Source organism: Chelonia mydas, chromosome 7, assembly GCF_015237465.2.
Source record: "Chelonia mydas isolate rCheMyd1 chromosome 7, rCheMyd1.pri.v2, whole genome shotgun sequence".
NCBI classification, from domain to species: Eukaryota; Metazoa; Chordata; order Testudines; family Cheloniidae; genus Chelonia; species Chelonia mydas.
The window spans coordinates 76,086,599-76,209,152 of record NC_057853.1 but is presented as its reverse complement, the minus strand read 5'-3'; the positions used below and the strand labels follow the sequence as shown (position 1 = coordinate 76,209,152).

The following is a 122,554-nucleotide window of genomic DNA, read 5'->3' as shown; positions in this document are numbered from 1 at the left end:
TGAGAAACCTTCTGCTCTTCTAGCTCTAGAAAATGCAGTCCACAGGAATACATTTTTCAAATAATTGACTAAGAACAATCAATTTAGTTGTCTACCATCTTAAATCAGCTTTTTTTAAATTGCTGATTAACAATTTTGATTGGATGCTAAATCAGGAGGTCAGATTCAGCTATTTCTGGTACCTTGGCACAGTCCATTCTTAAAGGGACATTTTCAGGTGCTTTCTTTAGACTCTAAATTGCGTCAGGGTAACTACACCAATTTGCTACATCAGTGCAAATATCTCTAATACAGATAAGTCCTAAGACAGTTATATTCACTAATGCATCTAAAAGAAGGTTTTGTGAGGCAGACCTATGACAACAAAGAATATAGGTATAACCAGGATGATATTTACTAGCAGAAGAATCACCGTGGGGGAAATTTGGCCTCAAATGTTTGCTAATTGTCTTTTATTTTGGGGGCAAGATTTTAACCGTCTCCTTGGTCCTACATAGTATCTTTCTTTACTGAACATGGTGTTTCTTTACTGAACATTTTAGATGTAACATCTCAAAACATAAACTAAGGATCTTGCTACCTGTAAAACTGGGACTCCTGAGTCTAGTTTGTATTTCACCTACGCTGCCAAATTGTGCACAGCCTGGGGGGGAGCCCTCCTAGCTCTAGCTGAAGTGTTTTAACCCTGCCACACCAATACCAACCCCCAGCCCCATTCCCTTTCCTGCTTCCTCCGCCATATGCTGAGGGCAGGGAAGTTTCCTGATGATGGCTGGCATTCCTTCCATTAGAAATACCTCCCAGAACACACCATAGTGTCAAAACTGCAGCTCAAGAGAAATAGGGGTGATTATCTAGGATATTCCTTTGGATTAGGCTATGTCCATCCCCTGATACAGTATTCCTAGTGTTTCCTCCATTTTAGAAAAAACAAGGCAAAACATTTAGCAGCTTAGAATTGAGGTTTCCCCATTAACCCCCTAGCACCAGACTGACAGACGGGTGCCTCAGGGAAAGGAACTCTGTTTTATTTTACACCAGTCCCATTGATTCAGTGACGTTTCCTTTAATTAAATATTAGCAATTTTCACTGTCATTAATGGCATTGAATGAGATCTCTAATTGTGGTAAGGTGCTTGCCTGGCTTTTTTGTACTGCTTCTTCTAAAAGCAGTAACTGTAATCCTTCCCCCCAAATGAAATATGCAACTGCATGCTGGGGGGATGCTGAAGCAGGAAAAAAACAGAGCTACAGGCAGGGCGGTCTGTTCAGCAGGAGGGCATCTTTACAAATACAACCCACAACAAGGTAGCATCAGCAGGAGAAGCATTACTGCATTCTGGGGATCATCCCACGGTTGAGCAGGGAGCCACTGTCCCCAAACACTCCTCTTATATCCCTTGCCCTGAATGCCTCCCTGTAAAGGGGTAGGGGCTTGTTCATGTCCAGCTTTCTCGGAAACATTGTCCCTTCCTCATGGATGAGGACCTGGTCACAGTGAGCCATGCCTTTATCAGCTCCAGGCCGGTGGAATAAGGCCCAGAGGGTCGTGGTGCAAGAATAGGTTCCCAATTCCGAAATCAGAAATGTTGCTTGCCCTCAACATCCCTCGTTCACCCTCTACCCTTCTTCCCCCCCTCCCAAAACACTCCCCACTCACCCATAGCCCACCTGCAGCTTGCCCCGCAGCTCCTGGCCCATTGGCCCCAGGACCTTCCTGGCCACTCATTGGCACCTTCACCCCTTGGCTCAGTGCTCCACTCCTGTCCTGGGTTATGGTGGCTCCTTCCAATCCTAGTTGCCTAGTGGCTCTTCTTGGTCCCATCATGCCATACACTCAAGTGGAATGGGCCAAATTTGAATGGTGAGTAGAGTTGTGACCTGGTGCATGGAGTCACAGTGCCACTTGGCTTTGGCCTGCCCAGCCACCCTCCTTCATAATGGAGGGGTGATGGGGCCCCTAGTGGCACTGTGACCGCATGCACCAAGTTGCAATGTCACTCACTCAGATTTGGCCTGGCCACCCCCCAGTCATGATGAAAGGGTGGCAGGGCCAAATTTGAGTGAGTAGCATAGCAAGCCCATGCACCAGGTGAAGTGCCAGAGTACCACTCTGTTTGGTTGGACCCCAATAACTTTATGGGCCCTGGCATGACTTCAGTGCTTGGACCATGGTAGCTTGTCACTGCTCCAGGCTGGGTAACTTATTGTATCTGAAGCTGAGTGTGAAAATGATGCACGGGCTCCAGCATTACAGAATACACCTGCCTCCCTTCTCCATGGCTTAGGCGGCCATGAACACAGGAAGCCCATGCTAAAGTCCCATCACTGATTACCAAGGCCCGTGTAAGGCCTTGATCATATTTCTCAAATCAATTAATGGATCACACCCCAGCTACATCAAAGACTGAATTATGATCTATGAACCACCAGGACAGCTGTGCGTCTCAGGGACAATGCGCATCACTAAGCCCAGGACAAAGCATGTAACAGAGAACTCTTTGTCCCCAGCTATCAAGTAACTATGGAACAATCTTCCAGAAGAGAGCAGGCAAATCCTGAATCTGGCCCTCATTAGGAAACTATGCCAAAACTTCTTCTTTGAGAAAGACTTTCCACCATCAGTGATGCTCACAATAAGACCATCCCTTCTATTCCCAACCCCCTCACTCCCCAAAAATGGCCCTCCACCCCAAGCAGAGTTTTCACCCCACACAGGGAGAAGGGTCAGAGACTTCAGGAAGTCCACTCGGGACTTCGCTTTTGCTGCTGATTTTATGTGGCAGATGCTAAGTCATTATTGTGATGCGTGATCCTATAAAACCCCAAGATAGGCATACACACAGACACTGAACAGTTGCATAGGGCCAAATTTTCAACTCATTCCTAACCAGGCCCCTATTTTTGTGGTGCAAAGAAATGCAAATGTGATTTTTTTTTAAATTGATAATCATTTGTGCCCTCAGAATAGGTCACTGGGTTACTCAACTCAGGAACTTTGCTTTCTAACTGACTTAAATTGCATGCAGAATTGCAGGTGCAAAATTAGACCCAGTCATCCAAAACTTGTTTGATGATGATCAATGTATATTTTTATTGACACATAACGTTCCTTTGTTGACTGTATGCTGTGTTTTGTGGAGAAATTAAAGAGAACAGTAGCAAATCCACACACAAGGTTTTTATTCAGTTTGTATATCCAGGAATTTCTAATGCACCATCACCAAAGACTCTAAGAGCCAAACACATCATTTTAAAAGCTCAGGTTGTCTCTGAAAGGTTCTCACTTTTGACTCCTCCTTTACTACACTGCTTAAAGAGAATTGTTCTCGATCATTTATCTCTGGAAGGAATGTCAAGTTTAACCTTAATTTATGGCCTTATTGAAAGATAGCAGTAATAATGAATGAGCAATAAATGACGCAGTTGTATCTTTCCGGATACAGATCTAAGTGAGATCTTCAGATAGCGCAAAATCGCTCTAGCGTCATTAACTTATTCATATAAAAAAAAGTCTTGTTATTGTGCCTGACTTTACAACAACACACAGTAAGGTACAGTATCCAAATAAGTGGGTGGAGATTTTCACACTGACCAGATGGTATGTGCACAGTTTACTAAGTTGGGGATGGAGGTGTAGGCAGAGAAAACTCAGTCACAGAGAGGCTGCTTGTAGTTAGGTATAATGCAAAATACTTGCAAGGACCTGGCACAAAATCTGTGCACTAACTGAAGCTTTCTGAAGCATTTGCAAGATGTGAAAGTTTGTCCAAAGGTGAACAGGCAGTGCCAATGACACATCAGATGCATATGTTTCTGAGAATGCCAACTGTCAACCTGGCATCCGGTTTAGGGTTGGAAGTTGTACTGAGCACACACATACAAAAGACAGCCCTCAGAGTTTTGTTGTTTCAGCATCTGTTGCTAATTTTATTAATTGCTATATATAGAGTTTAGTTCTGTTTCAGGTTTTTAATTAAATAGTGGTATGCTTTTGCAGAATCAACCTTTGGAACTCTGGGAAAAGGTTGAAACACAGCGAGGGACAATCCCCCGGCTAACAGTGGCTGCTACAACCTTATGGGGTCACCATGGCAGATTTTCTCCAGATTTAGAGGTGTGTCTCATTAAGATGGGGTAGCTAGTAGTTGTGTTGAAACAAAGAACTAAGTACTCTCTAGATAAGGGAATTATCTAGCTAATAAAATCACAGTGTGAATTGTGTAAAAACTTTTGTTTTCATTTATGTCACAGAGGCGTGAATGTTCTTCTCGGCTTGGCTGCAGGACTCCATGGCTATAGGACCAATGGAATTTCTTGAGAATTAACTTCTACTAGTAGGCTAGACATTGATTGAAGGTTCAGGCGATTAAAATCCAAAAGATCAAAATACATTTAGCTGATCAGAAGAAAACAACTGTTGATGTTGCTATGTTTATTATCATTTTGAATGATAATAAACATCAAGTAATACATTTGATAACTCTCTCCCTAGTATGTAGTATTCCAGCAAGCCTGAAATTCTTATACAGAAAGACTATCTGTTCAGAGCACTGAATTCTTTCTTTCAAATATCTGTAGCTCTTTAAATGCTTCATGCTATAATGGGCTCAGTCTCTCTGACTTCGTAAAGAAGGTTACCACCTGGCAAAATCTTAATAGTCTATGCATTCCAGAATCATGCAGTGGACTTGTGAAAACCTCATAATTAGAATAAAATATTTAAGGTGGGAAGAGTGGGTGAATATTATCAGGAAAAAATAGAATAGCAATGTGTGTGGGTGAGGCAGGGTAGACAGAAAGACTGGCAGGGTGGGGGTACGGAAGGAGAATCTGTTCCTTCTCAGGAGGCTTCCAATATCTAAGCAACATGTTTACACCAACAGTAAATCTTCCCTGCAGAAGAATTCCAAGCTGCCATGCCCAATAGCAGCAATGAGACATAATGATGGCCTTCACAGCACAGTGTTGGCCAAAGCAAGCTCAGTATGGAGGGAGAAGGGCTAAAGGGCTGATCACACTCTAGTGGTGGCACTTGAGGACTTCTGTGCTGTTGATTCATCATTGGAATCACTGTGCCTGCCCAGATATTGAGGTTAGTCTATCCCTCTTCAGCTAAACATGCAGCAGCAGTCAAAAAAGCTAACAACATTAGGAAAGGGATAGAAAATAAGACAGAAAAATATCCTAATGTCACTATATAAATCCATGGTGCACCCCACCTTGAATATTGTGTCCAGTTCTGGTCACCCCATCTCAAAAAGGATATAGTGGAACTGGAAAAGGTTCACAGCAGGGCAACAAAGATGAGCAAGGGTATGAAATAGCTTCCATAGGAGGACAGATGGAAGATTAGGGCTGCTTAGAAAAGAGAGAAATAAGAGGGGATAGGACAGAGGTCTATAAATCATGAACAGTGTGGAAAAAGTGCATCGAGAAGTGTTATTTACCCTTCTCCATGACACAAAAACCAAGGGTCACCCTCTGTTTAATACAAAGAAGTACTTTTTCACACAGTGCACAATTAACATGTGGAACTCATTGCCAGGGGATGTTGCGAAGGCCAAAACTATAATTGAGTTGAAAAAGAACAAGATCAGTTCATGGAGGGTAGGTCCATCAATGGCTATTAGCAAAGATGAGCAAGGATGCAACCCCATATTCAGGGTGACCCTTCTGACTCCCAGAAGCCAGGAGAGGAAGATGGGATGGATCACTCCACTTGCCCTTCTTTGTACACTCCGCTGAAGCTCTGGTCCTGTCCACTGTCTCAAACAGGATACTGGGCAAGATGGACCATTAGTCTGACCCAGAATGGCAGTTCTTATGTTCACTCTCAGAGCTACCTTAAAACTGGGATTTTTATCTATGGACCTGGATGACCCCTTCTACTCCTGCTGTTGTGTTCTTCCATGAGCTTGGCTCCAGCTGTTATGAAGCAAGCCTTTGTTCAGTACAAATGACTACCTTATGATGACATCATCCAACTGTGTGGAAAAAATGCAAAGCTACGAGTAGTCAGGCATGTGACAAAGTATAAATAGGAAGGACAGAACAATATTATAAACTGTATTGGTACAGCAGAGCTAAAAATAGCACATTGCTGATTCATCTGTGATAGGTGCTGTTGAGATGGTATTAAAATACTGCTATTTTAGCAATTAACCTTTGAAACTAAAAGTTCATTACTTTTCTCCATGAATCTGTTTCAATGTCTCGTGCTTTTCAGATGTCACTTGCCCTTCAAATACTTGTTCTTTATGCTTCAGTCATCTATCATTGAACACAATATATAGGGCCTGGGTCACCTTTTGTGTGCACTACTCTGAACTATAACTCCATTGAAATCAGTGGATTGGCTCAGTATGACAGAAAGCAGAGAAGAGGCTCCAATGGGACGTTCCAACCCTCCACTGGGCCTGTAGGGGTTAGTGAGGGCCTGTATGTTCAATTGGCCCTCACCTCAATCCTGGAGAGAGGAGATCAAAGATGAGAAGCTCAGCTCAGTGGGGTCTGACTGAGAGAGGGAGTAAACCTGTCGAGCTAGCCCTATGAAGGAAGGCCTGCCTTGAAGCAGCCTGGAATAAAGGATCAGCTGTGATCCTTTAGAGCCTAACTAGGGACTCTTAAGAGTCAGAGCCTCCTTGAGGCAAGTAGACCTGGTGCAGAACCTTTTTAGTTCCTCAACTAGTTTGGATCCCCTTTGTTTTGGGTCCTGCAGAAGAGTCAGACTAGGAAGAGACTGTGAGAAAAGCCTAGCTGCAGGCCACCGTAGGAAGCAGCCCATGGATACAGCAGAGGTTCTGAACAAACAGATCTCATCTGCTTCATACAAGGTCCCTGAGCTGGAACCCAAAGTAGGGCACAGGCCTGGGTTTCTCTGTCTGCCCCCCAGAGCCAAAGGCTAGTAGACCCAAAAGCCTGATATTGAGCTGAACCTCCAGTGTGATGCTGCCAGACCGGTAGCGTATTGACCTTGGGTTTCCCCACAAGAGGCAGGATTAAAAGTGACTTGTCTGGAGGGCTGAGTTGCAAGGTGAGAGGTTTTTCGCAAGAGTGGGTAGGTGAGATTCTGTGGCCTGCGTTTGCAGGAGGTCGGACTAGATGATCATAATGGTCCCTTCTGACCGTATAATCTATGAATCTATAAGAAGGCTGGACTGGCTGTCAGCAGGGGATGCTAAAGGAGGAGAGGCCTCTGCACCATGCCCTGCAGCCAGAGGATCACAGGTCCTGAAAGTTTTGGTAAACCCAAACCCTTCTGAAATGCAGAGTTATTTTCTACCAAGTTATTTCTCTGTTGGGTCTACTTTTATAAATCCTTTTAAAATAAGCGACTGATCATTACTTCAATAATACAGAGAAAGTGGAGCAATACCCTTAAAATATATGAATCAATATGATCTCTACCTCATTTTATAGTCTATAGCTAGACACAGTCGCAATAAAGAAATGTATGTGCCCTTGTACATTACAAAGGGACATTTTTAAGCCTTTGAATGGATGAAGTGCAGATCCGTCATCTCCACCAAGCCTAGAAATATATTTTAAAAAGTGAAGCAGAAATGAAAAGAGAACAAAAGGAAAAGATAAATAGAGTGACACAGCAGAAACAATGGTCTGAATTTCCAAAGTGTCACAGATAATCCAGAATTCACTCTGTTTGTTTGTTTGTTTTGTTTTTTTTAAGGTTTAAGGATCATAAGATCAGTCCTTTTGGTAACATGCTTTCCCCGCAAAGAATGATTCACAGGGAAAGCGAAGTGTGAACAGCAAGGAGTTGGTGTGAGAGATACAAGCTTAGAGGCAGTTAGCTGGGGGAACAAAAACCCTGTTTACTTTCAGAGTACATAGTACAGTAAAACTCCATTCTACATAGACAGATCACCATGCTGTACAGTGTTTATTAGCCATACCCCCCAAATAAATGTGCAGCTTCAAGAATTCCCCTCCTGGGGTGGGTTTTCATACTTTGACAACACTCAGGGAATTATCCCCCACCAAGGGCAACATTTTTAGACATGTTTTAAAGAAGGGATCTTAAATGTTTACAGCTTCAATGTACTGTCTTTTTAACACCACGTTCTTGTGACAAAAAACACCATTCAAAATAAATACAAATTTGTGAATAGGAAAAATCTCAAATGGAAGACTCTTCTGTGTGCTGGGGTTCATAAACTCCAAGGGTACTCAAACACCTTGGCTTGGGACTACTGAACTGAACCTGAAAATTCCAGTGACCAGTTTGCTTCAGCTCCTGAAAGGGCTGTGGACTTCTCAATGCCTACTATCATCTGCAATGTGACTTCACAACCATTGCCAAAGGATGCAGAAACTATCTGATTTTAAATAAATAATCCATAGCTTTTAAAATATTTTCCTGGCAGACCCCCATAAATGGTGGGGAAGGGGGGACCCTCTTTTAATTTCTTTGGTTTTACATTTCTCCAGAACTCCAGCCTACCATGTTAGTTATCTATTGCTTAAGACCCTCCTGAGTATTATAGGACCAAGAAGAGATTCTGTTCTCCAAGAACATTATCTTCCATAGCAAGTCCTTTGTCCTGAAACACACTCAACTGAGGAACTACTTTATTGAAACAAATGCATTGGAACCCATAGAGCTACGCCAGTTTACATCAGTTGAGGATCTGATCTGATCTGTGAAAATTAACTAGAGTTGTGGAATTTTCCTATGTAATTTTTAAAAAACATGGTCCATGTAACAATCTGAATGTTTATGGTTGCAATTTCTTACATACAAGTCAGTACACATGTAATGATATCCTGAAAAAAAGAAAAGAAAAGTGACAGACCTGGTGTAAAGACAACGTTAAGAGTAAGGCGGTGCAAAAAGATAACAAACAACAACAAAAGATCTTCAAGGAATTATGTGTATCTGGTTTTTAGTCCCCCCCCCCACCCAATATTCTTAAAAGAGAACCAGTCAATGGTTTAGTGAACACAAAATCAATCACATTTGAAAAAACAACAACAACATTATTTGATGTCTTATTTGATCTTGATTTATTTTAATAGCTTTCCTCCTATTTCTTTCCTTGCCCATTGTAGATCTTGGCTGAGAGCCATCTCACAGGGCCCAGCACTGACAACTACTCCTTGTAGTTTCCATTTGCGTCAACATTCTTCTCTCGGCCTAGTTTGTCTTTGAGGAATGTCCTTCTGGATGTCATTGTGTTTTTGCTGAGCCTCTCAACAAATGTGACTTTATGGGTATGGCTACACAGCAGCTGGAAGCGTGCTTCCCTGCAGGACTAGACAGACACATGCTAGTTCTGCTTGAACTAGTGCACTAGAAATAGCAGGGTGGCTGCAGTGGAGGCTTGGGCTTGCTGCCCAAGTACATACCCAGGGGGTTGGCCAGGATTGTACTCAGGCAACTCACCCATGTCATGGCAGCCACACTACTATTCTTAGCATGCTAGCTCAAGCTGAGCTAGCACGTGTCTGTCTCCCCATGCTGAGAAGCACCTCCCAACGTAGACATACCCTATATGGAGTAAGGGTGTAAATTTGACGCTGTAGTGGAAATATAGAGTAAGGTCAGCAGTCAATGGATGGATTCTGGAATAGTGATGAATTGGGAGCATCTATTCGTCTAAATCTACTCTGAATGTCCAATAATTACTTACTCATTTGTATTTTTATTACATTACACTTTTTCCATGTTTCACAAAAAACATGCACCCACCTTACATCTCCTTTCAAAAGGAGTCATTCTTCCAAATTGGTTAACATAAAAATAACTCTACTCTGTAAGTCATTTGCACGCCAATGTTTCATATTTTATAATAAACATCTCCCACATGTAATGAAGCTGAAAATACTGCAAGTTTTACTAGTTCCTCTTGAGTCATATCAATATTTACCTTGGACACAGTTTTGTATCCTTTTGTTTGTAATACCAAAATTCTCCAAGACAAGCTTATCGTTCCTGGCTTGGCTTCTCTCTGTCACAGTTTAACACTTTCATTAACATATTACAGATAGCAAGGCAAATAATTTGGTGAGTTTGTCTCTGCGGTTGGATAATCCTAATCCAAATGACTAACACCATCACACCTACGTCAGGAGAAAAATCTGCTCTCTGTACACTGATGTAAATTAGTCAATTTAATTGGGCTCACTGCAGTTACTCTGGATTTGGGCAGGTGACCAAAGCCCACAGGTAAGTCAAGAACATGGAGACCTGGGAGAAAGTTTGGAATTTGGGGGGAGCATGGGCTGTTATATCAGGGATAAAGGAGACACAAGACGGAACTGGGGCAGGGGCGGGGGGGGGAATCAAATCAGTATCTTAGATGTCTGTATATAATGCAAGTAGTATGGGGAATAAGCAGGAAGAACTCAAAATGCTAGTAAATAAACACAACTATGACATAGTTGGCATCACAGAAACGTGGTAATACACATGACTGGAATATAGGTATAGAAGAGTACAGCTTGCTCAAGAAGGATCGGCAGAGAAAAAAGGGATGACGTGTTGCCTTATACATTAAAAAGGTATACACTTGGACTGAGATGGAAATAGGAGACAGACTTGTTGAAAGTCTCTGGGTAAAGATAAAAGGGTAAAAAACAAGGGTGATGTCATGGTAGGGGGTCTACTACAGAGCACCTAACCAGGAAGAAGAAGTGGATGAGGCTTTTTTTAAACAGCTAACAAAATCATCCAAAGCACAGGACTTGGTGGTGATGGGGGACTTCAACTACCCAGACATCTGTTGGGAAAATAACACAGCAGGGCATAGGTTACCCAATAAGTTCCTGGAATGTATTGGAGACAATTTTTTATTTCAGAAGGTGCAGACAGCTACCAGGGAAGAGGCTGTTCTAGATTTGATTTTGACAAATAGGGAGGAACTGGTTGAGAATTTGAAAGTGGAAGGCAGCTTGCGTGAAAGATCATAAAATGATAGAGTTCATGATTCTAAGTAATGGTAGGTAACAGCAAAATAAAGACAATGGATTTCAAGAAGGCAGACTTAGCAAACTCAGGGAGTTGGTAGGTAAGATCCCATGGGAATCAAGTCTAAGGGGAAAAACAATAGAAGACAGTTGGCACTTTTTCAAAGAGACATTATTCAGGGCACAAGAGGAAACTATCCTACTGCGTAGGAAAGATAGGAAGTATGGCAAGAGACCATCCCGGCTTAACCAGGAGATCTTCAATGATCTAAAAATAAAAAAAGAGTCCGACAAAAAGTGGAAACTAGGTCCAATTACAAAGGATGAATATAAACACACAACACAAGCATGTAGGGACAAAATTAGAAAGGCCAAGGCACAAAATTAGATCAAACTAGATAGAGACATAAAGGGTAACAAGAAAACATTCTACAAATACATTAGAAGCAAGAGGAAGACCAAGGAAAGGATAGGCCCATCACTCAATGAGGGGGGAAAAATAGTAACAGAAAATGTGGAAATGGCAGAGGTGCTTAATGACTTCTTTGTTTCGGTTTTCACCAAGAAGGTTGGTGGTGATTGGACGTCTAACGTAGTGAATGTCAGTGAAAATGGGGTAGGATCAGAAGAGGCTAAAATAGGAAAAGAACAAGTTAAAAATTACTTGGAGAAATTAGATGTCTTCAAGTCACCAGGGCCTGATGAAGTGCATCCTAGAATACTCACGGAGCTGACTCAGGAGATATCTGAGTCATTAGTGATTATCTTTGAGAAGCCATGGAAGACGGGAGAGATGCTAGAAGACTGGAAAAGGGCAAATATAGTGCCAATCTATAAAAAGGGAAATAAGGACAACCCAGGGAATTACAGACCAGTCAACTTAACTTCTGTACCTGGAAAAATAATGGAGCAAATAATTAAGCAATCAATTTGAAAACATCAAGAAAATAATAAGGTGATAAGTAACAGCCAGCATGGATTTGTCAAAAACAAATCATGTCAAACCAACCTAATAGCTTTCTTTGACAGGATAACAAGGCTTGTGGATAGGGGGCAAGCAGTAGACGTGGTATATCTTGATTTTAGTATAAAACTTTTGATACTGTCCTGCATGACCTTCTCAGAAATAAACTAGGGAAATGCAACCGAGATGGAGCTACTATAAGGTTGGTGGAAAACTGTTCCCAGAAAGTAATCAGTGGTTCAGAGTAATGCTGGAAGTGTATAATGAGTGGGGTCCCGCAGGAATCAGTTCTGGGTCCAGTTCTGTTGAATATCTCCATCAATGATTTAGATAATGGCACACAGAGTATAATTACAAAGTTTGAGGACGATACCAAGCTGGGAGGGGTTGCAACTGCTTTGGAGGATAGGATTAAAATTCAAAATGATCTGGACAAACTGGAGAAATGGTCTGAAGTAAATAGGATGAAATTCAATAAGGACAAATGCAAAGTACTCCATTTAGGAAGGAACAATCCGCTGCACTCATAAAAAATGGGAAATGACTGCTTAGGAAGGAGTACTGCGGAAAGGGATCTGGGGGTCAGAGTGCACCACAAGCTAAATATGAGTCAACAGTGTAACGGTGTTGCAAAAAAAGTGAACATCATTCTGGGATGTATTAGCAGGAGTGTTGTAAGCAAGATATGAGAAGTAATTCTTCCACTTTACTCCGCCCTGATTAGGCCTCAACTGGAGTATTGTCCCCAGTTCTGGGCGCAACATTTCAGGAAGGATGTGGGCAAATTGGAGAGAGTCCAGAGAAGAACAAAAAAAAATGATTAAAGATCTAGAAAACATGACCTATGAGGGAAGATTGGAAAAGGGTTAGTTTAGACTGGAAAAGAGAAGACTCAGAGGGTAAATGATAACAGTTTTCAAGTATATAAAAGGCTGTTACAAGGAGGAGGAAGAAAAATGTTTTTCATAACCTCTGAGGATAGGACAAGAAGCAATGGGCTTAAATTGCAGCAAGGGAGGTTTAGGGTGAGCATTAGGAAAACCTTCCTAACTGTCAGGGTAGTTAAGCACTGGAATAAATTGCCTAGGGAGGTTGTGGAATCTCCATCATTGGAGATTTTTAAGAGCAGGTTAGACAAACACTTGTCAGGTATGGTCTAGATAATTAGTCCTGCCACGAGTGCAGGGGACTGGACTAGATGACTTCTTGAGGTCCCTTCCAGTTCTATGAGTCTATAATTTACTAAAGGCAGAATCTGTCCTTTCATTTTTGGTACCGTTAAAACATCAGTGGTAGCCTTTTCCATTTATCTTCTTAACTTCTGAGAGTGATGATCCGGAATCAGGAGGCTTTGCCATTTCCTGTTTCCCTTATCTTGTCTTTGACATTTTCTCTTTTGTCCACCTGCTATGTTGCATCATGAAAAGCCTCAAACCTTTCCTGGGGAAGCTTACTGCATTTCTATACTCCATCACCCCCTTTCATACCCTTCCTGGAATCTCTGCTTTTTCATTCTTGCTGCAAGCTGATCCTGAGCCTGCATCTCTGATGTAGCAAGTATGCAATCAAATCTCTGAAGGTTTTCAAGCCGGTAATCCTTGGTTCAAATGCAAGTAAGGAGAGAATACAATACAGCATCTTGCAAAATGGTACCCCGCACCTGATTGGGACCTCTGGACACTACTGCAGTATATATGTTATAACAACTACAGGAAGCTTATGGGGACTAACAGTGTGCTGTGCAGGGACTCAGAAAATGCTTTCATGATGAATGCTGGAGTGTGATTAAGGGTCTCTAATGCCCTACTAGACTTTTTCAGTGAAGCATGGTGACATCTACAAATGGATAGACAAACTGACATGTTATTTATCGCACTTCATGCTGGGGGACGAGGCTCCTTGCTTTTCTCTTTGAGGTTTGCACAGACCCTGGAAAAATAGAGTAGGCATTGCCTGCCCTGCCTGCTCTGGATCAGCTGCCTCTGGACTCACTGAAGACTTGTTATTACAGGACTTAGACAATCCACTTGCATTTCAATAACACAAAGGTACTATGATTTATTAAAAGCTACCTGAGTTGTTTCACAGCGAGTGGTGTTCTCCTGGAATCTCTGAGACTTTTCAGAGTAAAAAGACAAATTTAAATGGCATCAAAACCACAGCAGAGATATTCTTTTTGGGAGCTGGCTTCATTTACAGAATAAGTCTCTGATCATGCAGTTCAGTGCATTCAGGCAGACACCTGCACAGTGCCATCCCCAACGAGTTGCAGGGATCGACACCTAAGATGTAAGGTCTATCAATGCAAAGAAAAGATGCAGATAGACCTATAATGTAAAGATTAAATCCTAGAGCAACCTGTCTGGAATGGGGACAGAAGGGCCCAGGTTGCAGGAGGCACCAGGAAGCCAGTCTGTGCACAGCTGGCTGCAATGCTAGCTGCAGTTGCAAAGAGACAGTTTAATTTTAGAAACAGGGAGACTTTCATGTTATTTGCACCCAGCAAACAGTATTTGAAACAGATCCTGCTATGTGCTAAGCATCTCATGCAAGGTGCCCTGAGCATCTGTAACTCCAGCTGTAGTCAGTGGGAACTGAGAGTACTCAGCACTTCCCAGGATCAGGCCCTTTATTTATAAATCCTAGTGCAGTAGGGATAAGTGTTGTAAATCCATTTGAGAAAAGGATATTCTAAATAAAGATGAGAAAACAGAGTTAAAAGTTTGGAAAAAAGGGATGTAATTTTCTAGACACTTGTGACTTGTTCAGTTCATGTTCTTGCTCGAAGTGTTAGCACTAAAATATAGCGCCAGGTTTGATATACATGTATTTGTACTGAAATAAAACATTCTGAAATTTATATTGGGTTATGAAAGAATCAAGCTGGCAAAGTGCTCCAAAAATAAAAACAAAGGACTTTCATCTGGGTTTGTTTGAGGTCATTTTATCTGTTGCTCCTGACAGTTTTTAAACTACTTTTAGATTGACAGAAAAGGCATACATCACTCACTGAGACCTGCAATGCATAGGGGCATGCCGCTGGGCACAAACCACATGGAGACATCTGGGGAAAGAAACTCACAACTTTTTGAGCTCTTAAGAGCCATCATGGATGCCCTCCCCACTCAGCCACATCTTCTAGGAGGTGACAGAATGACCTTTGGATAGTCTCCATCATCAGCCAACTTGTTTCTAGCTGGTTGAGAATGCTATTTTGTGCAAACTCCCCTTTATGAAGTGATTTTAGTAATAGGTCAAGGAGACCATATTTAGAGCTGGATCCAGATGTGAATAGGTTTAGGACTAAAGTTCACTGTTTGTCTGAGGCTGAATCGGGGCTTGCATTTGAGTGGCAGATAGACTGTGCTTAAATCTTGTAAGATGTTCTCATGTGATTTGGCCAAAATGGCTGTAATCCTCCCCTAAGAATAGCCATTTTTGCAAGATATTAGCCACATCCAGGTCAGAATGAGGCATCTTCCCATTTTGACCGAATCCAGAATCAAGAAAAGAGATGGGTTTGAATCTGGAGATTTAAACTCAAACCCTTTGAGATGCCCCGCACCAATAAAGCCAGGGGTTTGGATCTAAGGTTACAGTTCTGGACCATCTCTCATTGATGGTCATAGCTGTAAAACATTCCCCAGCACAGAAAAAGGGAGGGGATACGACACATGCACACACAGAGAAGATAAAAGGGAAGAGTTTAATAATAACGAGTTTGATGTAAATTTTCAATTACAGAGACCTAATAAATGATACTTTTTTCAGAGTAACAGCCGTGTTAGTCTGTATTCGCAAAAAGAAAAGGAGTACTTGTGGCACCTTAAATGATACTGTGCAATATACTGTCAGGTTTTTTTCACTATCACTTTTGTTTTGCATTTGTCCATAGAAAATTTTCCTCCATAGAGGATAATGTTCAAGTTTTAACATGTCAGTAACTCCCTGTGAAGCAACTGTTATATGGAGTGGCTCTCTCTTTTGTTTTAACGTGTTAGCTTATTATAATGGAATATAAAGGTGCTTTCATTTTGCAGCATTGCATACAACAGGGGTGCATGTGCAGGCACTGAAAAAACCAGGATGAATAAATCACAGAAATCATAGTGGGAAGCAATATTTTCTAAACAGAAGAGGTTTTAAAAATGTACGAAGTGCCTAAATTACCAATACTTCAACCCAGGGGGAAGATCCTCAGCTCATATGAATGGTCATAGACTCTGTTGGGCAGGCCTTTCACCCCCTTGTGGCCTGATGCAGTCCTGCAGGAGCACCCCACCTTAGTCTCCCCTGATTGGCAGCAACAGATTCACTTTAACAGCTCAGTCCAAGAAGCTGCCAATGTACATTAAAAAAACAGCACTTTAAAAAAAAAGAAAAAAGTAAGGCTTCCAGACAGAAGCAGTTACAAGAAATAGTTCATAAGGTCTGTCACAGTTTCACAGGTGGACACTCCCTGGCATGGGTCATCACTGAAGGCACCACTTAAGGTTTTAGGGTTCCCAGCCACCACCTCTCTTGGACCAGAGACCTACGTCTCTCTCCCTACAGACCAGGGGGCTTAGCCTTGCAGTCCTCCTGTATCTCACTGCAACTTCCCAGCTCATCTGACCAGGGTCCAGCACCTGTAGTTAACTCCTTCTCCAGAGGCTAGAACAGCGTACAGCAGTTATCAACCAACTTTCATAAGCAAACTGCTTTTGATCTTAGGGCAAAAGCATGACAAAGATAGATAAACGTATAAAAACCAATAAGAGTTCACCTACATTTGCTAAAAGCTTACCAGAAGGCACCCCTCAGTTTTATGGGGCTCTACGATGAAAAGTCTTTCCAACCCTTCTGCAAGTGTGCCCGCCCCCCGGCCACTCCCTTGGACAGAGGGAGTCCCCATTTGCTGGACTAGCAGGAAGTCCATTAAAACAAAGCCTTTTTACACCAAAAGCCCCATGTCTCTTGGTCTGTGGAAAACCCAGTTTGAACCAGTATGTGTTAGCTTCCCCACCGGGGCAGTACTTCTCTGGAGGGGTTTTCCACCTGGGCAGTTGACCTTAATGATCCCCTTCTCCCCATTTTTAGTTCTGGGGAGAGCTGGGGCAACTCTCCCCACCTACAGTTGCATACAATTCCTTGCCTACAGTGATCCATAAACCATTCATAAACTTAATACAACATGGTTCCCAGAGATATTGCAATATCTGTCACACAAGATCCTCACCTCAGGAGCATGGTGCAGAGCTCCCGTACCTGACAGCTAAAACACCAACTTTCTGAGTCTGATGAGGCTAGTCTCCTGGAACCTGAGAGGAAAATCACCACCTGCTACAGCCTGAATAATTTCTACTCCCCCTCTTCCTTGCTCAGTTTCCCCGCTTTCCTCTTCCTTTATATAGCCCAGCCCTAGAACTGGGTAGGGCCACCTTGGCTGCACTCCAGGCTGTCCCTTAAAGAGGCAGTACACTCCTTCACAGATTCATTTACTGCTATGGAGCTAGGACAATTTACACAGCTAAGGATCTGCCCACAGGTTACTGATAGGTCTCTCTCTCAGGTATAGTTTACTGGCCACATTCCCATATGAATTTTCACACCTGATCTAGGGATGAAAGTTGCTATAAGTGCTAAGTAATGTTATTACCCGTATTATGCTTCACTGAATCCAGCTATCATTCCAATGGAGATCAAAGGCTTTATAGTTACACTTAGTATTTCTTTATATTCCATCTTGTTCACTCTCTGCTGATAGTCTGTTGTCGTCCTCCCCACTCCCAACACTTGTACAGGTTAACTTTAGTAATAGAAAATTTACTAGCAATAAATCTTTAGACACAGTTTGTGTATTTAATGTAAAAATGAGCACCAGTGCCCGATTCAACCACTGGGGAGAAGTTATAAAGGAAAAAAACAACAACTGAAAAGAGACTGAAAATATGAGAAAGTAGCAAACAATATGGCAGGCAGCAAATCACATCACAGAAGCCCTATTCAAATTAAAATTCTAAATGAATGACTCTGGTGAAAAGGACAATATCCATCTGACAAGAAAACATAACGTATTATTTTTACTATTGCTATCATTCCCTTTTCTAATTTGTTCCAGCTGCGACCTTGATGAAGCTAGGAACATAGAGATGTTTGATATGGGAGGATATTTTAGTATGTTTCTTTTCACAGAAGACCTCAAGAGCACAGATAAGGGAATGCAACATTGCACCCACCGCGCCTACACACCCTGTCCTTTCAACGCTTTACACGTAGTTTGTTGTGACTGCATGCAGTTTAAACTTAATTGCTTGAAACACAGATTGGAATTATGTGGTGTTAAATTACCAAACTAAAGGCCATACATACACTGCCTTTACAACCTTTCTTATGGTCAGATTCTGATATCCTTATGCATGTTAGGTTGCACCTTAATCCTGAAGTACTCCCATGAAACTATGTATGGGGTAAGGTGCCACCCACCATGAGTGAGTGTACCAGAATTTGGCCTTAATGAGGAAACATTCACTTCCTGGATTAACTGGAGGCAGGATAGTGTCGCTTTGCCTTTAATGCTCTAAATGCGGCCTGCATGGTGCATAGGCCCTCGTGTGAGCCCAATGCACTGGGGTAAATCCTATGCTCCAGAAATACCCACCAGGCCTTCTCTGTCCTCCCAAACACTGGGAAAGAAAAAGGGCCACTGACCTTGGGTATGGAGAAGGAGGGGAGGAATTAAGCAGAAGAAAGAGGATGGAGAAAAAGGAGGAACAAGAGATAGAGGGGAAAGATGACATTGAGGGGATGGAGTCTGAAAAACCCTAATGGAATGCTAACTGTTATAAATGCTTGAGAAGCTTTTCTCATCTTTTATTGAAACAAATGTAGATGATAATACAACCCCCCACCCACGAAGGGGCTAGCCTCATCTCAGAGCCCAAAGGAGTTACATATGGAATAGTCTCTCCTGGGTACCCCATGAGTTAAGCTGAGGAGCTAAAAGTACCAAAAGAGAGCTTAAACTAGTAACGGAAATCTGGAAAGTGCTAAGTGATTCCTTTGCTATGGGCACTTCAGGGATGAAGAGAAACTAAAACTGGGGCTTTTCTGTTGGGAGGACAGAGAAGGCCTGGTGCATATTTCCAGAGCGTGAAATTTACCCCAGTGCATTGGGCACACATAAATGCCTATATGCACCATGTGAGCTCTCCAGGACAGGGACTGTGGCTTCATGTGTGTAAACTTAGCACAGGGGTGGGCAACGTGCAGCACGCATGCCAAAGGTGGCACGTGAGCAGATTTTTACTGGCACGCTGCTGCCAGCCGAGCTCCCGGCTGCCGGCCCCACTCAGCCCACTGCCTGCCTGGGTGAACGGAACCCCTGGCCGGCAGTGGGCTGAGCGGGGCCGGCGGCAGGGACCCCAGCTGGCAGGAGCCGGCAAACAGAACCCCAGACCAGAGGCGTGCTGAGCTCACTTCTCAAAGGTTGCCGACCCCTGACTTAGCATATTGTTGGTGTTGCTCGATCATAGTAATACCTTGTATAACACAAGAGCTTAAAGTCAGGGTCTCTTTCACCTTATCTGCTAAGATGATTTCTAGGCTCTCAGGATATTAAGGGAGTCCTTTATATCTTCACTCCATCCATATATCCCTGTGAGGCTCCCTGTTGCTCTCTGAGGCCTTGATTCAGCAAAGCACTTAAGCAAAGGCTAACTTGGCTTCTGTGGGACCTAAGCATTTAAGTGCTTAAAGTTAAGCATATGCTTAAGGGCTTTGCTGAATCAGAGCCTGGCCCTCTTATTTTTGACTCTCTCCCTTTTACATTTTATCCTCTTTATTCACTTTATCCCACTTTATCCAAAAGATTTCAAGCTATTGAGAGTTTGTTTTCAGTAGCCAGGTTGCCCTCTTTTCCCTGAGGCGAGCTCAGGTGGTGGGAGCAGCACCTGTAACACCAATGGGCCTGTCTTATGATCTGTCTTCCTTTCTCTATTCTACCTATGCTATAGGCAGAGAGGAGAGCAGAGCGCCAATCACCAAGGGCAGAGCTGACCCGACATTTCAAAGAGAGGCTTCAGCTTCTACTTCACCCTCATCCTTAGCTACTCCTGATTTCTCCCACTCCCAACCCCTCCCCCAGCCTCACTTACCTCAGTGCTAGTCCCAAAAAGTAATGGTCCCCAAGGATATTAGACTATATATCCTCTGCTCCCCACTGCCCATCCTAGGAATAGGTGGGTTTGCAGCAGCAGATCTGCTTCTTCCCCTTCAAAGGCTTGGATGGGGATCGTTTGCTGCATGGGATTGTCCTCTCTGATCAGCATCACCACTGCTCCTCCTGTTGTCAGCTACTCTTCATGCCTCCTTTCTCTGCCTCCCCACTGCATAGTACAGAGGAGGAAACACCTATCAGGGAGACCACAAAGAGTGGAAGATGCGGTGGGGAGAGAGCTGCCACCAACCATAGATGAGAATCAGTCAGAGGGCAAAACAGCAGAGAAACATGCCAGCCCTCCTACTGCTCCCAGTGTTCCAGGGCAGGGTTAGATACCATGGTGACAGAGCAACTAGAGGTCAAGGAGGCCAACAGGAGCTTGTTTCTCTTTTCTTCTCCCCACTTGGGTCGAGTGAGGAGGCCTACCGGAACTCTTTCCTTTTCCCTCTCCCCCTCTCCTTGGGGCATGGAAACTCTGCAGTAGCCCTTGACCCCGCTCCTTTGTGGAGTAGACAGGGGAGCCAAGCAGCAGCTACAGTTTCTCTTTCCTCCCTGCTCTACCCTAAGAGATGGAAAGGCACTGCTTTAGCAGTGCATCACCTTCACTGCCGCCCTCCAGACCTGCCTCTGCAGCCAACGATGAATAAGAACATTCTCAGCAGCAAAAGAGTTAATTTAAGCCCAGATTTTCAGACACGCACTACAGACAGTTGCTACACTTGTAGGCTTGGAAGGATTTGCTTTTTATAGGTAAACGTTGATTCCACTGTACACGCACAAACTAACGAAAAAAATATTTCCATGCACAGTAATCAAAATTTGCAGATAAGCGAAGTAAGAAGAATGCTACTTGAGAACTGGAGTTTGTGTTAAGGATATTAATTTTGTATATTTTGATATGTGATGGTGATGATTTATGTTCTAGTGGTTATAAAGCTTTAACTTTTTGAATCTTGCCATTCACCCCCATTAAATAATTATTTTCTGACAGCCCCCTGAATTTCTGCAATTGTGAAAAGTTAAATTAATAGTTTCAAAATTTTTAAAAATAAATATGGATACTATTCAATACAATTATTCAAAAAACCAAATTCTGCCAAGCCTATCTATCACTGCACTTACATATCAACTGGTCATCTGCATGTGTGCTATCCATGGATGTGAAGGCTGGGATCTGGAAATCAGGTCTTTGAATTTCTCACTGAATAAAGACAGGTTTCAGAGTAGTAGCCATGTTAGTCTGTATTCGCAAAAAGAAAAGGAGTACTTGTGGCACCTTAGAGACTAACCAATTTATTTGAGCATAAGCTTTCGTGAGCTACAGCTCACTTCATCGGATGCATTCCAAGTTCTTCTCCAGCTCTTCTGACCCCACCTCAACTCACCTCTTGATCTCTCCTTTCCTCCCTGCTAACATCCCTTCCTCATCACCTTCAATATTCAGCTCTTCCCTTCCCTGGCCTCCGGTCCTTTATTCTGGAGAAGGGGAAGGGTGGATTGAGTGTATTTGTGGACAGGGATCTGGCTAGATTACCCACATTCAAGAAGAGCATAGAAAAGAACTCTACAAGAGCCAGGAAGCAAAAGACTTCAGTTGTTGAATTATTGATTAAAAACATAACAAAAGCAAAAAAAAAAACAATGGGTTTGATTTTAACATCACTCACTCCAGTGGAAATCCAGAGCAACTCCAATAAAGTCAACAGAGTTACACTGGTCTGAGGTCCCAATTAAGATTGCATGTTTCAAATCCAGATTGTATGTAGCACTGAAAAAAATGATCACATACATCTCATCTCTGGCTTGTGAGTTATGTTGAAGGTTTACACAGCAGCTACTGTATTTGCAAGCATAGCAGAATTTCAGATTATGAACTCTGATTGCTCATGGTTTATTCAGTATCTTTAATAAAGTTTGAAAAGGTTCCATCAAAGAATGTCTCCTTTGATTAATCAATTGAATTTGATATTTTCTCTATGGGGAATGCAAGGCAGTATATCCCTTTGCCAGTTGTTTACAGGCAGCTTCGCAGCACACAATAGAACAATTATTTTCTAAGTCAAAGAGCTGTGATTAGAAATGTTAATAAACCACTTAATAGCGTAGCATCTTTCTATTCCCTTAAAAACACATAATAGGGAAGTATCAAGTCATATTTGAATATAATCTGCATAATTTCAAAACAACATATTCAAGTGAACAGATCCTTTTAAATGCCCCTCTTTGCATTTACATCTGGAACAGCTGCAGTAGCAGGCAGCTCTGCTGGAGTTGACTTTATTCAGTGCTTCAGAATCAACATAAAATCTAGGCTGAAAATTAAGGTGAGTAAATTTACCTCTGACATTCAAAGAAATGGTTTTGGTCCCAGAGCGTATTTCTGACCACGACTCATTTCCAAAAGCAGCATTGAACTTGCTTTGTCATTTGTGCCTGGCCTAGCTCCAATAAATGCTTTTACGATTTGTTAAATTTTCTATAGAACCAGGAGACCATTTATTAGCCCGATGGTTATTGTACTGTGCTTCAGTTATATAATAATAGTCATTATTGTGCTGAATACTGATGCTTTGTAAGAAAGTTAACCTACTAGAAAGAAATTTAGAAGGTTCTCAAATAAATGATTTTGAGGAAGATCAAACTTCCGTTTTCTGCTAGTTGAAAGATGGAAAGGTCCCTTCTTGATATAAATCATGAATAATTTGAATAGCCTTTTTTCCCCTAAAGCAAAACTCCTTTTTCTTTTAAGGGCATTGATAGCTTGGGATTCAAGCAGAAGAGTATGAAAATGAAAGAATAGCTTATTCTAGAAGAGAACCTGACATGAAAACTCTGAGATTAGCAGGATTTTAATTTAATGCTAACTGGGAGAATGTGTGTGTAAATGAAGATGGGGGAGGGAATCTTCCCCATACTCAGTTTTAGGGAGTGTCAAACATAGGAGAGAAGCATTCGTATGGGGGCAGACCCTGAGGTGGTGTAAAAACTGCCATATTCCATTGGTGGAGCTATGATAATTTACAGCAGTTGATGATTTGCACTATATACAGTTTTCAGCTGACTGTCAACAGCCCAATCAGGCAAACTGCTGAGCACCTCATGTAAGATGCTGAGTGATTTCCACTTCTGCTGAGTTATGGTCAAACAGCAACTCACAGGATTAACTCAAATTAACAAGAGCCCCATTTCCTCCTTTCCCCCAGCAATACCTGCCAGAGGTTTCCATGCATCTTTCTCTTCCAGCCTAATTTCATAATTTCTCGTACTCTTTCTTTTTTAAAAGAATATATACATTGAAGTGAAAATTTAGCAGCTCTGAAACTGATTCCAACTAATTCAGTCCCTCAAACTTCACTGTATCTGGTGGGCGCTGCTGTCTTGAGCTCCTCCAGGAAGATTGAAGTGCATGTGAAATTTTCTCTGCACTCGTTCATAGCCATTCGGTACAGTGCCTCTGGCAAACAACATATAGGAGAAAAGTGTATTCAGCTATCTTACTGAGTTCTAGGAGACAAGAATATGGACCATTCTACAAATCACTGAGTCTGAGAGTAACAATACTTGAGTGTTTTCAGCAATAGGCAGGGGAAAGGGGTGGAAAGGAATTGCTTGTCAGGAGTGATAGGGTTCAGAAACACATACTGCAACACTTTCTTACCCTTTAACATGTATGGCCAAATTTACTCACAGATTGGTGTTTCAGTGGAGATTTTATGGATTTAAGCCCATTCAAATGAGAGCAGAATTCAGCCAATAGGCCTTTATTGACTAACATTACACCATTTTATTTAAAAAAAAAAAAAAAAGTCAATTTGTAACACTGATGCCCCATCTACACTACAAAAAGAACCATGTTAAACAAACATGATGTGACCACAACCATGGTATAATGTATTTTTCCCCTGTTAACACAAGCAAAAATAAACTATCATAACATGGGCTGGCCACAACCATGTTATCATTTGGTTATTTTTGTAGTGTCAAGAGGTTCTGATTGGATCAGCTATGCTTACTACGTGGATTTCATTTTTCTATTCCAAACAAATTTCCTATTTTTCACAGCAAGAATTCAGATACAATTTTTAACAATAGAATATGTATTTGAAGTAAAAGTGTTTGCATGTTACACACACAGGATCAAATGAAAAGTGTCAGATGCTGGTGTCTTGTGCCCCTATGTAAATGACGACTGACTACATGAAGGTCAATAGTTACAGCAGATCCACATGATTCAGAATGGAGTTTGACTCACACTTAGAAAGTGTTTCCTTCCCCGATAAAAGTACAACTGTATTGCTTCATGAAAAGTTCTGTGTTGAGTTCTAATAGAGGCTTTCACCATCAATAGTGTTGAGCTCAAGATAATAATAAAACCAAAGGATAAACAAAGTAGATCATCTGTGCTCTAATAATCTACTTATATTTTTGAAAACAGCAATTCTGATATTTAACACTTACTGCCTTCATCTTGCAAACAACCAGCCTTCATCTTGCAAACAAAAGCCCCATTGAAATCAGTGGCAGTTTTGAGTGGGCAGCAATTAAATAATCAGGCCTTTACTTAGCAGTGAAAAAAAAATGGCCAAATTTTCCTGTCATCCGTGTTACTTAAACTCTAAAATGGATTTGAAAAGTAAAGTTAATCTCATCAGCAGAATGGGAAGCAGATTTGTCCTCAGTCTAACATGCAGAGAATACCAATATAATTTTTAATTGATTTTCATACAGGTGTTCCTTTCAATATAAAATTAGCCCCTCTTCCCTCCATGAATGGTCAATGGAGAGCATTAAACTAAGCTATCACTTCTACCAGTAGAAAAATATTTACAGTCAAAAAGCCAGAAATCAAGCTAACATTCCAACCCTGGACACAATCAAATGCTAAATCAAATAAATGCACCTTGCATCATGCTCTGCTACACACAATGCTGAATCTGGAAAAGAGAATGTTCAGCAGAGCTGTAAAATCAGTAGAGATGGGCAAAAAGGGATTTTTTTCAATGGTGTTTGTAATTTAGTCATTTCACAAAGACAGGTTCAGGTGTGCTGCTTTAAAACTGCTTATCTGGTCTGGGCTTGGAGAGACATTTGCTCTCTGTGATCAGCTAAGTATTGAATTTGAAGGGATTTAATAATTCTTTATGAGTTTCTCTCCAACCTTTCCCCTCTTTTCTCTGGAAGCCTGATTAAATGAGTATTATTTCTTCTTAAGTAATTTTACAGGTCATTTATCTTAGATTTACGGGTATCAATCTACGTTAGAAGGTATTAGATAGCTTTAATGTTTAACACATTCTCTAAATCATTTACTGTGCTTTCCATTTGCACTAGACGATCAGTACTCTTTTCAATATTAGATTTTATTGACAATGCACCATACAGAGTTCTAGTTCATTATATTATAATGATGCAAGATAGCTGAAAGATTAGAAATTAATAAATCCAAAGGTTTACTGCTGATTGTTGACACAAAGCACAGGAATAACATAAGTTCTTTCATATCAAAATGTTTATCACGGATACCAAACATGTACATTTCTAATCCTGAGTGTAAACAGAAACTTGGAAATAGTATACTAGAATTTCTGATTTAAGATTGATGGACCAAATCCTGAAGTTCTGTTTTTACTCAGTTAAAACTCATTGAATTCAACCAATCAACCAAAAAAACCCTCTTCAGAATCTGGCCCATTAGTTTAAATTTGTATGACAATCAACAAAAATGTAAATAAAACATGTCTTCATACAACATTATCTGAAGGAGCAGATCCTCAGTTAGGTAAAACAGTGTTATCCATTGACTTCAATGGAAAATCTGTCCCTATATTTATATTATTAATGGAAAACTAGAGTTGATTGGAAGTGTGAAAGTTCACAGGGCCAGGTCCTGTTAATATGTCCATTGAGTTTTGTAGAACTATGACCCTTTATACCAGCTGAAGCATTTGTCCTCACAGGATATATTTTTAGTATTCTTTGCTGTTGTAATGTTTTGCTGCAAATTGAAACAACCTGTTGCCATTATAGCTGCTTGAAATGTTTCAGAATATAGATTTTTGGCAATATATTTTGTTGAAACCTCAACTAAAAAAAATACCCGGGTGAATTTTTGTTTTTTACAGCAAATCAAAAAAATACTGATTAAATGATCTTTGTGTGTGTGTGTGTGAGAAAAAGATTCTTATTTTTCCATCTAGCTGTAGCTCATGTTAGGAATTGGCATACATTTGTGTAACTGCGAGTAGCAACAAAAATCAGAGTGGACTCACCGTTTCTCACGTTGCTAATTCAAAGAATCACTAGTTGTGACAAATGCCATTGACCCTGATTTAGTAGCAGAGGCTCTGGTCTTGCAAGATACCTCGTACTTTCGACTCCCACTGAAATCAATATTGGGCCCCAGGTAAGGTAGTAAAGCAATGCTTCTAGGCTGCATTACTTCAGTAAAACATTGTGCAGACAATTAGCTAACATACAGTGAAATATTACAAACATCCCAAGTCCCATTTTTTTCCAAGTAAATGAACAAAATGCTTCTTTTCATGCAGGACCCAGATTATTTTAGCGCTAAATTGGGAAAATGTAGTAATTCTCTACGGGTCTTCCAATCACAAGTACAAATTCATTAACTACTGGGGGAGGGGTCAAGAAGGCTTGGGAAAATTTGTTAATATGATCCACAATGTGTATCTATCAGAGAAAGGAATTGAGGACATTTCTTTGGAAAGCAATCAAAGGGCAAAGTTCTGTTCTCGGAGCTGCCTGGCGATTCTTGATTTACTGCTGTACTCTGGGGAAGGTTGCAACTCTGAACAGTAGGGAGACCGGAATAGCTGGGCTGAGGTCTGCCTAATGGATCAGATAGTAGAATTTTTTCCCTTTGATAGTAGAAATGTATGATTGTTTATACAGTACCACAGGTATGTATGGCAGTTTAGAGGTGATTACTAAATGACAACTTTTGCCCCAAAGATTATAATTTAAATGATATAGCACAACAAGGAATAATAAAAGATAAGGACAGGGCTAGGGTGTGGTATAATGCTGGTAAAAAACTAGATTCAATTTACCTGAGATGCCTAAGAAAGGATTTGTCTTACCTGCATGTTGATATGTATCTCATGCAGGTCAGTCATCTGTAACTTGAGGGATTTTTTTCCTTTGTCATACTTGAACAGGCATAGAAAATATCATAATGACACTTTATAAACCCATGGTATACCCACACCTTGAACACTGTGTGCAGTTCCGGTGCCCCATCTCAAAAAAAAAAAAAGATATATTAGAACTGGAAAAGGTACAGAGAGGGCAACAAAAATGATTGCGGGAAGGAAGAGCTTCCATATGAGGGGAAATTAAAAAGAAGGGACTGTTCAGCTTGGAAAAGAGAGGGTATGATAGAGGCCTATAAAATCATGAATGGTGTGGAGAAAAAGTGTCATTTACCCCTTCCCATAACACAAGAACCCAGGGTTACCCAATGAAATTAATAGGCAGCAGGTTTTAAACAAACAAAAGGAAGCATTTCTTCACACAATGCACATTCAATCTGTGGAACTCGTTGCCAGGGGATGTTGTGAAGGTCAAAAATATAACTTGGTTCAAAAAAGAATTGATAAGTTCATGGAGGATAGGTCCATCAATGGCAATTAGCCAAGATAGTCAGGGATGCAACCCCATGCTCTGGGGTCTAGTCTACATCACAGACTTAGATGGGCATAACATCATCACTCAGGGGTGTGAAAACTCCAGTCCCCCGAGTGAGTTATACCAACCGAACCCAGGTAGACAACACTATGTCAGCAGCAAAGCTTCTGTCACTGACATAGCTACTGCCTTTCGGGGAGGTGGATTAACTACGCCGATGGGAGAGCTCTCCCATTGGCATAGAGCTGGGGTTCTCAAACTTCATTGCACTCCGACCCCCTTTTGACAACAAAAATTAATACATGACCACAGGAAGGGGGACCAAAGCTCGAGCCCTACCGCCCCCATGTGGAGGCGGCCAAAATTGAAGTCCCAGTGCCTCAGCCCTAGACAGGGGACCTGCAACCTGAACCCCACTGCCCAGGGATGAAGCCCTCAGGCTTTGACTTTGGCCTCAGGCAGTGGGGCTTGGGCTTCGGCCCCAGGTGCTGGGACTCGGGTTTTCGCTTTGGCCCGGGCCACAGCAAGTCTAAGCCAGCAGTGGCGACCCCATTAAAATGGGGTTGTGACCCACTTTGGGTTCCTGACCCACAATTTGAGAACCGCTGGTATACAGTCCTCATTAAGGTGCTACAGTGGTGCAGTTGCATTGGTATAGCTGTGTTGATGTAGCATTTTAAGTGCAGATGTGCCCCGGGTGTCCTAAGCCTTTAACTGCCAGAAACTGGGAGTGGACAACAGCAGACAGCTTAATTTAGGAGAAATTAAGCCTGCCAATGCTTAATTAAAGGTTCCAAAAAGGATGCATGGAAGCACAGAATTCATGGGGTCCACAAGGCAGAGCAGGTTTGGATTGGTGCCCCACAACACTGTAAGTGACCCAAACGAAAGCTCATTGAGTTAAAAGATAAACCTCCTCCACTCAAAGAAGAATTTAAAATGTGTAGGTTCTGTCTTGCTGGGAAAAGAAAAACAGTACTCCTCAAGCCCAGAGGCTCCCGGGACAATGGAACTGGCATGGTTCTGCAGCACAAAGTGTGTGCGCCTTTTGGAATTGGCAGAATTCCAGGAGGCCTTACAGGATAAGGGCATATAAGGAGCCATGTAGCCTGCTACAACCACTGAACTGTAATAACTTTTAAGGAGAAGCTCCATAGCTGCTCTGGGAGTCCTCCTTCCAACTCCTGTTCCTCCAATCTGCCCTTCTACCTGGGCTGAGGATTTGTCCGTACATATATTTTTAAGTCTTCCCTGGACTATACGTTACACAGCAAGAAGTGATTCAAAAGACAATGTTATAGTAACTCTTGCTCTGAAGCCACCTCAGTATGGGTTTTAGATTTGTTCCTGCTTACATTAAATTCCACAATAAACAAGACATTGCCACATTCATGCCAGGATGACATGCACATTCCTTACGTTATATAAATAACTTTCAGGGCGGAAGGACTTTACCTTGTAGTCTCCAACAATCTTACTGTTTACTCTTCAGCACTCCGTTCACTCCACCTTGAAAGGATGTTTGTTACAACTGACATTTTTTTTAAATCGACTGTGTACATATGTAAAACAAATACAACTATCAGCTGTCATAGCCCACAGTGCAGGTGTAAAGCTTTACATCAATACAAAAATATTCTTAATGGAGTTATTATGCAAACTTTCAAACAACAGGCCTCTGCTCTACAGTGTGACAAGCATACTACCCTCAAAGTTGTCTGCCCGCTGGAAATATTTCACATTCTGTTCTTCCTAGTGTGGATATTATGAGTTCAAGTAGGACTATATAAATTTATTGGGACAATTTAATGATTCACTGAGTATAGTTTGATTTTAATTGCCGTATGTGTTGTCTGGTTACCTGCTTCTATAATTTGAAGCTTGCTATATACAATGAACACCTGAAGAGACACCACCAAATAATCAGAAGTTAAATAACTTTCATTTTTGACTTTGCTCATTTACAAACATCAAGTGTTTCATTTGCATGTTTCATGTTCTTTATTAGAGCTCCACTCATTCCTCAAAACCAGGGCAAATTTAGGCATTTAGTCAAAGCAAGGAGTAGGACGGAGCTGCTCTGCCCCAAAGGAAGTTTTAGACAGGGATTTTACCTCAAAGAGAGTCGCTGCCTCAGCTGCCCCACGTACAGGGGGACTGTGCAGGTTGTACTACCCTTTCTGGGACTAATTGTGGACTCCTTGCTGATGTTGATGATCACTTAACTGACATGAGAACCCTTCAGGTAGCTCTAATTTATGTCAGGGGACAGGCTAGGCACATAGCCGAACCAGGAACAGTGCAGTAACAAATGTAATGCAAAGGTGGGCCAAACCCATCTTTGCACCCTCTCTCCTGAGCGGCCCTCTGTGTTTCTGGGCTCCAGCTAAGGATCACAGTCGTAGCGGGTAGAATAACAATAGTGGCATCAGGAGCACTGGGGGTTCAGAAATAGTGCCATCTGCAAATCTCACAGGAACGAAAGAGAGGATCACATAGGCCGCTCCTGGGTGTAATTCCAAGTAACTTTAAAATGGCAAATGGGCAGAAACAGAGACTCGAAGTTCTACATATCCTGCTGATTTTCAGATTGAGAAAGTGTGACTAATAATTTCTGAAAATCACAACACAAATGGCTAATATATTATGGGGTGTTTGTAGGCAATCCCATTACACAATTAGTACAACCTGTGCACAACCTCCCCCCAAGCCCTGTGCAATGAAAATAATATATTACACTTGGGGTAAAAGTCAGCAGTGTGGGGGCATTTGGAAAAACCTGCCATAGCACACACAACTTGGGGCTCAACTTTTGTACAGCTGTGCTTATCTGCATCAACATATGCTGATTTTGTGGGCATAATGGGTGTGTGGATTTTTAGCAGGTACACTGATGTCCATTTGGGGAAATTTTAATTTCACATCTGTGAAAAGTGGCTTATAAGTAACTATTCTGAAAAGGTAGCCAACAATTTTAAAGAGGAAACCTAATTATTTGATGTGTTCCAAATTCAAGTGCAGTCTTGGTGCAGAGGGACAGAAGGATGATTCAATGAGAGAAGCTGATCAAGATATTAATAGATGAAAGAAACCATTCTCTCTTTGTCTCCTTCTCCCGCTCCACCTTTTCTAAGCTCAATCTCCCTCTCCTTCAAATTGCTCCTTGCTTAATCTTCCATGTTTGCTTAACCTTCCATGTCTTCCCACACTAAGGCTATGTCATCACTGCAAAACAGATGTTTTTTTAAACAGCAGGATCACTAATGCATATGAACTATCCTGCTGTAAAATCCTACTGGCAATAAGCACTTGTTTATACCACAAGGTAGCCAGGCAAGGTCAACTCTGCACCTCTACCTGTGGTTGACCTCACCTAGCTACCTTGCAGTAAACCCCAAGTGCCTTCTTGTTGCCAGTAGGATTTTATAGCAGGGTAGCTAAGGCACATAAGTTATCCTGCAGTAAAAACACACCCTTTTTTTTTGGCAGCGTGGACAAAGTCAACCACCTTTTCCTGTCTTTATATTGAGTCTGTCCAACTTCTATCAAAAGCTCTTCAGGGCAAGAACCTGGTTAAACAATTTAAATTATGTTCATGGGAAAGCACTGTGTCCATTATTAGTATAACAAAAGTAATAAATAATAAAGACTAAGTATACTAAAAGTTGAAAACAGTCCCATTTGTTTGCACAAGGAATTACAATGTAAGCTACTTTTAGACCAGGGGCAGGCAAACTTTTTGGCGTGAGGGCCGCATCGGGTTTCTGAAGTTGTATGGAGGGCCTATTAGGGGAGGCTGTGCCTCACCAAACAGCCAGGCATGACTTGGCCCCCGCCCCCTATCTGACCCCCCGCTTCTTGCCCCAACAGCCTCCCCTGGACTCCTGCCCCATCCAACTGCCCCTGTTCCCTGATGGCCCCCTGGGGACCCATCCAACTCCCCTCTCCTTTCTGACTGCCCCCCTGGGACCCCTACCACATCCAACCACCCCTTCTCCCTGTCCCCTGACTGCCCCTGGAAACTCTGCCCCTGATTGCCCCCCGCCGCCCCATCCAACTCCTCCTCTCCTTCCTGACTGACCCCCCCCGGGACTCCTGCCCCCATTCAACCCCCCGTCCCCTATCCACACACCCCCCATCAAACTCCCCTGCCCTCTATCAACCCCCCTGCTCCCTGCTTCCTTACCATGCTGCCTGGAGCACTGGTGGCTGGCGGCATGGCTGCACCAGGACAGGCAGCTGCGCCACGCAGCACAGAGCACCAGGTCAGACTGGGCTTGCAGCCCTGCCGCCCAGAGCATTGCGCCACCGGCAGAGTGAGCTGAGGCTGCGAGGGAGGGGGGAAGAGCAGGGGAGGGGCTGGGGGCTAGCCTCCCGGGCCAGGAGCTCAGGGGCTGGGCAGGATGGTCCCGCGGTCCGCAGTTGACTCACCTCTGTTTTAGACGGACACTTACACAGGAATGCAATATGACAAGGGATCTTAAAAACAGTAAGACTGATTTTTACCAGTAAGAGCCAGGAAACCATAATTCATCATATTGTACCTACATATTGTATTAATATCAGTACATTCACATCCTAAGCATGACCTGTTGCATTTCATGTTAGCATTTTAAAACATAAAATTATTTTCCATTTTAAGATTAGGGCTGTCAAGCGATTAAAAAAAAGTAATCGCGTGATTAATTGCACTGTCAAACAATAATAGAATACCATTTATTTAAATATTTGTGGATGTTTTCTTCATTTTCGCATATATTAATTTCAATTACAACATAGAATACAAAATGTACAGTGCTCACTTTATAGTTATTTTTATTACAAATATGTTCACTGTAAAAAACAAAATAAATTGTATTTTCCAATTCCCCCATTACAGTGCTGTAGTGCAATCTCTTTATCATGAAAGTTGAACTTACAAATGTAGAATTATGTATAAAAATAACTGCATTAAAAAACAAAACAATGTAAAACTGTAGCGCCTACAAGTCCGCTCAGTCCTACTTCTTGTTCAGCCAATCGCTCAGACAAACAAGTGTGTTCACATTTCTGGGAGATAATGCTGCCCGCTTTTTGTTTACAATGTCACCTGAAAGTCTGAACAGGTGTTCACATGGCACTGTTGTAGCCAGAGTCACAAGACATTTACGTGCCAGATGCACTAAAGATTCATATGTTCCTTTATGCTTCAACCATCATTCCAGAGGACATGCGTCCATGCTGACGACGGCTTCTGCTCAATAACAATCCAAAGCAGTACGGACTGACGCATGTTCATTTTCATCATCTGAGTCAGACATCACCAGCAGATCGTTGATTTTCTTTTTTGGTGGCTTGGGTTCTGTAGTTTTTGCATCAGAGTATTGCTCTTTTAAGACTTCTGAAAGCATGCTCCACACCTAATGCCTCTCAGATTTTGGAAGGCACTTCAGATTCTTAAACCTTGGGTCGAGTGCTGTATCTTTAGAAATTTCACTTTGGTAACTTATTTGCATTTTGTTAAATCTGCAGTGAAAGTATTCTTAGAACAACGGGTGCTGGGTCACCATCCGAGACTGCTATAACATGAAATATATGGCAGAATGCTGGTAAAATAGCAGGAGACATACTATTCTCCCCCAAGGAATTCAGTCACAAATTTAATTAACGCATTATTTTTTCAACAAGTGTCATCAGCATTGAAGCATGTCCTCTGCAATGGTGGCCGAAGCATGAAGGAGCATACGAATGTTTAGTATATCTGGCATGTAAATACCTTGCAACACTAGCTACAAAAGTGCCATGTGAATGCCTGTTCTCACTTTCAGGTGACATTGTAATTAAGAAAAGTGGGCAGCATTATCTCCCGTAAATGTAAACAAACTGGTTTGTCTGAGCAAGTGGCTGCACAAGAAGTCAGACTGAATGGACTTGTATGCTCCAAAGTTTTACATTGTTTTGGTTTTAAGTGCAGTTATGTAACAAAAAAAAAAATCTACATTTGTAAGTTGCACTTTCATGATAAAGAGAATGCACTACAGTACTTTTTGAGGTGAACTGAAAAATACTATTTCTTTCATCATTTTTACAGTGCAGGCATTTGTAATAAAAATAATATAAGGTGAGCACTGTACACCTTGTATTCTGTGTTGTAATTAAAATCAATATATTTGAAAATTTGGAAAAACATCCAAAATATTTAATAAATTTCAATTGGTATTCTATCGTTTAACGCTGAGATTAATCGTGATTAATTTTTTTGAGTTAATCACATGAGTTAACTGCGATTAATCGACAGCCCTATTTTAAATCAGTTCTTACATTTTGAGAATCATATGGTATGTCAGATCATTCATCCTGGTGTCTCCTTACAGAACCCACGGGTGAAAACCTGGCCCTACTTAAGTCAATGGGAATTTTGCCATTGGCACTGTTAATTTACTTCAGTTGCACTTTTTGTACAAGTTTGGCCTGTGGGATTTGAACTAAATTTAGGAATTTTAGTAGATTCCTCAGCTGTTCTACATATATACTAAGTCTGCATGTTAAATCAGTGTAACAATACTTTGCACTCATATAGTACTATTATTCATCTACCAAGTGCTTTATAAATCTCCCAGAGCTGGCTACACAGCTATTAAACATTTGTGGCTGTGTCAGATGACTAGAGCTCACGGGGCTAAGGACTGAAGCCCGATCTCAGGGACCCTCCCTCTGCACTGGGTCCCAGAGCTCAGGCTCCAGCCTGAGCCTGAAATCTATGCCACAGTTTTATAGCCCTGCAGCCTGAGTCCTGCGAGACTGAGTCAGCTGACCTGGGCCAGCAGAAGGTATTTTTGGGGGGTAATTTTGGGGGTAACTTTCATACACAACTCCTTGTGATCTATTTGTGTGCTCAAACTAGAAACTGTTGGCTTTTATAGCTGGATGTGAGCCCTCAGGAGTTTGCTGACCAATGCTATATGAACAGAGACCAAAAGTGACAAAATCAGAAACATTAGCATAAATCAACCATTATGAGTTGTCAGAAAGCTAACCTTTTCCGGACTAAAAATATTCTGCCCATGCAAAATTCTAAACAGTTGCTACACAAGGTCATGGTGTCCACATCTGAAATATTGTCTCAAGTACACATTCACAGCCCATTCCCACCCAGATGTGCTACTGGATGTTATTTATTTTTTAAATTACTTTTGATGCATGATGTGCAGCCACTGCCCCCTTCTGGTTTTAGTCTCAGTTCTGTACACACCAAGTATATGCCCATGCAAGTGAAAGAGTGGCAAACAAGACTCTTTAGGTAACTCATTCTCTTTCCTAATCAGGTTTAGACAGGTTTTTCATTAATGTTTATTTTCACCATCATAAAATGTGGATGGAATGGAAATAATTTCTTTAACATGTTATGAGAAACAAATATGTAATTTTACTGCTTAAAATGTTTTCAAATATTCCATTTACTATTTAGCCTAACCTTAGAAGCATGATTCATATTTAACCAAGTGCTTTCAAAGAGTCAGAGCTCTGTAATGTAAAAATGAATGGGTTTCACAGTTCTAGAACATATTACACAGTTAGTCTCTCATTTATTTGTTAGGTTTTATTTTGGGCTAACCAACATTTATACAATATGTGCTAAATATGGAACAATGCTAATGTATATTGAAGTAACAAATACAGTCAGAATAAAGTGTTACGAATTTCCAAACAAAACTCCTATTGAAGTCAGAAGCAGCTATGTCTGAGAAAGAAGTATAGGATCCAGTCCTATGTTTATGTAATTTCAATATAGTGGACAGAAAGTGTTAAATGATACTCGAGTTTTTAACAAGTTCAGCAAAAAATTTAATCTGAATTTAAGAAAATAATTGTAGAACAAAAATATATAATTACATGTTAATGACATTCTCTCCTTAATATAGCTGCAACGTCTTCATATGGTGTTCTCTATTGTAAGCCAACAATATGCATCTCCATCAGTGAAAATTTACGAAAATATTGTAAATAGGGGTGGGGTGGGGGGGTGGAATGCTAGAATCAGATCTAAAAGTACTTTACAATAGGAGGAACACAAAGGAGTGGAATTACTAAGAAGTTTAAAATTTTATCAGAAACTGCTATTTAGAAGTAGACTTCACTTTTATATATTTGAACTACATATCCTTCTAATCCTTTTAGCTTACTAAGTATAGAGTAAATATAAATGATATTAGGAGACAGTAAAGTTGTGAAATTTGGATGAATATTTTCTCAATAAACATTAGCTCAAAAGTTTCCTTTGTAAAAAAATAATTAAATTCATGCCAACTGTGTTCTTTTGTTTTCGTAGATTTCTCTAAAACTCGGCACCACTTCTTGTCTAGCTACTAGGTCTATTTTAATTTGTCTATTCTCACAGAATAAGCCTCTTCCTGCATTTGCAGTTTTTCGTTTATCTCAGTCTGTGAAGACAATCAGAAAAAAAAGTGGTTACGATGGAGCTATTTTGTGCTGCACATTGTCTTTGTGGTTTTGACATATTATAGTGCCTTAAAGACAGACATTATCCTGCACACACCTTCCTGTTTTGCAGACATTATGATGTTCCAGCCTGTACTTATGTGATAACACTTTATCATATTACTGTGTACAATCCCAATGTAGTAGGTCTGCCATGAACAGGAAGTGATATTGGGACAGCCATTTTTCATATTACCTTAAATTAGGAGATAGGCTAATTTGTCTGTATTCTCAGACAGATTTCACCACTAACCACCAAATCAGAAAAATTGCTCTGGGGTTTGGTTACTGCAGTGTTTTCTTTTGCTGCAGATATTAGGTCTCTAGTGTAATACATTTTACTGACCCACTACTGGAACTTAGAAAGCATATTGGAAATGAACAATAAAAAAAACAAGGTTCATGAGATGTTGCTTGTCTGTCTTGATCATATACATAATAATGAATATATATTATACATAGGAACTCCAGAATTCTGAAGCATTTCAGTGCTTAAATGTCAATGTAATATTTGCAATGAAGGTACATAGGATGAGACACATTTTAGCAAATTCTTTGGCAGTGATAATATGAAGCTGTCTGCAATTCTGCTGCCTGTAGAAATCTGGGCACACTGGATCTAATTCCATGAATATCAGAGGCCTTGGAATTTATGTAACCTTTTCAGTATGCATAGATGTATATGTCCATGGAAACAGATGGTGTTTCATAACAAAAATAGATCAGAAATGGAAAGAACACAAGATAAGGTCATTTCAAGTGTTTTAAGTTTTCTATGGAAGTTTGGAGAGGGTAAAAATATACTTCACTGTCTCCACACAAAATGATCATAGATTTAGGGCCAAATTCTCTATTAACTTCATATTCATTTCAATAGAGCTATGTAATTTATACCAGTAGAAAAATTGGTCCTTAAAATCAAGTGCTGAATTCCATCTAAGAAAGTTTGTAGTAGGTTACCTTTTCAGTTAAACTTTAGGCCTTTAGCCTTAAAATCCCTATTATTGCCATACTCCAACATACCAAGCAGTGATGGCCAAATCTCAAAATATTCTGAAATTCTGAAAAGTTTGAATAAAGCACCAAAAAATCTGAATTCTTATTTGAACTTTATCCAGATCTTATTTGAACTTGACTCAGATCTTATCTTATCTACCTTGTTCACTATGTTTGGACCACTGTCAAGTATAAACGAACAAGTCCATATCCCATTGATCCGTGTCTTCTAGGTGCGTACTTAATCACTTTCCTGAGGAGAACTGAATCTCCAAGTTAATTCTCTCACTCACAACCTAGCTGCCCTTCTGTTCCCATTCTTATATCCTTCTCTGATAAATGTCTTTAATGAAAATCAGCTGTCCCTGGGGCAGCTCCTGCTTCAGTCCACTACCATTACCGTCACACCTACTTTGAGCCAGCACTGTGATCCGACACTTAATGGTATTTCCTTGATTCAACCAGCACCAGAGGATGTATTACATCCATTGGAGAAACAATGCAGAGTATAAGATCACAGTTCAATGTCTAAGAATGTAGTGGAAGGATTTTGAACATGGATCAGACAGAATCTAATGATAAGAGCAACTGGGGGAGGGGGGTGTTAAAGAGCTGAGGAATCAGTTGCAGAAGAGTCTGTGGAGGACAGTTACTATAATAAAGAGGATATTATTCTCTGGGTAGGTAACCAGAGCTTGATAGATGGAAAAAAATGCATTTCTCACTTGATCCTGCAGTTCTTTTTCATGCAAAACTCTCAATGACTTCACTGGGAGTTTTGCCAAGGTAAGGTCTGCAAGGTCAAGAGAAAAATGTGTATTTAATTTCTTAGAAAAGATGCACGTTCTATTTGCATGTATAGGAAATTCACAATTCAGGCTCACACTTTTTCACCTATTTCTAATGACAAGTTGAATGGGAATACGGAGTCAAACCTGGAAGGCATTGCACTGGTGTCAATTTTCCAGCTGATATTTCCCATTCATGCATAATCCGTACAACTACAGTTTCTCAATATCAAACAATTTTCAGATAATGTGATATTGTTAGTAATAAACTGTCTCATTCAAATACGTATATCACTGTGAGCAAATGTGCACCATATAAGATTTTAATGGTATGTTCTGTTTATAACAGCTAATACAGAGTGATAGGTGCAATGAAGACAATAATAATGGATATTGAACAAGGTTTTGGCTGTTTCTCTTCAGTATGTTCAGATGCTTGATGGAGCAGGATGCAATATGAGATGGTCAAATAGTCTATTCCATTGGGGCAACTCTTATGTAACTACATACAAAGAAACTAAAGTATAGACTAGGCTTACATATGTTTGTAATACAGAACCTACATAATAATTGAGTGTGTGTATACGTTTCAAAGGCTGCATGTTTCTGAAAATTCATATTGAGCATATTCAATATGGCATGTGTTCTCTCACTGCATCAGATCCTACACTACTGAAAAGGAATTTTTCCATTGATATGAAAGAGAGCAGGATTTAGCCCATACTTTCTAAATAACACAGCAATTGTGAAGATGTGTTTATATGTTACTGAATCTATTTTTGGCTCTTATTACATGTGAGGTGACTAATTTGCAAGTTATGTATACCTGTTAAACCACATTCTTACAGCAGATGAATGTGTTGTTTGTCAGCATAGTGTTGGAACAGTTTACAGTCATTAATTAGTTAATTAACTACAGTTAGAATTAGTGAACATATTTCTAAAATAGTACCTGAAGGCTGCCAATAATTTCATTTGTGATCTGACCCAATACTGACTTAACATCTTCAACAGTGAACCCAGCCATAGGATCTATATCCAAGGATTCTGTTTCTGGTTGGAGCCCTTCGGGATGACATTCTTGATCGATTTCCTAATAAATTAAAAGTAAATGCCACGAGAAATGTTTCAGTTTGAACATGCCACTATTATATACAATATCAAAGTGTTGCCAGCCCAAAGGCACAACAGTAATGTGCTGTGCTGGCATGTGAGAGATTCTAATTTGGGAGAGATCTTCAGAGTTCTTTTCATTGGCCAATACAAAGAAGGCACACTGCTGAGACATTGTGATTGTTTCCTGAGGAATGGTGGGAGAGGCTGACTGAATACATGACATACATGCTCCCTTGCTGACCAATTAATGCAACAACAGCAACTTCATTCAGTCTTAAAACTGAGAGCACATTATACCCTGGTAGCATAAGATGGACAGAGGAATCAAACTGGTGACTTTCACTGTGCTCCTATGGGAAAACGTGTGTGTGTGTGGAGGGGGGTGGCTCATAGTAGAAAAGAAGAAAAAAGAAACCCTTACCTCAGTTTCCACCTCTGATTCTGGGGGTAATGCAATAAATGATGAATACATATCGTAAGATATACCTTCTTCGAGCGGAGCAGGGAAAAGTGTATCCATTGGTTTGACAAGTTCAACCACATTCTGTTTGGATTAAAAAAACCTCATTGTAATATTGGATTTAATTCTTGCTCACAGCTTTGTGAAGACTTTTTGAAAGGAAACAAAATGCTTGTCTCACAACAAACATAGTATGTTTTTGTTACCATCCAAGTGCTTGATATTGGAAAGCCTACTGACAAGTATTACAGGTCACTGTTTACTTTCTGACATGTGCTTCCAGGGGCCCTCATTTAAAACTGAACAATTTACCTGGAAAGAGCTGTTGATTTCCACAGGTTCCATAGCACTGCAGTTCCATACCCACATGGATAATGAAGTTTGGAAACTAAAGTGTTGGACATACCTTAAGGGTTATTATAAAATATAAATTTGTCACTCCTGAATAAGAATGTTTGTTGTATCTTAGAGTCAAAGGTCCCAGTTCATCACTGCATTATTTTAATAATTCTAAAGGACTTATACTAGGGTTACACAGTGCCAAGTCAGGCCCCAAGATTATATGATGTAATAATCTTCAAGTATAATACTATAATTTAATACTGTTCATAAGTGATCATCTAACTATTGCTTCTAAATCAGAGAGTAAAAGAAACCAGTATAAACAATAAAAACGAAATTAGCTTTTTAAAATAAATTCAGATTTAATCATCGAATGTGTTTTTTGAAACATAGATAAGGTTTTTGTTAATTTGTTTATTTGGGGTGTTTTACCTTACAGTTTCCCTTTAAACAGAGTCATAGTTAAAGGCATGGAGGGACCACAAGTTCATGACCTCCTATATATCACAGGCCACCAACACCATCCAACACCTGCCCATTTAAACCCAACAACCAAAATGAGACCAAAGTAAATGAGACTCACAGGAGACTAAATTATTACGTGGTATAGACAAAGAATAAGAGGGACCGAATTGCACCAGTGCTTGAGGCCCCTGCAATGGGAGAGAAATGATTAAGAGAGATATACCCAGATAATCCTGGCAAATGACCTGCAACCACATGCTGCAGATAAAGGTGAACCCCCCCCAAAGGTCACTGCCAGTCTGATCTGGGGGAAAATTTCTTCCTGACCCCAGGGACTCTTCCCTCCTTTTCTGTTCTGAGTCTTATAACACCCTTGAATTGTCAGATTATAACTAAATTACAACACAACTAGTTTCTTTTATAAACCATAACAGTCACAAATTCAAACAAAAGATATTAAAAAGTGCCTGACATGGCAAGGTAGACTATGAAATATCTTGTTTAGTAATAACAGGTTTATGAGCAGTACTATACTTCGAAGCCAAAATGCAGTGAAAGGGCCATTATGAATTGTCCCTTCCTATATGTTGCATTCTTAATAAGTCCAGAGGAAAATTAGAATGAATGAATTGTGGTGAAAGCCCAGAGCCAACGACTGCATTTAAATGAATCCTTCTAATGTAATACTTTCCTTTAAAAACTACAATTAAGTCTTTGTATTTCCTTAGAACAAAGCCTCATGTTTAACACCAGAAATGGTTCTGTAGTAAAATCTATTTAAAAACACAGAAGGAGACAGGGTCAGTATTATACTCCTGCTTATAAACAGTTACAATTTCCCTAAAAGAAACTTATAACTTTCTGAAGTCTGTGAATAGATTTAAGACAAATTACACTGATCTATATTAAAATATTTGTGCTGCTTATTGAAAAATTCTGAAGTTTTTTTTATTTTCAGAGTTATTTACTCATGACAAAATTGTGTTGTTCAAAATATCTTCTTAAATCACTAATTCTTGACCTGTGAGAAACAGTTTGATGGGGGGAAAAGCTGACAAAATATTATGTTAATGGGTTATGCAATCTATTTGTGCTAATACGGTGTTGCACTTGCCAGAGAAATTAGTCAGATCTTCACCGACTGCTATAAGTCCAGTGGTGCAAAGGAATCTTAAACCACTCTTAAAGTGGCTGATGAGGATTCCCCCATATTGGAGGAATTCTGGGCTGGCCCCACCAGTGCAGAGGGTATCTTGATCAGCTGGGGGCAAGGGAAGATGTGATAGAGACAGAGGAAGTGGAACTAAATCACAATATGCTTTGCCAGTCTCCGGGTGGTGCAATGCTCCCTGGGGAACCATGCTAACCATAACAAGTTACAGCTGCCCAGCCGCTGCTCTAACTTGCACTGGAGGTCAGTTTGGTGAAGGTGGTTTAGAGCCAGCTTTGGATCCCCCTTCAGCTGCACCAAGTATGACCTTGGTACAGCTGAGGATTGCACTTACTTGTTTCAATGTTACTCTAAACCTATAACCGTATACAATTACTTTTCATTTAATTCTTTTCTAGTGGAGGTTTGCATAAAAATGGAAAAGCCTTAAAAAGTAGTCATGTTGTTCCCTGTGTATGCCATTTGTATTTTTTGTTGAGAACTAGCAGACTGCCTTTTTAGAAATGTGGGCATAGCACAGATAATAAAATAGTATAAAGAAATATTTCTAAACAGAACAATAGCAGGATTAGTAAGAAATTCTAATAAATGAGTTCTACAGATGTGGTGGTGGTTATAAAATTAACTTTGCATAAGTTATGAATATAGAATTACATTTCCCCCAGATGTTATCTGTTACTTAAATTAATGTTGCTTAAGTTACCATTGTAATACATTTTATCCAACACTGTATTATATTATTTAAGTTTCTATTGCATAAAAACAAGCAATGACATAACTTTTAATAGTGTATTTAAAGAGTTTTTAATATTCTATAAATGACTGTTTGGTATATCTTAATAGTCATAGCACAAATGTCCACTCAAAATATTATGGAGATTAAAACCAGCTATTGATTTATGCAGTAATTCAAGTCATTGGAAAACTCTGCAGTATTTACATATGCAGTATGAAGTGAACCACTCTATTCACGGAATAAATGTTAGAGTTTGAAAATCAGCAAAAGCTAATATTAAGGTCAGTTTGGATTTACTAATATGTTTGCAGAAAATCAGAATCTACATTTGTTGCTTGTTTGTTTCTTCTTGAATGAGAAAATGTAATATTTTGGCCCAAAGCTCTATTTGCTTCAAGCTTTTTGTATCCTAAAGAAACTTTAAACTATTTTTCCCATCCTACAAAACATCTACAGTATTGTACTCTCCTCCACATGATTAAAACTTTATTTCTTTGTAGTAAATCTTAACCAAAAGGAAGAAGTACACGTTATATAAAGGATGAAAAGTATTCCCAAAATTCTGCCTTATGGACCTGATCTAAAACCCAGTGATGTACCGGTGAATCTTTCCACTGATTTCAATACACTTTGAATCAGGCCATATATGAATGATAGCAAAATTAGAAACTATTCCTTGTTTCTTCTGTATAAATCCACACACCATACTTGTGGATTTTTAAATGGTATGCCATAGGGCCACATGATACCTGCAGAGCCACACAGGCTTATCTCTAAAAAGTGACTTAAGTGAGATTTCTCTTGTGACCAAAACACTTAATGCAGGATCTGCAGGATTTTACCAGCTACTCTAAACATGCTTAACTCCAGATCTGCAAATCTTCTGAGCTTCAGACATTGGGATGAAAGTCTGTGGTTTATATGGTAGAATACTTGGAATGAATAAACTAATGACTAGAGCTCTAAACTCACACTTTTGGCCAAACCACCAGTTTAGCCCCATCTTCAAGCACATATGCATACAATTTGCCTACTGTAGCTGCTTAATAGGCATTAAGCGGAACACCAAAATTCTAAAAGAGCACCAATTTTATGGGGAGGCTGCTGCTGCTAGCACCTCAGATACATTGCTTATACTACTTAGCTGCAATGTGGTGTGCACATTTGAGGACATAAGCAAGCCCAAAGAGTGAAGGCTGTTATCGGCCAAACAATCATTCCAAATATAGGACCTATGAAGTCTGAATAGGATGGCAGAACTGAATTCTACACTAACCAGGGGCTAAATTTTTCCTCAACTTTCTTTACTTGCATGGGAGTTGTGTATGCACATTCAAGGGCAGAATTTGGACCACATGAAGACAACTACAATTACATAAAAGAAACAGAATAATAAATCACATTTCTTCTTTATTTTCCTTTTCTTTATCTTAGCATTTATGTTAATCCATTTTAGAAGTGGGTTTCTCAACTATAGGAACTGAGCAATAAGCAAATACTTGAACTGTGAAACTCAACTTCACCAGGAATGAATCTGGCCCAAAATAGCTATTTTAAATAATTTGATGCTATAACTAAATTCACAAAACAGGATATTTCCCCCCACAAAGCCGTAAATCAGTCAGAGACTTCTGGCCTCAAGGACATCAGTGTCATCTGAAATGTGGTAATTTATATTAATGAACATCAATATTAATTTTTAAATAAAAATAATTTGCTGCAGCCATTATGTTTACATATGGGATATTATTTATCGGTTGTGTTCCTCCTTTCCTACATTTTGCCCATAAATTATTGTAAGGAGAAACAGAGTCATAGTTATAAATATTTTCCCCCTGAGTTTAATCTTGTAAATATCCTCTTACTGTTTCAGTGCAAAAGGTACTCCCCTGTTAGCCAACAGTCAGGATTTTCTTGCTACTCCAGCAACTCCTGCCAATTTAAATGCTTGGGCAACTAGAAAAGGGTGGTCCTACAGAAAGCAACCAAACCCTTCCCTTCTAGAGGCCCCTCTGTGGAAAACACCTCTTAATGTCACATTCAGGGGCTGCCACAGTTTCAGGGACCAAAGAAAAGGAATAATGCCTCCACTTTACTGGATTGCAACATGCTTTCTTTGTTTTTAACCAGGCTTTCAATTAATATTGCCAATTCTTAATACATTACAGACATCATGGACGGGACAGTGAAAATATTTCCAGTGTGCTTCCACACGGAAGGCATCAACGCAGTACTGATTCACCTTGGAACAGTAGCTGTAAATTCATATTGTGTTCACAGTAATGCTAACCTTCATGGAAACATGGGATTGCATGATAATTTCAGCTTTCATTTAAAAAAAAAAAAGTTAGTGTCTAGCCCTTGTGGTTGCTGAGAAAAGATTGCAAATATAAATCATTGAGGCTCAAAAACCAGAAGGCAAATAAAAGAAACCCAACATTTATTATTTTTAAGTCAATACCATGACTTCTTGGGGCTTGACTCATGATTTTCAAATGCTTGGAGTTGGCAAAACTGAGGTAATACCTCTTTAAGTCATGTACAGTGTTGTAGGAGTTTGCGTTTTTGTTTTTTGTTTTTGTTTTTTTTTTTAACACCAGAAAGCATGGCTCCTGTGTGTTTGAACCCTGCAAACTACTTACTGCCATCCTCCCCTTCTCTCTCATGGAAGTTCTGCCAGCAAATAAAGCACAGAAGCTGGCTCCAATGTAGGTTGCAGGATTTTGTTAATACAGACGCACTCTCCCTGAAGATGAAGACTCACAGAGCATGTGTGGTTGGCACAACTTTTACAAACCGGCAGGCCAGCCTTGACATTCTTGGTTTGAAATCAGAGTTGTTCATTATATACAGAGATAGAGAGATCTGAAATAAAAATCCAGGGACATTTGGACACCAAATGTCCATCTTAGTCATCCAAACATTTTAAAACTTAGATGTTTTACCAGTCATAGGATACAATTTAGAAGACATTAAATTTGTACATGGCATGTGTAGCTACACCTAGGTGATGGAAAATAACCTTTCAGAAGAACTGTTGCCTATAAAGGTGAGCCGCAAAGCAAGCAGTCAGAAAGGTGACAAAACCAGCCTTAGATGAGTTGTATGAATTGAACAACTGCCCTCAGCTTGCCAAAAAGAAAATATATGCAGTCGCATGGACAAGAAACAAAAGCAAGGAATATGGAAGAAAAACACCATTTGTAAAGATGTGGGGGCAGACTGCTTGTGATGAGAAACACCATATGTAACTATGAGAATACTATGTGAATCTAGTTAATGCAAACTCTTTATATGTTACACTAAACCAGTGCCAATTGATAATTATGGATATTGATGATCTGTCAGAGGCAGTGGTCAAAGACACACTGCTGAAGATGGCACCCGGAAAAGCAGCAGGTCCAGACAAAATCATGGTGGAAATTATCAAAGCCTTGAGAGAGGTTGGTCACACTGCATGTAACTCTTAGAGCTGTGGTTCTCAAACTTTTTTTTTTCCCACGGATCTCTTGAAAATTGCTGAGGGTCTTTCCAAATGTTGTTTGTACAGTTAGCTAAGTATTGTAAAGCGCTTTGGATAAAAGCACTATATAAAAAAAACCCCCTTAATTAACAACATTTTTTGTTCTACAGATAAAAGCACACAACTTATATTCTAATATCAGTAGTACCACCTTTCTAGTGTGATGGATGTGCCCTCTCTCCCCTGCTGTGGCAGCCCCCAAGCTGTGGCTGGGAAGGAGGGCTGTCTCTCCCCAGCAGCCGCAGCCCTGGAGCTGGGGAAAGTCGCCTCTTTCTCTGGCTGCAGCAGCCCTGCATGTCCCAAATTCCCCTCACCCCCTCTTCTCACCTCACTGCCCCCTCCCACATACCTCCTATTCCCCCCAAGGCCACCAACTCACCTTAAGTGTGTCTTCTCAGGGGCCAAGCACCTAATTAGTGGAGCCACGCCTGCATGGCTCCACTAATTAGGTGGGTGACCCTTCATTTGTTTGTGTGCAGCCACCCAGGCCCGCACCTTAGAGGGAACTATCCGTGGACCACCTGAATGGAGCTCGCGGACCACTGGTGGTCTATGGACCACAGCTTGAGAACCTCTTTCTTAGAGGGAATCTCTTAGATGTGACTGTCACATCTGCAGAATAGTGGAGCCCATTTGAAGATAGGAGCAGTTTGGTTGTAGAAAAGGAAAAAGGAAGACAAATGTTATGTTCATTGTTAGACAGCTGGTAGAAAAGAAGCTGGAAAGGAAAAGAGCATGGTTGGGCTTTCCTTGAATTGGAGAAAGCATTCAACAAACTACCAAGTTGACTGCCGGTGCCTTTGATGTGATTCTATGAGGTACTGGAGGATCTTGTCCAGATAATGTTGATGTATGATGGTTCTAAGAGAAAAGTGCAGATGCCCTTGGCCTTTGGTATAGTGGAAGATTTCAAGGTGAAGGCTGGATTCCACCAGGGATCAGCATTTAGTTCATTACTATTCATAACTGATGGATTTCATAATTAAGCAAATTCAAAGAGAAGGTGGGACAAAGTTGATCTATGCAAACAATATTGCATGAATGGCTAATAGTGAGGAAGATTTCATCCAGGTGATTCACACCTGGAACAGGGAACTAACACATTTTGTCTCAAAATGAGTTAAAAAAAAAAAAGCCTGAAGTCCGGTGTGTGACTCACACGGAACCAAGACAGATAAATATCATCAATGAGGGCCTGCTCTGTATCAGGTTTCTGAGTTTATGTACCTTAGGGGATGGGTTAGTAGCAAATGGAGAACACGACAGAGAACTGCAAGCAAGATGCCTGATCGCACGGGAAGTCTGGTGCAAGGTAAGTGCAGGATTTAAGATATATATATTGATTATATCTTACAAGTTAGTCAGTGAGGTAAGAGGAGGGATTTATACCTTTAGTGAAGACTCCCTTCACTTCTATCTGCTTGAAAGGGAAGATGGCAAACAGATTTGCACGCGTACCTGCTGAGTTTAGCTGTACAATGGCCTACCAACGTTTTGAATACTTCGGTGTAAAAAATGTGGTGGCACTACATTTGTCTCCTGTGGGCCCACCACAGTAGCAGATACTAGAACCGTGACAGGAGCTGCAGGTTACTCACTCTCGGTTCACTGGGGCAGTTGCAGCTTCTCAGACTTCATCTGAATATAAGGGAGGTGTTAGTGACCCTCATCCAGAGCTAACATGCTACAAGTGTGAGGGAAGAACCCTGAGAGGCATAGGCTGAAGCTCATGTCGTGTTATTTTGGAATTGGCTTTCTGCTAATAAAAACAAACTGTAGAAGGGGGACTTTTTGATTCTGTGATTAGTGGCTAGCTATTGCCTGAAGCTAGATAGAGATTCCACCAGCTCACCTATTCTGTGAAATGTCAAGGCCTTGCCTGTCATACAAATGTATAGTACATTCTTCTCTTCTTATCTTATGCCTCTGATTAGAGCACTCTCTGCATTCAAGAGTGGTCATACACAACTCCTCCTGCCCCAAAACGAAACAAAACAAAACCACCACCCAAACCAAACAAACTATGCATTGTGTGCAGCCTCCAACTGTCAAATGTCCAGGAAACAAATTGTCTAAATTCCTCTCAGCCCATGGGTGGATCCAGTATCATTACGCTACCCTCCTCAATTAATTCTCAGCCGATATATAAGTAAAATAGTTGTTTAATTTTTAAAAAGTTGGCATTAAAAAAACCCCTAAATATAATATTGATTTTAAGCTAGGGGATGTACAAATTGCTCATGTGATTTAAAGAGTGCAATATGGTGTTTCTTTTTAATATGTTGCACTATAAAAATGTTCTGATATAGGGTGATATAAGGACAGTAATGTTGCATCCTGTGCTATTAGACATAAAATATAAAAAGCATTGGCTTAAGTCTTTGCCTTGGAATGTGTAAGTTTCTGTTAAAACAACAAATTGTCCTGTGGACTATAAATTCAGTTTCTGTTTTTATTGGAATCACATTTTGCTTTGGAAACAAGCATGCAGAAAAACAACCAGTAAATATTTTAAAAACATCTCAAAACAGGCCCGGTTGTGAGATCAGTTGCTATTATTCTTCCTCTGTGAACTGTAATGTGTTTTAAATCCATTTCCATATTTTTAATTAACACCTAGTTCAAACAAAATCTTACCGTAGGTCATTTTAATCACAAATGGAAAAACAAGTTTATTTTATCAGAAAATTGACTAGAGACTGTTTTAGTGACTTATTTTCATGTTTGTATCATTAAAATTAAGTTATTAACATGCATTTCTGGATTCACGGACGTATAGCCTGAAACAGTTTTCCTCTAAAATTTCTAAGTTACAGATTTTAAGTTGCACATCTGCATGTGACACTAATTTGAGGTATTACCAGTTTCCATCTTCAGACTACAATATTTGATCAACAGTCATCAATTTAACAAAATAAAATACATAGCTTAAAAATACGAATCTTAAAATGATTGTTAAGGTATCGGTATTTCATGACAGTTGGGCTGCTGTATAAATTCTAAGTCAAGAACTCCAGCCATATATTTTTTTGATCTGAAAGAGACCATTGCTTCAGTATACCATATAAAAAGTTGACCTACTTTACATCCCACTATAAGCAAGCCAATACTAACTGGCTCTCTCCTTTTACAGTATATGTTCATCAGTTTATTTATGTTGGGTCAGAAAGTAAGTTGAGTATTTGGGGGTTGATTAAACTGTATTGTATGTTCCTGCAATTTATGTTAAATAGAACTGTAGTTATGGACCGGGCTATGTTTTTGTAGTATGACCACTTACCAACATAAAAACTAATTTAAATTTGGGTTAAATCAGCCCTGGTGGATGATTGGAAATAAACTTCCTCTTGGTTAGCTGCCAAAGCTAGCTGCACCTTGGATGCTGTGAGTCTGGTTGGATTGGAGATTGTTATTGAGAGGGTATGAATCTCCTATCAGAAGGTTTTTCTTCCCTCCAACAAGGGTTGGAAAATTTTGGAGAAGACATTTTCCAGTTCTGTTGGGTTGTAATGGTTTCTGATGGAAGAAACCATTTCCAACAGAATAATTTTTCCTTTAACTGAGTTTAAACATAACAGTCACTTAAGTCTGTAACCCCCACCAACTGTAATTTAATCTCCATTCTTAAAAAAAAAAACAGCTGAATTTGTTTGCACAAAATCTTCATAATCATGTAGAATTTTATCTCAACCTGGGATTCATGGCAAAGATTTTGAGCTTTAAAATTATACTAAATTTAATCTTTAGTAGCTGCAGAGAATGTGGCATTTAAAATGGCTGTATTTGTAGATATTTTCTGTTTGTTGGCCTCTTTGGATTTCTAAGTGACTATAAGTGAAAGATTTTGTTATTGACATCCTTGTTGGTAACTGAATGTTCAAATGATTTGATTTATCACTGTACGCCCGTTACATGTAATCTCAAGCATTAACATTTCAGTTTCAGTTCTATGTCAAAAATTATGGAGATTTAAGGTTCAACGAAGCATCACCATAGCACTGAGGCAGAAGCCTTGACTCTTGAGATTAGTGACTGGATAGATAAAGTAAATGTTGTACTCTAAAGGGGAAAAAGCCCTTGATATATACAAATTGTACCTTGTTCTAGATGCATATTTTACAACTCTATGTTTAACACTTTAAAGGGACTTTGTATTTTTTACATTTATAAATTAATATACCCAGTAATCATATAAAGGTGAGAAATATTTTCATAAGATCATGTAAGTGGATAAGGTTACAAGATTAAATCTGAATCTTGATGTTCCCCTCCCACCCCCCACAATCAAATGCATGTCAGTATCCTTGGGGGTAGATGGACTGGCAGAGAAAATGATTATGAGGGGTGTGAAGACAGTTGTGTCTACAATTAGGGCAGTATCTCCATCATGGTCAGTTTTGGAGGAAAAATGTCAGAAGAATTTATTATTTACTCATTCTGAGAGCACCTATAACCATGGCAGCAATGCTCTTCAGTTCCAGATAAATGAAACATAAAACAAACACAGTTAATCCAATGTAAATCAAAAGAAATGTACTTTGCATCATTACCTGAATGATACTAGGCTATGGCTATGAGAAGACAGCCAAGGAGATTGAATGCTAAAGCTCTGCACCCCTGACAAAGCCTAGCACCAGAGCTGTTGGGTTTCAACCTGACCATCAAAACAGGAACCACATCAGGAACACCAGTCATGTCAAGACTGCAGGCCAGAGAAGTTGAGGAGGGAACAGATTTGGAGCTGGAGGCAGGCAAAAGTCGGGGGGGGGGGGAGGGGGAAGAGTGACAGCAAAGGAAAGGTGGGAAAAGCACAATACAAAATCAGCCTTGTGGAGGGGAAAAGGCTTGTGCGGTGGCTCAATGAGATGAATGAGGGAGAAATGGGAAGCAGCTAATGAGAAGAGGTGGGATGGCTACTGGAGTGGCCAGGGGGTGAATGAAAGTGAACATATTCCTCTTTACAGATCCGCCTAAACACCCCTGCTATTGGAATCCTGTATTTGTCTTAAGCATTAACTGCCCAGAGTGCCAATCTGTGTCAGGTGAGTAAGTGTCTTGAAAGAAACCATCAACATTAATTTCAGTTGTGATGCAAGTCAAAATTTAAACTAAATTCTCCAGAGGTAAAACAACAGCCCCTTAACCAATGCCAGTGACTCCATTCAAAAACTTGGTTTGAGAAGCATCATATTCCTCTGGCTTACCCAGCCACCCTTTTACATAATCCTCTATCAACCTGGACAGGCTAGCGTACATTTTATTTATATAAAATTAATAATTTTATGAAGCACTTTGTCAATGCCCCTTTCCCTTATGTGGTTTTCCTGCTCTAGCCCTTTCCCCATCTAACACTGGCAGAGTATGAAATTATTGATATACTTATATTATTCTAGTGCCACAGGATATGTCCGCACTGCAACTAGACACCCACAGTTGCCCCGTGCCTGCTGACTCAGGCTCATGGGGCTTGGGCTAAGGCTTGGTCTACACTACAAACATATGTCAGTATAACTACATCATTCAGGGGTGCGGAAACTCCCGGTGTAGACAGTGCTATGCTGATGGGGGGGCTTCTCCCATCAGCATAGCTTCTGCCTCTCAGAGGTGGTGTACCACATCGATGGGAGAAGCTCTCCAGTTGGCAGAGGTAGCATCTTTAATAAGTGCTACAGCAGCACAGTTGCTGTAAGTGTAGACAAGCCTTAAGGGGCTGGTTAGTTGTGGTGTAGACATTTGGGTTTGGGTTGCAGCCTGAGCTGTGGGACCTTCCCGCCACAGAGGGTTCAAGAGCCCGGGCTCCAGCCTGAGCCTGAACATCTACACCACAATTAAACAGTCTCTTAGTCTGACCTCCATGAACCTAAGTCAGCTGGCACGGGTCAGGTGTGGGTTTTTAATTGCTTTGTGGACATACCCAAAGAGCCCCACCAAGGGTCATCATCCCACTGTGCTAACTCCCATCATTGGCATTGGGCTGGTCTTTTACATCAGCTAGAAATACTCATTCCTGCATCAACAGACATACTCTCTCTCCAACGCACAGAATGGATCCATCCCAGGGTGCACCTATGCAGCTGCTATTTATCATATTAGACTAAGGCATTTTAAAGCTTGACTAAATAACACAAGCTAAGAAACAACTATGCCAAATATAAAGGCCAAATTTTTAGGTCATGGCTTCTAATTTTACACATAGTAACATTTGCAGCATTTACACATGCAAGTATTGCTTCCAGGAGCTCATTATATCATTTATACATGCTAATAAATTATATCTCCTGCAGAACTCCATATGGAAAAACTACAGATTGACAAGAGGCCCCATTTAGGAAATAAGGCTCCAAAACCACAAATAAATTTGTTGATGATGTGAAATATCCTAAGTGCATGTTTTTGTCCATCTACAGCAAATTAGTCTCAAGACTCCACCCTAGTAGAAGCTCTTCCAATGGAAGGAGGTTACATATACCACAATAACATCATATGCAGCTCCTCAGCTCATATTGGAATGAAGTCAGCAGCTGATTTAAAAGTTTTAACAATTTTTTTGGCAACTAAACTTGTTCTTTAAATTATTAAAATTGTTTGTCTTCTTTAAATATATATGTCAATTGGTGATTTACTAGCTCCCACCCCCTTCCCACCCCTCCCCCCCCCATTTTAATTTTCTCATTTGCAGCATCTCCTGGCAGAGCACAGAAGAGAAAGCACAAACCTTTGTCTGGAAAGTAATCAGCAATCTGATTTTTTTTTTTTTTTTTTTTTTATAAATTAGAAGTTGCTGATGGGGAAGCAGACAGAAGCATGCTTTGATCATGATACACATCTTGATCTCTTTTATCATTTTTAAAAAACAATAATATTACAACCAAAAAATCATCATACAAGTTTTTCGATCAAAGTGTGTCACTGTCTGCTTCCCAGTCAACATATTGCCAGAAAGTTGGCAAGCTACCCAGAAAGAGCAGGCAGCAGCTGGTGGATTTGATGATCATCTATGAACTCTCTAATGTACAAGATTAACTGTTATGTCTCCATCTAGCGGTCTAATGCATTTGGCAGGAAATTCGAATTCAAGGAGATTTTTGCCATTGATATCCTGTGAGCAGGATTTGGCACAAGATTTTTACCATTTTGGAAATCTGTAGGTAACAAGAAAGGCAGAGAGACAGATACTTAGGCCCCATGTACCATACATAAGTGTGGTATGTAACCATATTATAGATTATTTAAACAGAGTTCTGGCTAAAATGTTTCTGACGTCTTTTGGCCAGCAGGTGTGTACTGAGCCAGACTTTGCAGAGTTTTATGTTTATTGTCTCAATGATTTTCTGATCAAATTTACTCCATTTCCAAGTAACAAGTTCCCCCCCGACCCCCCAACTGCAAGGTAAGCTTGGGATCTGAAAAGCAACCTATGTTTTTAATGGCTTGCACATCTTCACCAGTTAACACATCTCAGTTGCACCTGGGTAACAGAGGTAGTTAATGAACAATTGTGGTATACACCTCTGCACGCTCTGTGGATGATATACGTGTGTGTGTGTGTGTCGCAGATACAGCAGTTTCCTGCAATATCCTTGAAATTCTTATTGAATTAAGTATCTTCGGTTCCATTCTACTATATGCAAAGTTTATATAATACTGTGGGCCAGAATCGTATGCAACCTCTGTAGGGGGGAGATGTGGTGTAAGGCCTAGATGATCAAAGGACTACACTGAACAACATGCCATACAAGAATGGACTTTTTGGGACAACAACATGTGAAGAGGATTTCCTGGGAAATATCTAGGGGGACAGGAGTGCAAATTCCAAAGCTCTGGTTCTGCAAAACCCCAACCTTTTGAAGCTATGCCCCGAGGAGTGTCTCTTTCTCTGGCTGATCACCTGTTACCTGAGGCCAAGATCAAAGGCCTGAGCTGCATAAGGGGGAAAAAATGAACTATTTATGTTGGTCTGGCTTTGAATCTAAGACAGTTATGAACTTGTAACCCTGAGGAAAACCCATTTGTGTGTTTTGAAGGACTGACATCTACTAGTCCAGACATTTACTGGATTTGGGGTGACCTCTGGGAAGCTTTTTAAGCATATGTATACATTCTCTTATTGTTTTTAAATGTCTACTCTCCAGTGCTTTCACCTTAAGAATAAATGTGCTTGCTCAGAAAGAGTTGTGTGGTAACCTGTAACTGCTGGCACCTACAGTTGTTTATAGCCTCTGAAGAGAAAGCACTGCAGGTCAGTGATGGGGCCAGAACTAGAACCCAGGTCTGGAGTCCTAGATTAATCAGACCACACTGCCTCTCTGGTTTTTAGTCTCCTCTAACAGCAGCACAGTGACCACTAGCACAACATTTGGACATGTGTTCATGATAGCAATTCAGAGGAAAGTAGCACAATGAAAAATCACCAACACCAAAGAAAATTCAGGCTGCTATAGAATCTGGACTTCTCCCATCCAAATACAGATCAGGTCCAAACCTCCTTAACTTGAGAAACCTGTTGAGGTCACAACCCAACAGAGTACAGTTGCACTTAATGTAAGGACTACAGTGGAAACAGGTGATCTTTTATTTTGCTAGGTATTCTTTTTAATAAGATGTGTGCTCCAAGGCCAGTGTTTTGATTTGGCACATATAAAATGTATTAATGTAACTCACGCATACCTTTATGAGATCCATTTTCTATTGTATTCTACAATTTCGTGCACTGAAATTAAGTTTATTACTCTATAAGGAATTAATCTAACGGGACTCCAGTATAATAGCAACTGATATATACGCAATATGACCTAAACCAGCACACTAGCAAATGTCAAATGTAATCAGATATCTTCCATTGTTGTTTGCAATGCTGTTGTAGCTGTATTGGTCCTAGGATATTAGAGAAACAAGGCAGATGAGGTAATCTATCTTTTATTGGACCAACAACTGTTGGTAAAGGAGATAAGCTTACGAGCTCTTCTTCAGCTCTTGAAGGTGCAACAGACTTTTTCTCTTTCACCAACAGAAGTTGGTCCAACAATAGATTTCCCTCATCCACCTTGTCTTTCTAAATTTAATCCAGAAGCAGATCTACCTTATAAAGATCACCTTATCAGAAAAAGTGTTATCTTTCAAGAAACTTAGCTGTGTGAACTAAAATAAATCTGATATCTACCACAACTGTTGTGCTAATTTATTATTGTTTTTATTTGTGCAGGTCAGAGATGAGTTATTTCAACCTAAATTTAATTCTCTCTATTTCAACAAGAAATAGGAACCCAGGATATTCCATAAACTGTTTGTTGTGATAGAGGTTTTATATTTTTATTAGGTAAGCACTCACCATTTTTGATTTCTCAATGTGCAGCATTTGTGAACATAACAAAGACTAAACAAGTATGCTTTAGAATATTAGGAAACAGAAACTGCTGACTGCATGGTGAAGAAATAATGATTTATAATATATGGATAGAGGCAATAACTGGATAGCAAGCTGTACTCAAAAAAGCCTTAACTCACAGATCTGACATCAGAAAGTCATAACCCATCGATCTGAAATCAGAATGATGGATTATGACTAAGAATATGAAGGCATGTCAGTTTCATGAGCATTCCGGGAATTGTAGTTCAAATTGTTTTACTGAGCTCATTTGTACAATTTCAGCCTTTTCCAATATAGCTGATGCACTAATATTTTTAAAAGTAAAAGTTTTGTTGGACCCATATATTATTTTTAAAAACCCAGAAAACACAAATACTATAGGCCACTGTGAGTTGCATTGAATTTTTGTAAATTACAGCTGGCCATCTATTGTTCTCTCCTCATAACAACACTAAAAATCTAGTCAATTTTCAACACATACCTTTTATGTCAACAAGAATTTTTGCATTATTAAATTTTGGAGGTGAAAAATTCATGCTGCAAAGTGAAGGATTAATTGCAGTGATTTGAGCCAGGCATAATGTGGAATGGCACTGTGCAAGCAAGCTATTGCCAATGCATCTTAAGGCTTGTCTCCAAGAAACAGCAATGCACACTACAGGGGTGTTATTTCTAAAGCGCACTAATGTGTTGCACTAACTGGGGCTGTGTAGACCCTGTTAGTAGTATGCACTAAAAGCTCCTTAATGCGTTTTAGTGTATTACTGTTTGAAACCAGTTTTAATGCACACCAGCGCGGTCAAAACAGAGCAATTAATGCACAACACATTAGGGCTCCTCAATCACACCTCTGTAAGTGTGCATTACCCCACCATGTAGACAAGCCCTTAATTTTGATCCCTAGTATTTCCACAGCTTCAGCCCTGGGCACTTCTTAAGCAGAGACTGCTTAGAAATGCAAAGAAAGCATTTGAGCGGTATTGACATATTCACAAAATAGAGCTGGGGTCTAGTATAGACCAAACTCATTTTCTTTTTGTGACAGACAATAGCTAGACCTGGAAGTCTACTCTCAAGTGGTAATAGGTTAATATATTAACCCAATATGCCATCTAGTCCCCTCAAGAGAGGTCTTTTGAACTACACCTTCTTAATGAAAGCAAGCATGAATAGGGCCATTACACCAAAATTCAGAAAGTTCAAAGATGCTTATACTGGGCTTAGTGTACTTAGCTACATATCAGCATTTGACAGCAAGATCTGCTAAAAATTTCCCCATTATAAATCAATGCAATCATCTATAAGTGATCTAATGCTTCAGGGGAATTCAATAGCTCCAGATAGCTATTTGTCACAAAGTTTGTTCTTCCCTCAATAATTACCAAAAGCCAAAGGAAAACCCCTCTTGAAATATAAATATATGGCCAAATATTTTCAGTTTGTGGATACATTAAAATGTAATTATTTATCTTCTAATAAACATTATCTTGCAGAAGAATTTCATCTGGTCACAAAGGCTGTAGTCAGGAGTTACAGGGCCCAGGACATAAAACGAGCCCCCCGTCCCCTATCCATTTCTGTATTTTTGCACAAATTCCCTCCCACCCCCGCATTTTCTCCCCATCCATTTTCTCCTCACCTAACCCCATTTCCTTCAATGTTTTTTAAAAACTTTTAACAGCTCTCTAACCAGTATAATTGTGCTAATTTTCTTCTGCATTCATATTTATCTTACTAAATGTTCCCAAGTGAGGTCACTCAGGAAGGGGCTACACTGCAGTCAGGTAACTGAGCTAGCAGAACTTTATAATGGATCAAATCCTGGTTCTATCAGCGTCAACATGAATTTTACCATTGACATTACTAGGGCCAAGATTTCACCCAAGGAACCCTGGGTCCCATGCTCAACCTAGTTTAAGGACAGTATACAGCCTGTGGGGCAATAGCTATTTTCATTTAAATCATTTAGGGCAAAAACAAGATGTTGTTAATAAATTGTACAGAAACAAATTATTTTGGACAGCTAAATATAAAGTGGCTAATAATAATAACTGACATGTTACATAGTGCCTTTCATCCAGAGATCCCAAATCTTTCACAAGCTTTATGAAAAGAAATCACATCACTGGAATGCAGTCACCTCTTGAAAGGAAGCCTTTAAAAACCAACCACAGTCAGCACTACACAGCAGATTCATATTTATAGATTCTAAGGTGACCATATAGTCTGACCTCCTGTATAACACAGGCCATAGAACTGCCACAAAATAATCCCTAGAGAATATCTTTTTAGAAAAATATTCAATTTTGATTTATAAAAGGTCAGTGATGGAGAATCCACTATGACCTTGGCAATTTGTTCCAATGATTAAATACCCTCACTGTTAAAAAATTATTTGATTTTCAGTCTGAGTTTGTCTAGCTTCAATTTAAGAACATAAGAATGGCCATAGTGTATCAGACCAATGGCCCTTGTAACCCAGTATTGTGTCTCTGACTGTAGCCAGTGCCAGATGTGTCAGAGGGAATGAACAGAACAGGGCAATTTCGAGTGATTCATTCCCTGACATTCAGTCCAGCTTCTGCAAATTGGAGGTTTAGGGAAACCTGGAGCATGGGTTTGTATCTTGGCTAAGTTCCAGCCATACCTCTCTCAGATAGACTGAAGAGCCCACTATCAAATATTTGTTTACCATGCAGGTACTTATAAACTGTAATCAAGTCTTCCCTTAACCTTTTCTTTGTTACGTTAGCTCTTTGAATCTATCGCTGTAAGGCATGCTTTCTAATTCTTTAATCATTCTCACGGCTTTTCTCTGAACCATCTCCAATATATCAACATCCTTCTTGAATCATGGACACCAGAAGTGGACACAGAATTCCAGCAGCAGTCACACCAATGCCAAATATAACAACTTTTCTACTCTGACTTCAAATTCCCATTTATGCATCCAAGGATTGCATTAACTATGTTAGCCACAGCATCACACCAAGAGCTCATGTTCAGCTGATTATCCACCTTATGCTCTAATAAATTTGTTAGTCATTAAGGTGCCACATGTAGTCCTGTTCTTTTTTTGATTATCCACCAGACACCCAAACCTTTTTTCAGAGTCACTGCTTCCCAGGACACACTCCCCAATTCTGTAATTATGGCCTATATTTAAGGATAAGATTTTGTCATGGATATTTTTAGTAAAAGTCACTGATAGGTCATGGGCAATAAAAAAAAAAAAAATCATGGAAACCTGTTACCTTCCCTGACTTTTACTAAAAATATTCCTAACAAAATGGGGAGCCCAGTTGCAGGGTCCCCATACAGCCTGCAGAGGTTGGGCAGCTGTGGGAGCTGCTCTGAGCTCTGGGGGCTCGGAGCTCCAGGGTCCCCTGCCTCGGAACTCCAGGGTGCCCCTGCCACCCACGGCAGCTCGGAATTCTGGCCCTCCCACCACCTGTGGCAGCCAGGAGCTTTGACAGTGCCACCTGTGGCAGCTTGGAGCTGCAGGGAGCCCCTGCTGCCTGAAGCTGCCTGTGGCCAGCCACCCACGGCAGCCAGGAGCTGCGGCAGCTGAGAACTCCGGGGGGCCACCAGTACCAGTAGCCATGGGGAGCTGCAGGGTCCCCCTGGCGGCAGGGTACCCTACAGCTCCCGGCCGACAAGGCTGAATTCACGGAGGTCGCTAGAAGTCACAAATTCCATGACTTCTGTGACCTCCATGAAAAAATCATAACCCTACCTATATTCTTTGTTCCTAGATGTATATATTTACCCATATTAAAATGCATATTTGTTTGCTGTAACCTAGTTTACCAAATGGTCCAAATCACTGTATCAATTACCTGTCCCCTTCATTATTTACCACTCTTCCAAATTTTTGTGCCATCTTCAAACTATCAGTGACGATTTTTTCTTTCTTCATTGGCAAAAATGTGGAAATCGGGTAGGGCCAAGAATCAATCTCTGCAGTACCCCACTAGAAGCACACCTGCTCAGTGAGGATTCCCTGTTTAATTACATTTTGAGACCTATAAGTTAGCCAGTTTTTATCCATTTAATATGAGCCATGTTAATTTTATCAAGAGAGATGAAGAGAGAGTGAATACCTACCTCAACCAGTTGAATTTACAGAGGAATTACTGTAGGAAGGCTGTAATTACTCATTTGGAATATAGCAGGATGACATCGTGGTTAACACTTACTGTTGTGATTTGTGTCCTTGACCTAATGATAAGTGGTCAGGCCATCAGTTTTATATCTTCTCGAACAGATCCTGCCATGCAATGCCTACCACCACCAAATCATGACATTGGTTCACTATTTATTTTGTTACCAATCATTTTCTACAACACCTGAGGGGGGTTTTTTTTGGAATATTTCCAACCAAGTATTGACCCAACTTAATCTTACCTAGCTATGAAATCTGATGAGGCCATATCTAAAAAGAGTATAGCCACTTAGGATTTCAAGGTGAGGGGACAGAGACAAAGATACTAGGCTTCCATCTCTCTGTTCCGCCTCCTTTCTGCTACTAGACTGGTTGTATCTTTTACCCATCTTGACTGACACCACACATTCATTTTGCATAGGTTGCCAAACAGCTTCAGACTTCAATAACTTTCAATCGCTACTCATCTGGGCTTGAACCAGTGACTTGAGGTGAAAGGCTCTAGATCAATATTAATCCCCTGAGTAATCCAGTCCCCTATACTGGTCCAGTTTTATATACATCTCATGTATTATATAAACACTTATGCAAAACTACTGTACTCTATATTTTGTCATGGCAGCACAACTGCAGTGATAACAGCTGAATTATAAAAATTGTGTTAGTGAAATATAAATCAAGCAAATGTTAAACCATTTCATCTATTTCAAAAGTTTTGACATATTAGTACAAAGGATTTAAATTGTACTTCTAGCCCTAAGGCTTGCAATGTGGAAGCCTGCCTGATTAATGTAATTAAAAGGACCACTTAACTCAAAATTCATTAAAAAATTAAATAAATTTGGCCTTATTGTTTGCTTCCAACTGGCAGTGTGGTTTGTAGCTAAAAATGTCCACTGCTTTATACATATCATATTGTTTTAGCACATCCCTTTTCCCTGCTGTGCATATGATTAAAGGAACAGAGGTTAAACAGCCATAAAGAATTTGGTGAATTCTATTTTTGTTAACACTGGCATCCAGCTCCCCTGTCTCAGTTTTACAACAGTCTGGAAATATAGTATCTTCACTATGAAATTAGTTAAAAACTTACTTCTATTGCAAAAGTTATTTAAACATCTCAAAGTTTCCTGCTGTACTAATTTTGCACTGTCCTTGATCCAGTGCACCAACCAGCAGTCCCTCCCAGAATATAAGGAGTGGGGGGAAGGGGGGACGGAGGAAAAGAATGAAAACAAGTTGGCAAATGTACACAGACAAATATTTCATTCTGGCACTGTTCTGTTTTAGAAAATATTGCAATAGCTGTATACGCCTGCTCCCTTGATCATGGATAACTGAAGCCAGTAAAAATAAGGGGGCGGGGAAAGAAAAAATCAGGGCTAAAATATTTTCAAAGGCATGAAAGTCTTTAATTACGGCTCTGTTATTTAAATTTACTTGCCATTACTTGAAATTTACTTTAGTCTATCCAAGAAGAATTTAAATGCTACATATGTATACTAACAAATATAGTTTCTACTATAAATGCTACTGCAACATTCTTTTAATGTTGAAAACTAAATATCACTGTTACCTTAATTTAATGTTGATGTAATGGGGTTACTGTTTACTGAGCACCGCCGCATGGCCAGAGGTCACTCAGCAGCATCCTGCCTCTGTTTCTCCCCACTTCAGGTTTCCTTAAGAACTGCAGAAAGGCTTGTCTCTCGGTTACTACCACACCCGCCAGTGGCTGGCTTAATAACAAAAACAGAACTTAATCTTCAGGGTCCCACAAGAAAATCCATAACCACCAAAAAGTCAATATTTAGTTCTGGTGTCTTCTTCCGTTCCAGTGTGCTCTCACAGCCCATCCTCCCAGCTCTTCCTAGGTGGAGCTCAGCCTTCTGGTACTGGCCTCCTGGCCCAAACCCAGTCAGGTTTCTCACAGCAGCCTTCTGCCCTCTGAGCTCCAGCCCCCAAATCCCCTTGGTTTTCAGGGTTTTCCTGTAGGAGCCTCTCTCATTCCCCACAGTATCCTATGCTTCCCCCTCTCCATGCAGCTTCCTGCTGATATTTATGGGAAAATCGTCTCCTCTCTCCCAGATGTGCCTCCTTAGTAATCAGTGCTCGCTGGCCCTAGGCCTCCAAAACTTAAGGGGCAAGCCACTCTGTCACAGCTGTAAATAAACAATAAAAATTGGTAAAAAATGTCTGGAATATGAGGTCTTCTTCAGGACTGATCTATAAAGATAAACTACACCACTTTCTCCTATCCGGAGCAAAAAGCTGCACTAGCATTTTGAGAGACTATAAACTAGGGATCTTTGCATTCTTGTGAGATCATCCTTGCGTTTAAATTATCTGTAAGGATTCTAAAGTGGGGCCTGATTTTGCTACCTTTACTCACAACGTTAGTACAGTAATTTACTCTGCAAACAGCCACTGACATTGTTGGGACTACTCATGGGGTAAGATACTAGTCAATGGGAACGAGGGGGAATACTCAACAGTTTTCCCAAATAGCTGTAATAGTGGGTGAAATTCATCCCTCCCCATACAAATCCTGTGTAATTTGGGCTTTGTGCAGCATGCTAAACCAGGCAGAGCAAGATAGAATTCACCCAAACCCTGCACAGCCACTCTTCCTTCCGGTCTATGAGGAACAGCATGCAGGGTTTGGGCCCACGGGGTCTCCAGGAGACCCTCCAGAGTCCGGTTCCTCTCTCTCTCTTCCCTCCCCTCCCCCCCCCCCAACTATGCGACCCTTAGTGGAACTGCTACAGAGACACTCTTAACTGATGCCCAGAAGGTGCAGCAGTCCTTTCCCCATCCCCTGCATAGTCTTATGTGGGTCCTGTGCACGTGGGTAAATGTTACACCGTATGAGGTGTTTTGTTAATATTCACACTAACCCTTCTGTGCTCCCACCCACATCATGTGGGAAGAGTACAGAGGGAATTAGGGAAAAAAAATTCACTTGTCCTGTACAGACTGATCTTGGAGGCACCATCATGATCAAGTAATTCCTTGTGTTTCCAAATTTCATTGTTCGTTAGCAAATTGGTCAGAGCAGGATTTTTTTTTTAAATGACGTTTGTTTATTAGAAAGTAGGTAGAAACCAACACATTTCACATAGTCTGCTGAACAATTACTCCATATTCAAAATGGTGACTAAGCAGAGAAAGACCCTATAATCTCATCATTAATTCCCTGAGCAATCCAGTTTCCCCCATTTTATTATATTTGATATGCTAGGTCTTAGGGGCTGTATTTCTTGTACCACCCTTCTGAAATCTTTTCTCCAAATAAGTTACATTATTCCAGACTTTTAAATTTTATTCTAATGTGTATGTTTCATATGTATTAGTTTATTTAGTGTACACTGTACTATGAAGGAGAAAAATAATCTACAAAAAGACGAAGTCTCATTTTCTCTTGCACTAGTCAAACACCAAGACTCTTAATCTGTCAGACTTCTAAGCTTGTCTAATGTCTGTCATCTGTGTTTGAAATTAATAAAGTCTATCCATGGTATATGATTTTTCTGCTGCTCTGATATTCAATATATACAATAATTCGTAATTTAAATTCACAGAAAGATGTGCTAACGTAGCTATGTGTTTTCATTGTCAGTTCTAAAGGCTATGAACTTGATGACTGACACCAAAGCCCTGTTTTGTCCCCCAACCCATTACATAGCTCTAGCAATGCTTCGGCTGACCAGTTACTTCTAGTAATTTGATTGTGTACCCTTTTCCCTTTATTACTTACCATTTAATTTGGGTTTGATCAGAACAAGGAGAGACTATTAAATACTGGACAATACAAATACCATTAATAACAGCAGGAATTTGAGTTACACCAGCAGAAGCTAGGAAATGCAGAGATAAGACTAAGATTCTGTTTTTAACCTCTCTCATTGGGTTTTGCTATTTCAGGGCTCCAATGAAAAGGGGATTATTTTACATTTCAGTAGTAATTCAGATAGTTTTGTTTGTAAGTGCAGCAGAAAAGGACAAAAGGTAAATTCCTTTTGGGAACTATTCTCATGAGTAGTGTGAACAGGATTTGCCTCAGAGCTCCCATTCTCAGAGAGACTGGAATGTAATTTTGTTTTTAGAACTCCCACATGAGGGCACTACAGTGCACCTCTGGTAAGAGATTCCAAAAAAAAAAAAAAAAAAAAAAGAGAGCAACCTCGCCTCCAGCCATCAGTTCCTTTTAACCTGGGCCAGCAGGGACAATAATAATACTAAAAAATAATACATATATATAATCTCCAATAACGAGAATGGGTCAGAGTAGAACTACATTAAATACTTCCTTTGAAGTTACATAATTACAGATAATTTAGCATTTTTCCGAAGGTAAACCTTCAACTAATTCCTAACTCGTGGAGAACACAAAAGCTAGCAAAATGTCTTTGTTAGAACAAAGAAGAATCATTAATGGGCCTGAATGTGTAACAGATAAAGATTAAAATGATAAATGGACATCATGAATACTAAAAGAATTCTATGTGAGAAAAAATGTGAGAGTATTCAGCAGATATTCACCGAACTATAATAAGAATTAAGAAGAAAAGGAGTACTTGTGGCACCCTAGAGATTGTTAGTCTCTAAGGTGCCACAAGTACTCCTTTTCTTTTTGCGGATACAGACTAACACAGCTGCTACTCTGAAAAGAATTAAGAAGTGACCCTTTCACACCAACTCCCCCCTTTTTCTTAAATGAAACAAGAGGCAACACCTAGTTAATATAGAGTCTAAGTACATTTTCAATGGTGCACATGTTAACACCTCCAAACCTGTATGCACAACACATAAAATACATTAAATGACTTAAAGTCTATGAGAGACAGTCATGAATTCCAACTGCCCAGTGTCCAAAACTGCTGGAAGTTTTGCCAATCCAAAACTCAGCGTAGAATACTTTCAAAAGTCTAAAAACACATTTGGATTGTCTTACCTCAGAGGAATTAGAATACTCTGTAATCTATACATCTATCACTTAAGAATTATGCTATTATGCCTTATGCTGTGTAGTTCAAAAAGAAATTCCCATTCTATATTTGCAACCCGCATTCAAATAGACCACTGACCCACTACTATGGTATACAGCAGGCAGTGCTCTTTCAGCAGAATAGAAAGCCAATGAAACTCTTTTGACACCTACAGGATATCTGAAGTGGTGGAAATAGGATACCTGTATAAATAAAGAGTGTAAAAAATGTGGGCCCTAAAAAGTGTGTTGTAAAAGTGTCAACATTATGCCTATGGCATATTTTCTCAATATCATAGGGGGGGTGGGGTTAGTGCAGAATCTGCCACAAAGGTCAGCAGGACCAGCATGCAACACAACACTGAATATTACAGGATGTTACTAGAATTTAAATGGGCACATTCAGGACAGGGTGTAGTCCAATCTTTGGCCAACACCATCTATGGCATGGAGTCTCCAGAAGCTGTGCAGGCTATCTAGGCTCTGCAGTCACAAATAAAGCAGATCTTGAGTGCAAAAGCAGCATCAAGGAGGCCACATAATGCTTACACAGCCACTCGACACCTCCCCATCCCAGGGTCAGAGTAAAAGATTGTACCCATTGCTGCATACAAGGGCATCAAGTACCAGGGAATGGTGTAAGGGGAGACACTGAATGACATTCCAGTGGGTAAGAAGATTCCTCCCTAGTGAGTTATATGTCAGTCGAGGAGAAACTGAATAGGGTTCCTCAGCTGAACAACTGTATATGCCCACAGCACAATGGGAAACTGAAAAAGGGTAAATCAGGAAAATAATCTCCTTGCTACTTTAAGTATATTCTGACAACACTGGAGTTCAAGGATTCAAGAGCTGTCTTCTTTTCAGCCTGCCTTCAAAGACCCGACTCTCATCCTCCTTTTATCTATTACATGCCACTTTCATGAGCGTGGTACCTATGACCACACTAGAAGCTCTGAGATTTTGCAGGCAGTCCTGTAAATGTAAGAGAAATGCCCAAAGCCAGAAATTAGGCATGTTTGCTGACAGTTCTGAAATGGACCTCAACTAAGACCAAGCCAGGGCCAATGGGCTGATAAAACCCAACCTCCATGACAATGGAGGAGAGGTATGGGCCAAGAATAGAGAGTCCAAAAGCCAAAGTTCACTATCACCACCACCCTGAAAAATCAATTTTTTCTCAATAATGAAAGAATATAAGAATATGGACCCAGTCCTTTCCCCTCCAATCAAAAGAGCTACTCTTGGGTTACTACAGCTCTAAGGATACTTCCCATGTTCTTCTTGGCCAATCACTCTGTTTGGGGATGTGCATAGGGCAGAGAGCTCATGCATATGAATTTCCCTCCTTGGGCAGCCTGACAGCTCCCTGTTGTATTAATGGTACAGGTTCCCTCTTCTTTGCACACTGGGTGCACAGTGCATTCAGACTGCCTATCTGGACTTATGTGCCTCGACCTTTTGATACATGGGGCCTGTGACTGAGCACTATTGGTGAAAGTCCCTCTCATACAGACAGTCCATACAAAAATTATGCACTATTTATGTCCCATTTTTAAACCATTTAGTTTAAATGGTTAAGCGAGACTCAAATGGTGTATAAACAACATTGCACAGGTATATTTTGGCAGGTTGACTAATTTAATTAAAAACACAGAAAGTGAAAATATTTGAAGTTCAAAGGTCCAGATAAAGCATTGCTTTCTTTATTTTCCATATACATAATCAGACCTTTAAAAAGTCTGCATATCTGTAAATTGGTAAAAAATGCAATCCAACACGAAAAATTGCCATTTTCAAGCTTAGCTAAAATATCAATTAAGTTCTTATCTCTAAACAAAATTACATGAAATAATTTGAAAAGTTCATAATTAGAATACCATCAAAAATGCCCTCTGAACAAACAGAATACATAAATTATAACAAAGATGGAAAAGTCAGTCCCTATTCAGAGCTCACTGCCCTATCTATAAAATTCATCTCCCCAGTGAGAGAAAGAATAAATGTATCCCTCGAAAGCAAAATTTTAAACAGGGTTAAGTGAAGTGGATTTGAAATTTGTTCAGGATTCTTGCATTGTAAAAAAAAGTTTCCTTTGTCTTTTTATGTTTTGATTAGTGAGTTTAAAGACTTGCCAACAATCTAGATTGTTAACAGACCACAACTATTTAACTTTGAAGGCTCTTATTTTTAAGATAAATGCATAGTTCACATTAATATTCTATATCCTCATTATACTTATTATCTTTTTATTGAAATTTAAAACTATTTTCATTGCTGAGGTTTATGTATAAATACAAGTTACTCAGTGGTGAGCTGGAGCCAGTTTGCACCGGTTCGCTAGAACCGGTTGTTGAATTTAGAAGCTCTTTTAGAACCGGTTGTTCTGCGAGGGACAACAGGTTCTAAAAGGGCTTCTAAATTTAACCGGCCCAAAGTGGCACCTTAGGGGCCAACTCCATGGGTGGTCCAGGGCTGTAGCACCCAAGGGGAAAATTTGGTGGGGGCAGAGCACCCACCGGCAGCTCCCCGCCCTACGCCCAGCCCCAGCTTACCTCTGCTCTGCCTCCTCCCCTGAACGCACCAGCCCGCTCTGCTTCTCCGCCGCCACCCCCACCCCAGCTTCCAGCGAATCAGCTGTTCACGCGGGAAGCCGGGGCGGGCTGAGAAGCAGGTGGCGGCTTCACACACAGGCCCAGGGAGGCGAAAGTGAGCTGGGGCGCGGGGTGTGTGTGTGAGGAGGGCTGCCCGTGCCGCAGCAGGTAACCTGGGAGGGCGCACAGGGGAACCGCTCCCCGCCCCAGCTCACCTCCACCACCCTCGGCCTGAGCAGGAAGCCGCCGCCTGCTTCTCAACCCTCCCAGGCTTCCCACCGAACAGCTGATCCACGGGAAGCCGGGTGGGTGCGTTCAGGGGCGGAGGTGGAGCGGAGGTGAGCTGGGGCCGGGTGCAGGGCGGGGAGCTGCCGGTGGGTGCTCTGCACCCACCAAATTTTCCCTGTGGGTGCTCCAGCCCCGGAGCACACACGGAGTCAGCGCCTAAGGCACCATTTTTTATGTGATCAGTGGGGGGAGTGGGCGCTCCCCCTGCTCCCCCCATAGCTATGCTCCCCCATCCCTAGGAGCCAGAAGGACCTGCCGGATGCTTCCTGGGAGCTGCCCCAGGTAAGCACCGCTGGACTCCCCACCTTGTCCCCTGGCAGGTCCCTCTGGCTTAGGGGTGGGGTGGGCACCCACTACGGTGGCCCACGAGACCCTCCTGCCCGGTTCTGGGGGCAGACAGGGGACAGGGGAGGGGGGTGGATGGGGCAGAGGTCCTGGGGGGGGGGGAAATATAAAGGAATGCGGGGGGTTGGATGGGGCAGGAGTCCCGGAGGGCGGGGGTGGGCAACGACTTCTCGTGGGGTGAAGAGGGAACCAGTTGTTAAGATTTTGGCAGCTCATCACTGAAGTTACTACATATATCAACTGAACATACCATACAAAATTCAAGTATGATAACTATTTAAATAATGTTATGAGTTTTGATTAGTTTACAAACAAGAGATAGGCAATCAAAATAACATCAATTAAATGCTTAAAGATTGTAGATCCAATGTTAGGTACAGATACTCTCCATTGTAACAAATGACCACATATACATATTAAGGTGAAATTTAGAGGACATGCTGAACTTTCTGGAGGATTTTAAGAGGGCAGCAAAAACTATCTTCATTACCGAGATCTTATTAGTACTTTAAATATGAAATTAACTGTTAACTCTTCTTAATAGCTAAGTGGGTAAAGGTTGTCAGAGATGACAATATATCCACAGCTAAAAATCACTTATAGTTAAAAAAACCAATATTGTCTTAGTGAATAAGGTCAAGCTCTCTATTCGCAACTAACTCACAATGAGATTTCAAGATGGCTGTGTAAACATGTCATATGGATATTCACATGTGAAGATGCATTTGCATGAGTAACCACAACACTTTACAGTTCCAGAAACATTTTTGTGAACATAATTTTTGTTGCACAAATTCACACGAAAAGCGAGTAAATGGCAGTCACAAAAGCAGTTACGCAAATTCATGACTTCTGTTACAACAAATGTTCATTAAGCTTTGTGTGCAATAATTGCCTAGGTCTAATTGCCAATTAGCAACAACTGTGGTGGTGATATCTGCAAAGTAAACACTTGGCCTTGCAGATTGGACTGTAACCACCAAATGATATCACACTGGATGCCAAATAGCCAGCAGATGGTATCAACTGTCAATCACTAAACAACTTGGGCAAAATTTGAACTGGTGACCTAAATGTGAAAGACTGTTCAAGAGGATATAATTTGTTCATCCACACTGTCCTTGCCGAGGCATTTTAACTGAATACTGATGTCTTATTCTACATTAAGGACACTGAATTATTCAAATAAGATGTTTCTGGTCTTTTTGACAGATTCCTCACTATCTCCTTTTATTTTTTTATTTATTTTTTTTTTTTTTTTAGAGCTGGTTGGAAAAATGTTGACAAAACATTTTTTGTCAGAATTTGCTGATTCATCCAAAGTGAAATGTTTCACAGGAATGGTTCGATTTTCATGACATTCTGCTAGAAACCAGGAGGGTTTTGAAACCTGTCTGGTTTCCTCATAGCTCATCTGCTTGCCTCTTCAGCAGGCAGGCTAGTGGGGAGCCAATAACCTGGAAGCCTTGTCTCCCACCTCCTCCTGAATGGGTCTGTCAAGGTTCCTTCCCCACTCTGAACTCTAGGGTACAGATGTGGGGATCTGCATGGAAGACCCCCTAAGCTTATTCTTACCAGCTTAGGTTAAACACTGCCACCACCAAAGTGTTACACAAAGAACAGGGGAAGTGCCCACTTGGAAACGTGTCCCCCCCCAAAAATATCCCCCAAGCACTACACCCCCTTTCCTGGGGAAGGCTTGATAAAAATCCTCACCAATTTGCATAGGTGAACACAGATCCAAACCCTTGGATCTTAAGAACAATGAAAAGCAATCAGGTTCTTAAAAGAAGAATTTTAACTGAAGAAAAAGTAAAAGAATCACCTCTGTAAAATCAGGATGGTAAATACCTTACAGGGTAATCAGATTCAAAACATAGAGAATCCCTCTAGGCAAAACCTTAAGTTACAAAGATACAAAAACAGGAATATACATTCCATTCAGCACAACTTATTTTATCAGCCATTTAAACAAAACAGAATCTAACTAGATTGCTTACTGACTTTTTACAGGAGTTCTGACCTGCATTCCTGCTCTGGTCCCGGCAAAAGCATCACACAGACAGAGCAAACCCTTTGTTTATCCCCGCCTCCAGCTTTGAAAGTATCTTGTCTCCTCATTGGTCATTTTGGTCAGGTGCCAGCGAGGTTATCTTAGCTTCTTAACCCTTTACAGGTGAAAGGGTTTTTCCTCTGACCAGGAGGGATTTAAAGGTGTTTACCCTTCCCTTTACATTTATGACAGGGTCACTCTGTATTTTTTAGGAGTTTTTGTTGTTTTACTTGACTAGTATATGAAAAATAATTAGCAGTGGGTGGAGCACCTCCTCAAAAGGTAATTACAGTCCCCTGCGCAGCTCTATTTAATTACAGAACTAGTCAAGAAAGCCATTAAGAATGCCCAAAGGATACAGACAAAGTAACCTATTCAGAAACACTAGAGAAGCAAACAAAATTCATACCCAATCACTTTACCCCGAGCTACTTGGCTTCACCATTGGAGAGGTCTCCTGGTCAACAAAGTACTGCCAAGCTTGTGAAGGGCTTACACTAAACTCAACAGTATTTCTCTGTCAGTAACTCAATAACTTTTAAATGCCTCATTTGATCCATGTCTAGTTGGCAGCCGGTGTCAAGTGGAGTGCCCCAGGGGTCGGTCCTGGGGCCGGTTTTGTTCAATATCTTCATAAATGATCTGGAGGATGGTGTGGATTGCACTCTCAGCAAATTTGCGGATGATACTAAACTGGGAGGAGTGGTAGATACGCTGGAGGGGAGGGATAGGATACAGAAGGACCTAGACAAATTGGAGGATTGGGCCAAAAGAAATCTGATGAGGTTCAATAAGGATAAGTGCAGGGTCCTACACTTAGGATGGAAGAATCCAATGCACCGCTACAGACTAGGGACCGAATGGCTAGGCAGCAGTTCTGCGGAAAAGGACCTACGGGTGACAGTGGACGAGAAGCTGGATATGAGTCAGCAGTGTGCCCTTGTTGCCAAGAAGGCCAATGGCATTTTGGGATGTATAAGAAGGGGCATAGCGAGCAGATCGAGGGACGTGATCGTGCCCCTCTATTCGACACTGGTGAGGCCTCATCTGGAGTACTGTGTCCAGTTTTGGGCCCCACACTACAAGAAGGATGTGGATAAATTGGAGAGAGTCCAGCGAAGGGCAACAAAAATGATTAGGGGTCTAGAGCACATGACTTATGAGGAGAGGCTGAGGGAGCTGGGATTGTTTAGTCTGCAGAAGAGAAGAATGAGGGGGGATTTGATAGCTGCTTTCAACTACCTGAAAGGGGGTTCCAAAGAGGATGGCTCTAGACTGTTCTCAATGGTAGCAGATGACAGAACGAGGAGTAATGGTCTCAAGTTGCAATGGGGGAGGTTTAGATTGGATATTAGGAAAAACTTTTTCACTAAGAGGGTGGTGAAACACTGGAATGCGTTACCTAGGGAGGTGGTAGAATCTCCTTCCTTAGAGGTTTTTAAGGTCAGGCTTGACAAAGCCCTGGCTGGGATGATTTAGCTGGGAATTGGTCCTGCTTCGAGCGGGTGGTTGGACTAGATGACCTTCTGGGGTCCCTTCCAACCCTGATATTCTATGATTCTATGATCAATTCCAAAATTTCAGGGAATGTTTTAGGCATCAATGGCCAGAACCCATACTGATTTGGAGAAAAATCAGAAAACTGGAAAAGTGACAGTGGCCACATGAAGCCCCTGTTAGCTCTTTAACACAGCCATAGCCTCAAGCACCTCTGCAATTATATATAGATCAATTAACCAGTTGATGCCAGCCATTAACACCTTCCAGCATAACACTACCCTTATATCAATCACTGCTTCTCCTTCCAATAGAGGTTAACATGCTGACACATGGAGTGATTTCTCTCTCAGACAGAAAAAAATAATAATGGGGGGAGGGGGCAGAGAAGAGGAAATGGTGAGAAGGGGAAAAGGGGTGCGTGCATACAGCCCCAGCATGGGGGTGAGGGAGAATGGGAAACCCTGGAATAGGGGGAAGGGGGCACAAAGAACCCTTGGTATGGGAGACAGAATGGAGACCATAGTGATGGAGGCAGGTGGGAACACAGAATCCCTGGCATGGCAGGGAAGGAGGGAATGTGGGGCACACCGTACCTCTGTCTGGGGGAGAGATTGGGATATCCTGATATGGGAAGGAGGGAAGGTTGGGGAAAAGAAGAATGGGATGCATACAGATCCCCTGCCATGATGGAGGGGGAACATATAACCTCCTCGTGAGGGGAGATTGGAGCAACCTGGTAACAGGGAAGGGGGAGGCACACGGAGCCCCTACCCGAGAGGGAAGAGGGGTAGAGGAGCACACACAGATCCTGCCATGGAAGGGAATGGAGGGTTAGGGAAAGGTGGAATGAGTGTGTATCCAGAGCTGCTGGCATGGGGAGAAGAGGAGACCCTGATACGCGAGACCCTGGATGGGGGGCACACAGAGACCCTAGCAGAGAGGAGGTTAACTGGAGTTGCAGGGAGTACTTAAAACAGGGGGTTGCAAACAGGGTGTCTGTGGTGGAGAATGGAGGAATGCAAGGACACGCAGAACGTACAATAAGCTCGGCTTACACAAGCTACAAAGTGTGCAACCTAGTTTTAAACAAGCATAGTAGTACAGTAAAACTACTGAATGTACTTTCTTCAATTTGCTTTGATGTTTTGGCTGAAGTGATACCTACAAAACAAAGCCAAGTAAAGACATGAACATTTAAAGAAAGACAGCAAGCTTTGAAAAGTGTGCACTTAACTAGCTAATCACTGTGCCTCTAAGTGTGAGCCTAAGGGCAGGTCAACGCTGTCTGGTTGGTTCAGACTACGGAGGTGGGAATAACAGTCTGCTTCCAAGTGCTGTGCTGTAACTCCCCTGTGTGGATGCTGCTGGTGCAAACTTAAAGGTTCCTACTGCACACTGATGTAGTCCTGTTTGAAGGGGACTACATTAATGCAAACTAGGAACCCTTTCATTCACACCCACAGCATCCATGCAGGGGAGTTAGAGTGCAGCACTTTGGTGTGCACTACTATTCAAAGTCCAGTACTCCAAACTGTTGGGAAGTGCAGACATGTTCCATGTGCTTAAGAAAATTGTCTAATATACAGGTTTAGCATGTAAATGTGTGCAACTATTCAGTTCAAAATATCAGAATTCATTAATCAAAACCATTTTTCATCCCAACCAAGAGGCACCATTTCTATGATGATTATGTCAATATCAAGTTTCATACTTCAGCTCTTTTAGAGTACCCTTGTCTAAAAAATTTGTAGTAGAAGTTTTTACAATATAAATAGTATATTCCCCTTCTTTGTCCCCAAACTCAAACATAGAAAAGATACTGTTCAAACTTTAAAAAAAAAAATCACATTTGGGTAGAGAGCAACCTTAGATAAATTCAGCCCCAGAAGCTTAATGTTTCTGCAAGCTAGGAACACACAGAAAAAGGACATTATCATGGAAATTGTTCTGAAACTCTAACTGTACTGGGTGATATCTAGCAACTGCTATAATATTAAATGTGCACTGCCATTAAATTTAATTTTAAATATTGTTATTGCAACCTGATCCACTATGACATCTTTAAAGAAAATGATATCATATAGTACTACTTCAAGAAGTGAAACTTAGCTAGTCATCTGGACCATAAAATAGCAGATTACTCCATCATGCTGGCTAGAGCAGCTAGGAATAAAACTAGATTTACCAACCACATTATTTTTATTCGGAAATGTTTCAAAACAGACATCATCCAAAAGACTTTAGACTCATTCCATCCAAATATTCAGTACCAAGACCAGCAAAAACACGTACTGTGTAAAGTACAATTTGTAAATGTTGTGGGAAAATATTACAAGACATTCTGTAATATATCATCCTATCAAAGTAAAATAAATTAACTGAAGACAGAAATAGAAAATAATAAAAACTTCTATGCAATTCATGTATTAACAATTTAAATCTTTATGAGATTTGACATGTGTTAATGGGAACTGTTCCACTGAATCCCTGTACATCAAAATTTAGTCTGGTACCCCACTTGCTCTCTCTGAATTTGCAGTCTAATATAAGTACATTAAATCACAAACTAGATAGTGAAATCTCTGGACTTGGTACGGGGAAAACAATAACAATGAAAATCTTGAAGTTAAAGGTGGTAGGTTAGTTCAGAGTGTAAGTTTCGTATTTGCACACCTAGGCTCTGATACTGCAATGAGCTCTGTAGGGCACAACAATCTGCACCATAAGTTCTCACTGCAGCATTGGGAAACTACTTTGCAAATAATTTATGCAGCAATTGTACACACAAATTAAACTCATATTTACATGCCAAAATCTTTTAAATATCAAGTCCAGAAAATTCATAGTGCTGCCATTTTGAGTTTGTTGACATCAATGGAGCTATGCTGATTTTCCTCAGCCAAGGATTTGACCCATTTTCTTATTAGAGCCTCTTTCTATACCCAAAGGGGGAAGCTACCTTACAACAAGAATACTGTTTATAAGGGGAACATCCATATACTGGTTAAAAACAAAAATGGAAGGGATTTACACAACTATCCTGTACATTTATATCCCCCTGTAATTCTTGTACTGTCATGTTTATCAAAAGATATACATGTACATCCAATTTTTCAGTCCTTGTAGAGCTGGAGTGAAGGAGAAGTAATGGGGTTGACAATTGGACACGCAAGTTTAAAGTCACCAAATATGGTTAGATGCATGCTGTGTGTTTTATTACCTTACCAAACATACCATTCGTCTCTTTTTCAGTTTTGACCTTTTATTCCTATGCAATATAAGCATCTCAGCCAATATTATTCAAAATACTTTAGCTGAAGTGAAAATATAGAACAAAAACATATTATAATCAGTGTTTTTTAAAATAAACCACCAAATGTAGTCTGCCCTTTAAAGAGTTAAAGTGTTAGTTCTATTATGCTTTTTTATATTAATAATATTAGTCAGACCATGTGGGACGACTGATTATGAGTTGTATTTATGTAACTGAAATAATGTTAATTGGCATGACCAGTGATAATGTATGAATAATCTAACCACCTTGATTCATTTTCCATTTCTAGCTTGATGGGTTCTACACAAGTAGTAACATGGTCATTTAGCAATAACTGCAGTGAAAGATCAGAAATGCAATCTGACTGAGAATACTGTACAGTTGTTTGCATTAGAGAAAAATAAACTTCAGTAGTCCAATTTCCCTAAAAGGATCTCTGTTATAAAATTCTTCCCGTTCTGATCTGTTGTAATGATGTCTCTTTTGAGGAAGCATGTGTTGGGGTTAGAACACTAGACTTTTAGTCAGGCAATATAGGTACTGTTCCCAACTCTGACATGGCGTGTGATGTGAAGCAAGTCACTTAACTGATTTATCTCAGTTTCTACATTTGTAAAATGGGGTTAATGGTAACTAATCCATATGCCCCTAGCCGTGTCATGGTTATCAGCATTGTGCACACCATCGCCATTCAGAACCTCGCAGCAGCTCCAAAGACAGAACCTAGATCCTCTAGCTCCAAAAGAAGAGGCTCTTCCATCAGCTGCTAGCAGCAGAGGGCTTATAAAAGAAAACTGAGACCACCTGATTCTATCCAGTTGAGGGTAGTGGTGCATATGTTTTAGTGATTCCCCCATTTTGGAGAGAACACTTATGTGGATGGGAGAGCTTCAGACTGCTTGCCCTTTTCCACATTTGTCACAACTGTTCAGTAAGGAAATTGTTTTAGCCCCAAATACCAAACTCAAGTTCAGACTAGCATTGCTGGAGACAGAGCTCATTACGGGGCACCTCCACCAGGAGGGCTTATACGCCTTTTACGGGGGATGAGCTTTGAGTGGGGCTCTTACTGTTAGAGCCCAATAGGCTTGAGGCATGACTGTGCCTGTTGGCAATATTAATGGAGGCAGACAGCCCAGTTGGTTGTTTAAGGGACTGCAGGGACATGGGGCACTAGGTAATGCTTTGCTTGCCAGATAAAATCTGGAAATGAAATCTTGTTGAAAGCAGAGACCTTCAGTCATATAATGGGTCTGATTCCCATCACAGGGCATGTGCATGCAAATTCTTAGATATTTGCTTTTAGAGAAAATTACTTTATTGAATATCTGGAAAGCTTTAAATTATAGCTTATTAGAGTGAGTGTAAGAAAGCAAAGAAAACAATATATAACTATCAATATTTATTAAGCACTGAAGTGTGGTCGGAGCTGTACAATACAAAGAAGATCAGATAAGTACTGCGACAGGGCCTTACCATCTAAAAAGAAAAGGAGGACTTGTGGCACCTTAGAGACTAACCAATTTATTTGAGCATGAGCTTTCGTGAGCTACAGCTCACTTCATCGGATGCATACTGTGGAAATCGCAGAAGACATTATATACACAGACACCATGAAACAATACCTCCTCCCACCCCACTCTCCTGCTGGGAATAGCTTATCTAAAGCTAAAGTGATCACTTTAGATAAGCTATTCCCAGCAGGAGAGTGGGGTGGGAGGAGGTATTGTTTCATGGTGTCTGTGTATATAATGTCTTCTGCGATTTCCACAGTATGCATCCGATGAAGTGAGCTGTAGCTCACGAAAGCTCATGCTCAAATAAATTGGTTAGTCTCTAAGGTGCCACAAGTCCTCCTTTTCTTTTTGCGAATACAGACTAACACGGCTGTTACTCTGAACCTTACCATCTAAAAGAGACAGACAGGCGGGTGCATAATACACCAGATGATTGGAGGAAGTTCCAAGTTCAAAACTGGTGCAAATTTTTGTTGTGGTGGAATTTTTGTATATTAGATTTGTTGCTATGGAGGATCACCACTGGAATGTTTCAAATCATAAGTTTATTTTAAGGAGGGATTTGAATGTCACAGGATAAGTGTGTCCTGATGCTAGATAAATGCCAGGGCAAATTGAGTGACACTCATTCATGACAGTGTTCTTTTCCAGTGTTTTCATCCCTAGTGCACCAAATGATTAATAAGGAAGATGGTGTCATTTTGGCTGGTAGACATTGGTTTAGTTGACATTTATTTACTGTTCCATTACTGAAAAGCTGCATTCTGACTCAGATAATTGATTTTAGCCATTCAGAAATGAGCTTTACATAAAAACAATTTTAAAAGATTTTCAATTTATAATACACTAAAAATGTAATATACCTCATAAATTACAAAATGTATGGGTGAAACGATTTCTTAACTGAAGCTTCACTTTTTAAAAATAATTTTGCCAGTATGCAAGTGTTAGCCAACCATTCATCTGATTAGCTAACACTGAAAAAATAAAACATCATAAAGACTGAGGGTGAAATCCTGATTCTATTGAAGTTAATGGGAGTTTTGCCGTGACTTCAGTGGAGCCAGGATTCACCTCAATCAATGAATGATAACATGCCCTGCTGCATTGTTACAGGTAAAATGTAGTATTTTCTAAAATGTTAATGACTGCTTCGAGAAACAAACCTTTCATATGTTTTATTAAGCCAGTCAGAAGAAACATGGAAGAAATTGGATAGTACCATTTGTAAACACAAACTGCCAGCTTCAAGCGTAAAGGAAAAATACTGAATATTTTTTTCCCTTTAATTTATTTTCATTAATATTTATAAGCTAAAATTCAACCTTTTTTTTTAGCAAAACAACTGATTGCCTCCTCTCATAAAGTAAAAGCATAAAACCTTTTCAATCAATTGTGAAATATATCCTCAATTAGTAGAGTCAAGCAGAAAAACAGATGAACCTGAACATTTGATTAAAGGCTAAATCTTGAGTCAATGCATTTTTGATCAATGTATCCGTGCACACGCATAAAAATTAAGATATATGTGACAAAGTTTATCAACACAATTACCCATTGTTACCTGAGTGCCTTAGAAGTCTTGCATGTCTAATTAAAATGTTCCCATATAATCAATATAATTATCTGTTGACAGCTGCCATTAAAAATAATGGGCCTAGGTATTCTAGAACTGTGGTCATCGTGGAGTTACTGCACATAACCTTTTCTAAATTGAGTACTGATTTTAAAGTGGAGTCATGCATTCTCTAATTAAAATCCTGAAGATCATTATTATAAGTACTGTACATGAAAAGAAAAGGAGGACTTGTGGCACCTTAGAGACTAACCAATTTATTTGAGCATAAGCTTTCGTGAGCTACAGCTCACTTCATCGGATGCATACTGTGGAAAGTGTAGAAAATCTTTTTATACACACAAAGCATGAAAAAATACCTCCCCCCACCCCACTCTCCTGCTGGTAATAGCTTATCTAAAGTGATCACTCTCCTTACAATGTGTATGATAACCAAGTTGGGCCATTTCCAGCACAAATCCAGGGTTTAACAAGAACGTGGGGGGGGGGGGGGGGGGGGGGGGGGGGGAAGACAAGGGGAAATAGGTTACCTTGCATAATGACTTAGCCACTCCCAGTCTCTATTCAAGCCTAAGTTAATTGTATCCAATTTGCAAATGAATTCCAATTCAGCAGTTATTAGCACTGTAGTGTCCAGGAAGTGGATCTCTTGTGTGGACTGGACCAGGCTGAGGTTGATGGTGGGATGGAAATTGTTGACTTTCTTGTTAAACCCTGGATTTGTGCTGGAAATGGCCCACCTTGATTATCATACACATTGTAAGGAGAGTGGTCACTTTAGATAAGCTATTACCAGGAGGAGAATGGGGTGGAGGGAGGTATTTTTTCATGCTTTGTGTGTATAAAAAGATCTTCTACACTTTCCACAGTATGCATCCGATGAAGTGAACTGTAGCTCACGAAAGCTTATGCTCAGATAAATTGGTTAGTCTCTAAGGTGCCACAAGTACTCCTTTTCTTTTTGCGAATACAGACTAACACGGCTGTTACTCTGAAAACTGTACATGAAGATATTTTTAACTCAACAGATTTAACATTGTAACCAAGAAAAAACCACATTTTTCTAAACCCATAACTCATTTTGGAGACATATATCTTTGCATCTAACTTTTATTCTTTAATCTGCTATTCTGTATTGTTAGCACTTGAGCAATTTTGACAAAGTTGCTTTGAGCTTTATAAAACAGATGTCACAGGGCACGCATTAAATAATTCTGCTTAATCAGTTCTATTCATATAAATTACTTACCTCATCGCCTATTACAAGTTCTTCCCTGGGATTGTGGAAAAGATATTCATATAGTTTATAGTGTTGAAATAAACTGAAAAAGAAAAGAAAACCTAGCTTCAGCACAGCCACAAATCTTTAGAAAGGAAATATTCTAAACACATTTGTTACCCTAGGACTTATTCCCTAGGTCAAGGTGACAGATACCTCAGCACTAATAAGAAGAGACACTTGTTGAGCTCTAATTCTAGCTACAATATGTAAGCCATTTCAGGTATTACAAGATTCATATCAGTTATAATAAACTCAATATGACAATTGAGATATCAGCCCTACCATTGTGAAATTGAGTTTTGGGGCTTAATATCCTGCTCTGAAAAATAACTCAGAAGTTAATTGTTACAAGGGCATAATTTGACCTGCAGGATCTTTATTATTGGTGATGGTACGGGAGTAGAAAATGAACCTAACTGGACTTTCAGATCCCAGGCTGGTAGTATACCAAGAAGGACTGAACTGGAAAACTTGAGACACAACAAAGATAGAAGCAAATGAAGCCCTTTTTACCTAGGTTTCAGAGTAGCAGCCGTGTTAGTCTGCATCTACAGAAAGAAAAGGAGTACTTGTGGCACCTTAGAGACTAACAAATTTATTTGAGCATAAGCTTTCATGAGCTACAGCTCACTTCATCGGATGCATTCAGTGGAAAATACAGTGGGGAGATGTATATCCACAGAGAACATGAAACAATGGGTGTTACCATACACACTGTAACGAGAGTGATCAGGTAAGGTGAGCTATTACCAGCAGGAGAGAAAAAAAAACAAAAAAACCCCACCTTTTGTAGTGATAATCAAGGTGGGCCATTTCCAGCAATTGACAAGAACATCTGAGGAATAACAGAACATCACTAGCCATCACCTTCAGCCCCCAACTAAAACCTCTCCAACGCATCATCAAAGATCTACAACCTATCCTGAAGGACGACCCATCACTCTCACAGATCTTGGGAGACAGGCCAGTCCTTGCTTACAGACAGCCCCCCAACCTGAAGCAAATACTCACCAGCAACTACACACCACACAACAGAACCACTAACCCAGGAACCTATCCTTGCAACAAAGCCCGTTGCCAACTGTGTCCACATATCTATTCAGGGGACACCATCACAGGGCCTAATCACATCAGCCACACTATCAGAGGCTCGTTCACCTGCACATCTACCAATGTGATATATGCCATCATGTGCCAGCAATGCCCCTTTGCCATGTACATTGGTCAAACTGGACAGTCTCTACGTAAAAGAATAAATAGACACAAATCAGACGTCAAGAATTATAACATTCAAAAACCAGTTGGAGTACACTTCAATCTCTCTGGTCACTCGATTAGAGACCTAAAAGTTGCAATTCTTCAACAAAAAAAACTTCAGAAACAGACCCCAACAAGAGACTGCTGAATTGGAATTAATTTGCAAACTGGATACAATTAACTTTGACTTGAATAAAGACTGGGAGTGGATGGGTCATTACACAAAGTACAACTATTTCCCCATGTTTATTCCCCCCCACCCCCACTGTTCCTCAGATGCTCTTGTCAACTGCTGAAAATGGCCCACCTTGATTATCACTACAAAAGGTTTTTTCTCCACCCCCCAACCCACTCTCCTGCTGGTAATAGCTCACCTTACCTGATCACTCTTCTTACAGTGTGTATGGTAACACCCATGGTTTCATGTTCTCCATGTGTACAAATCTCCCCATTGTATTTTCCACTGAATGCATCCGATGAAGTGAGCTGAAGCTCACGAAAACTTATGCTCAAATAAATTTGTTAGTCTCTAAGGTGCCACAAGTACTCCTTTCCTTTTTACAAGTCACTTTTCATCTTAGAATTGCATTTTAAACTCCAAAATAAATATTTTTTCCAGATTAAAATTTACCTTATATTTACGCTATACATACAGTAGGAAAAACTTGGTAAAAAATAAGTTAGGGGTTTTTTTCTTGTGTGGCAGAACACAAGAAATTGTACATTTCATTGTTACCTCTTTGTTTAGGTTTGTTTTCCCCAAACAAATGGAGAACACAGTATATCAATAATTTTAATTCAGATGACATACTCCCAGAGACCAGGGATTGACACTGGAGTTTTGAATATTACAACAAAAATAACTTAAAAGGGACTTTCACATTGGACTAAAATATTTAAATATATATCTTCCTTAATATATAAACACACTCATCTGTCACATGTTTTAAATAATTTTCCTTGCTCCTTTTCTAAAAATGATCAAAGACACAGTACTTATTTAATCAAAGGTGGACTTTATCACAACTCCATGTGTTTTCATCTACAGTACTTGTTCCTGTGAAGTTGTAATGCTGCATTTCTGACATCCCTCACAATACTGTGACACACTGATGGCAAACACAGAATTATGACTTCACAGCAAGTTCAAGCAAAAGTAGAAGTCAACTTCAGTGCAGGCCAAAAACACAACACCCTCTCTTCCAAGAGTTCGTCCCATTCACACAAGTAGTACTCATGGAAGCAAAGACAGCAATCAGATAAATTATCTGTGACTCTGACTCCAGCCCTTCCTGGTTTGTAAGGAAGAGTTGATAACACTCGGGACCTTTACTTACAGATTGTCAACAGGAAATCTACCACCCATCCTTAAAAATGCAATTGTCTAACCAATACTAAGGAAGCTATCACTTTGTGTAGAGCACAAATTACTACCCAGCATCTCAACCTCCCACTCCATTCCCAAGCCAGGAATGAAAAAGTTAGCAAAGACAGTCTCTTAAGGCCACGTTTCAATTGTTAATAGCTTAGTTTTCTCTCATTCAGGCTTTAGGCCAAGGCAATGGTATTGAGAGAGCATTTGTGCTGATGGATAGCCACCCTCCTGTCCATAGACAAGGGGTGTACACTCAGACTCATCCTGTTGGATCACACCTGCAGCATTAGGTATCACTGATCACCAAACACTCCTGTCCTGGCTCCAAGAAACTGCAGTTGTAAACGGAAACACCTTGAAATGGCTGGGTCTTTATTCACAGAAGGCACTTCACCTCCTAAACACTCACCTGCAGAGACCCACAGGGCTCAGTCTTCTCCCCTATGTTATACAAGATATACATGTATAGTATACTAAATGTCTGAAAAAATACATTGCCTTCAATAATACAATTCTCTGGATCAGATTGTTAAAGGTCCCCCTACTCCTCCCCCCCCGCCCCCCCCCCCCCCAAAAAAAAAATCACCAGAAGCAATCCTATCTCTCAATACAGAAACAGCTGACAGGTGAAAAGCAGAAATTCCCAATGTTAACACCACAAAAATTTTACAAACAATTCTTAATAATATGGAAGAATTTAGAGTAACTAGTTTAGAAGGAAAAATGTTTAATCTTGCTTAAGTATTCTTTCACAGAATTCTAGAGAGCAGAGAATTCTTGTTCCTCTCCACAGGCATGCAATAGTAAGGCATTGGAAATGCCAGAAACACAGTTAGCATTTAATCTGCAAAATTCCCCCACTGCAGGAACCGAGCAAGACAGCCAGCCATAAAAGTTGCTTCCCCAGGACCCACTCATGAGTTCAGGCATACGGGAAGGTCAGGGGTGAAGCCATAGCACTGAGGGTCACAAGAGAAGAATGAAGGGGGATTTGATAGCTGCTTTCAACTACCTGAAAGGGGGTTCCAAAGAGGATGGATCTAGACTGTTCTCAGTGGTAGCAGATGACAGAACAAGGAGTAATGGTCTCAAGTTGCAGTGGGTGAGGTTTAGGTTGCATATTAGGAAAATCTTTTTCACAAGGAAGGTGGTGAAGCACTGGAATACATTACCTAGGGAGGTGGTGGAATCTCCTTCCTTTGAGGTTTTTAAGGCCCGACTTGACAAAGCCCTGGCTGGGATGATTTAGTTGGGGACTGGTCCTGCTTTGAGCAGGGGGTTGGACTAGATGACCTCCTGAGGTCCCTTCCAACCCCGATATTCTATGGTTCTATGATTCTAAGCAGTGCTACAGCCCATAGAGCAGTCCAGATCAGCTGCTGTAATTAGACAAGATCCCAAGGCAGTCCCAGTTATGCTGGTGGCCTCTCCAGACCTGGGAACTGCCCAGAATCAGGAGGGCACAGAGGTGGTTTTGCCTGTGCCTTTTGGATAATAATAATAATTTTCCTACAGACTTGCCCGAATGCATTTGCACAACTTTCAAATGTATGTTTATGTGTGCGCAAACAATTTTATGCATGTAAGTAGATGAATTCTCAAGTTCTGTGGGCAACTTTATGGTGGCAACTTAAATGTATTTACTGAGCAGGCTCCACAAAATGTAACTGCAGAATGTAACTATTTCAGCCACTCAATTTAATTTGTTGACAAAACAAACTGAGATTACAAAACAAAACAAGATATTCAGCTGCGTCAAACTCCAAATTTTCTTCACCAGACACAGATTACACAGACAACTAATTTGTTCTACAGTATCTGCCATTCCATTTACAGTACATTTTGTCTGCAATACTTCAGCTCTGATTCCTGCCATGTCCTGGTAGTGAGATATAAGCCTGTGTTTACACAGGCTTCATAATTTATCTGGAACTAATTTAGGTAATTTTGACCTTCAGATGACTCTGACCCTCCCAACCTCCTTTGCCATTTTTGGTAACATTTTAGTGTGGGTCATTTGTAAATGCCAAAAGACATGTTACTAATAAGTCAAATACCTTGTTTGTCTTATTAGCCATTAGTTTTAGACCATTTTATGTATTTACTGAAAAGGCCCAGAAAGGAGCCAGACTGACAGTGCTGAACAATCAAATCCTCTCTTTATATCCACAAAATATTTCATGGTATATTGTAGTGGATTGTGTCTTATGTATATGACATTTTACTTATTCATGATGATGATGATTTTGGAAGTTCTGAATTCATTCTTTAATGGAACTATTTTTAACCTAGTACCCATAATCCTATGTTAAGGACAAAAATTCTCTTTCTTCCAGGATATATAAATTTAATGTGCTTGCTCTTTGTTTCTGTTGTTACCGATGGTGATTTTTTTGGTGACCAATGCTACTAACAATTGCACACATGATTAATTTTACTCTTGTTACTATTTAAAGGATCGGACCTTTTATGATGTCATGTAAGCAAGTGAAGGTGATTAAGACTGACATTTTCCTAGATCAACTGTTTCCTGAAAGAAACTGGCAAAAGATAAGTTGATGTGTATTTGCGAAGGGAAACAAAACAAAAAAGAGGATAACTGTCATCTTTCACTAAACCTGAAAGCTGCTGAACAGTTTGTGCCAATATAGTTAAGCATTCATTCCTATTTCCTTTATACATCTCAGGGGTTCATAACTCAACTGTAAAAATTTGATCTGAACTGAAACATAGCATATTCAATTTAAGAGCGACAGACCTATCATTTAAACAAGTAAAAGAAAGATGGGAAAATACATTAATTAAAAATGTAACAAAAATTAGTTATTTTTATATTTGTATAATTTGAAAATGACTTCAAAGCTTAAATATACCAATTTATTTTTTATTTATTAAAAATATGTAAGCGGCTGAAATAATGGCTTTTATATATGGTGTACTTTAGTGTATGTATATATATATTTTGCTCAGCAATTTGGGAAGGATTTTTAATATTCATGCACACCCTTGATTAACACCCAGATTAGTTGTTAGCCGGATTAACATTCCACTGGGAAAGTTATAGGGCCTGATCCTACACCCACTGAAGTTAAGATTTCAATAGAAGTAAGACTAGGTTTATGGTCTCATAGGTCAAAACACTACAAACTACATGGACCTGATCAGTCTAAATACATAGTTACCCAAGAGCACTGTGGTCTTTCAATGAAAGAACCTTTGTTCCATAAAAACATATGAAAGTTTTAGAAGGAAAAAAAGACAAAAAGTTAAGATGACATTCATAAATACCATGACAACTTTTACTTTAGGGCTAGATCTTGACATTTTGATCTAGCCCAAAGCAAGGGGCAGTTCATTTTTGCACTGTGCCTCGAGCACTCTGGGAGTGAGATTTTCAGTGGATTTCCACCTCATCTCCCCACTGCTCAAGACAGAGTGTGCTGCACAGGTGTATACCTAGTACGGTGTATGCTCCTCAATGTGCTGGAGGTATTATTCTTCACTACCTCTCATCCCTTTTTGCCCACCTGCAAAAGCAAGGGATACAGTGGCTCTGTGAAGCATGCCACCTGCCATGTGATGGAAACAAATGGCATGGTATACTGGGGTAAAGAGTGTCTTACATCCCCTTACTCCCTTGCACTGGTATGCAGGATGAGCCACTATCCAGCCTTACATTTGTTACATTTAAAAAATACATACTGCTGCTTGTTTGCAGCCACATCTCTTTTTGCGCTTACAACAGCAGTAGTTTGCAAGCTGGTGATGGACCTCTTTTGTACTGTGGTACAGGCTGCCTAGTAAAAGCAACACACTAATGATTTTTAGAACAGCGTTGTACATAAAACATGGATTTCCTATTCCATTCATGAGACCATCCCAAATTGGCTTTGAACGTAATCTGTGTTCAAAATTCAAATAATTGTCATGTTTGCAGTATTGTTATAGTCGTGCTGGTCCCAGGATATTGAGAGACAAGATGGGTGAGGCAATATTTTGTATTGGACAAACTTCTGCTGGTGAAATAGAGAAGCTTTCAAGTTACACAAAGCTCTTCTTAAGACCTGACAGATGAAAGTCACCTGAAGAAGAGCTCTTTGTAGCTCAAAGCTTATCTTTCACCAACAGAAGTTGCTCCAATAAAAGATATTACCTCACCCACCTTGTCTCTCAAATAATGTTCATGATTAGTATTTATTCATTATGGCCTTGAGCCAGTAGAGTACTTAAGTACATAACTTTAACCATGTGAGTAATCCCACTGAAATCAATCGGACTACTCACTGGTTTGAAGTTACATACATGATCTAGTGCTTTGCTGGACTAAGGCCTAAAACTATGCCATTTATAACTGAATCATTAAGATAATGCTCTACCCTTTCCCTCCTCTCTCCATTCCTCACCACAAAAAAAAAAAAACAAAAAAACGGGGGGAGGAATAACTTGCTGTTGCCCAGTTGAAGAATAGAGAATCTTCACCATCAAGACCATGAAATAGGATAGAGTGTTAGCCTAAACTTTGAAGTCATTGGGTTGTATCATTTGAGGCCAGAGCCTTGTTATTTAAGTAAATGGTTTTGGGTTGTTGGGTTGTTGTTTTTTTCGGGGCGGGGGAGGAGGGGGTGTTAGTGTAATGTTCAGGAGTTCCTGGCAAAGTCTGATCATGTTAAACTAAATAACTCTCTCATTTTATTGGCAGATACTTTACAGTGCTGAATTATTAGAATATAAACATAACTGATATTGGAAAAAAAGAATACCTGATCTTCAAGTAATTGATTATAGCCTTGGCTTGATCAACACTGAAGAAATCCAAGCCACCACTTTTTTCTGAATGAGACTCCCCTATTCCAGCCATTGCTCTCCCAAGCTCTTTTATGTTGTCTTCAAGCGTCATGTGTTTGGCTGCAATTCAATCCAGAAAAAAAACTAAACATAGATGTGACAGATGTTTTCTTGGCACAGTACTGAGAGACTTTTTTAATGTTTGAAAAGTTCCATTTGAGGCCATGTAGAATATTTTTTTAAAAATTGGACAAATTTTATTGCTTATTTCCATTATTCTTAAAAAAAAACAGTAGTCTTAACATTCCCTCACAACACCATCGATGGTCACTTTGTCCTGTAGGGACAAAAGTAGATGACACACAAACTACTTAGTTGATAGCTTATTTACTCAGATATTGTCATCATAATTACATGAACAGAGAATCAGGGACAGATTCTATTTCAGATGCTGAACACAGAGGTATCAAAGAATAACCATGGTGGGAAGAGAGGAGAGTAATCTTAGATACACAAAATAGGGTGTGAACAGGAAAGAAGCCACAGGAAGTGGGAAGCCTGAATAATAGAATTGGGAATGCCAACAAATGGGGAGTCCCCTAGAATTAAAGCAAAAAAGGAGTGAGGTTGCGGGGTTAGAGCAACACATGAAGAAGGGACAGAAGTCACACCTGGAAGGGAACTGGAGGCCCTGCGCACTCCTGCGAGGTGCTAGGCACCATAAACTCCTACTGACTTCAGTAGCAGTTGAAGGTGCTCAGGGATCTGAAGGAATCAAATCTGGGCACCAAATGCTGTCCACGGCTGTATTTTCTACAGCCTTCAATCTTCAAGCTAGACTGCAGTCTGAGACTAGCCCTTCTTTGAATTAGCACTCTTCCAACTGAGGCACAACTAACAGATGACTAATCCAAAGTAGTATTACTTATGCTGCCTCAGACCCTGTTTCAGCATTTATTTATGCACGTGCTTAACTTTAAGCACTTGCTTAAGTCCAACCACATGCAGCAAACCATTTTAGCACAAGATGAACATTAAAGACATGCCGAAGTGCTCACTGACTTCAACAGGAATTCAGCACACGCTTAAACTTAAACCCACATGCCAATCTCTCTCCTCCAGCTTCTCATTCTGTCTTAGAGTTCACCTCCCCACTCACCTCTTTGCCCCAGTCTCTTTGTCCTATCAGTTACAGTTCTCTCCTCCCACCTCCCCACACTGGTTCTCAGTCCCAGTCTCCTTGCACAGTGAGTCCCAGTCTTCCCACTAGCTTCCAATACCTGTCTCCTGGCTAACCAGTCTCAATCTCACCCTCCACCCCAACTTCCAGTTCTAGTTCCCTTACCCCTCCAACCAGTTTCCAGTTCCAGTTTCCCAATCCCAATCTTCTCTCCCAGGTCCAGCTCATGTCCCCATTGCATATGAAAAGGCAGCTTTCTTCTCCATGCTCATTCAAGGGGGGCTGGGGGGTAGGAATACTGAGATCACAGGAGACAGACTCCCTTGTTCTCAGACAAGATGTCTGAACCCGGCATAGCTCGTAGCAGAACAGCACCTGCAGGGAAAGTTCTGCTCAGCCCCAGGATGGAGCATGCTCAGTAGAGACAAAATCTTCAGTGAGTTAGCTGCTAAAATCTAAAAAAAAAAAATATCTACTGAGCATATGTAAATAGTGATTTTTTCCCCCAAAAGCTTATAACTTCACCAAATTTGGGCAGATTTTCACAAGGACAGAGAAAGACACATCCCTGATACACAGGTCACCCTCCTCCCAAATTTCAAGTCCCTGCTCCAAAGCATGAGATGCTTAAAAGAGAAAAAAAAAAAAAAGGTCACCAGGGTATTTTAACATGGGCAAAACAATGTATTCTTCCACACTCTCATTGAAATAGCGGAAGCGTTTTAGCTGAAATTTTCCAAAAAAAATTCAGCCTGAGGCAGACACCTGGCACGGAAAATTTCAGCCCAAATGGTTAAAGTTTGGCAAAATCTTAAGCAACTGAAAATACGGTTTTATAATGTGAAATGTCAGGCAAACCTAACCACAGCCAGCACTACCAGTCCTGCCTATAATATTATATATACACATACACGAACACAGATACACCCAGGAAAACTCATTTCTGATATGCTTCCATTCTTCTCAATAGTTTCATTAGTACAGTTAATCCATATTAAGGTATTCGTGTAGTGAAGACTCTACAGCAAGACAACTGGAATTCCTAACAATTATTTTCCTAACCATGAAGCATATGTACATTCTGGCAAAATTCCTAACTAATTCTATTCAAGGACCTTTTGCAAGGTAATAATACGGTAAAAAGTTATGTGTTTAATTTTTTTAAAATTCACCTATTCTTTTCTGAAGGAATAAAAGTTTAACTGCAGCCAAGAGTTATATCCAAAATACAATGCACACACCATGCTGATACTCAGGGAGAAAATGAATAATTTAATATTTATTTCTAATTAAAATATTAACTACTTACATTAAAAACAAGTAATTGAGAGAATATGCTAAGTTTCTGTTCAAGTGAATATTTTAAGAATTATACTTACTGCTGAGGTTCTCCAACAGAAAGTTTAAGATGGCCATGAATCCTGAGAGCTGTACATGAGTGAAGTCCATCTCTTTAGCCCACCAAAATCCAGACACATAATAATCTAGTAAAACAGCTTCCTTCAAAGATGTCTTAATTTGTCTGAAATTGAGAAACTCTTCCAGTTTTCTGTGGTGGAAAGGTGAAGTATAAAATCAAGTGAGAGGTTCTACAAGTTTGATTTAGTCTGCCTGCAATCATGTGTGTATTCCAGGCAACTGATTCAGCTATATCATTTAATACATTAATACTGTTCACAGGACAAATCAGTAATTAGCAACATGAACCCAATTCTTCATGTTTCCTCAAGCACTGTTTAGGTATATTAAAATACGAGTTATGATGATACTACATTTAAGTGTAAGTTATGAAGAAAAAATAGTATGATGACTTCATCTGTATATCAGTGGGTGCACTTGACACATTTTGACTGATCAAAGGTATCCCTTCTTGTATCTTTCGGGTAAGATGTGCAACCACAAAGTCAAAAGTCTTCTATGTAACAAACATGTAACGGATATAAAGGAGATCTAAAATTCACAAATTATTGAGTGAGATGAAGCTGAAAATCCAAGAGAAAATCAGCTTTTATTTTCTTGGGAAGTTTTAGGGTGAAATGAGACTAGAAAGGAAAAATACTGTGAACCCTGTCTCCACATACACTTATAAAAGTAAGCTTCATTGCAACTCCACTTTCTACAAAAAGGTCCTAGCTGCAGCTCCATCTGGGAGCAAAGTTGAGGTTGCTGTCACAACACTATGACTCAAACAGCATGATAACGTGACACCTGCCTTTATAATAATAATAATAATGAACATAATACTCACTGGTGACGATAATTGATTTTACTATGTTGTACTAAGAAATCTGTCTGGAACACTCAAACACAAATGGGTCAGGTATGCAGCGTTAAGATGTAAATTAGGTTTAGGCTAAAGATTTGGGTTTGAGGCCAAATCAAGGCTAGGGTTTAGGCTCAGAATGGATGGTGACAAAATCCCACAAGTCATTCTTGTGCAATTTCAGCATCAAATGGCAAAATTCTCATACCAGCATTTATTGTTGCAATATTTCCTAGGATATCTGCAGTAAGCTACAGCCATTCATGCACAGGCCCATACCCTAAATACTGACCCCTGCCATGTCCTGACAATGCAATTTTAATGAAGCTATGCTCCTAGGGCCCCCCCCTTGACTGCAACAGCCCCTACGACCCATCAGATGACACAGAACAGAGAAAACTTTCTAGGCTGTATTTTTTGTCAATATAATGTCATTTTCAGAATTCTTTTTCTTGTTATGTTTAATATAACCAATCATCCTATTTGCCTTTTAACTGCAGCTGTACTGAGTAGGCATCGTTACTCCTCTTAAGTCTCTTTTCTCAGTGGTTCCTGCAAATTCATCACCATAAAATTTCTTCACCCATGCTTACATTTTTTCAAAATTTAGCGTTATCTGCAATGAAGTTGTCTAATATTCAACATGTTTAAATCCATCTGGAGTTTGTCACAATTCTCCAAATCTTTACTAATCAACTGCATAGTGCTATACGCAACCTTCACCAACTCAGCGTACACTTCCTCAGTCAGCCTATTATTGATTCCTGGGGAACTCCTTACTCTTTATCTCTCTCATTACGACTCTTTATTTCTCACAGCTACACAAGTTTTTAATTGATAATAAGACTTTGCTCTTTATCTCAGGCTATTCATGTTCTTTAATGTTCCCTTAAGAACAAACCTTACATTATATCTGAAAATTCAACTAAATAATATTGGGTAAAATTATCAAAAGTGCCTAAGTAATTTCGTAGCATAAGTTTCATTTTCAAAAGTGATTTGGGCACTTAGGGGCCTAAGTCTCCTTGAAAGTCAAGTCACTTAGGTGCTTTTGAAAAAGTCTCAATATTTATTTTTTTTTAAATAACCAAGTTTAGAAAGGAGAAATTTCTCCTTAGAAAAGCCATGCTTTTTTTTGACCATATTCATTTATGCCTATTGTGTTCAGAATTAGTACTATCCTTTTTTATTTTTCTACATTAATGTAATGGATTAGAGAGGGACAGGGCTGGGGACTTCAGTTTGCAATTCCGCCAATATACCTCAACTGTGTTTTAGAGAAAATAGTTTAGATTCCATGTTCTCTCGGTCCTTGGCCAGTTAAGATGGCCAATAAAGGTGCCAACTGTGATAATTGTTTTTACTTCCCAAAAAATCTGAATCTTTTTTCTCTGCTTCTTATCCCCTCCTAAAAAGACAAAGTACTATCAGACCTACGAATAGGCAACTAACTGTTCACGGTGTTCACAAAGCCAGAAAGTTATACTGTTGAAGGATACAAAAAAAAAAAAAAGATGTGTTTTATTAATCAAAACTAGTGAACAATATAAAGAACATAATTCATTAAGTTTTGTTTAAAGCATTACCTCTGTTCTACATGATGAATTTGTGCAGCTGTACATATACAAGTTGGTTAAAAACACTGAGTCATGTACTGAAACGGAAGTGGAGTGTGGCCAACTGTGAACTTTCCAAAGTTTGAAACAGTCCATATCCTCTGTCTTATAAGCTTTTGCCAACATTATGCTTTCACAGTCGTTATTTCAAGGGAATTAGGGTTTTCTGATATTCATTTTTTCAATATTCTGCAATGTATGTGATTGACACAATGAGATTCTTTATATATCTTCTATTATTACTATTGCTATTTTTTTCCATGGAAGATGCTCAGGTACTATGGTGGTGGGCAGCCGTAAAATCTTTAGATCAATAGACAAAACAAGGAAATTGCTATAACACATCAGACACATAATCCATCGAGCACAACAGTGGCCAGGAAACTTTACAGTATATAAAAACGATGCCCTATGGTGAGAGACAGATGTTTCAGTACTGGTACTAAATTGTTTGTGCTACCTAAAATGCCCTTGAAGCATCCTCTTTTCAGTCAAATGCAGTACATGTCATAATTTAAGATCCATCTGTGAAAGTGTATATATATCAGCTGAGATGAAGAGAAACACAAAGGTCTCTCAGTATTTTCCTTTCTAATCTTAGATGAGAGATTTTGACAAGAAATTGTGTTACAGGGTGATAATGAAATTTGGTCTCAATTGACGTGAATGTTTCATTCTCTAATGCCACAAGTAGGAGATCTATTGTGCAGGGTAAAAGAGTAAATGGGGGAAAAAATCTTTTTAATATTAGATGGCGAAAAATGTCTTTCCAATTTCTCTATGGAATCCCACAAGGTCAACAATAAGTGATCTTTTTCCTAACAACAAAGAGAAAGAGTATTTCAAGGTAATGAATCATATCTTTTTACTCTTACCTAAAAGATTTGTATTTATCCACTAACGGCAGAATTTTCAAAAGTACCTAAGTAACGTTAGAGCATAAGTTCCATTGACTTTAGCTTGCTAAGAACTTACTACTAGGTGACTTTCAATGGGACGTGAGCGCCTCAGTCACATAGGCACTTTTGAAAATGTCACCCCTGAAATTTAAGACCAACACATTCAGTTGTGGCTGCCTAAAGTTTGAGTCCTAAATCCTTAACAACGTAGATATCTTCATATGAAGCTTTTTGCCACTTTCCTAAGGGTCAGTTTTTATTATATCCAAACTCCTCTATTTTTTCAGCTTTAGACATTAATCTGAAACCTAAAAATGAGGTCTAAGACACAGGAGGAGGCAGTTTAAAGTGCTCAATTTTGCCCTACTCTACTCACATTGAAGTCAATAGGAGCTTTACCATTATCTACAATGGGAGCAGTTAGCCCAACTCACTGAGCACTTTCGAAACAAATCACACCTGTATATATTTAAAAACATCAAATATCCAAAACCATATCAACTTGCAATATCCATACAAAGAAAGTGAGCAAAGGAGAAAGAAAAATAAAAAGATGGAGAGAATATAGGAGAAGAGTACATTCTGAGACCAACATTATTTTCTTATTTACCCCATTACTGCCATTGTCCACAAGTGTCCCAAAAATTGGATTAAATCATCATTCACTTAGCATACAAGTCTTCAAAAAATGCCATTTGCCCACATATATAAATCAATATTGCAGTGCTGGTGGAGTTAATTTAACCAGCTATATTAAAATAATTGTCCTGCACAGAGTACTAGTGTTATTCATTTCTTTTGCAAATGAGATTTTTTATTTCAACAAAGTCATGAATTAGTATCATAGTGAAAGATCAAGGTAGTGGCAAGTTCACTACTTTCCACCACCTCCAGAATTTGATTTAACGTAAGTCTTTTATGAAGGCAAGAGCACACCAAATGATCAATATCAAAGTTATCACTCCTGGTATCTTCAACAAAAACAGTCAACTGATAAATCACACAAGTTCTCTTTCACCAAGACACAAGCACCAGCATTATCTATATCTGTTATATATTACTGTTACTTACTTTTGAACCCCTTCTACATTTTGTTCTGACAAAGCACTAATTTGGGGAAGAGAAAGAAACGTCCATGCCATAATCTCTCTACCTACAGTATCTTGTTCTTGGCCTTCTTCCTACACAAAAACAGTAGATTGTATTTAAAAAATAATCTAATTTACATAACACTTTTTTCTCAAAGAACTTTACAGAACGTTCATACAAAGATAATTCATCCAACACCAAAATAGAAATGCAGGAGAAATTTTCTGCCAGCAACACAAGACAGCAACAGTGTTTAGGGATGGAGGTGAAGTTAGGTGGATACATGAAAAATAACTTGTTCACCCACCTTAAACTAAAGGGGAACTTTTACTTTTAAAAGACAGAAACTGCTCTACCATTCTGTTTGCTCTGTACCGAGAAAAACAAATGCTTGACTTTTCCCTATTCATCTCAGTGGCGTGTTAACCACTAAACCCATTTTTGACAATTTAATTCTGTGCAATTAAAAATAAATACATGATTTTCTAATAGTCTACCAACAAAAAACTAGAAAATGTATACTGTGATCTAAATTATGTAACTACTTTTCCGAAGAAAATGTATACTCATAATGCTGAGAATAATTGTTCCCCTGTGGTGCGTATAAGAAATACTCATTCAGAAATATTACAAAGCAGGATATGTGGTTGATAGTGGATGATAAACTGAACATGAATTAACAATGCAATGGTCTTCTAAAGTCAAGGGAAATACTTGACTGGATTATATAGTTGACTTCAGTGGGAAAATTTAGAAAGTCAATCAGTAGGCAAATAAAAATTTGTTATTAGTATAGTTTAGTTAAGTAATGAAACAAGATGTCAAGAAAAGTTATGAAATCACTGTCAGTGTCTGACACTTATCTATTGGCTAGTCTACACTACTAAAATGTCCTGTTGCTGATAATGAATGGCAGCAATTGGTGCAGATGAACTTGTGATGAACACAGTTCATACACAAGCTTAGACAAGGTCAAACTGTGTTCAGCCCCATTTCACTAACAGTGATTCAACCTTGCTGTGAGGATTCAAAGCACTATAAAATGGAAGCTATATCATTACAAAGTTTTAAAATGGAATTGTTGTGCAAAATGAATATTTATCTACTAATAGTTTTTGGATATTTCTGTACTGAAGCAAAAGAAAGTGCTAGTAGCACTAAGACATCATGAATTGTATACATTTTTATACTCGTAGGATTCAATACCACTGAAGTCTATAAGGATTTTTTCATTTACTTGAATGCGGCGGGATTAAGCTCCTGGAATAAGGTTTGTGCTCAGTTACACACACAAAGAAATGGAAGAGGGCCTCCAAAGTTGGCTCAGCTTCAGCATCACTGACATTCACACTTCAAGGCAGTATGAGTACTGGTAAGGTGGGAGTACAATTTTGGACTGGTGCTCTGCTAATTCCACTCATAGCCAGAGAAAGACACACTGAAGAGTACCCCTTCTGCTACTGCAGAGTTGTAGCATGACTTCCACAACCTTGGAGATGGCGTAACTGGGCAGCTGATTATGGCTGCAAAAAACAGGACTGCAAGAAGCAATGAGTACCAAAGATCTACTGGACACACTTAATATTTGCTGGTTAAGCATTAGTCTATTTTCATATGTACTATAGTTGATAATATTCATTCTTCTTAGCTTTTCATTTTATACTGTCTCCAACGGTAACAATATTGACCTAAAGTAAAATGTTTCAAGACAGTTCAACAGCATGAAAGTAATGAAGAAAATAAAAACTTCCCTCTGACACAAGTAATGGTAATAAAGCATCTTTATGAAAAAACTACTCCTATGTTAGTAATGTTATACCAGTGGTTCCCAAACTTGTTCCGCTGCTTGTGCACGGAAAGCCCCTCACGGGCCGGGCCAGTTTGTTTACCGGCTGCGTCTGCAGGTTTGGCCGATCGCGGCTCCCAGTGGCCGCGGTTCGCTGCTCCAGGCCAATGGGAGCTGCCGGAAGAGGCGGCCAGTACGTCCCTCGGCCTGCGCCGCTTCCAATGTACATGGCAGAGGGGCATTGCTGGCACATGATGGCATATATCACATTGGTAAATGTGCAGGTGAATGAGCCCCTGATGGCGTGGCTAATGTGATTAGGTCCTATGATGGTGTCACTTGAATAAATATGTGGACAGAGTTGGCATCAGGCTTTGTTGCAAGGATAGGTTCCTGGGTTAGTGTTTTTGTTGTGTGGTATGTGGTTGCTGGTGAGTATTTGCTTCAGGTTGGGGGGCTGTCTGTAAGTGAGGACTGGTCTGTCTCCCAAGATCTGTGAGAGTGAGGGATCATTTTTCAGGATAGGTTGTAAATCTTTGATGATGCTCCACCCTCTTGTCAACTGTCTAAATGGGACACCTTGATTACCACTACAAAAGTTTTTTCTCTCCTGCTGATAATAGCTCATCTTAACTAATTAGCCTCTCACAGTTTGTAAGGTAACTTCCAACTTATCTGTGTGTGTGTGTGTGTGTATATATATATATATATATATATTACTATATGTTCCATTCTACGCATCCAATGAAGTGAGCTGTAGCTCACGAAAGCTTATGCTCTAATAAATTTGTTAGTCTCTAAGGTGCCACAAGTACTCCTGTTCTTTTTTCAAAGAAAAATGTTTGCAGGACAGTCATAAGGTTAAACATCAGATATTGAAAAGCTCCAGCTCTTAAGTGAAAAACAAATAAGCTAATGGTGGCTTAAAAAAGTATACTACCAGTAATACCAGAGAGGGTCTTTCGACAGACTCGTGTATCCATGAGGCACATCTGTGAAAATTACTGCTGATATGATATCCTGGAAGAAAACTGAACTATGTCCCTCAAAAGAGATAGAGAAAAATGAATGTAAGAGTCTTTGTACCTCTCAAAGATATTTATTTATTCACATGTATATGAAACTACAATATAAAGTACTCATCTAATGCTTTGGGCACCCATGAATATCTTTTAAAAAAAATACACTAATAAATGAACAGACCCATCAAATACCTCAGATCAAATCAAGTAACTCAAGCGTGTAGAAACTTGAGCACCTCCTCCAAAACAGTGCCACAGAACGGCGGGGGCTATGACTGTGGACAAAATGGAGGCCAAACAACTGTCATATAAAAGGTTGCAGCCCACTTATTACTACCTTATAAGGCATTTCATTATTAAATTAACTATCAAATATTTTAAATCCAAAATCTGTCTACATGAAACAATTAAGATACAATTCTTAAATAACAATTTAAGAGAGCCTCCATTGTCCACTCCAACACTGGAAAATTAAAATCAACAGCCACTATTTTTAACCACTGTACTTCTCTTGCTGTCACATAAATAAGGAAGAAAACAAAAATAGCCACGTTAATTTCAATTCCATTCAAAAGAGAAAAACAGATGTGTTACATGCAAATCACAAAGCCTATAAACTAAGAAATGGAAGTTTGTTCTCATATGTTTGGTGTATATTTAAAGCAATAAAAAGTAGAAATCAACAAAACAGAAAATATCAGAAGCACTTGTGTCCTTTTAATAACAAAATACTGTATTTTTCTGAGATGCCACAATTCAGATTTCAAGAAGATTTTGGATCAGCATATATTTGTTCTGAAATTAAACTTTTACTATTACTAGACAATCTGCAGCTCTGAAAATAATGAAGGATATCTCAGTAATAAAAATACCAAATGAAGAAATAAGACCCTGTTTATATTGTATGTTGCGATATTTATGATTCAGATGTTGTGTTTTCTGCAAACAGTAATATATAATTGCGTGTTTCTTAGAAGGTCAAACAATTAAGACTGTTTAATCAATCTAAAACAAAACTGTGTCTTGAGATCCTGCAGATGATAAAAAGAGTAAAAATAATAGCACACTGTACCCTGTATTATGTAGCACACATAACAAGTAACATTAGATTCAGCCAAAACCTGAAACTTATGTAACTTAATGCAGAATGCATGACATCACCAAGTTCGTAATCAAACAAATTCTTGAGACAATAGTACACACTATAAACTTAATTTAAAATACATTAAATGAACTAAGAAATGTGAGTAAAAGATTATAAAACCTAACAAAAAATAGACTATGTGAATAAATTTACTCTGAACTCTTTATAGGAATTGTTATAAAGTTGTAGAAAAAGAAAATACCTCTGTGATATATTTCAAATACAATATATTTTCTACAAGTTGCCTTCTTCTGTATAGTATACTTATTTCAAACCACAATTTAGTTGATTGAATCATACCAATTTTTTGCTGTTTTCCCGACCAAACTGTTTACAGATACTAATATAAATAAAAGTAATATTTTGGAAAGTATGTAAATCTCTCCTAAAACACTAGAATATTTAGTAATACATTTTACAGAAGATGAGGATTTCTTTCAACATGGGCTTTTTAAATTCCCACTATCAAAGAGAAAAAGAATCTTAGAGTTTTGTATATCAACCCATCACCACAGTGTCTGAGTGCCTAAAGATGTCAAGGTATCATTTTAAATTCAAGCCTAATTTAATGGTGTCCAGTTTGCAGATTAATTCCAGTTCTACTGTTTCTCGTTGGAGTCTGTTTTTGAAGTTTTTTTGTTGAATAATTGCAACTTTTAGGTCTGTAATTGAGTGTCCAAGGAGGTTGAAGTGTTCTCCAACTGGTTTTTGAATGTTATACTTTGATGTCTGATTTGTGTCCATTAGGCTTGAATAAAGACTGGGAGTGGATGCGTCATTACATTAACTAAAAACTATCTCCCCATGAAAAGAAAAGGAGTACTTGTGGCACCTTAGAGACTAACAAATTTATGCCAATTTTCCCCCTACTGTTACTCACACCTTCTGGTCAACTGTTTGAAATGGGCCATCCTGATTATCACTACAAAAGTTTTTTTTTCTCCTGCTGATAATAGCCCACCTTAATTGATTGGTCTTGTTAAGAGCTGGTATGGCAACCCCCATTTTTTAATGTTCTCTCTCTCTCTTCCTACTGTATTTTCCACTGAATGCATCTGATGCAGTGGGCTTTAGCCCACGAAAGCTTACGCTCAAATAAAGTTGTTCGTTTCTAAGGTGCCACAAGTACTCCTCCTTCTTTCTGCTGATACAGACTAACACAGCTACCACTCTGAAACCTGTCAGTGAAACAGGTCAAGCTGACACATCATAAAGTATTGTCAGCACTTACCTTTCCATAGGCTAAATCTTCTGTCTGCTCCACTTTGCAATTTTGAGGAATTTGACTTTATTCATGCATTTAAACTTCTGAAACCAGCACCTCTGATTGAAATGAAGATCAGGTTTATTTTCTAATGCTCTACAAAGGGCATGGAATCTGCACATTAAGGCATTTGGGGTGAAATAAGCCCCCAGAATGGACAGAATTAGCAAAATAACACTATCTCATGATACCATCTGAAATACATGGATTTGGAGGTAGAAAGTTTGAACTTAAGCAAACGTCGACCTAAAGAGGAATAACTTGTACTCTTGAGCTTCCTCTGAAATGCAGTCCATAGAGAGTTGTGTGTCTACCTGTGAAATCACACATCTATAAGCCAAATCTGAGATCTAGTGCAGAAAAAAAGAGCATTCAGGAGCAATCTTGTGAGGATTTGTGAAACTCCCTAGAAGGCTTTAGGTACATAAATCAATGGAGACAAAAATATAATATCATCTGTGATAAATCTAATCTTGTTCCCATACTGTTCATATCACAAACTAAAACTGCATGCATTTCCCTCAGACCAACAATGAAATTTTAAAAATTAAGATGCTCTCTCAGCATGAATAAACCAAGAAAAATCTGTATATTGAGAAGGGTCTATAAAGGACACAGCATATTTCAACTACAGTAAACACATATCACAAAAACTTCATTTAAAAACCAATGAAAGGTGCTGAGAAACAACAATAGACTTACCTATCACATAATTTACAAATTCACAAGCACTTAAAAGCAACTATAGTTAAGGACATTATAAATTTTACAGTCCACACAGAAGGAATAATTAGTTCATATTAAGTATGAAGTAAAGTTACTTTACCACAGCACATCCTTAACGTTGATAACCTTAGCTAGTCATTTCCTCGCTTTTAATGAGACAATCGGCAAATTAAAAGAGTTGTCAGTTAGCAACCTCAACTGGTTTTAGAAAAGTTTTTGGTATGGGAATTTCCCACCTTGTGTATGTGTGTGTGTGTTCTTCTTAAACTCTCTTTATTGTAAATATTACAAGCCTATACCATGCATAAAACTTTCATTTCATTTTCACCAACATTTTTAATGCATACACTCTTCTTTTTCCCTTTTGTACAGCTAACTGGAGAACTAGTAACATCTCAAAGGTTTAAATAAACAGGATGTGACTTGCCAACAGATTATTAAACAAAAGGAGTGAGCACTGCTGGCCAACCTCATAACACGAGTCCTGCCTCCTGCAAAGAACACCCGGGGCAAGCTCCTCACAGGCAGGAGGCAGCTGAGCTAGCAAGGCCTGGCTGCACCCCTTCCCTTCTCCCTGAACGCGGGGCTAAGGCCTTGCACATTCAGGGTCAGACCCAAGCCTGGGACCGCCCCCAGCTCTGGCACCCAGCGCGCGGGGCTCTCTGCACCTCGGCAGACTTGCCGCGGCAAACCCGCCCGGGGAGCCGGCGCGGGGGGCAGCCCCGCGGAGCTGGTGCCGGGGAACTGGAGGCTGCCGTGACGCCCCCGCCCCGGCCCACAGGCGCTGCCTCCAGGCGGGGTAACGGGGGCAGCCCTCGCCCCGCCACGCGCCGCCCTCGAGCGGGGGCCCCGGGGCCGGCGGCGGGGGCTGGGGGCTGCGGACACTCGCTAAGGGACGGGGAGCGGAGCCGGTACCTGCCTGTTCTCCTGCCCCTTCGCCTTGGCCGCCATGCCGGGCGGGCCGCGCGTCTCTGCGTTGCCCTGGGAGGCGCCGGGGGCGACGTTAGCGCAGGGGCAGCGGCCGGGAGAGCAGCGGCCGCGCGTGGCGCTTCCCGGGAGCGCGATTCGCCCTGGCACCCCTCTGTGATCCCCACAGCACCCATCCCCTGCGTGACCCCCCCACCGCCACAGCACCCATCCCCTGCGTGACCCCCCCACAGCCACAGCACCCATCCCCTGCGTGACCCCCCCACAGCACCCATCCCCTGCGTGACACCTCCACAGCTCCCATCGCCTGCGTGACCCCCACCCCCACAGCTCCCATCCCCTGCGTGACCCCACCTCCACAGCGTGATCCCCCAACCCCCACAGCACCCATCCCCTGCGTGACCCCCCCACCGCCACAGCACCCATCCCCTGCGCGACCCCCCCATAACACCCATCCCCTGCGCGACCCCCCCCACCGTCACAGCACCCATCCCCTGCGTGACCTCCCCACAGCTCCCATCCCCTGCGTGACCTCCCCACCGCCATAGCACCCATCCCCTGCATGACCTCCCCACAGCACCCATCCCCTGCGTGACCCCCCCACCGCCACAGCACCCATCCCCTGCGCGACCCCCCCCACCTCCACAGCACCCATCCTCTGCGTGACCCCCCCACCTCCACAGCACCCATCCCCTGCGTGACCCCCCCACAGCCACAGCACCCATCCCCTGCGTGACCCCCCCACAGCCACAGCACCCATCCCCTGCGTGACCCCCCCACAGCACCCATCCCCTGCGTGACACCTCCACAGCTCCCATCGCCTGCGTGACCCCCACCCCCACAGCTCCCATCCCCTGCGTGACCCCACCTCCACAGCGTGATCCCCCAACCCCCACAGCACCCATCCCCTGCGTGACCCCCCCACCGCCACAGCACCCATCCCCTGCGCGACCCCCCCATAACACCCATCCCCTGCGCGACCCCCCCCACCGTCACAGCACCCATCCCCTGCGTGACCTCCCCACAGCTCCCATCCCCTGCGTGACCTCCCCACCGCCATAGCACCCATCCCCTGCATGACCTCCCCACAGCACCCATCCCCTGCGTGACCCCCCCACCGCCACAGCACCCATCCCCTGCGCGACCCCCCCCACCTCCACAGCACCCATCCTCTGCGTGACCCCCCCACCTCCACAGCACCCATCCCCTGCGTGACCCCCCCACAGCCACAGCACCCATCCCCTGCGTGACCCCCCCACCGCCACAGCACCCATCCCCTGCGCGACCCCCCCCACCTCCACAGCACCCATCCTCTGCGTGACCCCCCCACCTCCACAGCACCCATCCCCTGCGTGACCCCCCCACCGCCACAGCACCCATCCCCTGCGTGACCCCCCCACAGCCACAGCACCCATCCCCTGCGTGACCCCCCCACAGCCACAGCACCCATCCCCTGCGTGACCCCCCCACAGCACCCATCCCCTGCGTGACCCCCCCCACCGCCACAGCACCCATCCCCTGCGTGACCCCACCTCCACAGCGTGATCCCCCAACCCCCACAGCACCCATCCCCTGCGTGACCCCCCCACCGCCACAGCACCCATCCCCTGCGTGACACCTCCACCGCCACAGCACCTATCCCCTGCGTGACCCCCCCACAGCTCCCATCCCCTGCGTGACCCCCCCACAGCTCTCATCCCCTGCGTGACCCCCCCACAGCTCCCATCGCCTGCGTGACCCCCACCCCCACAGCTCCCATCCCCTGCGTGATCCCCCAACCCCCACAGCACCCATCCCCTGCGTGACACCTCCACCGCCACAGCACCCATCCCCTGTGTGACCCCCCCACCGCCACAGCACCCATCCCCTGCGTGACACCTCCACCGCCACAGCACCTATCCCCTGCGTGACCCCCCCACAGCTCCCATCCCCTGCGTGACCTCCCCACAGCTCTCATCCCCTGCGTGACCCCCCCACAGCTCCCATCGCCTGCGTGACCCCCACCCCCACAGCTCCCATCCCCTGCGTGATCCCCCAACCCCCACAGCACCCATCCCCTGCGTGACACCTCCACCGCCACAGCACCCATCCCCTGTGTGACCCCCCCACCGCCACAGCACCCATCCCCTGCGTGACCCCACCGCCACAGCACCCATCCCCTGCGTGACCCCCCCCACAGCACCCATCCCCTGCGTGACCCCCCCCACAGCTCTCATCCCCTGCGTGACCCCCCCACCGCCACAGCACCCATCCCCTGCGTGACCCCCCCACCGCACCCATCCCCTGCGTGACCCCCCCACCGCCACAGCACCCATCCCCTGCGTGACCCCCCCACCGCCACAGCACCCATCCCCTGCATGACCCCACCGCCACAGCACCCATCCCCTGCGTGACCCCCCCCACAGCACCCATCCCCTGCGTGACCTCCCCACAGCTCTCATCCCCTGCGTGACCCCCCCACCGCCACAGCACCCATCCCCTGCGTGACCCCACCACCACAGCACCCATCCCCTGCGTGACCTCCCCACAGCTCTCATCCCCTGCGTGACCCCCCCCACAGCACCCGTCGCCTGCGTGACCCCCACCCCCACAGCTCCCATCCCCTGCGTGACCCCCCCACAGCTCCCATCCCCTGCGTGATCCCCCAACCCCCACAGCACCCATCCCCTGCGTGACACCTCCACCGCCACAGCACCCATCCCCTGCGTGACCCCCCCATAACACCCATCCTCTACGCGACCCCCCCACAGCACCCATCCCCTGCGTGACCCCCTCACCGTCACAGCTCCCATCCTCTGCGTGACCCCCCCATAACACCCATCCCCTGCGTGACCCCCCACAGCACCAGTACCCATCCCCTGCGTGACCCCCCCATAACACCCATCCTCTACGCGACCCCCCCACAGCACCCATCCCCTGCGTGACCCCCCCCCGTCACAGCTCCCATCCCCTGCGTGACCCCCCCACAGCACCCATCCCCTGCGTGACCCCCCCACCGCCACAGCTCCCATCACCTGCGTGACCCCCCCATAACACCCATCCGCTGTGTGACCCCCCCATAACAACTATCCTCTGCGACCCCCCCACAGCTCCCATCCCCTGCGTGACCCCCCCACCGCCACAGCACCCATCCTCTGCGTGACCCCCCCACCTCCACAGCACCTATCCTCTGCGTGACACCTCCACCGCCACAGCACCCATCCCCTGCGTGACCCCCCCCACAGCTCCCATCCTCTGTGTGACCCCCCAACCCCTACAGCACCCATCCCCTGCGTGACCCCCCACAGCTCCCATCCTCTCCGTGACACCCCTACCCCCCAGCACCCATGCCCTGTGTGATCCCCCACAGAACCTGAGTGACCCCACATAACACCCATCCTCTGCGTGAACCCCCCACAGTTCCCATCCCCTGCGTCACCCCCCCGCCACAGCACCCATCCTCTGCCTGACCCCCCCACACCCAAAGCACCCGTGCTCTGCGTGACCCCCCACAGCACCCATCTGCTGTGTGACCCCCTATAACACCCATCCTCTGTGTGACCCCATAGCACCCATCCTCTGCTCGTCCCCCCCACCCTCACAGCACCCATCCCCTGCGTGAACCCCCAACTGCCACAGCACCTGTCCTCAGCGTGACCCCCACAGCTCCCATCCCCTGCGTGACCCCCCCATCATCACTGCACCCATCCCCTGCGTGACCCCCCCACAGCTCCCATCCTCTGCGTTACCCCCCCACCGCCATAGCACCCATCCCCTGCATGACCGCCCCCACAGCACCCATCCCCTGCGTGACCCCCAACCCCCACAGCACCCATCAGCTGCGTGACTCCCCCACAGCTCCCATCGTCTGCGTGACCCCCCCACCGCCACAGCACCCATCCCCTGCATGACCCCCCCACAGCTCCCATCCACTGCATGACCCCACCACCACCAGAGCTCCCATCGCCTGCATGACCCCCACCTCCACAGCTCCCATCCTCTGCGTGACCCCCCCACCTCCACAGCACCCATTCCCTGCGTGACCCCCCCACAGCTCCCATCCACTGCATGACCCCACCACCACCAGAGCTCCCATCGCCTGCATGACCCCCACCTCCACAGCTCCCATCGTGTGACCCCCCAACCCCACAGCACCCATCCCCTGCGTGACCCCCCCACAGCTCCCATCCTCTGCGTGACCCCCACCTCCACAGCACCCATCCCCTGCGTGACCCCCCCACAGCTCCCATCCTCTGCATGACCCCCAGCACCCATCCCGTGTGATCCCACATAACACCCATCCTCTGTGTAACCCCCCACAGCACCTATCCCCTGTGTGACCCAACATAACACCCATCCTCTGCGTGAACCCCCCCACAGCTCCCATCCTCTGTGTGACATCCAAACCCCCACAGCACCCATCCTCTGTGTGACCCCACACAACACCCATCCTCTGCGTGACCACCCCAGAGCAGCCATCCTCTGTGTGACAGCCCCACAGCACCCATCCCCTGTGTGACCCCCACCCCCATAACACCCACCCTCTGTGCGACACCCCCACCCCCACAGCAAATATCCCCAGTGTGTCACCCACACCCACAAAGCTCCCATCCCCTGCGTGACCCCACCACCACCAGAGCTCCCATCGCCTGCATGACCCCCACCTCCACAGCTCCCATCCCCTGTGTGACCCCCCCAACCCCACAGCACCCATCCCCTGCATGACCCCCCCCACAGCTCCCATCCTCTGCTTGACCCCCACCTCCACAGCACCCATCCCCTGCGTGACCCCCCAACCCCCACAGCACCCATCCCCTGCGTGACCCCCCCACAGTTCCCATCCTCTGCGTGACCCCCACCGCACAGCACCCATCCCCTGTGTGAGCCCCCATAACACCCATCCCCTGTGTGACACGCACACTCCCACAGTACCCAACCTCTGTGTGATACCCCACAGCACCCATCCCCTGTGACATCCCCACCCCCACAGCACCGTCCCGTATAACCCCATCACCCCACAGCACCCATCCCCTGCGTGACCCCCCCACAGCACCCATCCCCTGTGTGACACCCGCACACCCATGACCACAGACCTATCTGCAGTGTGACACCCCCACCCACACAGCACCCATGCCCTGTGCGACCCCCCATAACAACCACCCCGTGTGAGCCCCCCACTCCCAGAGCACCCATCCTCTGTGTGACCCCCTCACTCCCACAGCACCCATCCCCTGTATGACACCCCCACCCACACGGCATCCCCTGTGTGACACCCCACAGCACCCATCCGCTGTGTGAGCCCCCATAACACCCATCCCGTGTGACACCCCCACCCACACAGCACCCATCCTTTGTGTGACCCCCTCAGCCCCACAGCACGCATCTTCTGCATGACCCCCTTACCCCCACAGCACCCTTCCCCTCTGTGACCCCCCATAGCACCCATCCCCTGTGTGACTCCCATAACACCATCCCATGTGAGCCCCCCACCCCCGCAGCACCCATCCCCTGCGTAACCCCCCACAGCACCCATCCCGTTTGTGACACCCACACAAGCACAGCACCTATCCCCAGTGTGACACCCCATGTCTATCTCCCTGTGTGAGCCCCCTACCTGCACAGCATCCATCCTCTGTGTGACCCCCTCACCCACGCAGCACACATCCCCTGTGTGACACCCCACAGCACTCATCCCCTGTGTGACATCCCCCACCCCCACAGCACCCATCTCCTGTGTGACACTTCCTACCCCCCACAGCACCCATCCTCTGTGTGACCCCCATAACACCCATCCCATGTGAGCCCCCACCCCCTCAGCACCCATCCCCTGTGTGACCCCCTCACCTCCATAACACCCATTCCCTGTGTGACACCCCCACTCCTACAGCACCCATCCTCTGTGTGACCTCCTCACCCTCACAGCACCCATCCTCTGCATGACCCCCCCACAGCACCCATCCCTTGTGTGACCTCCACCGATGCAGCACCCATCCCCTGTGTGACACCCTCATCCCCACAGCACCCATCCCCTGTGTGACACCCCCCCGCTCCCATAACATCCATCCCCTATGTGAGCTCCCTGCTCCCACACCCATCCCCTGTGACACCCCCACAGCACCCATCCCTTGTGACACCCCCCACCCCATAACACCTATCCCATATGAGCCCCACACAGTATCCATCCCCTGTGTGACCCCCCTGCCCCCCCCAGCACCTATCCCCTGTGTGACACCCCCCCCCCCCCCCCCCCCGCAGCACTCATCCCCTGTGTGACCGCCATAGCAGCCATCCCAGGAGTGTGATCCTCCCCATTGCACCCATCCCCTGGGTGACTCCCCCAGCCCCAAAGCACCCATCCCCGGGTGACCCCCCTGCCCCCACAGCAACCATCCCGTGTGACCCTCCCCCCACTCCCATAGCACCCATCCTCTGTGTGACACCCCCCCACACTCCCACAGCACCGATCCTGGGAGTATGACCTCCATTGACCCCCATAGCACCCCTCTTCTGTGTGATCCCCACCCACTCCCATAGCACCCATCCTCTCTGTGACCCACTCCCCCACTCCCACAGCACCCATCCTGGGAGCGTGACAGCACCCATCCCCTGTATGACCCCCACCCACCCCCATAGCACCCGTCCCAGGAGTATGACCTCCACTCATCCCCTGTGTGAACCACACCCACAGCACCATAGAGTTACCAACTTTCTAACTGCACAAAACTGAACACCCTTGCCCTGACCCCTGCCCCGTCCCTTCCCTGAGGCCCCGCCTCTGCTCAGAGGCCCCTCCCTGAGCTCAATCCATCCCCCCTCCTTCTGTTGTTCACTCACCCCCACCCTCACTCACTCGCTCATTTTCACCGGACACCTGGCAACCCTAACAGCACCCATCCCCTGTGTGACCCCCACCGACCCCCATAACACCCATCCAGGAATGTGGGACCCCACACACCCATAGCACTCCATCCACAAGGGTGTGACACCCCCACCCACCCCATAGCTCCCATCCAGAAATGTGTGACTCCCCCCTCACACACCCATAGCACCCCATCCTGGAGTGTGTGACAACCCCCACACTTCATCCACTAGTATGTGACACACCCCTTCTCCCCACACCAGAACACTTTCCCTGTTGCTGGAGTCTTTCCCTGTAGCAGGGAAGGGCTCTGGCAGCTCCCTGCAATGGGGAAGGTCTCCAGCAGCTGGGAGACAGTGAGACTCTGCACTGCTAAAAACAACAGTATAGACATGGGAGGCACTGCTTGGGCATGCAGCCAGCCACGGTGGGGACATATCCACAGGGTTCAGTGAGCCTTTACTAGCCTGAGTGGTGTCTCACGGTCTATCTACACTGCTTCTTATACCTGTGCTAGTGGGGGGGAAGAGGTTCTACATACCACTGAAAGAAGGTTGCAGCGTAGGCAGCTTCGATGACTCAGTTTCCCCTCTGTAAAATAAGGGTAATACTACTTCCCCAAATAGGAAAGATTGTGAGGATAAATTCATTAATATTTTGTGTGATGCTAAAATACAATGGGTATGGTCTCAATCCAGCAAACCACTTTAAGCACCCGTTGACTCATTGACCCAGCATTTACTATTCCATAGTACAATAAAAAATCAAGTAAATATCAAATAGCTTTGGAAGCAATCGGCACAGTCTCAGAAGCAAACTACTTACAAATTTATACAAGCAAAGTAAATTTTAAAACAGACTCCAACGAAAGACTGCTGAATTGAAATTAATTTGCAAACTGGATACAATTAACTTAAGCTTGAATAAAGACTGGGAGTTTATGGGTCATTACACAAAGTAAAACTGTTTCCCTATGTTTATTCCCCCCCCCCCACCTCACCCCCACACACATACTGTTCCTCAGATGTTCTTGTCAACTGCTGGAAATGGCCCACCTTGATTATCACTACAAAAGGTGGGGGTTTTTTGTTTTTTTTTCTCTCCTGCTGGTAATAGCTCACCTTACCTGATCACTCTCCTTACAGTGTGTATGGTAACACCCACTGTTTCATGTTCTCTGTGGATATACATCTCCCCACTGTATTTTCCACTGAATGCATCCGATGAAGTGAGCTGTAGCTCACAAAAGCTTATGCTCAAATGAATTTGTTAGTCTCTAAGGTGCCACAAGTCCTCCTTTTCTTTTAACATGTGTGCAACTTCAGGCACACGAGCAATACATTGACTCCAGGGGGCCTCCTCACTTACTTAAAGTTACATATACGTGTAAGTGCTTTGGTTGATTGGGGCCCAAATGTTCAGTAGAATCTCAGAGTTACGAACACCAGAGTTACGAACTGACCAGTCAACCACACACCTCATTTGGAACCGGAAGTACGCAATCAGGCAGCAGCAGAGACCAAAAAAAAAAAAAAAGCAAGTACAGTATAATACTGTGTTAAACGTAAATTACTGAAAAAATAAAGAGAAAGTTTAAAAAAGATTTGACAAGGTAAGGAAACTGTTTCTGGACTTCTTTCATTTAAATTAAGATGGTTAAAAGCAGCATTTTTCTTCTGCATAGTAAAGTTTCAAAGCTGTATTAAGTCAGTGAAAGAACAAACAACATTTTGTTCAGAGGAATGAACATTTCAGAGTTACAAACAACCTCCATTCCCGAGGTGTTCGTAACTCTGAGGTTCTACTGTACTTTTTTAAAGAAATGAGTTGAAAAACCCCAATACCCAAACTAACTTCCATCTCACATAATTAGTCTCCCTACTGAAGATCCCCCTGTAATTTCAACTGGACATATTCTTTTATTAACTTCCTGTCCTAAATTGTTCTATGTTGTTTTAAAAGCTGGTTAAGATCATATGGAGAAGGTGGCAAAAATCCATAGAGTTTCACAACAAAGACCTGAAAGAGATAAAATATAACGCCTCTTATAGAAGTGGTGTACCTATTCAAGGGCAAAAGGGCAGGGACAATGGAATCAGTGAATTTATACCTTTTCCCACAGACTTTACATGTTCTTAAGATATAATAATAGTTTCTTATCTTTGCTTTGTATAGCACTGCATTGCTATCTCCTTTGGTCTGCAGGCAAAATGAAACAATAATGTTAACTGAAAAGCCTAGTTTTGACTATTTAAATATACTTTTAAGATACTTTTTTTCAAAGCAGAAATGTCTGACCTTCAGCATGAAGCATAATTATTATAGCATGTTCAAGGGTGTCACAAATAATGACAGTCCTTTCCCTAAAGAGTTTAAAATCTAAAAGATAGATAGAAGATGGGATATTCAGACCAAGGGGAAAAGTTTTTTTTATGTAATATTTTAAATACATATTTTAAAAACTATATTTATAACACTTTTAACATTGTTTATCTCCAGCTTTGTGATTATAATACTACTTGTTGTACAGTTTGGGACACTAGTTCATTCTTCTGTATTGTATCAAATATAAGCTGCTTGTCTTCACTTTCAAGGCCCTTCACAGTCAATCCGCACTCTACCTACCTACCTACCGCACTCATCTCTCATTCACTCTCTGGTTGTTGATGCTCACCTCTGATAAGCCTTCTCTACCCACATGTTAAATCTTCACTCAAATACCTTTGTGCTTTCTCAGCTGCTGCCCTTCCAACTTGGGAGGCTCTCCCTGTAAATATCACAAAGCTACTTCATTGTTTTCCTTCAGTCCCTCCTTACTTGAGAATGGTTAGACTGCTGGTATGCTGTTATCAGTGCCTGTCACCTGTCTCATTGTTTCCTTGTACTGTCCTGTCTGTCTGTATCTATCTGTTGTCCCTTGTCTCATGCTTAGACTGTAAGCTCCTTGGGGTAGGAGCTGTCTTTTTGTTCTGTATTTGTAGAGCTCCCAGCACAATCAGTCTATGACTAGGGCTCCTAGGTACTACGGTAATACAAATAATAACACAGCAGCAGCACTCACCTGGGATGTAGGAGATCTAACTTCAAATCCTTGCAATGACTATTCAAATATTTATACAAAGTAGAACAGTTTCAACAGGAGAGATTGAGAGGCCCACCCCTGAATATCCCATAGCTCAGTGATTAGAGCACTTTTCTGATCCTCATCCAGCAGAGAGGGAATTGAACCTGAGTCTTCTATATCCACACACTCCTAGCATTGATAGGCACATACCTGGTCTTAACTCCTTTTGAGAAATGGTGCTTAGGCCACTGCCACATTCTGGGATGCAACCTACACCACTGAGGGGTTGTGTCACCACCTGCCCTGTAACCTGGGTACCTTAAATGCTCTGCTGCTGCGGCTCAAAGCCTGGACACCAACAGCCAGCAGACAAGCATGCATGGAGTGTCTGTGAGTTAAGCAGCTCTGGCTCAGCACTCTGATTGCAGCAGCCTGCTTGTCACACCCCTGCCACACTCAGCTATCTACCAGCCTTGGTTACTACCAGCCAAGTGACTCCAACACTGTCCCAGTCCCGAATTTTCCCCAAACCGTGTGGTCTGCAATGTCCAGCCCCTTCCTGGACCATTCACAGGAATAATGATGTTTGTTTGCTCCTTTAAAGAGTCAATACCTAGCAGCTTGCCACATTAACTGGAGTTAACAATCACTTCAATTCAAATACAGCACTGGTTTGGTTTAGACTAAAATAAAACAAGTTTACTAACATAGATTAAGAAATGCCAAGTAAAAAAAATAAAGGTTGGAGATAGTTACAAGCTAATAACAGTGAAAAAACACTCACCTAAAAGTCTAAAACTTAATCTAGTCTTTGGTACAGCCTTTGTTTAAGAAGGTTTCTCTCACCAACACTTTTAGGTCAGCATAGCTGACTGTCTGTCAGTCAAGACCTTCCCTAAAAGTATAGGGAGCTGGTTCCCCTTTGTCTTCCTAGATGAAAGATAACTCAGGGTTCTTTGCCCCCCTCTTTTATAGCCCAGTGAAGAAGGTTACCCCCCACCCCAAAATGAAGTTCATTCAAGCTGTGAGGAAGGAGACATGGAGTCTGGTGGTAAAACAAGTTCCATGCTGGTTTCTTCCCCTGCTGGTGTTTGCTAAAATGCAAATTGATTTGTTCTTCCCTCTCCAATGCAAATGAATGGCCTCTTGACACATGGTTGCTAATTTATTCTGATGATACCTGGCTGGAGGCATTGGCTTGTCCGTTGCCTGGGAGAAACCTGTTTACCCAATCCCCAGATTTGTCTGGTAAACACATTTGTGTTCCACATTTCCTACATATTTGTATGGTCCGTTGCGTGTTTACCATGCACACACCTCACAAGAATGTTAATGATGAGTGCATTATTAATTTTCCAATGATACTTACAAGACACATGTGAGATATAGTTTATGACATTAATGAATTGGGGTAACTGAACTGGTCAAGCTAGATGAAACTCACTATCAGGTACCAATAAGCCCCTGGCCCTCTTGCACTGGGATGTAGGGTCACAGCCACATACACTTTTCTTGGCATTACCTACCGGCTAGCCTAAAAGGCTCCCTGCTAAGTTTGCTGGCTTTTGTGGATCTCATTCTTAGGTGCCTAACTCCCCTAGCACCGTATAGGAAGCCTGGATGCCTAATTTGGGACAGTGGATTCCACTAGGTGGCAGGGTGCCTAACAGTAGGCATTGCCATGATGAGCCTAAGTCCCCTTGTGTATTTAATACCTAGGGTGAAATCCTGACCCCACAGGAGTTTTCCAATTGACTTCACTGGGGCCAAGATTTCACATCTTTTTGCGAATATTCCCAAAGATGTATAGTCAACCCTTGTTAAATTATTATTCAGTGCCACCAATGTACTTAGTGCTGCACAGGACACAGAAAAAGGAACTCCTGTCCAGAGGAGCTTACGGCCTTATTTAACACTTAACATTGTTCTTGTTTTCCCCGTATCAAATTTGTGAATCTTGACAGTGCATTCCTTTATAAAGGTTTTCTGGGAGATTCACTTAGAACTATTTTTATACAACTCTTGACTATCTAGCATGTAGATCTTCTGAGACACCTGTCAGCTAAGTTATCCACATTTCTTTATTTTGTGCATCAGGTCTCCAGGTTTAGACTCTTAAAATCAATTATACTTAGTGATGACAGAACCCTAAGATCTCTTAGTTCATGTTGATGGCACACTGCAGTACTACATGCACATTTACATTACTCCTAAAATTTATTACATTGTCAGGGATTAATATGAACTATTGATACTAAATAAATTCAGTGTTGGCAGGAAAAAGCACAGGTCCCAGGAGATGGATTACATGTTCTTAATGGTCTTTTCCATCTCATTTCTAAAAATTCTATTAACCTAAATTCAATCCTTGGAACTAACTATTTAAATCTTTTGGCGGAGATCAAGAATAGTATACATTTATTATTTGCTTCTATCTTCTTGAGGGACTACTCCTTGCAAGGACAAGATGATGGAATCACTGATACAACTCATGTTTTCCTTCTTTCACTTCTATGAACTATGTTATTTTAATACTTGGCAGTTTGTGATTCACTGAAATTAACACACTACATAGATAGAGCACTGGACTAGGGCTGAGTTCTCTCCCCAGCTCTGCCACTGGCCTGCGGGGTGATGTTGGACGACTCATGTCACCTATCTGTGACTCAGTTTCCCCATCTGTAAAATGGGCATAATGATACAGACATCCTACGTAAAGAACTTTGAGGTCTACTGATGAAAAGCACTATAACAGCTAGGTTATAATAAATTATATTTATTATTAATTATTATTATTAATTAGGATTCCTGATATTCCTATTCCCCCAAAATCCCTATTGATATTAATGGAAGCTTTGCGTGAGTAAGTTCTGAGTGAAAATTAAGGGGAAGATTCTGGGTTGCACTTCTTGAAGACATGGCACAGAAGATACAGCCAAGGGTTGGGTGTACAGGATTGGAGTGGAGGGGAAAAATCTCTCCCTAAGTAATTTGGGATTTTGTCCACTTTGTATAGTATATTGGGATGGTCATATCCTTGAAATTGTATGTGATTTGAATTGGCTCTTTCTAGAACAGGGGTCGGCAACCTGCTGATTTTTACTGGCACGCTGCTGCCAGCCGGGGTCCTGGCCGCCGGCCCCGCTCAGCCCGCTGCTTGCCTGGGTGAACGGAACCCCCGGCTGGCAGCGAGCTGAGCGGGGCCTGCGGCTGGGATCCCAGCTGGCAGGAGCTAGCAGAACCCCAGACCGGCAGCGGGTGAGTCGCTGCTGGTCTGGGTTCTGTCCGCCACCCACCTCAGCCCACTGCCAGTCTGGGGTTCTGGCTGCTGGCCCCTTGCCAGCCAGGCTCCCAGCTATCGGCCCCGCTCACCTCGCTGCTGGTCTGGGGTTCCAGCCGCCCGAGGTCCGGGCCTCCGGCCCTGGTCATCCCTCCTGCCTGCTTGGGGTACCGGCAGCCAGCCCAGGGCTCTGCTCCTGGCCTGGGCCCAGCATTCTGCAGCCCTTATCAAAAATCACACTACAATTAGCTTAAAAACTTGAAAACTTAAAAACTTTGTATATTACAGTAATCGTTAAAAATGTATAATGTTAATAAATACATAGGTTTGATTAAACAAAGTAGTTGTACTTATGTGCCTGTGCTTAATTTGTGTTTTCGATGATTTACCTTCTAAAAAAATCTTGCATGTCTTGCACCCCCAGAAAGGGCATCTCGCACCCCCAGGGGGTGCATGTACCCCAGGTTGAGAACCACTGCGCTAAACTGATAAGATCTGCATTTTAATTTAATTTTAAATGAAGCTACTTAAACATTTTAAAAACCTTGTTTACTTTACATACAACAATAGTTTGGTTATATAATATAGACTTATAGAGAAAGCCCTTCTAAAAACGTTAAAATGTATTACTGGCACGCGAAACCTTAAATTAGAGTGAATAAATGAAGACTTGGCACACCACTTCTGAAAGGTTGCTGACCCCTGCTCTAGAAGGTCAGACATAGCTTTGTTCATGTTGTAAAGAACAATGACAACCTGGAGTTTGTGTTTCTTTTTCTTAAAAATAACCATGCATTGACTCTCTGAAGCTTATAGAAAAGAAGGGAAATATAAAACTGGACCACTTTACTGAGGGGAAATAATTGTCACTGGATAGAACAGCGTACTACAATGTACATTAAAAAGGAGGAGTCGGGGAGGATGATTAATTGCTATGTTAATACTCTTAAGTATGATGATACAAGATCTGCTATTAAAAGCCATATAGCACTGATGTAGTGCTGCTGTCACAGAGGGAAGATTAGTTATTGAGGGAATGAAACCTGCTGTGTTCTGCAAGTTCCTAATCGTGATACAGATTTTCCTGAAACCTAACCCACAGGGCACGGATTTAACCAATTTGTTGTCATGAGTGGACAGCGAAAGGGATCTGTGGATCTATGTGGTTGTAACAAGCAGAATTTCATTAAGAATTTCCACCTGCTTTTCAGCCTGAGTTTACATACTTATGATTATTAACATGATTTATGATGCTTAACCAAAGGTGAATGGAAAAGCTTTTGGAAGTAAAAATCTGCTTAAGGACTCTATCAATAGTAGGTTGTGTGTGGATATACTTGAAGTGACAAATACATTTACATTTTATAATAAAACTTGTGCAAATCAGTCCCTCAGTTTTTTAGTGCCACGCTAAGAAATTGTGGAGTGTTTAAGTTGGATCTGTCAAATTTGTTTCCACCTCTGTGGAACCTGCACATCCTGCATTTACAAAAGTCAGTCTGGTAATTATATAGTAAATGGCTGCATATATATATACACACTTAAATTCTCATTTGTGTGCACAAATGTGGATTCTGTTAACATAAGGGGTCCATGCAACAATTATGAAAGAACATCTTAGTTGCCTGCTTTTGAGAATCTATCCATTTATATCTACACATATATTTTAATACTGACTTACTATCTTGAATTAAAAATAAAAGAGCCTATGGCGCTCACCATTAAAACTGCAGATTGAACTCCAGTTTTCTGCTCAATAGGAGTTTTGCTTGAAGAAGAATCCAGTGTTGGGCCCTTAATATTAAATAAGAAAAATGGAATTACTTAACCTTAAAGAGCTTGAACCTCCATTTCTTGCACATTGAAAATGTTCACTGAAGCCAATGGGCATTTTTGTTGCAAAAGGAATGGAGGATCAGGCCCCAAATCTACTCATTACCTACCAAATTATCATAAGGAATATGGAGAATGTTATATTGCATCCAAAAGTCACATTTAATGCCACATATTTTTTTTACACCTTATTTCATGCAGTGTTTGTAATTCTGAACAATGTCTTTATGTGGTTGGATTAATATACACAGTAAAAGAGGAAGCAATTGCAGCTATACTACTGTCAGATACAGAGCATTGTACAAATTGTAAGAATTCACAGTGTGCGCGCTACACAGAGCCAAACCAATTCTGTAAAATACTATGAATAATTCTACAAAACACCACGGGATCCACCTCCCTGAACCTCATTCTAACAGATTTCTGATTTTTTTTTGGACAGTTATTGGTATACATATGTCAGGGAAGGTCAGAATTTCTGAGCAGCAAGAAGCAGTTATACACATGTTGATTCTCAAACTACAAATCACAAGCTTAGTGGGTAATGGGCAGTTTCCAGTTTGTTGTGACCCAACTACGGCCCATGTTTTGTACTGAGCATTTTTGCACATTATAGAACATATAATGACAACCTTCAGAAAGTGGCAAACTGCTCAGACATAATGGCAAGCATTGAAACAGCTGCAAGAACCCCAGGAAGTCTAGCCAGCATGTGGGGCATGGCAAAGAAATAATTTTATCATACAAGGTCTCTGAACACATCAGTGAACTTTGCAAAATAAGTTAGTTTTCCTCCTTCCTCCCACTACTGTATAGTGAGTTGCTCTCCCACAAAACACTTGTAATGGTAGTGGATCCTACAGGCAATGTGATACAGACCTGACAGAATATGCAACACAGACCTGACAGAAAAAGTACTTTAGTCCATCTTATAGTTTATTAAACTATAGGTAAACTATAGTAAACTAAGGTAAAAAGAATAGGACAAGGGAGTAGAGAAAAGGGGAACATAAACATTCTCTATACTACTGTACATCCTAATGCAAAAATAGCTTAGGCTACACATTTTTTCCCACTTGTTACAATTTGTAAATTTTCACCAAATCCCAGGTCAGACAAATAGCTGTGACCAGACCCTCAGCTGGAGTAAATTGAAAACACTGATTTGTGTCGTCAGACTCCACCGGTGTGGTGCTCTGCTCTGTTCATTGATGACAACAGTTGTCTGTGTGCCTTTGTTCCCTCTGTGTGCTGCCCCGGCTCTGCGCAGATAGTTGGTACAGCAGACCCCAAGAGAACGCCCAATGACCACAGACTCTGATAAGGTATGAAGGCACCCAGCAAGGTTTATTGTCAAACAAAGCACAGTAATAGTTCCCCGCATGGACATACTACGAATATGTGCCCCCTGACAATGGACTGGCTCAGTCAGTGGTGGGACTTTCCACTGCCCCCTAGGCCAGACAAAGACATCCACTCAGGGATGCATTCTTATACACAGGTACAAACAGGTTCCACATCGCTCCTGACGTATTGAGGTACCACCCCTCTACGCATTAGGATGCTGCCTCTCCAACAGGTTGGTTCGAACGAACAGGTTGGTTCGAACAAACAAGTCTATCTATCATATTGTTCTTCTGACCCTGTCTTTAAGATGGGTCTGCCTGTTCCTTGTTATCTCTGTGGAATGTTTTCATACCGGGATGTTCTGGTGCCATCTTGGCACACATTCATCTTATTAGTGCTTATATGTGTACACGTGCTTTTAGCAGCCTTCTTCTTGCCAACTTCTGTGAGCAGGGCCTTCCTCTGGCTCACAGCTTAACTTTGTTTTATGTTAGCAGAGTCTTGTCCATTACTTTAGTTCAGGCCTCATACCAGGCCTCTGATACCAAGGGTTTATGTTTCAGAGACTCATCTTACTACAATTTGCACTAGATGAGGCTGACCCATAGTTCCTTGTGTTGACATTCTCAGTATTTCAGTTACTTATTTCTAATATGCTCTCTTAAAAATCTGCAAATGTTGAGAAATCTGAATGCTTGTTACAGTAATTGCAGGAATAATGGCTTCATGCTACAACCCATATTCACAGGAGTAACCCTTACTCACACAAGTAGTCCCACTGAAGTTACTGGGACTACTCCTGGTACAATGAGTACAATGATTTGTTTTAATATCTAAACATAAAAGGTCATTCTGTGATCACTGGGCAATGTGATTAGAATTATGACAAGGCTGTGTAGTCTTACCCTTCCCCTTTTCTTCCCTGATTCATTTGAGGTTAAGGACAGATCTTGGCAGAGTACATTAAAGTAAAAGGGTTTCTAACTCAGTAATCAGTCTTGGGAGCACTTTCCTTCTTGGATTCTGAGTTTGAAATATATGCCGTGCAAGCAGATGTTTATAAAGAGCTGCAAGGAGGAGTTAATGTCCATATTCACTCCAAAAAGATTATGTGCTTGCATGTAAAACATGAATTTGCAGAGCTCTGGAGAGCTTAAGTATATCACTGCTAGTAAAAAATAAAACTAGTTGAGCAGAGGACCTGAGGCCAGCACATATATTTATATAGAGAATATAAGAACTCCTTTTTTTAACTGTACAAACACTCTGCTGTGATGTTATAAGGAACATTCATAGATTTATTCTAAAAGTAGGATCAAATCTTTTCTTTAGATCTGCATGATGTATAACCAAGGTAGGGGTTGACATTAACCTTTTTGAGGAAACTACAGTCCACCCAAATTCTAGTATTCTTCAAAAAATACATGCCTCTATATCTACATCCATGTTCAAAATGGGGGAGAAGAGGGGAAGGATGGCACCCCTTCCATCCACTGTTTTCCCTTTTGTATAATAGCACCACCCAGAGTCAGTTTGGGCACCAATTCACACATCGTCTATATCTAAGTAACCAAGGGATTTTCTGATCGGTAATGGATATTCTGATCAGAATTGCCAAAATGCTGGAGTTATTTTATGATAATATAGTTCATAAGAGGATTTACATACACCATGCAAGTTACAGCAACTTTTGATGGAACAAACTTTTGTTTTTTGAGAATCCTGAGATCTTTAACCAGAAGCACTGTGTGAATACAATGGGATCTGATTCTCCTCTCACTTACACCAGTGTAAATCTGAAGTAAATCCTTTTAAGTCAATAGAGCTACATTAGTGTAAATCAGCATGGTTTTAGTATCTGATGTAACTTCCCTTCTTCCCCACGTCCAAAACATGTATATATGAGGATGGTATTTTGTCATGTCTTTGCATATAATGCCCATTAGCAATGCTTCATGCAACAGGTATTATTTATCACTTATTCTTATAATTAATAAGGCACCTATTACTCTGGTACGTAGGTACACTTTACATAGTTTAAATCACGAGCAAACACTAATTTCCCCCCTAAAATAGTGAATATATATATACTCTGTGATATTCAGTTTATGGTATACTGTAACAGCCAAGGTATAATTTATTCACATCTGACTGGATTACACTACTCCAATAATTTTGTAGTTTCATCTGAGAAAGACCACATATTGATTCTCTAGTCTTCCCTTCCCATATTTTTTTTTAAAAACAATCTATGGAAAAAACACTTCTAATCAGAAATTGCTTATGGAGAGGGTATGTAAGGAAGCATGGTCAGAGGTAACAAGGCAGATTGAGAAGTTTATCCTCATTTTGGTAACATTATTTCCATGAAAAACCATGAATCTTTGTATTAAAGTGTTTTTTCCAACAGTGTAACTTGTGCAGGCTATGCCTGAATTTACTCTTTGATGACCTTACAACAGAACATGTCCTTCTGATCAGGAGACTTTGTTACCGTAATTCCTCTTTAGTAGTAGTACTTCCAGCAGTTCTTCTCTGCCACTTTCAGTTTGTGCAAGCTCCTGCATTACATCTTGTCATTGGATTGAGTAACCATTACCATATTAGTTTTCTGCGAAGCTAGGTTAAATAGGGCAGCAGCATATCAGTTTACATAGAAGCATATAGGAGCTTTGTTTCTATAAGGACTGAAGTATTGAGCCCTTAATTGTTTTTGTAAATGAAACTTTAGAGTTTGCAGAATGCACCAAAAAACGCCCTAATGTTGCAGAATCTTACAGTTTTCTTACACCCCCTGTGCCTACAGCTCTTTTCAGGCCCAATGCTGCTCCTGTTGAAGTCAATTACAAAATTCCCCTTAATGCCAAAGGGAATAGGATCAGGTTCTTAAAGAAGATTTTGCTTCATGAGATACTTATAGTCTCTCATACACAAAACTGAAACTGAGTGCAGCATCTCCTGGGCCTCTAAGGCAAAAAGAACATGTAGTTCTTCCACCTCCCATGTGATATCACAAAGTGGGGGAAGGGCTCACTGAAAATTATCATAAATTATTTTTCAGTAATTATCCTCCCCTCCCCCATGCCTAACAAAGGCACTACTTCTGATATAGGACAATTTAACCTTCCATCTTCAACAAATTTTTGCTAGAGCCATGCTTTAAAAGTATTGCTAGAATTCTTTTTTATAATATAAGAGAGTTTTTGCCAGCACCATAGGCCAAAATGGCATTAAAATGTCTCTAAATTCTCAACAAAACAAACAAAACAACACAAAAGGGTACTTCTGGGCTGCCATCAAACATGGAAAGTTTCAGCCCCAAGACAGAACATTATAAAAATTATCAGTGTCTGCAATCTGGCGGTTATAGTGGAAATAATTTAAAAAGTCATTGCAATAGCTTTTGCAACTATCAAAAGCTATGCATTCATTTCCATTTGTATAATAAAGGTAAGTAGTCATATTTCTTTCTGTACTAATCCAAACAAGTTCTAACTACCGTATCATTGTTAATAAAATGTAAAATATTATATTAAGTTGAAAATATTTGGCTCTTTCGGAACAATGTAACCAATCTCCATCCCCTCTACATTATAATTAAAAAAATCTGAACAATATGTTGGGCCAAACTTTCATCACAGTATGTACTGGTAATTGGTATTGTATACCTCATTTCACACATACACTATACTGAAATGTAATAGTGTAATTCTTTGTGATTTGCTCATTACTTTTTGCCTTTAAAATAAGTAAATTGTAATTAAGAGCCACTTTCTTGGATTTTATCTACTGGTTGTACAGTTTCTACTTTAGATTTAAAATAGTGATTTAGACAATAATGCATAACAGCAGAGTAGTTATTTATAATAGCTGTGCACCTGTGGTTGATTGTCAGTAGTAAAGCAAAGCTTAATGCTTTCAATTCTCTTGTGTATTATAATAGGAGTGGTAGTGACCACTGTACGTGCAATAGTTTAGGATGTAATGATACTTTCACTAGAGCCTTACTTTTCTGATTGCTTGGGACTTTTCAAATATATTTCTTTTGGATAGAAATTCTCCATAATTAGTACCAGCCCAGAGGTGTGCAGATTTTTTGTTTGTTTTTGTAAGCTCAGGCAAAATCCATTTACCCATTTGTTAGTTGGATATGTGTAAATGAAATAAAATAAATGAAAAAAAAAATCACAACTGTCCCATAAATGCCAAATCAGATATTTTGCACATGCATAACTCAAAAAATGTCTGTCTGGATTTTGTTTAAATGCGACTGCTTCCAATGCTCTCACTTAGATCTGTAGTTTTAAAGTAATACATTGAATGTTTTTCTCACATAAATATACAGTAGGATCTTCCATTAGAGTTTTTTTGCTGTATCCGTGACTTCGAATGCTGAGGGTATACACATGCAGTGTACTTTGCTATTTAGTTTTCTGTTGATTCTAACAGAACTTTGAACTATCTGAAAGGTGACCAGACAGGTCAATTCTGTGAGTGGTGAAGCATGGATTCACAGTAAGAGAACTATTGCTATCATTTAGTTACAGCAGAAGAGGAATGTGTCCACACTGCCACTACATGGATATAACTCCCATCAGTGTGAAGTTACTTTGATGGGAACTGGAATTACTTCCATTGATAGATGTTTGAAGAACAAATTTGTGTACGGATGCATGGAAGGTCATTTCCACCAATATAAGGATACTTCTTACCTGGCTGGAGTTTTCATGTGTCGACAGAACCTTAGTTTCCCTTGTCTGTGAAATAGGTCTAAAAATATTTACCTATCTTACACTGGTCTTATGAGGTATAATTAGTTAAGGTTTGTAATGTGCTTTGAGATCTTCGAATGAAAGATGCTATCTGATGAAAGTGCAATGGGCTATTACTATTGTATTGTTGTTAATAAAGCTATGTTAGTTTCTAGCACCATTAAAATATAAAGGGAAATGGAATTGTTTGCCAAACTGAAAAGGAAAAGTAATTTTCAAAGGATCTGAGGATCTAAACAATGAAAAAAGAAAATATTTCAGAAAGGAAAGTACTGACCTTTGAAGAAAATAACTGTAAATGAGACAAGAAGCAATCAGCTTACTCTGGACTGGGATGATGTCATTATCAATTAGTGAAAGTACTTTCTTTTATCACAGCCATCTATCTGGTCTATGTCCTGATTTAGTGTACTGCCACAGGGCCAAAGTCGACTGTGGAGTAACTCCACTGGGATCAATGGAGTTACACCAGGAATTAGCTTGACTAGTGGTACAATGTTTGTATGTGACAGAAATACTTAGAGAAACTTTGTCAGAAAAGAGCAATACGGAAAGATTCATTCCTGCCATAAATCTCTTCAACTTCATGTTAATGTTATTTATTCACTTGAGATAGAGAGGACACCATATAATATATGTATATTGTGTAATACGGTATAGTGGTTTTGTAATGTAAACTGTCCATTAGTAATGCAAAGCAACTTATTTTCATCATCTAGATCATTACTGCCAGTTTTTCTTCTAGGTTTCCACATGCAATAAATCCTGGTGAAGTCACCATCTTGTTCTCCTTCCCTTATATGTCAGCTCAAATCATTCTGCCCTAAAATGTGTTTAAACTGGCCCTGGCATCTTACAGAGCTGTTTAATTTTAAGAAAGCCTGTCCTTCCCCCAAGTTCTGCACCTGAAATCCTGGTCCCATGGAGGTCAATGGGAATTTTGCCATTGACTTCAACGGGAACATGATTTCACCCTTTTAATGCTGTCTGGAGTGGCTCATGACCATGAGTGCCTACTTCAGGGCAAACGGTCAAAAAGCCAGACAGATATCCCAAACTGGTGGTATGGTCTATAATTAGATTTCACCAACCTAGTAACAAATGTGAACTCCCAAAGTACTACAAGTACAATAGTCTTGTGATGGAGTCACAGACACTTAGACACTCCAGTCTATCTAGCCACCCAGGAAAGCTGGACTTATTGATAAATGGTCACTTATACCAAAAATCACAAATATTCCAGGTTACACCCAGTCCCAAGAGACCAGTCACTCACCCAGGCTGATTTGCATCCTAGATCTCATCCCAAAGACAACACTGGTAG

General features: G+C 41.4%; 1 protein-coding gene across 10 annotated transcripts; it reads right to left on the bottom strand.

Moving 5' to 3' along the window:
* Positions 1–36,004: 36,004 nt before the first annotated feature.
* On the bottom strand, positions 36,005–100,324 carry CABCOCO1 (ciliary associated calcium binding coiled-coil 1). 10 transcript variants are annotated; one of them, XM_037905104.2, is made up of 8 exons: positions 100,085–100,324; positions 93,210–93,319; positions 88,740–88,909; positions 86,156–86,300; positions 78,731–78,803; positions 39,540–39,662; positions 38,955–39,095; positions 36,005–36,160 (listed from the first exon to the last, which is right to left on the bottom strand). In XM_037905104.2, exons 1-8 carry the CDS (start codon positions 100,118–100,120, stop codon positions 36,092–36,094), a joined length of 867 nt encoding a protein of 288 aa, XP_037761032.1. In that variant the 5' UTR covers positions 100,121–100,324; the 3' UTR covers positions 36,005–36,091. The 10 variants fall into 10 exon arrangements, with proteins under 10 accessions (XP_037761032.1, XP_043406856.1, XP_037761037.1 ...); XM_043550921.1 differs by having other exon boundaries at positions 36,005–38,007; positions 100,085–100,317; XM_037905109.2 differs by having other exon boundaries at positions 100,089–100,181.
* Between the last annotated feature and the right edge of the window lie 22,230 nt (positions 100,325–122,554).

What these genes read in the sequence shown, in the direction of transcription:
- CABCOCO1 (XM_037905104.2), bottom strand. Translation starts at nt 100,120, where the DNA reads ATGGCGGCCAAGGCGAAGGGGCAGGAGAACAGGCAG. An exon ending in ATCAATTACTTGAAGATCAG is followed by an intron (nt 78,804 to 86,155) that starts GTATTCTTTTTT and finishes TTTCTTTTTCAG; the next exon opens with TTTATTTCAACACTATAAAC. An exon ending in AATCAGAGGTGGAAACTGAG is followed by an intron (nt 39,096 to 39,539) that starts GTAAGGGTTTCT and finishes TTAATTTATTAG; the next exon opens with GAAATCGATCAAGAATGTCA.